Source organism: Petromyzon marinus, chromosome 17 (genome assembly GCF_048934315.1).
Source record: "Petromyzon marinus isolate PM22_M1 ecotype Great Lakes invasive population chromosome 17, UKy_Petmar_22M1.pri1.0, whole genome shotgun sequence".
Taxonomy (NCBI): Eukaryota; Metazoa; Chordata; class Hyperoartia; order Petromyzontiformes; family Petromyzontidae; genus Petromyzon; species Petromyzon marinus.
Genome location: NC_133683.1, coordinates 22,365,094 through 22,509,272, shown reverse-complemented (window position 1 = coordinate 22,509,272; position 144,179 = coordinate 22,365,094). Strand labels below are relative to the sequence as shown.

The 144,179-nt window shown below is 43.8% G+C and overlaps 4 protein-coding genes and 1 pseudogene across 8 annotated transcripts; all 5 read right to left on the bottom strand.

Moving 5' to 3' along the window:
* Positions 1-23,851: 23,851 nt before the first annotated feature.
* LOC116943149 (cytochrome P450 1B1 pseudogene) lies at positions 23,852-28,293 on the bottom strand (annotated as a pseudogene).
* A 13,887-nt stretch (positions 28,294-42,180) lies between these two features.
* RAD51 (RAD51 recombinase) lies at positions 42,181-56,589 on the bottom strand. Of its 3 annotated transcripts, none has more exons than XM_032955733.2 (10): positions 55,913-56,589; positions 53,582-53,666; positions 51,434-51,571; positions 48,699-48,816; positions 48,246-48,337; positions 47,489-47,583; positions 45,590-45,703; positions 45,017-45,146; positions 44,000-44,121; positions 42,181-43,498 (listed from the first exon to the last, which is right to left on the bottom strand). In XM_032955733.2, exons 2-10 carry the CDS (start codon positions 53,657-53,659, stop codon positions 43,375-43,377), a joined length of 1,011 nt encoding a protein of 336 aa, XP_032811624.1. In that variant the 5' UTR covers positions 53,660-53,666; positions 55,913-56,589; the 3' UTR covers positions 42,181-43,374. The 3 variants fall into 3 exon arrangements, with proteins under 3 accessions (XP_032811624.1, XP_032811625.1, XP_075923844.1); XM_032955734.2 differs by having other exon boundaries at positions 55,963-56,589; XM_076067729.1 differs by lacking the exon at positions 55,913-56,589 and adding an exon at positions 55,528-55,872.
* A 144-nt stretch (positions 56,590-56,733) lies between these two features.
* IVD (isovaleryl-CoA dehydrogenase) lies at positions 56,734-69,596 on the bottom strand. The gene is made up of 11 exons (XM_032955735.2): positions 69,259-69,596; positions 67,082-67,171; positions 66,143-66,194; positions 64,570-64,739; positions 63,284-63,514; positions 62,817-62,913; positions 62,123-62,216; positions 61,913-61,994; positions 60,844-60,948; positions 59,963-60,035; positions 56,734-59,183 (listed from the first exon to the last, which is right to left on the bottom strand). The coding sequence occupies exons 1-11, from the start codon at positions 69,403-69,405 to the stop codon at positions 59,050-59,052; spliced, it is 1,275 nt and encodes a 424-aa protein (XP_032811626.2). The 5' UTR covers positions 69,406-69,596; the 3' UTR covers positions 56,734-59,049.
* Positions 69,597-75,204: 5,608 nt separating this feature from the next.
* On the bottom strand, positions 75,205-81,561 carry JMJD7 (jumonji domain containing 7). The gene is made up of 9 exons (XM_032955737.2): positions 81,358-81,561; positions 80,220-80,373; positions 79,681-79,826; positions 79,463-79,573; positions 78,823-78,879; positions 78,471-78,566; positions 78,232-78,308; positions 77,560-77,719; positions 75,205-77,082 (listed from the first exon to the last, which is right to left on the bottom strand). The coding sequence occupies exons 1-9, from the start codon at positions 81,407-81,409 to the stop codon at positions 76,976-76,978; spliced, it is 960 nt and encodes a 319-aa protein (XP_032811628.2). The 5' UTR covers positions 81,410-81,561; the 3' UTR covers positions 75,205-76,975.
* Positions 81,562-86,906: 5,345 nt separating this feature from the next.
* Positions 86,907-120,513, bottom strand: LOC116943153 (fasciculation and elongation protein zeta-2-like). 3 transcript variants are annotated; one of them, XM_032955740.2, is made up of 9 exons: positions 119,839-120,513; positions 110,527-110,635; positions 106,240-106,359; positions 101,175-101,331; positions 100,488-100,756; positions 97,101-97,176; positions 93,901-93,966; positions 92,800-92,854; positions 86,907-90,169 (listed from the first exon to the last, which is right to left on the bottom strand). In XM_032955740.2, the coding sequence occupies exons 1-8, from the start codon at positions 120,258-120,260 to the stop codon at positions 92,847-92,849; spliced, it is 1,227 nt and encodes a 408-aa protein (XP_032811631.2). In that variant the 5' UTR covers positions 120,261-120,513; the 3' UTR covers positions 86,907-90,169; positions 92,800-92,846. The 3 variants fall into 3 exon arrangements, with proteins under 3 accessions (XP_032811631.2, XP_032811630.2, XP_032811629.2); XM_032955739.2 differs by having other exon boundaries at positions 92,800-92,857; positions 119,839-120,512; XM_032955738.2 differs by lacking the exon at positions 92,800-92,854 and having other exon boundaries at positions 119,839-120,512.
* Positions 120,514-144,179: the final 23,666 nt, after the last annotated feature.

The following is a 144,179-nucleotide window of genomic DNA, read 5'->3' as shown; positions in this document are numbered from 1 at the left end:
AGGGAAAAAAGTATTTGATCCCCTGCTGATTTTGTACGTTTGCCCACTGACAAAGAAATGATCAGTCTATAATTTTAATGGTAGGTTTATTTGAACAGTGAGAGACAGAATAACAACAAAAAAATCCAGAAAAACGCATGTCAAAAATGTTATAAATTGATTTGCATTTTAATGAGGGAAATAAGTATTTGACCCCCTCTCAATCAGAAAAATTTCTGGCTGAGATTAGGAGCACACTCTTAAAGGGAGTGCTCCTAATCTCAGCTTGTCACCTGTATAAAAGACACCTGTCCACAGAAGCAATCAATCAGATTCCAAACTCTCCACCATGGCCAAGACCAAAGAGCTCTCCAAGGATGTCAGGGACAAGATTGTAGACCTACACAAGGCTGGAATGGGCTACAAGACCATTGCCAAACAGCTTGGTGAGAAGGTGACAACAGTTGGTGCGATTATTCGCAAATGGAATAAACACAAAAGAACTGTCAATCTCCCACGGCCTGGGGCTCCATGCAAGATCTCACCTCGTGGAGTTGCAATGATCATGAGAACGGTGAGGAATCAGCCCAGAACCACACGGGAGGCCGAGAAAAAAGTATTGTATTTAAGACTTTTGCAGCAGTGTTTTGTTTTTGGCTGCACTGGAATAGCCTGCAAACCCGGTGGTAACCAACCCTACGTGCGGGTCACGGGGGTTATTTAACCATCCTTCAACCACGCTGATTAGTGCGGGTTGGTGAAGATGGGGAGCACATACGTTGCAGCAGCAGTGTAGTACAACACTGGATTCTGTCGCATTACCCTCTACTGATTTTGTAAAATCAGTCCCACTCAGGTAGGTGTATTGTGGCCTGGTATGTGAGCATTATGTTGAATAAAATACCCATCAGGGCATGGCTTGCATGTCAGTAGTTTAATCATTCGACCTTCACTTCAATTTGCCACCACTGATGAGTTAAAGTATTTCAACTACGATGATGATGATGATCTCAGGTTAGGCTGCGCTTAGTTGTTGAAAAGTTGACAGCGAAGTGAATGAAATGATCTCTTTTTATGAAGGTATACCCCTGCTATATTCTATGTATCCCCTTTAATTGCAAGAAACATTGTCATTCGTGAATGGGCGATATGGTCGTTTCACCATACAGTACTTCAAAAAAGCTGACCAGTGTGGGTTGATTAAAGAAGGTAGCCTAGGTCTCTTTCAGATATCCATTTGGCACTGAAGTTCGCCGTGGCCGGAATTCGCGCAGTGCGCTCTCCAACCGTGCATGATGAAACAGCTTTCACTCACAGCCGTGCAGGCCAAACTTTTGGTTCCATCGACGCAAGCACGCATCGCTCGGCTTCAAACAAAGCGGCTTCGGCCCCTTGATGATGATGATGGCGATGATTGCAAAGCAGAACGGCACTTTTTGTAATCGCGCTGAATAAACACGGCGATTGGACACATCGCGCGGTCTGCAGACGGCACGCGAGCGCCACGTGGGTCCAGTTAAGCTGACGTCCTCGACTGAGACTCACTCGACTCTCATTGCTTTAATTGCTACATGCGAATACCCGGTGCAGCGTCAGTTTAAGACCGCTCCAGAAGGTCGCCAGATAACTGTCAATGGTGGGATCTCTGTCACTATGATGTTGAGGGTGGTGGGATCTCTGTCACTATGATGTTGATGGTGGTGGGATCTCTGTCACTATGATGTTGAGGGTGGTGGGATCTCTGTCACTATGATGTTGAGGGTGGTGGGATCTCTGTCACTATGATGTTGAGGGTGGTGGGATCTCTGTCACTATGATGTTGAGGGTGGTGGGATCTCTGTCACTATGATGTTGAGGGTGGTGGGATCTCTGTCACTATGATGTTGAGGGTGGTGGGATCTCTGTCACTATGATGTTGAGGGTGGTGGGATCTCTGTCACTATGATGTTGAGGGTGGTGGGATCTCTGTCACTATGATGTTGAGGGTGGTGGGATCTCTGTCACTATGATGTTGAGGGTGGTGGGATCTCTGTCACTATGATGTTGAGGGTGGTGGGATCTCTGTCACTATGATGTTGAGGGTGGTGGGATCTCTGTCACTATGATGTTGAGGGTGGTGGGATCTCTGTCACTATGATGCTGAGGGTGGTGGGATCTCTGTCACTATGATGTTGAGGGTGGTGGGATCTCTGTCACTATGATGTTGAGGGTGGTGGGATCTCTGTCACTATGATGTTGAGGGTGGTGGGATCTCTGTCACTATGATGTTGATGGTGGTGGGATCTCTGTCACTATGATGTTGATGGTGGTGGGATCTCTGTCACTATGATGTTGAGGGTGGTGGGATCTCTGTCACTATGATGTTGAGGGTGGTGGGATCTCTGTCACTATGATGTTGAGGGTGGTGGGATCTCTGTCACTATGATGTTGAGGGTGGTGGGATCTCTGTCACTATGATGTTGAGGGTGGTGGGATCTCTGTCACTATGATGTTGAGGGTGGTGGGATCTCTGTCACTATGATGTTGAGGGTGGTGGGATCTCTGTCACTATGATGTTGAGGGTGGTGGGATCTCTGTCACTATGATGGTGAGGGTGGTGGGATCTCTGTCACTATGATGTTGAGGGTGGTGGGATCTCTGTCACTATGATGTTGAGGGTGGTGGGATCTCTGTCACTATGATGTTGAGGGTGGTGGGATCTCTGTCACTATGATGTTGAGGGTGGTGGGATCTCTGTCACTATGATGTTGAGGGTGGTGGGATCTCTGTCACTATGATGTTGAGGGTGGTGGGATCTCTGTCACTATGATGCTGAGGGTGGTGGGATCTCTGTCACTATGATGTTGAGGGTGGTGGGATCTCTGTCACTATGATGTTGAGGGTGGTGGGATCTCTGTCACTATGATGTTGAGGGTGGTGGGATCTCTGTCACTATGATGTTGATGGTGGTGGGATCTCTGTCACTATGATGTTGATGGTGGTGGGATCTCTGTCACTATGATGTTGAGGGTGGTGGGATCTCTGTCACTATGATGTTGAGGGTGGTGGGATCTCTGTCACTATGATGTTGAGGGTGGTGGGATCTCTGTCACTATGATGTTGAGGGTGGTGGGATCTCTGTCACTATGATGTTGAGGGTGGTGGGATCTCTGTCACTATGATGTTGAGGGTGGTGGGATCTCTGTCACTATGATGTTGAGGGTGGTGGGATCTCTGTCACTATGATGTTGAGGGTGGTGGGATCTCTGTCACTATGATGTTGAGGGTGGTGGGATCTCTGTCACTATGATGTTGAGGGTGGTGGGATCTCTGTCACTATGATGTTGAGGGTGGTGGGATCTCTGTCACTATGATGTTGAGGGTGGTGGGATCTCTGTCACTATGATGTTGAGGGTGGTGGGATCTCTGTCACTATGATGTTGAGGGTGGTGGGATCTCTGTCACTATGATGTTGAGGGTGGTGGGATCTCTGTCACTATGATGTTGATGGTGGTGCGATCTCTGTCACTATGATGTTGAGGGTGGTGGGATCTCTGTCACTATGATGTTGAGGGTGGTGGGATCTCTGTCACTATGATGTTGAGGGTGGTGGGATCTCTGTCACTATGATGTTGAGGGTGGTGGGATCTCTGTCACTATGATGTTGAGGGTGGTGGGATCTCTGTCACTATGATGTTGAGGGTGGTGGGATCTCTGTCACTATGATGTTGATGGTGGTGGGATCTCTGTCACTATGATGTTGAGGGTGGTGGGATCTCTGTCACTATGATGTTGAGGGTGGTGGGATCTCTGTCACTATGATGTTGAGGGTGGTGGGATCTCTGTCACTATGATGTTGAGGGTGGTGGGATCTCTGTCACTATGATGTTGAGGGTGGTGGGATCTCTGTCACTATGATGTTGAGGGTGGTGGGATCTCTGTCACTATGATGTTGAGGGTGGTGGGATCTCTGTCACTATGATGTTGATGGTGGTGGGATCTCTGTCACTATAATGTTGAGGGTGGTGGGATCTCTGTCACTATGATGTTGAGGGTGGTGGGATCTCTGTCACTATGATGTTGAGGGTGGTGGGATCTCTGTCACTATGATGTTGAGGGTGGTGGGATCTCTGTCACTATGATGTTGATGGTGGTGGGATCTCTGTCACTATGATGTTGAGGGTGGTGGGATCTCTGTCACTATGATGTTCAGGGTGGTGGGATCTCTGTCACTATGATGTTGAGGGTGGTGGGATCTCTGTCACTATGATGTTGATGGTGGTGGGATCTCTGTCACTATGATGTTGATGGTGGTGGGATCTCTGTCACTATGATGTTGAGGGTGGTGGGATCTCTGTCACTATGATGTTGAGGGTGGTGGGATCTCTGTCACTATGATGTTGAGGGTGGTGGGATCTCTGTCACTATGATGTTGAGGGTGGTGGGATCTCTGTCACTATGATGTTGAGGGTGGTGGGATCTCTGTCACTATGATGTTGAGGGTGGTGGGATCTCTGTCACTATGATGTTGAGGGTGGTGGGATCTCTGTCACTATGATGGTGAGGGTGGTGGGATCTCTGTCACTATGATGTTGAGGGTGGTGGGATCTCTGTCACTATGATGTTGAGGGTGGTGGGATCTCTGTCACTATGATGTTGAGGGAGGTGGGATCTCTGTCACTATGATGTTGAGGGTGGTGGGATCTCTGTCACTATGATGTTGAGGGTGGTGGGATCTCTGTCACTATGATGTTGATGGTGGTGGGATCTCTGTCACTATGATGTTGAGGGTGGTGGGATCTCTGTCACTATGATGTTGAGGGTGGTGGGATCTCTGTCACTATGATGTTGAGGGTGGTGGGATCTCTGTCACTATGATGTTGATGGTGGTGGGATCTCTGTCACTATGATGTTGATGGTGGTGGGATCTCTGTCACTATGATGTTGAGGGTGGTGGGATCTCTGTCACTATGATGTTGAGGGTGGTGGGATCTCTGTCACTATGATGTTGAGGGTGGTGGGATCTCTGTCACTATGATGTTGAGGGTGGTGGGATCTCTGTCACTATGATGTTGATGGTGGTGGGATCTCTGTCACTATGATGTTGAGGGTGGTGGGATCTCTGTCACTATGATGTTGAGGGTGGTGGGATCTCTGTCACTATGATGTTGAGGGTGGTGGGATCTCTGTCACTATGATGTTGAGTGTGGTGGGATCTCTGTCACTATGATGTTGAGGGTGGTGGGATCTCTGTCACTATGATGTTGATGGTGGTGGGATCTCTGTCACTATGATGTTGAGGGTGGTGGGATCTATGTCACTATGATGTTGAGGGTGGTGGGATCTCTGTCACTATGATGTTGAGGGTGGTGGGATCTCTGTCACTATGATGTTGAGGGTGGTGGGATCTCTGTCACTATGATGTTGAGGGTGGTGGGATCTCTGTCACTATGATGTTGAGGGTGGTGGGATCTCTGTCACTATGATGTTGAGGGTGGTGGGATCTCTGTCACTATGATGTTGAGGGTGGTGGGATCTCTGTCACTATGATGTTGAGGGTGGTGGGATCTCTGTCACTATGATGTTGAGGGTGGTGGGATCTCTGTCACTATGATGTTGAGGGTGGTGGGATCTCTGTCACTATGATGTTGAGGGTGGTGGGATCTCTGTCACTATGATGTTGAGGGTGGTGGGATCTCTGTCACTATGATGTTGAGGGTGGTGGGATCTCTGTCACTATGATGTTGAGGGTGGTGGGATCTCTGTCACTATGATGTTGAGGGTGGTGGGATCTCTGTCACTATGATGTTGAGGGTGGTGGGATCTCTGTCACTATGATGTTGATGGTGGTGGGATCTCTGTCACTATGATGTTGAGGGTGGTGGGATCTCTGTCACTATGATGTTCAGGGTGGTGGGATCTCTGTCACTATGATGTTGAGGGTGGTGGGATCTCTGTCACTATGATGTTGATGGTGGTGGGATCTCTGTCACTATGATGTTGATGGTGGTGGGATCTTTGTCACTATGATGTTGAGGGTGGTGGGATCTCTGTCACTATGATGTTGAGGGTGGTGGGATCTCTGTCACTATGATGTTGAGGGTGGTGGGATCTCTGTCACTATGATGTTGAGGGTGGTGGGATCTCTGTCACTATGATGTTGAGGGAGGTGGGATCTCTGTCACTATGATGTTGAGGGTGGTGGGATCTCTGTCACTATGATGTTGAGGGTGGTGGGATCTCTGTCACTATGATGTTGATGGTGGTGGGATCACTGTCACTATGATGTTGAGGGTGGTGGGATCTCTGTCACTATGATGTTGAGGGTGGTGGGATCTCTGTCACTATGATGTTGAGGGTGGTGGGATCTCTGTCACTATGATGTTGAGGGTGGTGGGATCTCTGTCACTATGATGTTGAGGGTGGTGGGATCTCTGTCACTATGATGTTGAGGGTGGTGGGATCTCTGTCACTATGATGTTGATGGTGGTGGGATCTCTGTCACTATGATGTTGAGGGTGGTGGGATCTCTGTCACTATGATGTTGAGGGTGGTGGGATCTCTGTCACTATGATGTTGAGGGTGGTGGGATCTCTGTCACTATGATGTTGAGGGTGGTGGGATCTCTGTCACTATGATGTTGAGGGTGGTGGGATCTCTGTCACTATGATGTTGAGGGTGGTGGGATCTCTGTCACTATGATGTTGAGGGTGGTGGGATCGCTGTCACTATGATGTTGATGGTGGTGGGATCTCTGTCACTATAATGTTGAGGGTGGTGGGATCTCTGTCACTATGATGTTGAGGGTGGTGGGATCTCTGTCACTATGATGTTGAGGGTGGTGGGATCTCTGTCACTATGATGTTGAGGGTGGGGGGATCTCTGTCACTATGATGTTGATGGTGGTGGGATCTCTGTCACTATGATGTTGAGGGTGGTGGGATCTCTGTTACTATGATGTTCAGGGTGGTGGGATCTCTGTCACTATGATGTTGAGGGTGGTGGGATCTCTGTCACTATGATGTTGATGGTGGTGGGATCTCTGTCACTATGATGTTGATGGTGGTGGGATCTCTGTCACTATGATGTTGAGGGTGGTGGGATCTCTGTCACTATGATGTTGAGGGTGGTGGGATCTCTGTCACTATGATGTTGAGGGTGGTGGGATCTCTGTCACTATGATGTTGAGGGTGGTGGGATCTCTGTCACTATGATGTTGAGGATGGTGGGATCTCTGTCACTATGATGTTGAGGGTGGTGGGATCTCTGTCACTATGATGTTGAGGGTGGTGGGATCTCTGTCACTATGATGTTGAGGGTGGTGGGATCTCTGTCACTATGATGGTGAGGGTGGTGGGATCTCTGTCACTATGATGTTGAGGGTGGTGGGATCTCTGTCACTATGATGTTGAGGGTGGTGGGATCTCTGTCACTATGATGTTGAGGGAGGTGGGATCTCTGTCACTATGATGTTGAGGGTGGTGGGATCTCTGTCACTATGATGTTGAGGGTGGTGGGATCTCTGTCCCTATGATGTTGATGGTGGTGGGATCTCTGTCACTATGATGTTGAGGGTGGTGGGATCTCTGTCACTATGATGTTGAGGGTGGTGGGATCTCTGTCACTATGATGTTGAGGGTGGTGGGATCTCTGTCACTATGATGTTGATGGTGGTGGGATTTCTGTCACTATGATGTTGATGGTGGTGGGATCTCTGTCACTATGATGTTGAGGGTGGTGGGATCTCTGTCACTATGATGTTGAGGGTGGTGGGATCTCTGTCACTATGATGTTGAGGGTGGTGGGATCTCTGTCACTATGATGTTGAGGGTGGTGGGATCTCTGTCACTATGATGTTGATGGTGGTGGGATCTCTGTCACTATGATGTTGAGGGTGGTGGGATCTCTGTCACTATGATGTTGAGGGTGGTGGGATCTCTGTCACTATGATGTTGAGGGTGGTGGGATCTCTGTCACTATGATGTTGAGGGTGGTGGGATCTCTGTCACTATGATGTTGAGGGTGGTGGGATCTCTGTCACTATGATGTTGATGGTGGTGGGATCTCTGTCACTATGATGTTGAGGGTGGTGGGATCTATGTCACTATGATGTTGAGGGTGGTGGGATCTCTGTCACTATGATGTTGAGGGTGGTGGGATCTCTGTCACTATGATGTTGAGGGTGGAGGGATCTCTGTCACTATGATGTTGAGGGTGGTGGGATCTCTGTCACTATGATGTTGAGGGTGGTGGGATCTCTGTCACTATGATGTTGAGGGTGGTGGGATCTCTGTCACTATGATGTTGAGGGTGGTGGGATCTCTGTCACTATGATGTTGAGGGTGGTGGGATCTCTGTCACTATGATGTTGAGGGTGGTGGGATCTCTGTCACTATGATGTTGAGGGTGGTGGGATCTCTGTCACTATGATGTTGAGGGTGGTGGGATCTCTGTCACTATGATGTTGAGGGTGGTGGGATCTCTGTCACTATGATGTTGAGGGTGGTGGGATCTCTGTCACTATGATGTTGAGGGTGGTGGGATCTCTGTCACTATGATGTTGAGGGTGGTGGGATCTCTGTCACTATGATGTTGAGGGTGGTGGGATCTCTGTCACTATGATGTTGATGGTGGTGGGATCTCTGTCACTATGATGTTGAGGGTGGTGGGATCTCTGTCACTATGATGTTCAGGGTGGTGGGATCTCTGTCACTATGATGTTGAGGGTGGTGGGATCTCTGTCACTATGATGTTGATGGTGGTGGGATCTCTGTCACTATGATGTTGATGGTGGTGGGATCTTTGTCACTATGATGTTGAGGGTGGTGGGATCTCTGTCACTATGATGTTGAGGGTGGTGGGATCTCTGTCACTATGATGTTGAGGGTGGTGGGATCTCTGTCACTATGATGTTGAGGGTGGTGGGATCTCTGTCACTATGATGTTGAGGGTGGTGGGATCTCTGTCACTATGATGTTGAGGGTGGTGGGATCTCTGTCACTATGATGTTGAGGGTGGTGGGATCTCTGTCACTATGATGTTGAGGGTGGTGGGATCTCTGTCACTATGATGTTGAGGGTGGTGGAATCTCTGTCACTATGATGTTGAGGGTGGTGGGATCTCTGTCACTATGATGTTGAGGGTGGTGGGATCTCTGTCACTATGATGTTGAGGGTGGTGGGATCTCTGTCACTATGATGTTGAGGGAGGTGGGATCTCTGTCACTATGATGTTGAGGGTGGTGGGATCTCTGTCACTATGATGTTGAGGGTGGTGGGATCTCTGTCACTATGATGTTGATGGTGGTGGGATCTCTGTCACTATGATGTTGAGGGTGGTGGGATCTCTGTCACTATGATGTTGAGGGTGGTGGGATCTCTGTCACTATGATGTTGAGGGTGGTGGGATCTCTGTCACTATGATGTTGATGGTGGTGGGATCTCTGTCACTATGATGTTGATGGTGGTGGGATCTCTGTCACTATGATGTTGAGGGTGGTGGGATCTCTGTCACTATGATGTTGAGGGTGGTGGGATCTCTGTCACTATGATGTTGAGGGTGGTGGGATCTCTGTCACTATGATGTTGAGGGTGGTGGGATCTCTGTCACTATGATGTTGATGGTGGTGGGATCTCTGTCACTATGATGTTGAGGGTGGTGGGATCTCTGTCACTATGATGTTGAGGGTGGTGGGATCTCTGTCACTATGATGTTGAGGGTGGTGGGATCTCTGTCACTATGATGTTGAGGGTGGTGGGATCTCTGTCACTATGATGTTGAGGGTGGTGGGATCTCTGTCACTATGATGTTGAGGGTGGTGGGATCTCTGTCACTATGATGTTGATGGTGGTGGGATCTCTGTCACTATGATGTTGAGGGTGGTGGGATCTCTGTCACTATGATGTTTAGGGTGGTGGGATCTCTGTCACTATGATGTTGAGGGTGGTGGGATCTCTGTCACTATGATGTTGAGGGTGGTGGGATCTCTGTCACTATGATGTTGAGGGTTGTGGGATCTCTGTCACTATGATGTTGAGGGTGGTGGGATCTCTGTCACTATGATGTTGAGGGTGGTGGGATCTCTGTCACTATGATGTTGAGGGTGGTGGGATCTCTGTCACTATGATGTTGAGAGTGGTGGGATCTCTGTCACTATGATGTTGAGGGTGGTGGGATCTCTGTCACTATGATGTTGAGGGTGGTGGGATCTCTGTCACTATGATGTTGAGGGTGGTGGGATCTCTGTCACTATGATGTTGAGGGTGGTGGGATCTCTGTCACTATGATATTGAGGGTGGTGGGATCTCTGTCACTATGATGTTGAGGGTTTCTTTCAGTGTTATTTTGGCACAGGTAAAACCCATTGAGAAATAATGCTCAGTTTCGATGGGGACCTGGTTTTAGAATGAATAAAGCAATCCAAAAACCACTGGACATGGTCAAGTTACGTATGGCAAGGTCATGCATAAACATGGTACACAGAACACAAGGCTCATAGAGCACATCACATCCAAAAAGAAAGCACGCATAAATGAAAGTCTGCAAAGCAAAGGGATCAATTGCACATACACTTAAAATACAATCTGAGGTCCAAAGATATTTGAAGTAGGACAAGGAATGTAAGGGGTTTTTTTATCCCAAACATTTTCGTTCGTTTATTCTAGAGATTCGGGGCCGCCATCACCGAAGGAATTCAGACCAAGTTTGGATCCCACGTGGGACACTTTGAGCAGGGACAGAGAGGGGGGCTTCTAAGAACGCGACGCTGATGTCTTTGGGCCCGTTCAAATATTTTCAGCGAGGGACATGACTTGTGTTCCTCCACAAAGCCAATGGTACCCAACTTGTTTTGCTCATCATGTACCCACTATCACACCTACCAACTGTACGTACTCCTGCCAACATTTGACGCGAATAATTTTAGACCGGCACACGAACAACTTTGAATTGTAGTTCGACATTATTAACACGTAATAAAATAAAGGCAAATGATGGTTCAGACAACTGTGTATGTGTTGAGATTTCAGTGTCGCCAATAATTACAGCCCTATATCAAACCACTTCTGGATGAAGCCCCCCCCCCCCACCAAGTTAGTGACGTGCGGTTATTTATACAAACTTCATCACAATGTTCTTGGTTCTTTCGGTAAAGTCACGTAGAAGGGAAACAATAAAATAATTAAAAAAACACCTGATTATGATTGCTTGTGTTGCAGTCGAAACGTCGTGAGAAATGTATTGTTTCATATATTTTTTATTATTTTATTGTTTCCCTTCTACGTGGCTTTACCGAAAGAACCAAGAATATGAATCCCTGCAGTCACGAAAGCTTTAAATCAAACTTCATTACAATGGTCCGTGTACGGTTTGACGAAGTGGGTGGCCAATATTGGTTTAAATCTCACGCTCAATATCAAGTTCCTTGATCACTCGGCTAATTGTGAAACACCATTACATAAATATATTTCATTGATCTATTGCAGCGTTCTTCATCGCAAGGCCACCAGGCGCCACTGGCGACCCCTGGTGGCCTTTAGTGAGCCCCCTTGACGTGCGGCCCCGACAATGCACAAATGAAGCAATTGGCGGGACCCCGGGGTCCCATCACTGCCCCGGGTTGGGAAAAACCGCGTAGCGACACGAGTCTCGTTGCCTTACCGACAACAAAACTAGTGTCAATCGATTGGCCTCGTCGAGAGCTACTCGGGGCACTAAGTTTCGTAAAAAGTTGAAAAATTACATGAACACGTTAAATTCACTGCCTGGGGGGCGGGCTCGCCTTGGCAAAGAAGCTGAGGATCGACGGCTGACCGGAGGGCTTCGTCGCCGCGCGCGACTGTGATGTTGAGGGTGATAAATAATAATTATTGACCTGATTTTTGCGGGACCCCGAGGTCCCGCCAAATGATTCAAATGTGAAAACACCCCACCATCATCACCGCGCTGTAAAACCCCCAATGATTTCAAACGTGTGGCGGTCCTCACACTGATGATGTCTTATCGGCGAAAGTGGCCCCCTCTGAAGATTAATTAAGAACACTGATCTGTTGCGTTACATGTTTTCAAGATTCAAATATTGCGTACATATTTGTGCAAATGTGTGTATTGGTAAGCCATGGGACTGGCCCAGTGAAAGGCTATTTTTGATACCATCATCTTATTTTATATTCTACAGTGCAGTGCTTATATAAAGCGATCTGGAGCACACACGTGCTAGCCTAGATCGGTGTTTAAACTCGTGTGTCCATTTACACTTCTCTTCCAATACAGAACAGCATGACCTTTAAAAAATAACTGGCACAAAAAATCCTGGCTTTGTGTTTCAAACATTTTTGGTTGTTTTTGTCAAACTTGAAACTAAAAAAAGTGAACAATGTATACGTACACACAGCAATGCCCTGCTCAGCCTGGACACACTTTTGTAAGGAGTGCAGTTAGCAAGCATCCGATAAGGTTGGCATGACACACAAGGGCATGATGTTGCCACCACCACACCGTTGCCCACAATCCGCCTCTGTAATACTGCACAAACCACTGTGATGGGCATTCATTTTAACCTGAGTCTATAAAGTTACAAGCTATGCTGGGTTGAGATAGGAATACCGCTGGTGATGTGGGGAGGAATTGAACCTTTGTATATGACGAAGACAAACGTCCCTCCGTGTTGCCCACATAGGCTGTTGGGCAAAGCGCTGTCACCACACCCGGCCGCCTTTGTCTCCCAAGTGCTGATGTGTACACACCACACCAGGTTCACGTGTAATAAGGTTAAGTCAGCCAAGTGGAGGCCATGCAGTGGGAGAGACGATTTGCCACTGATATTAGCGGTGGCCAGGAATTGAACTCAGGTCTCTACATTCGTAGTACAGCAAACTAACCACGACACTGCCGCTCACCAATGTATATCAGTACCGTACACAAAGATCCCAATTGTGATACATTATTTAATTCACTTGTTGCATAGAACATGCTTTCAGCATTGAGCTACAGTACAGTAAACGTACGTGTACATTGGTAAGCCAAGCGCTGTTTAATAAATCAGTAATACACAGCCCTTTGTCAATATATCGCTGAATGTTGGCCTTTATACCCAGTCATGTCGGTCATTAGAGTTGTTTAACCATACTTCATCACCCTGGTGGCCAATCAGCACGCAGCGACGCACTCCGCTACGGACCTTGAGTGTTTGGTGAGCAATGCAACCACGTGACTAAACTGACGACGACACTGGCGAGTGTTAATATATCTTTCATGATAGGACACTATGTTTCTTTTATTTTACATCAGTTTTTTTAAATGTGAATGCCATATAGTATAAAACATAATATTATTTTCAATATAAATTGTCTGTTTACAATATGCAGGATAAATTATGAAGTGTTTATATATAGTGTTTATAGTATGACATGGTAAGTTACTAAGAAAGCTGAGAACGCATCCTCATAGTACTAATGTTCTAAGTTATTCAATTTACGAAGGTTCGATAGACGAACGAAGCTCCAGGAACGCATCTACTTCGTATATCGAGGTATTACTATAGTAGTAGTGATCAAAACAATAGTCCGCCTGCTTCACATTCGCAAGAGTAGGCAATTGTGTGCCGAAGTCACGGTCCAAATGAGCAATTTTGGAAAAGTACCCGCAAATGACTCCATTGCGATTATTCACAGAGATCATCGCCCCCGTACTGGTAAAACAAGGCTACCCTGGTCTCTTTAAATTCCCATTTGGTTCAACTAAAGAAACTTACAAATTCCAGAACTGTATGTCACCGTGGCTGAACAGATAATCTTTGTGTATGTTTATGTAACATTCACACTTTCGTGTCATGAGTCAAATACAACTTTCTTGGAAATAATATAAAAAAGTGTTTTTATTTATAGTAATGCTGTATACAGGTGTAATGACAGGGTGCAACCTGTCGGCCTGAAGGGGTAATCGCGGTTATGGGCACGTTACGTGATGTCGAATTGAGAGAGGGGCGTGTCTGGGGTAAAGGTGAGAGGCGGAGTCAGTCGGGAAGCTCCTGGAACCTGCTCGAAGGTTCTGGAAGGGGGCGTGGCCAGAGGCGGGGGCTTTGCTGCACCGGAGTGTAGTATACAAGGGGGACCGAACAGCACAGAGGTTCGGTGCTGTTGCGGGTCCTGGGTCCTGGCTGCGTCGCTGCAGCCAGGACCCGTCATCTCTCTTCGTCGTCCAGCCACGTGGCCGATCTTCTGCAAGGCTCTCATCGCCGCCGTCGCTGCGCTAGTCACACAGCGGTGTAGTTGGACGCCGACGATGGGGTTGTGTAGAAGGGTCGGCTGTGTGTAGCTACGTAGAACGTTGCCTCGATGTATCGCCCAGTGTTGTGCTTAAAGTGTGAGAATAAATAAGAAGCCTTTTCCACGACGTGTCTCGGAAGTCGGTCACTCCACGTGTAAACAGGCTCGCGATGTGAAACACCGATCTGGGCTTCCAGCATGGACATGCTCCGTGTAGGTTATATAAGCACTGCATGTGAGTGGGTGACACCTGCTATACATTTGGTGCTGTCGACTATAATTACCGTTACAGGAGAAGATAAGGGCGTAAGAAAAACATCCTTGCACTGGGCCAGTCACATGCCCGAGGCGTTTCAATGCACGCACATGTTTACTGTAGATTAGTATTTAAAACATGATATATACAGGGTGGTCTAGATATTTTGTGACCCACAATGAATTGACCTATAACACTTTTTTCTTTGAATAATAATCTTCGTTTTAAAACATTAAGTTTTAGATTATTAAATGGGGGTCACAAGACATTTGGATCACGCTGTACAATATGTCAATGGAATCAACGTATTTGATGGAAATATTTCATATTTAGCCAAGTGGTCAAGGAACTTGATATTAAGCCGATTTTCACGGGGTGAACATGCAAACTCCAAATATACAGCAGCAGGCATCAGAGTCAGGATCGAACCCACGACCTCCTGTATACCAGGCGAGGTAGTTAACATCTCGCCACAGTATTTTGTGCCTGTACAAAAATGTGTGACTTAATGTACATTTTCCTGGAGATTAAAATTCGAAGCAAAAAACATGAGAATAACAATATTGCACTGGAGTTTATAATCTCAAACTTTATTGATGTTTATCTAGCAATACGTGCTTCCGTCACCATAATGCGTTCAAATAATAAAAAGCTTTTAAAAAGGAGTCTAAAATGGACACGGAGGCACCCAAAGAGATAAATTATAGATTAAATTGACTTGATTTTCGTGGGTAAGGCCAAGATTGTCAAATATGTCCTCAGCAAATTCAAGATTAAGAAGTGATCATGGGGTGGTCTGATGCAAGTTTCATTTCAGCATTTCCCAAGCGAGGACAGAGCAAATTGCAGTCAAGAACAAGACAGCATGACGTCAAAGATCTCCTTCAACCGATACGGTCGTTGAGACCAATTCTAAGCAACAAGATTCAAATCCAAAGAGAACACAAATGTTGAAATCGATGCCAACACTTTAAAATGTTAATCTTTTATTGTTACAGATAGAATAGTCACCCTATCTTGACATATATGATTTGTAAACATGTTGTAAGTGAATTGACTTCGATAAGTGTAAATATTATGATGGTTTGATGAATATGAAAGCGTTATGAAATGGCTTTGTAAGACTCAGTGAGCCTAGATACAGCCTTTAAGGGTCCTCATGTTGCTCGTGGCTATTGATGTGGTAATTACAATGCAACCGTGAATTAAGAGAAAGGTAACAGAGATTGGAATGTATTATTTAATCACCAGGGGTTGTTCACAACCATTTACGGCCTTCGGCCAGGAACGTCACGAAACAAGTTGCACACGAACGACACATTCACGCAAGCACCCGATACTCCGTTTTGAAGTTTTAAAATGAAACACATTTTGAATTGTATTATGTTTTGAATTAGATCATTGTATTTCTTCATTAAAAGCTTATATCATTTTACATCTGGAATACTTCATTGAAAACGACGTTTCGTGGTGAATTTCCTCTCGTCGTTAAGTAGATGGCCTCGCTGGGGGTTTGGTTCGATGCGGACTTTCACCCGCCCCTCTATATCCCGCCAAGCGTTGGTTGGCTGCTTGGTCCCGGTCACGCGACGCACTTCAACCAATCCGTGCCGCGTTAGTCACAGAATGACAGAATGACAGAGCTGGGTGTTAATATATTAGGATATTGTTGTAGAGGCACCTCTGGTAGAGTGTGTACAATACCCTGAACAAGTTTCCTAATAGGCCGATATGGAGTGTGAGATACATTGCGAAGTTTACAGAAACAGAAAATACGTTATGTTATATTAAAGTACTGTGGGTGAATAAATGTTGGATTATTTTGTTTGTAATTGTTCCATAGAAACTTAAGAGATTACTGATAGCACTTTGTGTGTGGTTATAGACATGTGTATACATAGTGTATGCTGAGTTACTTAAGTGTTGTATTCCTTTGGCATTGAGACAGTGAGACATTTGCAGAGCGCGCTCATGAGCAGTCAGCCGAACAGGCATTCGATAAATGTGCGGCATCTGGAATGGACCCCAGCTCCTCGTTCTAGAAATGCGACACACACATCTACGAACGGGTCTGTAGGAGAGCACCGCGTGCCCTTCTCATGCGTTTAATGGCTCTGTTGTTCAAAGCCTCACGCGTATACCGAGAGTCAAGGGAGTCTCAGACGCTGTGCCGTGTGGCTGGCCTAGGCACTTTGAAAGCCAAATGAGTCGCAGGTGTGCGCTTGGACGCGTCACGCACGCACGCCTGACAAAGCTAACGGGGAAATGTGTGGTGGTGTGGTGGGTTGACATCTAGGGTGGTGTGGGGTGGGATGTGATGAGGTGGGGGTGCCTTGGGTGCGGCTGTGGGTGGTGAAATGGTCCTGTGGGTGGTGAGATGGTCCTGTGGGTAGTGAGATGGTCCTGTGGGTAGTGAGATGGTCCTGTGGGTAGTGAGATGGTCCTGTGGGTAGTGAGATGGTCCTGTGGGTAGTGAGATGGTCCTGTAGGTAATGAGATGGTCCTGTGGGTGATGAGATGGTCCTGTGGGTGATGAGATGGTCCTGTGGGTAGTGTGATGGTCCTGTGGGTAGTGAGATGGTCCTGTGGGTAATGAGATGGTCCTGTGGGTGATGAGATGGTCCTGTGGGTAGTGAGATGGTCCTGTGGGTAGTGAGATGGTCCTGTAGGTAATGAGATGGTCCTGTGGGTGATGAGATGGTCCTGTGGGTAGTGTGATGGTCCTGTGGGTAGTGAGATGGTCCTGTGGGTAGTGAGATGGTCCTGTAGGTAATGAGATGGTCCTGTGGGTGATGAGATGGTCCTGTGGGTAGTGTGATGGTCCTGTGGGTAGTGAGATGGTCCTGTGGGTAGTGAGATGGTCCTGTGGGTAGTGAGATGGTCCTGTGGGTAGTGAGATGGTCCTGTGGGTAGTGTGATGGTCCTGTGGGTAGTGAGATGGTCCTGTGGGTAGTGAGATGGTCCTGTGGGTAGTGAGATGGTCCCGTGGGTAGTGAGATGATCCTGTGGGTAGTGAGATGATCCTGTGGGTAGTGAGATGGTCCCGTGGGTAGTGAGATGGTCCTGTGGGTAGTGAGATGATCCTGTGGGTAGTGAGATGATCCTGTGGGTGGTGAGATGATCCTGTGGGTAGTGAGATGGTCCCGTGGGTAGTGAGATGGTCCTGTGGGTAGTGAGATGGTCCTGTGGGTAGTGAGATGGTCCTGTGGGTAGTGAGATGATCCTGTGGGTAGTGTGATGGTCCTGTGGGTAGTGAGATGGTCCTGTGGGTAGTGTGATGGTCCTGTGGGTAGTGAGATGGTCCTGTGGGTAGTGAGATGGTCCTGTGGGTAGTAAGATGGTCCTGTGGGTAGTAAGATGGTCCTGTGGGTAGTGAGATGGTCCTGTGGGTAGTAAGATGGTCCTGTGGGTAGTGAGATGGTCCTGTGGGTAGTGTGATGGTCCTGTGGGTAGTGTGATGGTCCTGTGGGTAGTGTGATGGTCCTGTGGGTAGTGTGATGGTCCTGTGGGTAGTGAGATGGTCCTGTGGGTAGCGAGATGGCTGATGTCTTGGGTGGTGTGGTGGGTGATGAGCTGAGTGCGATGGGGAGCGGTGGTGTAATGGTTAGCCCCATGCGCTACGAACCCGGCAACCCGAGTTCGATTCCCGCTCACGGAAAACACCAGTGAAGATTATCTGAACCGGTCCCGGGCCTCCCCTAGGTCGACTCAGCCTGAAATGAGTACCTGGTGCGGTTTGTAAACATCGCCACTGGGGAAACAGAGGCGGCCGGACGTGATGTTGGCCACCCACCCCCTTATGTGCCGTGCCGGCCTCCTTAGGTGCTCGCTCACAGCACTTGCCCCAACAGTCTGTTAAGGCTACACGGGTGATATTTGTCTTGGTGGGTGAGGTGAGGAGTGGTGGTGTAGTGGTTAGCGCGCTGCGCTACGAACCTGGCAATCCGAGTTCGATTCCCGCTCACGGCCAACACCGGTGACGATTATCTGAAGTGGTCCTGGATCACCCGTGGGTCCACTCAGCCTCAAATGATAACCTTGTGCGATATAAAGACATCGTCACTTCCGTGGGCCCTGGCCATTCACCTCCACGTGTGCCGTGCCGGCCTTCACCGGCACTCACTTGCTCCAAACGTGTATCGGGCTGACCTTTGTCTGCGATGATGATGTGGTGGTGGTGATGATGTGGTGGTGGTGGTGATGATGTGGTGGTGATGATGTGGTGGAGGTGATGTGGTGGTGGTGGTGGTGATGATGTGGTGGGTGATGATGTGGTGGTGATGATGTGGTGGTGATGATGATGTGGTGATGATGATGTGGTGGGTGATGATGATGTGGTGATGATGTGGTGGGTGATGATGTGGTGGTGATGATGTGGTGGTGATGATGTGGTGATGATGATGTGGTGGTTCTCTAATAACAGAAGTGGTTGCTGCGTGTGATTGTGCAGGGGGGAGGACATTGTGTCACGTGCATACCAACACGTCCGGTTTGACATATCCCGTAATTCATATTCGAAGCTCTTTCGGTAAAGTCACGTGGAAGGGAAGCAATAAAATAATAAAAAAATATATAAAAAACAATATATATTATTATTTTATTGTTTCCCTTCATTGTGACTTTACCGAAAGAGCTAAGAATATGAATTACTGCAGTCATGAAAGCTTTAAATCAAAATTTATATCCCGTAATGTTCAACAGGGAAGCACAACCTCGACTTATGGACTCTGGAGACACTAACTACCTCACCTGCTAGGAGACACTAACTACCTCACCTGCTAGGTGACACTAACTACCTCACCTGCTAGGAGACACTAATTACCTCACCTGCTAGGAGACACAAACTACCTCACCTGCCGGGAGACACTAACTACCTCACCTGCTAGGAGACACTAACTACCTCACCTGCTAGGAGACACTAACTACCTCACCTGCTAGGAGACACTAACTACCTCACCTGCTAGGAGACACTAACTACCTCACCTGCTAGGTGACACTAACTACCTCACCTGCTAGGAGACACTAACCACCTCACCTGCTAGGTGACACTAAATACCTCACCTGCTAGGAGACACTAATTACCTCACCTGCGAGGAGACACAAACTACCTCACCTGCTAGGAGACACTAACTACCTCACCTGCTAGGAGACACTAACTACCTCACCTGTTAGGTGACACTAACTACCTCACCTGCTAGGAGACACTAACTACCTCACCTGCTAGGAGACACTAACTACCTCACCAGCTAGGAGACACTAACTACCTCACCTGCTAGGAGACACTAACTACCTCACCTGCTAGGTGACACTAACCACCTCACTTGCTAGGAGACACTAACTACCTTACATGCTAGGAGACACTAACTACCTCACCTGCTAGGAGACACTAACTATCTCACCTGCTAGGAGACACTAACTACCTCACCTGCTAGGAGACACTAACTACCTCACTTGCTAGAAGACGCAAACTACGTCACCTGCTAGGAGACACTAAATACCTCACCTGCTAGGTGACACTAACCACCTCACTTGGTAGGAGACACTAACTACCTCACCTGCTAGGAGACACTAACTACCTCACCTGCTAGGTGACACTAACTACCTCACATGCTAGGAGACACTAACCACTTCACCTGCTAGGAGACACTAACCACCTCACCTGCTAGGTGACACTAACTACCTCACCTGCTAGGTGACACTAACTACCTCACCTGCTAGGAGACACTAACTACCTCACCTGCTAGGAGACACTAACTACTTCACCTGCTAGGAGACACTAACCACCTCACCTGCTAGGAGACACTAACCACCTCACCTGCTAGGAGGCACTAACCACCTCACCTGCTAGTTGACACTAACTACCTCACCTGCTAGGTGACAATAACTACCTCACCTGCTAGGAGACACTAACTACCTCACCTGCTAGGAGACACTAACCACTTCACCTGCTAGGAGACACTAACTACCTTACTTGCTAGTAGACACAAACTACGTCACCTGCTAGGAGACACTAACTCCCTCACCTGCTAGGAGACACTAACTACCTCACTTGCTAGGAGACACTAACCACCTCACCTGCTAGGAGACACTAACTACCTCACCTGCTAGGTCACAGTAACCACCTCACCTGCCAGGTGACACTAACCACCTCACCTGCTAGGTGACACTAACCACCTCACCTGCTAGGTGACACTAACTACCTTACTTGCTAGGAGACACTAACTACCTCACCTGCTAGGAGACACTAACCACCTCACCTGCTAGGTGACGCTAACTACCTCACATGCTAGGAGACACTAACCACCTCACCTGCTAGGAGATACTAACTACCTCACCTGCTAGGAGACACTAATTACCTCACTTGCTAAGTGACACTAACCACCTCACGTGCTAGGTGACGCTAACTACCTCACTTGCTAGGAGACACTAACCACCTCACCTGCTAGGAGACACTAACTACCTCACCTGCTAGGTCACAGTAACCACCTCACCTGCCAGGTGACACTAACCACCTCACCTGCTAGGTGACACTAACCACCTCACCTGCTAGGTGACACTAACTACCTTACTTGCTAGGAGACACTAACTACCTCACCTGCTAGGAGACACTAACTACCTCACCTGCTAGGTGACACTAACCACCTCACCTGCTAGGTCACACTAACCACCTCACCTGCCAGGTGACACTAACCACCTCACCTGCTAGGTGACACTAACTACCTCACCTGCTAGGAGACACTAACTACCTCACGTACTAGGTCACACTAACTACCTCACCTGCCAGGTGACACTAACCACCTCACCTGCTAGGTGACACTAACTACCTCACCTGCTAGGTGACACTAACCACCTCACCTGCTAGGAGACACTAACTACCTCACCTGCTAGGAGACACTAACTACCTCACCTGCTAGGAGACACTAACTACCTCACCTGCTAGGAGACACTAACTACCTCACCTGCTAGGAGACACTAACTACCTCACCTGGTAGGAGACACTAACTACCTCACCTGCTAGGAGACACTAACTACCTCACCTGCTAGGAGACACTAACTACCTCACCTGCTAGGAGACACTAACTACCTCACCTGCTAGGAGACACTAACTACCTCACCTGCTAGGAGACACTAACTGCCTCACCTGCTAGGAGACACTAACTACCTCACCTGGTAGGTGACACTAACTACCTCACCTGCTAGGAGACACTAACTACCTCACCTGCTATGCACGGGGTTCGTGGGTTCGATCCCTACCCTGACGCCTGCTGTATAATTGGAGTTTGCGTGTCTTTCTCTTTCCCCGTGGTCGCGTTGATTTTGTCCAGGCCCTCCGGTTTTCCCTGCACATTTAGAATCAACATCACGCGTTTAGAGAATTTGGCTGCTATGAATGTTCACGTGATAAGCCACTTCGTTGAGCTATCATTTGTGGCTAGGTCGCTTCTGAAAAAGAGCTACATAGCTCAGTGGGCCTTAATAGTTAAATAGTTTGAAAACAATTCAGGTGACAAAGGGTAACAAATGAAAGTAAACTATTCTTCCATAATAAACACGAACTACACCTGCTGAACTCCCCACCATGGGCCCCGACGTTCACGTGTGGATTTCCCTTCACCGCATATGCCGTTCCCTGTTATGATGTCACGCAAACTCAAGCTGTGCAGAAACGTTGCCATGCGTAACATTACGAATGACACGTGAATGTCGTAGCCAATTCACATTCCTGTGGATTGTAGAACATAAAACGGCCGGTGCGCTAAACATCTTTTCCACCAATGCATTTGGCACAATCGTAAAATGCAATATCGTGTACTGTGCAGCCACGACCTGGGGCGAAAAGAGGTCTGCGTATTGTACCTTGCTCCGAACAGAAGACGAACATGGTACACACTCTTTCCTGTGCAGGTATGCAGTATATTATCCGTTAGCTGTGTGCGTAAATCTTTTATTAACGCCTCTTCGAACTGTGTGGGCATCAAAACATATGACAGTATTTGGTGATGCTGCGTTGGCAGTGACGCACAAGCACAACAACAAAACTCACTTAACAATACTGCCTTAAATATATATAATTGGCGATGTTTCGGGCAAGATGGCCCTTCATAGCACAGAAGGGATATTGTCTGAAACGTCGACGATATATTTTTTTTAAAGGCGGCGTTGTTGACATTTATTCAATTGGATTTCCAATTGTAAAGAGATATCACATGATAGTAGGGTTCATTGAAATGTGTTTTTATTTGTGTATAATTATGGATGGATCAGTGGCGCAGTCGTTTTTAGCACACGGCACTGTGGACCCGGCATGAAACCCAAGTTCGATTCCAAGCCACGGCGAACACACAGTGAGACTCTTCCCTGGCCGCGTCGGCCAGGGAAGAGTCTCACTCATATTACTCGCCGCTGATGTTAGCCGGGAATCCAACTCAGGTCGACAGTTTCACAGCTCAATGGCCAAGCCACTGCACTCCACATCAGCCCTCCCCTATATGCTCATCATCGCAATATAAGATTATTGGAATTGATGACGGTGATGTGTAGGTTGTGTTTGAGATCATTTAATTGTCTCTATTATGATAGCGATATCGCTGGTGCAGCGATTTTGGCTGTGACTGGTCCCACCTGAAGACGGAAGCTTGCGTTGCCTCCGAAACGTCGTGTTTTAATTGTTCATTTTATTTTAATTCGTTTTACCTACGTGACTTTACCGAATAAAACCAAAGAGTATGAATCCTTGCAGTCACGAAAGCCTCAAATCTAGAATTGATTTATATACGTAATATAATCGCGAATCTTCTCCTATCAATGCTGCACCACTCGTTAAATGTAGGTTGTGATCAATAAACCATTCAATGATAAGCTAATTATTGCAAATAACACGTGTATTCTGCATGTCAGTGCAGTATATACTCGTACTGTCTACAGGTGGCATCGCCCACGTTGTCCACTGCACGAGCAGTGGACAATGTGAGCCGTTCCATCTCAGCACAACTCCGGCACGCGAGCACGACAGGCAGGGCCGGATTTAGATGTTGTAGGCTCCTGGGCTACAGGTGAGGCCCCCAGTAATATTTTCAAAAGGAAAACAAAGTTAAAGAAAAATTAAAAATAGTGTTATATTCTTAGTTTTTTCGGTAAAGTCACGTTGAAAGGAAACAACAAAATAATAAAATATATATAACAATAAAAAATTATCACGACGTTTCGACCATAACTCAAACGGTCATCTTCAGGTGTGTTGGTTTGCATAAATGTATTTTTAAACGGCGCATTTATTTATTTATAAAAAAAACTGCCAAATCGTTGCGCGTGGCGCTAACGTTTTTTATAAATAAATAAATGCGCCGTTTAAAAATAAATTTATGCAAACCAACACACCTGAAGATGACCGTTTGAGTTATGGTCGAAACGTCGTGAGAATTTTTTATTGTTTTATATATTTTATTATTTTGTTGTTTCCCTTCAACGTGACTTTACCGAAAAAACTAAGAATATGAATTACTGCAGTCACGAAAGCTTTAAATCAAAATTTAAAAATAGCGTTGTTTTTTTTTTACAAGGCTAACAACAAATAAAATGCAGCTTTCACAAAACGAAAAAACTTTTCGCTTCATCTCTGGAGGCCCTCCAGCTGGTGGAGGGCCTTAGGCTGCGGCCCCTGAAGCCCCCACGCCTTGATCCGGCTCTGACTACAGGAATGCATTCATGGCGATGGACACAAATACACCGTCTATACTTTTATATGTATATATAAAATACTCACCTCACTGTGCAAGAACACGGATAAACTATAGAATTCCAAATGAAGCATAAATTACATTTTGTTTTGATCATATTCTGCGCCCCCGTGCTGTAATTCCGTTACCGCGGAGCTGATCAAAACAGCCCTTTAATGTTTTGATGACGACCGCTTGTGTTGCGATCGGAACGTCGTAGTTTTTTCTTTGAACCTATCCACGTGACTTTATCGAAAGACCCAAAGAATAGCCTTTAATTAAAAAAAAAACTACTGCCGGATGAGCGCAGTAATTCACACAGCCAGTGTGGGGCTTTGTTAGGCTAAGTAGGAGGGCTATATCAACAATGGTTTGATGGTTAGTTGGTCAGGGTTAGGGGCTTAGCTTCGCCATAGTGGCTAGTTAGCTAGACTTAGGGGTAAGGCTAGGTTCAATGGAAGGGAGAGTAATATCTAGTGGCTGGTTGGCTATTTGGTTAAACCATTGAGAGCGCTAGTATGTGTGGCGAGTTAAGGTGAGATTAATTGAGAATGCTTGCACACGTGGCTCATCGCCGAGTTAGTTAAGGTTTCGCCTGCAACGAGTGTCTGGTTAGATGGTTATAGGTCGAGGTACAGCGCTCGAATTTGCTTTGCTATTGCGCACCACCACCACAAGGAACGTCTTCGGCCCCTCCGACCCGTGCCACCGCCCGGGGCCTATGTGGCTCATTACCTCCCCACTCCTGTGCCATGTCCCGGCCCCGTGGCGAGTTCACGGCTGCGGCGCACAGCCGGGGCCGAGGGGATCGCCTCTGGGCACCAGGGCCACCGAGAAGGGCTTCGGCTTCAGCGTGAGGCCGCCGCACACCGCCTCGGTGCCTGGCGGCCCGTGTCCGGGCGGCGCGACAAAGTCCACCTGGTGGAGCATCACGGCTGTGAAGAGGAAGAGCTCGAGCCTGGACAACTCCTCGCCGATACAGCGTCTCCTGCCCGCCGAGAAGATCATGACCCTGCGCGCCAGGGCCCTGTCGAGCGCGGTTCCCTCGGCGTCGAGGAAGCGCGCGGGTCGAAACGCGTGCGGCTCCTCGAACACCCCGGGGTCGTGGTTGACCGACCACTGGTTCACGAAGACCACGGTGTCCCTGGGGATGGAGTAGCCCGCCAGCCGCGTGTCCCGCGTGGTGGCGTGAGGGATGGTGACGGGCACGAAGCTGCTGTAGCGCAGCACCTCGCACACGAACGCCTCCGTGCGGGGCATTCGCGCGCGGTCAGCCGCCGAGGGCAGCCGCGTCCGCCCCACCACGCGGTCCACCTCGCCCTGCACCCGCGCCTGCTCCTCCGGGTGGCGCACGGCGAGGAGGATGAGCCACAGGAGGCCCGTGGACAGGGTGTCTTGGCTGGCCCCGAACACATCGCACAGTGTGGCCTCCACATGGCTCGCACCCAGCCGAGGGCCTCCTCCTCCTCGTCCACCGCCTGCTGCTTCTCCACCTTCTCCGTCTCCTGCTGCTGCTTCTGCCGCTCCTCCTCCTGCAACCGCTCCCCCATCGACGTGCGCAATGAGCGCGTCCATCATGTCGCGCACGGAGCGAGTCCCGGGCCCCACCACCGCCGCGGCGCCCCTGCGCTGCCTCACCTTGTCGCGCACGAACTCGGAGAGGTCCTCGTTGGCGCGCCTGAAGTCATCGAAGGCTGCGCGCACCGGGTTAGGGAAGCGCAGCAGCCAGGGCATCACGTCCACCACGCTGCCGGCGCCCACCGCGCGCCCGAAGCGCTCGTTCCGATCCAGAAGCTCGCAGAATTCGGCGTCGTCGTGCCCGTATCGTCGGCCGAAGCACAGCGCAGACGTCACGTTGGCCACGGCCACCACGAGGGCTTGGGCCGGGTCCACGGAGCCCGCGGTGGAGCGGCGACACGAGGCCATCATCACGCGCAGGAGCTCGGCCGCTTCCATCACGACGTGGCCTTCGAGCGCGCGGCGCGCGTCCGTGCCGCCCGTGGAGAACGCGCGCAGCGTGGACTGAGCGAGCCGTCTGTGCAGCCTCCACAGCTCGCAGTAGCCCCCGAAGGCCACGCTGTGGCCTCCGGACACCATGGAGAAGGAGCGGAAGGCCGGGCGGCCCGCGAACTCGGAGCCCCGGCACACCAGCGCCTCTCGGACGAGGCTGTCGCCGTTGAGCACCACCACGTCCCTGCTGCCCAAGCGGATGCGGAATAGGGGCCCGTACGTGGAGGCCATGCGCTGGAAGGTCAGGTGGGGCATGGGCCCCAGCTGGAGAGAGTTTCCCACGAAGGGCCACGGCGTGGGACCAGGGAGAGTGCGCAGAGAGTGGAGCGGCGCTGCTGCTACCGCCGGTGAAGATGCTGCTGCTGCTGATGGCGAATGTGCAGGTAACTGAGATAGGGTACATGCTGGAGAAGATGGTTGAATAGATGGTGGTGGTGGTAAATGAGATGATGGAATAGACAACTGAGTGGATGTCGAAGTAAACGATGCGGTCGATGTTGGAGTACGTGACGGATTCACTGCTAGAATAGCCAGAGTCGATTGCAAAGACGCCGACGACGATGATGACGATGTAGTAGTCGTAGTGGACAGAATATCAGACGACGAGTGAGGATCAACGAGCTTTGAAGCGCACGAGGAGTTGAGCGCGGCATCTCGAGGAAGGCTCTCTGCGTGTCGAGCCACGTCCAGGAGCGCGGCGCGCCTCCGAGATGAGCGCCAGCTCTCGACGAGAGCCACCAAAGAAATGAGAACGGCGATGATCAAAGCGACCGCTGCCGGGGGAGCAGACACGTCCAGGACCTGGAGACGAAGCCCTGTGGCGACCGCCGGCAACACCTCCACGTTGTTGGGAGACGACGCCGAGTTGACGTCGTGGCTGGAGGTCTTCATGGTGTCGGGTGACACTGACGCGTCCCACCCACAAAGGCCACCCCAACCAAACTGCCGACAACAAGAAGTGTGGAAGAAGAACAGAAATGTGGGACCCAGCAACTATATATCAGCAGCTCTGGGCGCAGGAATGGATGGAGGTTGGATCGGTCTCGGGGTGGGTGGCGAGAGGGGGAGGCGCGTGTTGAGGCGGTGAGATATGGGTTGGGTGGTAGTGGTGAAATGTTGGCTGGGTGGATGTTGTTGTGTGCGTGTGTGTATGTATGTATGTAAACCGTGGTCGCAGAATGTAATAGGTGGTCGCTTTTGGCAGTAGCACCGTACTTCCACGTATGACCTTACGTGCTTAAAAATGTATCTCACAATCGTCAATAACGGTCCTTTAAAATAAGGCTATATCATAGGCAACGTTTCGCGCTATTGCTCATCAAGGTGAAACGTCGACTATTTTTATGTTATTTATTTCAAGACCACAGTGTTATTGACGAACGTGTTGAGTTATTTTCATTGTGCACCATTGCCATCGTAGCAGTAGCATCGTTAAATTAGTTGTGATATTTTATAATTAGTGGTTCATGTGCAACTCCGATTAGCACGGGTGGATACGTACCGTGCGAAAGAAGTTCAACATACAACTGTTAAATGCACACCTCGAACAGCCAAATAAATACTACTAATACACACATCAATGTATTTTAAAGGGTCCAAATGTATTCATTGGCCATAGCGTAGAGAAGGATGCTGAATCGTGTTTCTTTTTAACAAGGGAACAAGGCTGTACGGTATACATGTGTTACTTGGTTTTATACACGCGCTTGAAATAGGTTCAACATGAGTATACTAAAATTATTTTACTTTAATAATAAGGGGTTTCACCGTTTTTCCCTTTGTGGCAATTTCCAGAAAGTGTGAAACCTCTTATTTTTAATCATTTTTGATAATTGCAAAGTCCCATTGGTTGCACGGTAAGATAGTCACATCTGCTCTTCAAAGATCTCCAAAGAACAGCCATTCCCCGAAACGTTTGCCTATTTTATACTTTCCTTCTTTATAAGGCAGTGTTGATGACGAATATTGGCTTTTACGTGTTAAAATATAACTATTATTGGGGTTTGTGCACGACTGCCAACGCAGTCCATAATTTCCGCCAAAGCGCTCTGCAGTGTTTGTGTTCACCCGGAGTGCGCCCCATCGCACCAGACCTCGGAAGCTGAGCCGAGTGAAGCCAGGCAAGCCTCTCCTTGGCTGCTCAATGCTTGGGCGGGCAACCACCGAGCGTGGGTGAAACAGGTGGCACGTGGCAGGCTGCTGCTGCGGGCATTCGCCTCCGCCAGCAGAGGGCAACGCAGCGCTATCGCCATGCTCCGCCGTGCGAGCTCCCAACGTCCACGCTCGCCGCTGGCTTCAGCCACCCGCACGGCTGCACTGACCATCGTCGTGGCTAAAAACGATGTTATTTCATCTTCTTCTTTGGTTATTTCACTTTAGCAGGCAAGGCCCACTGAGCTACAACTATCTTCTTCACGAAGCCACATGGCCACTAATGATAGCTCAACGAAGTGGCTTATCACGTGGAACTTTAGAGCAGCCAAGTACTCTCTAAACGCACGTTTCTAAATGTGGAGGGGAAAAGCGGAGGACCCGGAGAAAAACCCACGCGACCATGGGGAGAGAGACACGCAAATGTCAGGGTCGCAATCGACCCAGGACCTCCTGTATACCAGGCGAGGTAGTTAACATCTCATAGCCACCGCGGCGCCCTTATGACTGATACAGTGCAAGGAGGCGTCTCATCCAGCAGTGGATCGACAACAGAACTGTACATGCACATCGTACAATTTGGTTGTTGAACGGTGGTAAAAAAAAATCACGGACTTATGCCGCTGGTTCGTCCTCCATTCTCCCGTATTCCTGCTCCTCCTCTCCATCCATCCATCACGTTCACCGTTCCTCTCCTCTTCCCAAACACGCATGTTGTCCTCCTTGTGTGGCACAGCGCATCAGTCGCGTTCATCGCGCAAGGAGAATGCGTCTTGGGAGAGACCCGCGCGCGGTGTGCAACCCGGGTATACTGGTTTGGAGGCGCGGCTGCACTGCCAAGCCAACGATGCCCCCGCCCCCACCTTTCCTCACACCCATAGCCTCACGAGCCGCTCACGCAAAATAAAGACTCCAAACCAGCCCCGTCAGCAGCAGCCCTCTCCAACATGGCATACATTACTCAACCATGCTGCGTTGGTCGTGGTGCACAAGCACAATTTGCAACAACAAAACACCTTTGTCAATATCACTCTGGCCTTAACAGGATAAAAAAAAACAGACGACGTTTCAGGCAATGGCCCTTCTTCATAGTTCATCAACATTAACCTCGACACGTAACAGTCATCCCAACCCCTTAGAAGCACGTCTCTCTTCCACAGAGACCAACGTGCCTCGCCTTGCCATTACTCCCTTCCCACGCTGTTCCTACTGCCTGGAAACTCGCTTGCTAACCACGTCGTGTGCGGGTGTCACGGGCGTCATGTGACCAGTAGCCCCTCTTCACGTTGGTCAGCGCGAGTCGGTGCAGGCGAAGAAGCGCAGTCAGCACAGACGCACCGGGTGTTGATGCACTGCCCACCACCACTAATACAACCAGTGCCAGATGAAGCGGGACCTGTAGCATGATGTTGTCAAGGGGCCCTCTAAAATCACACACTAATATCAAAACACATTTTTTACTTGCACAGTAAAGTTATTGTATTTTTTCATTTTCTACACAGCCAGATAATACGACAAATCGATAACCTTAAACACCCAGTCGTTCATAAAAGATGAAGGCAGTATAGTACTATAGTAATAGAGCAAGTTCAGAATCAGGGAAACGGAATTGATAGCTTGAAAGCATTTGGCGCGGGGCCCTTAAAAGTGCGGGGCCCGTAGCTTGTGTAGTAGCTACTGCATATGGAGCTACTTTTGCTACGAGGATAATCCGACACTGCTACCAACGCAGAACCGCACGCTTTTAGAGTTCGCCTCTCAGTTTACTGGTGGTGTTGGTGAGCTGTGGTGAGTTTAGCATTGGGGTTGGTGAGCTCCCTGTCGTCCCCTTTAATTTATGTCCCTTTAAGGTTTTTATTTTTACAAAGTTGCTGTTCCTTAGTAGTCGTTAAAACTAACCTAAAACAAAAACCGCATATTTTACCAAGCAAGGCCCACTGAGCTATATAGCTCGTTTTCAGAAGCGACGTGGTTACAAATCATACGGAATGTTTTTTGTTTGTAGCCAATTACTCTAAACGCGTGATGTTTCTAAATGTGGAGGGAAACCCCGAAGGACCCGGAGAAAAATCCACGCGTCACGGGGAGAGATCGCCACGCAGACTCCAAATATACAGCAGCAGGCGGTGAGGCCACGTGACAGAGAATGTGTGTGTGGGCGCGTGAGCAAGGGACAAACGAGACGTCGCGAATCGCGATATTTCACGCGTAGCGTTGGTGAAATATGGTGAAATAACCCCCCACTTCGCACACGGCACGGGGAGGCCCTCAACAGCAGTGGATTGACAAAGGGCCCTGCGAGCACATTTCGCGGGCAGTTCCCATTTGTACTGCATCAGGATCTTTCTTAAAATTGAGTCAAAACATTATATATTTAACTGAATTAAATTACATGTAAAAACACGATTCTTACAGCTACATAAAAATATATAAAGGAGAGGTAGCGTGCTTGTAAAACCTTTAATACCCATTAATTCCATAAGCAGTAATTTTTTCTGCTAACTGCTCATATGCGTTTGGATTTCATTGATGAACTGCTAATGCTGGCCACGGCCCTCTAAGCGGATTACGGCTGCCCTATATATGTTTTATTATTTTAGTATAAATACATGTTAATTTAGATGTATATGTTTTTTTTTTCTCACTGTGAACGAAAAGACACAAATTCGCCCGTTTTCTCAGTGAAAAGAGGTACATTTCAAAATATCACTGTCCTGGTCACAAAAGCAAAGTTTGTGGGGTATAATAGCCATATTCTATACTTTTTAGGCAAAAGCAAATGCCAAATAACACTACCCAGGAACAAAAATTGTGTTACTTAGTTATCAAACAGGAGGAATTAACGGTGCAACGCACCTCGTCTGTTAAATATCTGCAGGTAATAGGATTGTCATTTATTGATCCTGGCTGCAGACATTGTTAGGTCACAAATAATAAATGACGATAATAGAGCAGTTTCACTGTATTATTGTGCATACCGTTTCAACAAATAAAGGACTTAAGTCGCGTAGGCAGTTTGAGCAGCTTTGGATAAGACTTATGATCCTGCCCATACCCGAGCATGGAGTGCATTCGTTTGTGCAGCTCTTGTGCGCATTCGTCCTTGCTGCTGCGCGAGGACACGACAACAGAACGATGCGCGCCAGGCGGGTCACGGCGTTTGTGTGCGCGGTGGGACGGAGTCGCCAGAAATAAATCAATTAATTACGATTTTGACTTCCGTTTATTCGGGACCCCCGGGTCTCGCCTTAAGGTTCACATAACGTGGCTGATGAACTGCCCACCAATCCAAGCAAGATGACTACGGTGTCAGTGTAGGATGGGTAAGGACGTGAGGGTCCCAGGACCAGATCGGATATCACTTGACATTGATGTCAGCCATGGCTGGGAATCGAACTCAGGTTGGCAGGCTCGTCGTGCAGTGCATGAATCGCTGCGCTATAATTATAGCAGCTGCCTGATGATGCTGGTTTTAACTATTATCGAAATGTCATACCCAATTGTTAAATGTTGTAACATTGCTCTACTCAACCCAGCACGAATAGCCGGATCAATGAGGGCAATGGGATGGACTCCTGACACTGAAACATTGTAGCAACCACCCCATGACCGTTGCTCCTAGGGGAAAACAAGGATGATAAACCCAAACAACGCGCTTATGTCACTTTATTATCCTGTTTAGTTTGGTTACATTATTCCTTCTCTCTCCTTCCCCCTTAATCTGCCGCTCCTGGCCATTTCCCATCCAGCAGTGACCCCAAGGGCCTCCAGACGGCCCCCATTTGAGATTCTGGGTTCGTTACATGTTTGCGATTTGTATCCCCCCCGTGTGATGTATGTGTTCTGGAATAACACAATAAATAGAATGTCGTGACATCGCTCTCGAGCACACCGGTGTGTCTTAAGCAGTCACACACTGGCACTTCTGCTCATCACGTGACACTTTTATAAATGGGCTGTGTCGGGTGGAGGAGGGTTTACGACACATTTCACTCACGCGATCTGACCGAAATTATGAATCACTGCACTAGTGTTTACGAGACATCAAGACAATACTAATTAATTATCCAGAAAACCCTCACCGAGTCTCAAACCTCCTTTCAAGAAGGGTCTTGGCAGTGGTTGGCCACGTTCTTATGTAATAAGTGTTTTGCAAGTGAGAGGAAACCAGATGTACCAGAGAAGATCGCTCACACGAGAGGATACAACTCCAGATGTGCACATTAGGACAGGAACCCATTTGCTATACTGCCATCCACTGACCACCTTTCAGACTTTTCCTCCGCTGAAGCTTGAATTGGAGACGTGATGTCGATTTGATTTGTAAAAAAAAATGCAATGTAAACCCCAGGGGGCATGATCACATTCAAAATGCATTAAACATCCTTACTAGGGCACATGTTATGCAGAGTAATATTTTTCACTGAACGTGTAATGTAATGTTTTCGTCTGCAGGCAATATTGTTTCTCAGGAGGATCTTCTATCGAGACGTTTCACTGATTCCGTTGGAGGAAATCAAAGTACCCGGACAAAACAACGCACCACGCATGAGAGGATATTAACTCGCACAAGAGAGCAGGCAGGTTCACAAATCCACTTGCTGTGCTGCCACCTCTTCGCCAACCCACAATCCTGTAGCTCTCGGAGTTTCAAGATCTGCATGCTCAACTTACAAAATCGCGGAATTTACAGGCGTATATCATCACGACGCAAGTTCCATCATAACGACGTTAGTCTTCTGAGCACAATGTATAATACACACAGTTTCAGTTATTCAGGCATTGGGAGGCCTTTATTACACCATCGCGCTGACAAAATCTTAGCTCATGGGCACTAAAATGTGCGCACATTGACCCAACAGAATGAGCCGAACATGCCGTGACATTCCTGCCTCAGTGGGGGCCCCTCACTCAATTGATGCCAGCTGTGACCATCAACGTGGCTTGCGTGAGTGCGTGATATGTGTGCCCCAATTGTTCCCTCCCCACATCCCCATCCACCCCCCCTATCCACCTCCCCCAGAATGCACCCAGCTTCATCAGATCTCAGAAACTCAGCAAGAGGGCTGAGCCTGGATGGGCGACCGCCGTGCACAACAACAAGTTGGTCGAGCGGTGGTTGGTAGCAGCAGAATCCATTGTTGTAATGTACTTGTATGCTACCACGTCAGTGATTCTCTGCCTTCACCAATCCCCCGTGCACTGACACACCAGTGCGGTGAAGTATAGTCAAACATCGTAAGCGTGAGGAGGTCTACAGCACCGCTCGTGTAGATCTACAGGGTGGTACAGATGTCTTGTGGCCCCCAATTAATTGACCCTTAACATTGTTACCCCTATGTATATTCATGTCTGTTTTAAATAAACCTTACTTACAAAAATATATAAAGTTTTAGAGAATTAAATGTGGGTTGCAAGACATTTGGACCACCCTACACAAATCAACGCACACGCTGCTACAGCGCCCATTGCATCAACAGAACGCACATGTGTGCACTCAGTGTGGTGGGACCATCAAGGTTGTCATAAGGCTTTTATTATTATGATTGAGATTCACTCTGGGTGAATGAATGGCTGGAATAGGAGACAAGAGTTGGGGCTTAATTAAATCAAAGTGTTTGCCCTGTGCTGCGTCTGGTAATCCGTTCGGTAGCTAAATGGCAATGTCGAGTGGTCTGCTTGCCACCAGAGGGCTTCTGGAGAGAGTTCGTGTTGGTGAATGGGCGCAGGATCCTTGGTGGTTTATTATATGGTCCATAGCTTGGGTTGCATGGCCACAATCACACCGTGGATTGTATTGTATTCCTCAATTTATATGGTCCATAGCTTGGGTTGCATGGCCACAATCACACCGTGGATTGTATTGTATTCCTCCATTTATGAAGGAGATGTCTAGATTGTTGTTCTTGATGTTCTGACCCAGGAGGTGCGGTGTTTGGGTCTCGAATGTGGCGTTTATATTTTTTTTGCATTGACATACGATTGGTTACAAACAAAAGTGGCACTCCTATATAAACATTACACTTACTCGTAAAGGTGCAACGGTATACACATGTGCCTAGGATAGGCAGGAAGTCCCTATACACCCATTGTGTGTACGAATCTTTAAAATTGTTTAAGAAAGCGGTATAGGGACTTCTCGACCATCCTGTATATTGTGCTTGAATTTCGTGCCAACATAGATGCATGCTACCGTCCGGACATGAAGGTAGTACTTACATTATAACACATGCAACACTGAGCACGAGAACGACATTTAATATGATCTGCTTGGTGCAGCCATTGGTGACCGAGCTGAGACCATCAACTCGCTACATTTGAGACCTGGGTTTAACTACAGTCGGATAAATCTCAGTAAAACCCAGACATAATATAATCAGTGCCATCTCGACTTCTCTAATACGGCCATTATGAACCAACTGAGCCACCTCAGCCATCTCTGCTTATTCAGATAAGAGTGTAATGTATTTAAAAGGCACACTGCTCTGCACTGGCAGCTACACAGTATAAGTTCGATTCCTAGTGACGGCTGTCATCGATTGTCAATAGCATACATAGCATCATTATCATGACCAGCATCATAATAAGTTACAGCAGATGATGACGCTCATGATGACGATGAGGTCACATGTACAACGTGGTGAAGTATGGTTAAATGAACGCCCACCATCCACACAGTAGGGAGGCAATCGTACATAAGTCGATATACACAAGGGCTGTACACGAGGATTGCAAATGGTAAAACATACTCAAATAATATGAATAACATAAACTCAACACATTTGTCAATGACACTGTAGGCTTAAAATCAAATGTATATAATAGATAACGTTTCGGACAATGGCTCTTCTTCACAACACATATTTAGAGTCAAAGAACATGTACAAGATCAATAATAATAAAACATACTTTTCATCGACATATCACCGAAATAAATTGTGGACGGATCTCCCTTTGAAACAGTACGAGACGACCCCGAGCTACTTATCCAGTCACCACTTACGGTAGCTGCTTACTGCATCACCCTTCATCATGAATTCATTAAACACGTACGTTCGTTCATGATTAGCGAGTCAATTTTCGATATGGAATTGGACAGAGATCGTATCAATTAGAAATGTAATTCATAGGCAATATAATTCCACAAAACACGTGGCATCCATCGTATTAAAACATATGAATGACCACGCTGTAATACAGGACCACAAAGTTTGTCGGATTTCAGAATCTAAGCAGGGGTTTCAATCTGATTAAAACTTTAGATGGATACTGCCTGGGAATACATTGTAGGCTTATGTTGCGAGGCGGCTGGTAGTTCAGCAATGTGTCACTGGATCTACCTGTGCGGAGCTTTGAGAGTTACCCACTCATGTGAGCGACGATTATCCGGGTACATTGAACCTCGACCCAGTCCGGGAACATGACACAGAAATTGCGAAGAACATCTTAAATGTTCAACGATATAATTGGCATTTTAGTCATTGTATATCGAATTGTATAAATATACTTGTAAATATATTTGTATTGTAAGAATTGACAGCCTTGAATTAATTTCCGTTTAATGACTTTCATGTCTATGATAACTTAAGCTACTGTAATCTATGTATCACATTATTAAAAAACGTGATATAATCATACCCATTGCAGCAAAACACACATGTGCACGTGCTTTTAATGTCGCCCGTTACACATATCATGCATCTCTGCGTGTGGTCTTGCCAAACATCTGCCAGCCGAACCCGTTGGTGGGACACGTGTAAGGATGTGGTGTGGTTCCTCATCCTCTCTCGCCCCGCAACAATAATATTAACAACAATAGTGATAAAAGTAAGAGGTCTTGGGGTGGTATTGTAATTCTGGTGGGTTGCGTGCGGGCAGCCGACCCTCGCGTGAGAGAGTTGACAAGTCGAGCACAGCCAATCAATGTGAGCGCGAATTGACGCACGGCAGCGAAGCGGCTCCGCCGAGGCCGGGCCCACCGCTGTGAGGCCGCAGCAGCGAAGCCGCTCTGCTGACCCAGAGGGCGCGACGCCGCCACCTCAGGGCGACGGGCCGACGCTGCTCGTCCCTCACCACCCTCCACATGAACACACACACACACATAGAGCCCCCACATGAACACACATAGAGCCCCCACATGAACACACACAGAGCCCCCACATGAACACACACAGAGCCCCCACATGAACACACACAGAGCCCCCACATGAACACACATAGAGCCCCCACATGAACACACACAGAGCCCCCACATGAACACACATAGAGCCCCCACATGAACACACACACAGAGCCCCCACATGAACACACACACACACATAGAGCCCCCACATGAACACACACACACACAGAGCCCCCACATGAACACACATAGAGCCCCCACATGAACACACACACACACATAGAGCCCCCACATGAACACACACACACACACAGAGCCCCCACATGAACACACACACACATAGAGCCCCCACATGAACACACACACACAGAGCCCCCACATGAACACACACACACACATAGAGCCCCCACATGAACACACACACACATAGAGCCCCCACATGAACACACACACACATAGAGCCCCCACATGAACACACACACACATAGAGCCCCCACATGAACACACACACACAGAGCCCCCACATGAACACACACACACACATAGAGCCCCCACATGAACACACACACACATAGAGCCTCCACATGAACACACACACACATAGAGCCCCCACATGAACACACACACGTAGAGCCCCCACATGAACACACACACATAGAGCCCCCACATGAACACACACACACACACATAGAGCCCCCACATGAACACACACACACATAGAGCCTCCACATGAACACACACACACATAGAGCCCCCACATGAACACACACACACACACACATAGAGCCCCCACATGAACACACACAGAGCCCCCACATGAACACACACACACACACATAGAGCCCCCACATGAACACACACACACACATAGAGCCCCCACATGAACACACACACATAGAGCCCCCACATGAACACACACACACACACATAGAGCCTCCACATGAACACACATAGAGCCCCCACATGAACACACACACATAGAGCCCCCACATGAACACACACACACACATAGAGCCTCCACATGAACACACATAGAGCCCCCACATGAACACACACACATAGAGCCCCCACATGAACACACACACACATAGAGCCCCCACATGAACACACACACATAGAGCCCCCACATGAACACACACACACATAGAGCCCCCACATGAACACACACACACACATAGAGCCCCCACATGAACACACACATAGAGCCCCCACCTGAACACACACATAGAGCCCCCACCTGAACACACACACACAGAGCCCCCACATGAACACACACACACAGAGCCCCCACATGAACACACACATAAAGCCCCCACATGAACACACACACACATAGAGCCCCCACATGAACACACCCCCACATAGAGCCCCCACATGAACACACACACACATAGAGCCCCCACATGAACACACACACACACACATAGAGCCCCCACATGAACACACACACAGAGCCCCCACATGAACACACACACAGAGCCCCCACATGAACACACACACACACAGAGCCCCCACATGAACACACACACACATAGAGCCCCCACATGAACACACACACACACATAGAGCCCCCACATGGACACACACACCCACCCACCCACATAGAGCCCCCACATGGACACACACACACATAGAGCCCCCACATGAACACACACACACACAGAGCCCCCACATGAACACACACACACACATAGAGCCCCCACATGGACACACACACACATAGAGCCCCCACATGAACACACACACACACAGAGCCCCCACATGAACACACACACACAGAGCCCCCACATGAACACACACACACATAGAGCCCCCACATGAACACACACACACATAGAGCCCCCACATGAACACACACACACATAGAGCCCCCACATAAACACACACACATAGAGCCCCCACATGAACACACACACACACATAGAGCCCCCACATGAACACACACACACACATAGAGCCCCCACATGAACACACACACACACATAGAGCCCCCACCTGAACACACACACACATAGAGCCCCCACCTGAACACACACACACATAGAGCCCCCACATGAACACACACACACACATAGAGCCCCCACATGAACACACACACATAGAGCCCCCACCTGAACACACACACCCACCCACATAGAGCCCCCACATGAACACACACATACCCCCACATAGAGCCCCCACATGAACACACACACACCCCCACATAGAGCCCCCACATGAACACACACACACACACATAGAGCCTCCACATGAACACACACACACATAGAGCCCCCACCTGAACACACACACACAGAGCCTCCACATGAACACACACACCCCCCACATAGAGCCCCGAGGAGAGGTCACGTGGCCGACAGGTTTTCACCCAGAAGCCTCTCATGGGACCAAGCTTCACGGTTTCCTGCGACCAGGGAACCGGGCGACCTACCCCGAGGCTAACTCGCACCGCGGCGCCGTGACCTGGGTTGTAGTCACGTGGTCACGGCGGGGCTGCTGAGCCACCGCGGATAGAGAACACCCACACTCGACACGGGCCAGCAGGCAGGTAGACGGTGGGGCAGAGTAACGAGCGATAGGGAAGACATGGGGCCCGCCTCTCCGTGTAGGACTGTGCGCCGGTTCAGAGGGGCACGAAGCGGACGTCGGCGAGAGCACCAATCCGATTATCAAAAGAGTGGGAAATCCGCGGCTCCTGATTGGACGAGAGGCCAGGGGACTGGCAGCGCGTCGCCTTTGATGCAGGGACATCAAAGGGGTGGACCAGGTAGTGAGGAGCAGGCGTGTTCTTCAAGGGGTCAAGATCGGAGGAGTGATCGCGCCAGCCACTGGATCGTCCGTGAGACGAGTCCCAGCGCAGCCAGGCCCCGTTCCCCACGAAGACGACGTGCAGCATCGCCCTTCCACGGCTTCCTGCACAGACGGAGTAGAACCATGAGCACGTGAGAGAGGTGGGGGTTAGCGTAAAGCCTCGGGGGATTCATTAGAATTAGACGAGGTGGGTCGGGTTTAGACCTGTCGGGAGACGGGTTAGTTTTACCCTACTGATTTCGGCTCTGGGTCACGTAATATTGACTCGCAGACGCGCCGGAAATAAACTCTAGAATAATATACCAACGCCGTGTGGTCTCCGCGGTGTTGAGGAGTCCCGTCAACATTGTGCCCTGTGTTTGCGCGCGAGTGCGTAGTTTACCCACGTGCTTACGCCCGCACGTGCGTGTTCACGCGGGTCTTAAGGCGCATGCCTGGTCATCCGTAGCGTGCTGCTGCCCTGGGAATGAACGTACAAGCCCTCCGATCGTTAATTCACTATTGCATGGGGCGGCAGCGTCGTGTGGTGTTGGTGGTGCTTCGCCCGCGCCAGTGCGTGGACGTGCAGGAGCAGCGGCGCTCACGGCACGCGCCGCGCGTGTAGCGCGTACAGATTAATTGGCGAGCGGGTATTCCGCAGCCGCAGCTTAATTAGTTGATTCCGAACGGCTGCGACGGTAAATAAAACAAGATTACGCAATTCAAGCGCGTGATGCTGCTGGCGGTGGTTGCCGCGTGTGTAGAGCTGCGCCGTGAGGTACCCGGGTACCCACGTGCATAATCATACAGCGGTTGTTGTGGTAGCGGTAGATGTGGTTATTGTGGTGGTGGGCATTGTGGTTGGTGGCACGGCTAGTGGTGCTCGTGCTGCGCCGCTGTCGCGCATCTTTACACGGCTATTCATAGCGCGAGTCGTAGCGGACGAGGGGAGCGACTTGCGGGCAGCTGCCGCGCTACCTTTAGCGCGTGCACGTGGTGGCCAAGAGGCGCGGGTGGCCGCGTGTGGCCGAGTGTGGGCAGCGGCGTGGCCGGGCACGCGTGTGCCAGGAGTCTTCTCCGAACATTTGGGGGGAATGCACGCGGGGAGTGTGTGTGAATGACCCGAGGTGGCCGAGAGCCAGCCAAGAGACGTGTCTCACAGGGGCTACGCGGAGGCAGCGAGGTCGAAGCTACGAACGGCAGCAACGAGGAGGGAGTAAGGGGGAGAGGAGTCGAGGGGGCAGCAGCCTCAACACAAACACACGGTGGCCAGAAAGGGGACAGCCAGATTATGTCCAGCCCATGCCACGCAGATAGGTAACACGATTAATTATAACGAGAACCAAAAAAAACTGGCACGGCGGGTGGTGTCGCGCAAGGCGGATTTGTGAATTCCAAGATATACTCGGGGAGACGGGACTACGGCTGTGCACTTTTCTCACGCCATCTCGGCTGGGATTTTTTTTGCCCCTTTAAATTACGGTAATTGGCCTTCCCGTGTTGTAACTAATTAATCCAATTGTGAGCTCGACGTGTAACCGGTTATTATAGCCACGCGTTTACGGATTTTGTTTATGCAGTTTATTCCGTTCACGTAATTAAGCTGATCGGCAAATTATGTAATTTTAATTCGCGGCTGCGCTGTGACTCGTGGTAAGGATATTTGTTGATGTGGTAATTGAACATGATTTTTAATTACAGAACGATTGCCTTGCTTAACGAGTGGCACGTGTTGAGTAAGTATGAGTTAAAACATGTTAAACTTTACTGGCTTTGGAGACAAGTACTCTGGAACGCATCATTAAAGCAAATTCTCATCGGAATCTAAATTGAAGGCTACCGGTTCAAAACAGGTCCCTGCAGGGTGGGCTGGTAGGACAAGTCTCTGCGCTGTCTATTGCTGATTTTACACCCAACAGCACGATATTTCACTTCGTTAAAGTATTTAAAGGGGACGGACGGATTAATCTATTGCAGGCTGGTACACTCGGTTTACAACTTCGTTCCTACCAGTATAAATCACCACTGAAGTTAGGCGTGGGATGAAATATAATTTGAGATGGCAGGATACATACGGTAGTACTATAATTTCTGCGCCACCGCTTTAGAATTAATGTAAACATTGTAAATCCCCAATATTTTTCTTTGCAAAACTCTCAAATGTAAAAGTGCAGCCCTGCAATTTCTCACACGCCACTGACGGTCCCTTTAAGGCAATGGTCTACTTTCCCTTTGACCAGACGTCTCGGAAGATGTGGAAGTACCCACACATTACCCCACCACACCAGACCTGTTGATTGATTAAAGGCAGGAGGCATTTAAGAAAATTGACGATTATTTCAACTGCAGTGCCAGGGAGACTGTACCGGCGACATTGGGATTGGTTGGGTTCGGTGTGCTAACCATTATACAGTGGCATTATCCCCTACTTGATATCAACACAGCTGTCCTGAACTAAACGAGTTTTATAATAAGAAAAGGCGTTTCACCATCATGAAATAATATACTATTTTGGGCATTTTGGGCAAACGTTTTCCAGCCGAATTTTTAGTAGGCAAACCCTGGACAAGTTTTGGCTTTACGAGTCTCATGATAATGGTGTAGCTCTCTAACCAACTTTGAGGTTGGCTCATTTTGCATAGAAGCATCTCCTTCACAAATACCACGGGGCCTGTTCAACACTGCACAAAACACGTTTTGCTGGGCAATGGCAGTGTATCCTTGACTGCCTACAATTCAGACTTTTTATGTGGACACAAACGTGTTGGTCATGGACATCTTTGTAACAGGAGCTAGCATTCAGATAATATCCGAGCCTCACCGTTAAGCCAGGTTGAATGTGTTCTTGTTGTACGCATTTAACTTAATAAAAATGTATAATTAAAGGAAACTTTCCATTGTCCCACACACAAATGTTTGCCACACGTTTATTACACAACATACCACAAATCCACAAATTATACAAAACTGGTCTTCACATGGAAACCAAATGTACTGGTGGTAAAAAAAAATAACATTACTTTATTTGAAGAAAATATTTACATTTCATAGTGTACATCGCTCCACGTTAAACACAAAAATAGACTTTTAAAGCCAACCTCAGAATATTAGTCGAGAAATTAGGGTTCATGAGCTACATTTCCTTCAGCTCGTTTTAGGAAATCAGTGTTTCATGCCTAGCTAAGAAATGTAGATATTCTTAGCTACTTTAAAATCAATCTGTTCCCTTGTATAATAAGTGTGTCATCCGATTGTCATAATTCAATGTTAAAATTCAACACACCTACAACAGGGATAAGTTTATCCACAAAACTACTTTAGACCATCAACAATTTACGCTCCCTTCTGTGACGCTGAAAGCAGGCATGTAATGATGCATCAAATCATTGATTCCCATTGCTCATAATACATACATTTATTTGTGCGTGTGTGAGAATCTATTACTTTTGATTCAAGTTACTAAACTACCCACAGCCTCCTGTAATCCAGGCAAGGTAGTTAGCATCTTGCCATCAAGGCTACATGACCCCTGCAGCCAATACATCTACAACAATAAAAAAAGTTATGTCATCATTTAGTGATGGGGGTGAATCATTACACGCGTGATGGACGGGGTGACAGTGGAAGAAGTGAACCCTGTAGAGGATTTGAACCCATGAGTAATTCCCACCAGCCAAAAACCACGCATAATGAACATGTTTGTGGTTTATTGTAACGGTTAGTTTCTACTTCTAACTTAAAAGCTAATCATATGCCTTATAACAATGTAAGTTGACGCCAGTACACAAGACAAAGACTCAACGTTTGTGAAAAACAAGAGTAATGCATAATTAGCCAGTAAGTTCAGTAGCCAGGAAAAAACTTTAAAAGCCATTACCCTTGACATAAGGAAAATAATGAAAAACAAAACAAATCTGAGAAAAAATGAAAATACAAATAATAAGGTGCATTTTTATGTTTTCCTGAAAAAAGCTTAAATCCAGTTTGTATCATGCTCTGCGAGTCATTTTATTTTTATGGGGGTGCTTATCTTAAAAATTATAATGGATGTGAAGCACATGCCTGAAAAATGTCATGGCTGGACCAGGAAAATGAGCTACCCCTAACCTAATCCTTTGAGTCCCCAATTCCATCTGCATTGATGGCAAACATTGCCTCTGATTCTGGGAGGCACGGAGAGTCATATATCTTGCATATTCGGGTCTCTCCACGTCCCTTGCGGAAGTACAACCTGCACGCACGGCAAAATAAGTGATACCAATTCAGCTTTACACAAATTGTGATGCCCAAGTTACTATATGAATAACAACTTAGCATATTCTAACTTCAGCCTGTTCGACATACTGTAATCGTTCAACCAAGTTTAGGAATTGCAATAGGCTATTAATTTTTAATATTCAACATGCACAACCACTCTACACTGGTAGAGGCAAAACAACTTTAACCAGATTTTATTTTTAATAGATATCAGAATATTTATCCAAAATAGTTATTTAAACGTTTGATAATAGAGATATTACTAAGTGGTATTACCACACTGAATATTGTATTTATTTTTACAAGTTACTGTGATGCCACAATCACACTGAGAATATTTATTTACAAAACCAAAGCGTTATTGAAAATGGTATTAACAAAATATGTTCCACTATTGAACACAATTATCATGGTAATAGGGCAATACAGTTAAAGACCCTTGCTCCAAGTCTGCCGTTTTCCTTCTGAAACTTGCCTCGTGGTAGACGAGTGAGCCATGATGTTTCCCCCGATGGGCTTTTTGGGATCAGCTGTAAACATTGCAGCTCCATCCACCTGAGCCACCACTTGATTGGTAATGACTACTGCCACACCAAACTAAGAGAGACAATACAAATACTTTTGTTATTTCTCCATTTCAGACAAATGAAGAAAACCTCCCGTTTCGGTCTTAAACTAGGAACGAATTATGCTGGAACTAGTAACGAATTGGCATGTTTTGTTTAGTGACAAACCTTACTACACTAAACCCTTGGTTTAACGGACCCCCATTCAACAGATCTCGGATTTAATAGACAAAATCTGCTGAATCTAAGTTTTGTCCGAAGATCAGACAACAACCGACTTTGCCCCATTACCGGACTAAGTCCGTCAAGGTCAATATTAGCTTCTTCCCCTTAATGAGTACAGTATTTATTACACTACACATTTTAATAGGTACAGTATTTATTACACTACACATTTTTTTTTGGTTTTAAATAAGTCAAAATAGGAGAAATAAGTGGAAAATCAGTTGTACAATACATTTACAGTACTTTGCTCTTTACAAATATTTTACTGTATTATTAATGTACAGGTATTATTACACTATAATTACCATGTTGATTTTTTATTTTGAAAGGCATTACAATATTTTATATTTATTATTGAACTATCAGTAAATAGTTCGCGTGTGGTAGGGTGTGATTTAGTGCTCAAATGTGTAATTTGGCCATTAACGGACAATCGGATCCTACGGACACCCCTTTCCCTCCTATTTGTCTGTTAAGCCGAGGGTTCACTGTAATTGGCTGTGTCGGGTGGCGGCGGGTTTAACGACACATTTATATTGACGCTATCTAACCCAAAAACCTCTATTATGGATATTGGTTGTGAAAGCCCACGTGTTATACAGTACTAAGATTCTTCAGCAGAGGACATTTCTTGTAAGCAAGTAGAAGTAGGCAATGGAATGGAGTTTGTAATAAGGCATCTAAATAAAGCCCTCAGCTACCTCATCTGCAAGACGCAGCAGCATGCGGAGGAAGCGCGCCAAGTGCATCTGCCGAGCGGCCAGCTCCCCGCGGCCCGAGTAGTCAGTGCGGTACAAGGCGGTGGCGCTGTCAACTATAAGCAGGGCATACCTACGGAAATAAAACACATGGTTTTGTTAGTGCTAGACAGTTAGGAACCATATCCATGGGTTTCCCCAGCACCAGTGTAAATATTGACAAAGGGTAGCAGTTATGTAATGATTGACCCACACCAGCAATTATAATTGTGTCAATTCAATGTCGCGATTCAATTGCAGAATTCTTTATTTTGTCTCTCATATATTTTCATCTTATTTTGTACTGTTTCTTAATACATTCTCACATGTTAGAATTGATGCAAGTATTGAGCATAATTGTTTCTAATCCATCGATGTTTTTACATGCCTACTCGCTAAACCGATACGCAATGGCATATATAGAAAACTTTCCCAAGTTGTGAACCACCTTCAAACTCAAACATTATTATAGACCCTGAGTAACCACGGCTTAATGTTAAGAGTGCAATAGAAATTTAATCAGCAACAGCGTCATACCTAGACTCGGCCATCATTGCAGATGCCTGGTACAGCAATTGAGTCTGGTGGTCCGAGTTGTACGCTCGTGCGTAAGCCACGTTGTCCAGAACATCGCTCCCAGAGAGACCAAATCTGCGCACACACAATTAATTGGCAGTGCATTCATATTTAAAAACTGTCATAATTAGCAAACATTGTTTTTGTAACGCTTGAAATTATCCTTCAGGTGTGGCAAATAGCAAATACAATATATACAGTCTACACATTCATTTGTTTGCTCACAATACAGAATTATCTAAATTATTTCCATTTATTATGTTTATTAGACTTTGTGCATGGTGTCATGCTGCTGCTTAATCTGCCCAAACTCTTGTTTTTCTTTCATCTAATTTCTTCCTTTCTGCATTTTCTGAAATGTTTATTTTAAGATGCTTTAGGGTCAACACTACGTAACTTTAAATTGCATGTCACCAAATCACTCCAATGTGCCCAATCTCATCAGATCTCACCAGATCTAGAAGGCTTAGTTGGATATTGCATGACTGTGGAAACCATACTTAACCACTGTTATAGGGTGATGCAGGGCTACATCGTGGGCAATAAGGGCAGTGCAGAAATATCCGTTTGTTGCATTGTCCTTCTATATTAACAGGTCTATGCTACCCACCTTCACCAACCCGCACTGACCAACAAGGTGTTGTATCGTCAAGATAGCCTCCATCACCAGCACGGTGTGGGGAGGCGCTCATCCAGTCGTGGATTAACAAAGTGCTGTCTGTACACTTGCATCATTTCAAATTATTATTCATAATTTTTACGTGTTATATTTTTCTAAGCACACTCTCTAAAATACCCAGAGATTACCAACCAGTAAAGTGACCACAAAGTGAATGTATATTTAAACAAAGAAACACATAAGCACACAAACATACGTTTGTGCGCATTTTGGCATTGGAATGCAAAATGGCAATAATGTGCTTGGAGACCAAAAACATCACTTTGGGGTAAAAAAGTGCCAATAAAGAGTCCCATGGCGTGAGTGTAAGCAGCAAAAGTTAAATTGCACCAAGAGCAAGGAGCCTGCAGTCTGGAGGCTTCGATAATAATAGGGTCAACCCCCACTTTTGCAACGTACGAGCTGTGGGTACACACGCGAGTGAAAATAAAAGGAAATTCGTGCTCTTTCCCCTTTTACTGTTTCTATACAACATAACTTTCCTAAGGGTATAATGACTTATAACCCTTTATAGTTTCACATAAAAAATAGAAACCATTGTTTATATATTTTCAATGTGCATTTAATGTTGGACAGCACATGAACAACACTACCCTAAACTCAATACAATTTATAGATGTTGAGAATTAACTCTTTCACCAATTAAAATGTCCATAACTTTTAATCAGCATTTCTTTTAAGGTAAGGGTCCAACCCCGCTATTGTTTGCTAACAGCACTGCTGGCAGAAAGGCTTCCCAGAGAGGGAGCTCTATATAGCCCCTCTAGAGGGTATGTTTGGCAAACTCTTTCCTGATGGCCAGACATCCTGAAAGAGTAGGGATTACTCACAATGTACCTCACCGCACATGGCCAACTGTTGTGTAGCCATTTATACTGCTGGGTGGACAGAAGATGGGGATTTAAAAAAAACTGGCACCATTGTTTAAGTCGGAAATCCAATTGCGCTAACCACGATGGAAGTTATAAAAACTGCCATCTTTACATTTATTTTTATTTATTGTTACTACTACAGATGTTTAAAATTAAAATTTAATGCACTACATAATTCGATTTTTTTTCAGTTTCTGTTCAATCTGCTGAGAAAACAACTAAGGAGGTGCCCAGCAGGCTGAAAAACACCATTATTTACACTCTCAATCAGATCACAACAACCAAATTCATCCTTGCTCAGCACCAGACCTTTCAGCGACTGCGAGCAAGCGTTCTGGACGGAATGTGCCTTCTGTGTCCACGTACATGGCCTTTCCCTCTCCACCACCCCGGTCAATTGGAAGCTGTTAAAAGGAAGTCAATGAATGCAGAGAGAGAGGAAATGAATAATGTGATTAAAATCATTACTTGAATACAAATGTCAGCATATTCAAGCTCATGTTTATTTTTAATAAGCGCCAATAAGCAACGTCTTTTTCCAAGCCCCTCATGACTACTGTGCTTTGTAGTAAATGCAAATTATGTTCTACAAAGAGTTGCAGACAAGTTTAATAACTGGACACACCATACTTCTTGGCAGAATAAAGTACACAAATGTAATAAATGTGAACTCAGGAAAACTTTAGATAAAGGAATGAAATCCAACAAAATAAAAAGGCATATACTGCCATAATGCACAATAGAGTACTTTGGTACATAACTAAATATAGAGACTCTTTTAACACATATCACAACCCTTGATTAAATCTGGGTGGGCTACAAGTCCAGTCTGTTCATCAGTGTGAGTGAGTTCCAAGCTCCAATTTCCATCTCTGCACCCCCTTAATTATAAAGTAGTGTTAAACGGGAATATTATAAGTACACAATAAAATGTAATTAAGAATGTCCAATGTGATATTTGATGGCTATCGCAAATGGTACACACGTTGTATTAATGATTAAAAGATAAAGGTGATGATACAGCATTATTAAAGGCACCGATAATAATTATGATATAAGACAGCACCTGACAGGTCACGGCCAAGGTGTGGCAGAGCTGCGTCTTTCCTGTGCGAAACTCTCCAAACAGTTCCGTGATAGATCCAGTTTCAATTCCTCCTAATGAATAAACCAAACCGACAACCATAATTACGACAATTCATAAACGGATAATCAGCTAATCATACTTTAGACATCGAACATAGAAAGTCACTACAAGTGTACCCTTTCAGATGCAGTTCTGCAGCCATCTGCAAATCTTCAACTTCCGATATTAGGAAGCCACTGGAGCTATGCACTTTTAAATCTAAATTGAAAACTCATTTCTTTATCACTGCTTTATGTGTTTAGTTTGCTGTCCTTCACCAGCATCTCCGAATAGCACGGTTGTCTACGTAGTGCGAAAGAAGTTCAACATACATAGAAAACAACCAGTAAGAGGGAAAGTGAGATGCTAGTTGTGTATGCTCTTGTGTCTTGCCTTGAAGAAGTTTATCCAGCTCTTTGGATCCTGTGCTGATCTGAATGATCTCTGAGCGTCGCTGGTGAAACTCTGTGGCTGTTGTGAAGCCCATTGGCACGAGTTTAGCTGCCTCTGCCTGTTACAAAAAGTGGAGATATAGTTACAGTCGTGAAGAGTTAATTGATGAGATAAAACTGCAACATGAATGCTGATCCTGATTCAGGTTCTGTGCGGTGAAGAGTTACAATTTGTACAACTTTTAAAAAATACATTGTTTTCGACATTCCAACCTTATGATATTAAAGGAAACAAAACATACTGCAATAAAGATATTCACATTTGGCATTATAATAATTAAAATAATCTGCCATAACTCATAACAAAAAAATAAAACTAAATGAAAAACTTGATCTGGCTAAAGCAGAACGTCTGCCAAATTGATTATACAGGAACAAATGTGAGTGCAGAATTTATCTAAAAGATATTAAGCATAAGACAATTACAATAATGGTAGCCAATTATTTTCAATATTTGAAGCATTTGGTTGACTTCTTTGGGAGTGCAGGAAGAATTCTCAATTTTACATTTCAAACAGGCCGTCAAACAATGGAAAACAAAGTAGAATGGCCAGCAAAACAGTCGGTGGGGTGGCTAAGGCACAAACAGAATGACAAGAGCCAACAACGGTGAGAACAGCATGACCGTAGAAAGTGTTTACATGTGCATTTTACTATGGGTTGGAAATAAGCAATAAGCAAGGCGAAACCTTGTACACGGTTTATGGAAATGCGATGCAAAAGCATTGCATCGTGTAGCTGGAATAACAAGTGCAAGTAGATTTTCTGCAGCCAGGGCAACACAAACAACAAACAGCATTACTTTGAAGGTAATGTAATTTAAGAGCTATACAACCGCATTGTGAAGTGATTTTACTTGGCCAAGCACTGTATAATTTAAGTTAAACACGATTTTGCAAACCTTATAAAGGCATGTTCCCATACCAGCATTGTTCGCTCCTAGCCAACTACCATGAGGATTTTTTCATGTTATGACAATTTCAAACTCTCATCAGTGCATACTTGCCACCAATGTGTTCACTAAATCAGAATTAACATGGGGGTGGATTTACAGGCATATGCTAAATGTAACCTCATTCGAACCACTCTCAGGTCACATATTTGCACCTCTTCACCTTGGCCTATGCCGCCAAGTCTCACCGCGTGGTAACAGATCACGTCCACCACAAACGACAGCATTGTTAAAGTGCGGTGATCGCCCATGATTACCATTCCTGTATAGCTCAATCTCATGGAGCTTTAACAGCACCAGACCAAACAATCCCACTGCGTTGCAAGATAGCAGAACAGAGTGTGCTTTAATTCAACATCTGCCTGTAAATGTATTATCATGGACTTAAAAACAATTCCAAATTTCTACATTAATTTAGAGTACTGTATGAAAATTACTTTTGTTTGCATGTTTACTCACAATGAAATAAAATTCAACAAAATGTAAAAAATGCAGACTAATAAATTCGTTTCTGCGTTCAAAAAGCTCTATGGGATCGGAGATGAAAAGACAAGGATGAAGGCAAGAGTTGTATCCGTCTCAGACAAGCTGAAATGAAATCGACTCAGACGACAAGGATATGTCAGAAGAAAATAGGAATTCGAGATCGGAAGAACGGTTATAGACGTGGCAGCACCAGGGTGTTAACCGAGAGGCTGGCAGTTACCAACTCCTAAAAGCAAAAAGTTGCCAAATTAACCTCACAAAGTTGCTAGATGTTGCCAGATTGACCTCAAGTCGTCAAAATAACACTAGACAATTTACCTAGAATTAAACATAGTAAACTGTTAAAGGATCCTTAATACATGTAGATGTAGGAGTAATTCCATCTATCTTTGGAATTGCACCAATATATCTGCAGGTCCTCATCTCAGAAAGTCGCTCATTTTGTCATGCATTGCTTTGAAAAAAAAAACAAGGAAACTGAAACAATATCTAGTGACCATATTGCAAAGTTTACAATACTGGAGGCAGGCCTTTGAAAATAATTGGTAAGAGGTAGTGAACCAGGACATGAAGGGCAGTGGAGTGAATGTGGAGATGGCCCAGGATAGGAATGAGTGAAGAAAAGGAACAGGAAGGCAGATCCCACACGAGTGAGACAAAAAATCCTGGAATGATTCAGTTGAAAACCCAAACCATTTGCGAAAGATGCACGGGATTGAAAACAAGGTAATGAATGACGATCTAAAACAACACTAAATATACTCATGGCTCACAAACCGACAGTAATTTCCTTTCAAACATGTTATTAGGTTGGATGTCTTTGTATTGACGGGCTAGATGTCCTTCTCGCTCAGTCACCGATGCTGCGACATACTAGGCAAGCCACCGATGCTGCGACATACTAAGCTCGTGCATTGACATGCTAATCTCGCAGAATACAATAGCCACTTCCACAGCCTCAGAGAGACCATCTCTAGCCCCGCCCTTTTACCCTGAGGCTGCACCCATCTCAGGCCTATACAAGACCTTGTTTCAGTAGCTTTCTCTCTCTCACCTGAAGACGGTCGCTTGTGTTGCGATCGAAACGTCGCGATCTATAAATTTTCTATCTACGTGACTTTACCGAAAGAACCAAAGAGTATGTGGGGGTGTGATAAATAATGCATTTGAAAATTTTTAAAAAGCTATTGAGACACAGGGCCCGATAAACTTGGGCTGTCCATTTTCTATTAACTCACCAATATCTTGTCAGCCTTCGCCTCACTGATGCCCTTTATGTTGAGCAGTTCTTTCTTTGGGGCGTATGCCACAGCCTCCACAGTATGGAAGCCAGCCTCCTCCAGTTTCTTCACATCGTTGGCACTCACACCACATTGCTGCAAAGGAAAGTCACAAATACTCCCTTTTTGAATACACACTTATAACAACTATACAATAATGTCAAGTAAAGTTAAACAGATGGTAAATTAGTGGAATTTAAGTATCCACCATTTACAAAACTGTACTTTGCTGGAGCATTTATAACGTGTTGCAAATTATTTGAAAGTTGGGCAATTAAATTTTAGGAGCTAGTTAAATTACTGATATATCAAACGCACGCATACATAGCATTCAAAGCAATTAGATAAATGTAGCAACTCAGAGGCTGGTTGTGTATAGCATCGTAAATGATTATTCCCCATATACTGTTTTAAATATAAAAATTGCGGAAAATTCCTCTGTTTTATAACCGGACGAAGGTATATTAGTCAATAAATATCAACATTCCTGCATGCATTTGACATGTGAAAAGCGTAATCAATTATATATTACTAACGGGAAGTACCCGGCATTGCCCAGGGGAAAATATATATTTCCAAACTTCTCTTTAAAACATAATATATACATACACAAGTACTAAGCCATTGTGAAAGCCCAGCGTTCCGTTTGTCTGTCCATTTGTCCATCAACAAAATTATAAGAGGCTTGAAGAAGTCCCCAATCAAAAGTAATAGAAAGTGGCGGGTAAATTAGTTGATCTAAAAGGTTTCCGAAAATTGTCGACCTCCCCCCCCCCCCCCAAAATTTTTTTTACCCCCCCCCCCCGTAGGCATATATACCTACACACCCTACATACAATAGTGAGTAGTATCTAGTGACTCTATAGTAGTATCTGGCTCTACAGTAGTTTCTACTGACTGTATAGTAGTATCTACTAACTCTATAGTAGTATCTACTGACTCGATAGCAGTATCTACTATCACTACTGTAGTATGTACTGGCTGTAGTAGTAGCTACTATCACTACAGTAGTATGTACTGCCTGTAGTAGTAGCTATACTGACTCTATGGCAGTGTCTACTGGCTGTAGTAGTAGCTATACTCGCTCTATAATAGTACTAACTTGACTTAAAGCTTTCGTGACTGCAGGAATTCATATTCTTGGGTCTTTCGGTAAAGTCATGTAGATAGGTTCAAAGAAAATAATGTTATTTTTGTTATTTTCTTTGAACCTATCTACGTGACTTTACCGAAATACCCAAGAACATAGTACTAACTTCACAGAGTGTAGTGGTGAGGCCTAGTACCGTGCAGAGCCCCCCGCCTCGCCGACGTTGCCCAGCTGGCCGAGGTTGCCCAGCTGGCCGAGGTGGCACCTTTGCAGGCTGGGGCTGGGCTGCTACCCCCGCCCGCTCTACAATAATATTATCTAAAGACTATAATAGTCGTATCTACCGACCCTATAGTAGTAAGTGCACACGTTGGAGAGAAGAGGACATCACACTGTGAAGAATTTACCTCAGCGTTGTGTATTTTTTAGCTGCATTTTAACGGAATGAGAATTCCCCCCTCGCCCCACCGTTCGCGTGTGTGCGTTGCTAGGGAAACCACCGGTTGGGGCGAATAGCGGCGATGGCGGGAAAAATCTGAACCCTGTCTGGGCCTCCTCGAGGTCGACTCAGCCTGAAGATGCCGACACGGGGCTGTGTGAGGGAAATGTGAGCATGAGGAAGACGACGTTTTTGCCACCCAATGTTGTGCAAGTTTGTTGCGGTTGCACCCGATTCAAGAGCCGAATGGCTCACAGGGCTATACCTAATAAATTAACTGAACCACCAGGAAAGAGCCTGCTTTCTCGCGCATGCACAGATGCGTGCTCTGGCGCCACCCTGTGCTTAAAGAAGGGAATACATTTTGATTTAACTACAGTGTATTCTTGGTTCTTTCGGTAAAGTCACGTAGAAGGGAAACAATAAAAGAATAAAAAAAATAAAACAATAAAATTCTCACGACGTTTCGACTGCAACACAAGCAATCATCATCAGGTGTGAAAACCACAGCAAGAAAAAATTCTCACGACAATGATGGTTAAAGATTAAATCAAGTCAAAATGTTTAATATTGTTACCTCAAGTCTTGAAGCAGGTTGAGGCCCAAAAGACTCCTCCTCAACTTCACTCACTTCGTGTTGAATTTGCATGGCCATTTCTGACCTGCGCAACAAAAACAGATACAATTCGGATCTACATAGCATCTAAATGACACCGTAGCTCTAGATGGTGCAACAAAATGCGGGCTTATTTATTGTATGGAGAGCCAGTCAATCATAGGCAGAGGGAAAAGATTTACGCCTTGAGCCGGAATTTGAGAAAGGGTATGGAGTCAACAACACAGATGACTGGGGGGAGCTCCGGACTGTGAAGGTAGCAGAAGATAGTCACAATCCAAGACAAACTGCTTGTGTACAATTTTCAAATAAGAGCTATTCGTTGTTTAGGTTGCATATTCACTCAATGTCCTTTTAAGATGGGACATATTAAACAAAACAGTAACATTGAAGGGTTATTGTATACGTTTTTAATGTTATGCATTACTGTGCTTTAAAGTAGGTATACTTGTGATGAATCCAACACAATGTAATGTTACATAATTAACATATCAAGGATTTAATGTGGAATAATTGATCGACAATCACAGCACATCTGTACAGTAATGCCATGTAGTTACAAAATCGAGCCCAGGCTTTTGAGGTAGGAGTTTGTGGACCACATGAAGAACAGCATGTGCTTCAGACCCACAATCGTTATTTATCCTGGTTAAATCCGATGAGCTACGCCGCTCTTTTGCACAGATACCCAGTAGGGGGCGGGTGAGAAAGTTCAAATTAACAATACAAACAGCAATAGGAGTTCAAAGTATAGGAAAGGTCAACTTGGGCAAGAAGGCAAAACAGAAAAAAACAGTTCCGGACCACACCAAAACAACACACAGTCGCTCAATAAAATTCCATTATTAAAACTTAACTATTGATACACGGGTACGGATTAAAGTTACCCTTGGCCAACATATATAACCTCTTGTTGTAGCAGCTCTCTCGCTGTGTTCTTCCTGGTTCAGCAGTTCTACTGCTGGATTATTTGTTCCGCCTGAGGACGATCGCTTGTGTTGCGATCGAAACGTCATGATATATTAATTTGTATTTTTCTACCTACGTGACTTTACCGAAAGAACCAAAGAGTATGGATTCCTGCAGTCACGAAAGCTTCAAATCAAGATCCAGGACTAGTCTTCTGCTTCAGGAAGACCCACCAGCTGTGGCAAGGAACGGCATCACAGCACATGTTTCAGACCTGCACGTATTGTTAAGTGACCTCCTCGTATCTAGCCAGGTTAAACAAGTACAGCAATGCAATCTGGACTCAATCTCTTCGGAGCTTTGGGTGTTTGTCCTCGTGTAAGTGTATTCTTATGAATGGAATTGGCCAAATAATCCCATACAGAACCCTGCTGAATTTCGATTTAAAGCTTTCGTGACTGCAGGGATTCATCTTCTTGGTTCATTCGGTAAAGTCACGTAGAAGGGAAATAATAAAAATAAACCATAATATAATACAAGTCCCACGTTTCGGCCACAACGGCTGTTTGCGTTGTGGCCGAAACTTCGTGAGAATTGTATTATATTATGTTTTATTTTTATTATTTCCCTTCTACGTGACTTTACCGAAAGAACCAAGAATAAGAACCCTCCTGAATAAGAGCCTCCGAGACTCCCGTGAGTATTTCCGAGACGAATTATCAACAAGGTGGTAATTTCCACCTTATTTTAATCGAAAACCCCATTCGGCTGTGGCTACATTGGCGACGAACATGTTGAAAGGGCATTAACATCATTCAACCTACATAAGTTGTCTGACGATATTAAGTTAAACGCGTGTGGACTGTAGATCCGTTCAGACGAGCAACGGGGAGCATCGCGAACCGCCAGTGGTTGAACATTCCACATTCCAGTGAGAATTCGATGCAAATCTCCAACAGCAACTCGCAACAAAAGCCATACACACACACACTGCGTACTTTCAATTAAAGAACGCTACGATAAAATTTCGATTTAAAGCTTTCGTGACTGCAAGGATTCATCTTCTTTGGTTCTTTCTCAGCGTGGCTTTCTCACTCCAGCGCTGTCCTCCAGACAGTCTCGTCCCCTTCACCTGATGAAGGCCGCTTGTGTTGTGGCCGAAACGTCGTGAGAAAATTATTGTTATTTTATTTTATCAATTTATTATTTTATTCTCATTCTACGTGACTTTACCGAAAGAACCAAAGAAACTATACGATAATTATTCGTGAGGTAATTTCGTTGATTTCAACTTTAGACGAAAGCCCGAGGCCGCAGGCCGCAAGTGCGAACCACAAAAGTATCCCCTGTGCGATCAGTTAATGCTGGAATGTTACAATGCACCTGGAGAGATGTTAGCAACAGCCGTTCACGTTCGTGAGTAATAAACTTGCCCGGGGTGCGTCTTCTTCAAGTTGTTGTGTGTTCCGCCGCAAACGAAATCGGAACAAACAGCGGTGTTTGAGAAGCGCGCCAAAAACTCCTAATCGATTCCACAACTGCCGTTTCTGAGATTCGATTCATGTTTTGTTATTACGGTGGACGTAGAATCGATAACCTTGTCTGCGGTTTGCTTAATCGATTCCCCCCGCGCGCGATGACGCGAACGAATCGATTTTATTAGTCGATGTCCATGAATCGTTAGAAGCGCGATTCGGTTATGCAGAATGACTCGATTGTACTGGCAGTGAGTCACATTATTGATGAGTATGGCTTAAACCATCGCTTACCTGAATCACTATTAGTCAGTAATCATCACACGTGTATTCCAGTCGTCCCTTCGTATTCTCCGATTGTTAAGTGAACGTGCACGTGCACAGTGTTGCTGTCTTGCGTCCGACTTGACAGCCGTCTGTAAAAAAGCTCTTTTTCAAACATTTCCTTAAATTCATAACCATTGGATGTTGTTGACGGTTCACACAAACTTGAGGTGGCTACTATTGATGTAATGACACGATTTCATCAAAAAACCACAGCAACATTCCATTCATGTTTGGAAAATACAATTTGAGAAACAATGGCATGTATGAGACGCATCAATTTAAATCTATGCATCGTGACGTCTAATTGCATTTTACAAGCCTTAAAATGTGCTTTAACATTGCATAAACTGCAGTCAAACACGTCGTGCTTGTGTCTATTTGAAATCAAACCCACGCAGCATGCACACATTGCATCAGGTTTATTGCGATTAGAACACTGCAAATGCATTACAGCTTTGGTGTCCCTTGCATACCACATACATTGATAACAATATCCTGTGTACCGAGTCACCAGATTGTTCCCCATACGTAAAGGTAATGCACTGCAAGTGGATACACGATAATGAACTTGATTACTTAAATGTCGGCGCTTAAATGCGTGCCCGAATATTAAACCTGGTACAGCATTAGAAATCTTTAAAGTAATACGGGAAAAAGCGATTAGGGCTTTGGCGTTGAGAGGTGTAACTTTGTTGTGAAATTCCTCGTATGCTTTCATTTTGTTGACTCGCACCATACCAAACGTAACGCGAGGCCACAGCACCACCTTGTATTTAGAGTGAGATATCAGGTGTGATTTATATTAATGGGCTATTTCAAACCGGAGATCTACGTGATGTTTAAATGATCGTCCACTAACATGTGAATCACACCCATCAAATACACATAACTGAGAAACTGCACATCATTTTTGACTAGCAGTTCAAAATGTATGAACCAACTTGTAGGCGCGTTTAGATTCTACATACTTCTTAGGATAAATACGCTCCCAATTTTCACTTGAAAATAAAGCCTAGATACATTTCTGATTAAATCAATGCTTTATTTCAGATGTACAGTATCTGAAAAGTGCCATCACAGGAAGTAACTGCACTTAATTGTGGTCACTTACACGATTTTCTCACTAAAAGTGCAGTCGCATATCATTTTGACGTGGCGTAATTTTCAGTTAAATTATAAAATGTGTTCACATTTTAATTTTCATGAAAATTCCCCAACAATCTGAAATCGGGCATAAAAAATGGTATCTGAAAAAAGAAAATTAAAAACTCATCTATAATCCATTTCTCACTGCAAATATTTTTTTCACTCGGTGCTAACATCCCTGAGACAGTGATGAAAATTCTACATTTCTAAGGCTGGTCAGTTGACCCAGAGAGAAAACCACAAAGTGGTACCGCATTATCAACTCGGAGGCACAGAGGACTGAATCAACTCCCAATTTAGATTTTGAGTTGCAATCTTCCGAATACATGCTGTCGGCAGACTTCCGCCAGGCTGCCAGGTTTACTCTCGGTCGTAGGATATGTGTTTGGTCATGCAAGAATTAACTTGAACATGGCAGAAATGCTTTTTTTTAAATTATATTTCAAAATGCAGATGATTTAAATTGCTTTTTTATCATTAACTAGCTGTACTACCCAGCTTCGCCCGGGACTTGGATTCACCACACCCGGTCGCCTTTGTCCCCCGAGTGGCGATGTTGACACACCACAGCAGTTACTGTTTTGAGGCTGAGTCGACCTAGGGGAGGCCCAGGACCAGTTAAAATAATCGTCACCGGTGGTGGCCATGAGCGGGAATCGAACTCGGGTCGCCGGGTTCGTAGCGCGGCGCGCTAACCGCTACACCACAATGCACTACGCTTCCACATGCGAGGGCCACGTGACAGATTTGATGTCACAGCTCACTTGCCGTGCAAAAAAATTAATGCATTATTGAGCTCCCCCCCTAAAAAAAGTGTATTTTTATAATTTTTGCATGGTGTAGTCTGGAAAGTACCCACATGGCAAATTTCCAGTTTCTTGCATGTCGGGAAGTACACTAAACATTTTGAACAGACACATTCACAACTTTGCCTTTTAAATATATGGAGATATTCTGAACTAAGTTTAGTTTGTCTTATCTGAAAAGCACAATGATGCTTTAAAAAAAAAAAACTTGCCCAGTATAAGATTCGTTACAAAACTTTTGAAACTTTTCACGAATACAATTATTGCAGAAAGTTGGCAGATTTGTGCTTCAGAGTATAGTGACACACATAAATATACATGTGACAGGACAAGTGTATTTAATTCAAAACCATTATTATGCATTTAACAATATATTTTGACACCAAACAACTGACTAGTCAATAAGTCCGAAATCAACACTATGGAGCTTTCCAAACCCAATCAAGTTGTAGTACAGCCTGGACGAACTACTAAATTACATTCATATTGGTCGAAATATTGTAATTTTGATGTTGCGTATTGATAGCGTAACAAATCTGGAGTTGACGTTATCCGTGGAGTGGTTTTTTATGATGCATTTTCTCCTTGACACAAAACACTTTCATACAAGAGTTATGTTTACATGTTCTCGTGTGGCATTACACATTGTCAGAATTCACATTATAAATGTCCGATGAAATGGCATAGTTTTCCATTTGAAGACAGATTTGTATACAAAGCCACATCATGTGGGTCTTGATGTTGTTTTGGATCTTGGAGACTTCATTCATTTGAACATAGCGTTGTAGGCACGGCCGATGATGAGGCGTCTGACCTCGCTGGTCCCTGCTCCGATCTCGTAGAGCTTGGAATCCCGTAGAAAACGGGCCATTGGGTAGTCATTGATGTAACCGTTTCCACCTAAGTGAAAATGACAAATCAGTAATGATTAATTGATAAGCAGTGCTTCGTCAGGAATGCAGGAATAACGAACTGTAATATATTGAAGTTGACAATCCAGCATGAAATAGATTTGTGAATGATGTACCATGCAGTAATAAAGAAAATATATAGCAAATGACTATTTCCTAGGGTTGTGATAGTGTGCACTTGTGCAAAGAGGTGCAATAACAATAAGGAAAATTTTATGAGACTGGGTTAGATCGCGTAAATATGTCGTTAAAACTCGCCACCACACGACATGGCAAGGGTTGTCACGTAAACAAAACATTCCAATTCGTCACTAGTACAGCACACCGGTGTGTTGGAGAGCCAAGCCACAACATTTACAAACTAAAAATGCAATTTTTAACTGACTGAGTACGACGTTTCGCCAGTACTGGCCAGTACTGGCGAAATGTCGTACTTAGTTGGTAAATGTTGTGGCTTGGCTCTCTCCAACACACATTGGGATTCTTGATGTGAAGCTTTCGTGACTGCAGGAATCCATACTCTTTGGTTCTTTCGGTAAAGTCACTTAGGTATTTTATTTTATTTTATACTTACTTGACTTTACCGAAAGAACCAAAGAGTACACATTGGCATGTTCTGTTTACGTGACAACCCTTACTAGTTGGCTGTGTCGGGTGGTGGCGGGTTTTCACGACACATTTATATATTTATGCGATCTAACCCAAAATCCTCTATTATGGATTTTATGAGATTGTTTAATATAAGTAAAAGTGAATCCCAAAACTTACCAAGGCACTGGATTCCATCAAGAGCCACTTGAGTAGCATTTTCAGCAGCATAGAGAATCACTCCTGCACAGTCCTATTTTAAAAGCATGCATTTCACATCATCAAATGCTGAAAATGTAGTTAACAACTGCCGTACAACATACCAGTAGATCATACAAACTATAACATAAACAATGGGATACTATCCTGCAACACAATGATAAAATGACTTATTCCTTTAGTGCAGTGGTTCTCGACTTTCCCGAATTCCCGATCCACCATCAACACTTAAAAATATATTGCCAACCCCCCATACAGTTAAAAATTGCATTTGCATTAGAACCCAGGACACTTTACAATACAAACTTTGACAACTTTAAAAAACCATTGTCCAATTAATCCATCTCAGGAGAAGCTAATGCAAACAAATATTTGTAATACTAAAATGGAAGAATTAAATTGTTGCTGCATTCCTGAAAAGCCTTGTACAGTTCCAAAAGTAGGAAGCATCAATTATTTCTAGGAACCACCAAAGGTTGAGGATGCACTGATGTCTGGCAGAAGATCTCTGGCTTCGATCTTTCGCAAATATTCTGGACAACCCAACCACATCCTCACAAGCCATGGCAGATGCAGTTACTTTATACACAAATGTAGAATTAAAAACTATCCAGTGTGCAACTGTGGTCACCCAGATCAGACCATGGAACATTTAAAGACACAATGCCCGATTAAGAAATTCGCGAGTATCACAGCAATACACTCCACTACTTCTGACGCAATAATCTGGCTCAATCACCGCAATGTAAGAATTATATTTGTTGCTCTACATCAGGCATGTGAAGAAGTGCTCTGGATATAAAAGCATTGGCGCAAAGGGACAGGGTGTGTGGTGAACTCGCCATGCTGTTGGAGTGCTTTCGGTCACAGGCACGGGCCACGTTGTACACGTACGACCGGCATGCTGCCAGCCTGGTGTGCATGTCTGCCATCTTGCCTTGCATAAGCTGGGTAGAGGGAAAGGGAGAAAGGTAGGTGGTGGGTGTGTATATACTTCATAGAAGCACTTGCCACTCAACAATTAACCTACTATATTGTTACTGGCAGGAAGGCAGGAAGCCTGCAATGCAACACATCTCTTCCTCTTCACAATGACGCTTTTCAGCTCAGCGTCCTCCTCTTTTTAAAATATATCTGTGCATTAGAAGCAACATAATTACATATTGCGTTACATTTTGTTTGTTAATTCGTTTTCGACCAACTGCAGATTTTTTACATAATCTGAACTGTCAATTGCTCCCTAACTTGACCAGTCAGTTCAACACGTAGGCTTTCGCGACCAATATCATCCATAATCGAGGATTTTTGGGTTAGATCGCGTAAATATATAAATGTGTCGTTAAGCCCGCCACCACCCAACACAGCCAACTAGTAAGGGTTGTCACGTAAACAGAACGTGCCAATTCGTCACTAGTACAGCACACCGGTGTGTTGGAGAGCCAAGCAACAACATTTACAATCTGAGTACGACGTTTTGCCAGTAATTACAACTAGCTTCATCAGGTGACAACCACATTTGTGGAGAAGTCCACCTGTTTCGTTCCTTATATAGAGGCGTAGAAGTGTGGTCACCACACTTGTAATTACTGGCGAAACGTCGTACTCAGATTGTAAATGTTGTGGCTTGGCTCTCCAACACACCGGTGTGCTGTAATAGTGACGAATTGGCACGTTCTGTTTACAAGACAACCCTTACTAGTTGGCTGTGTCGGGTGGTGACGGGTTTAATGACACATTTATATATTTACGCGATCTAACCCAAAAAAACCTCTTATTAACCATTGTCCGTTCTTCATAAGCAACAGAAGGTGGGCCAATGTAGTCTACAAAACACAAGTAGATAAATCACATTCACATCATGTAGGCATTGACGATAAACAGCGAGTCATACAATATCGAAAAAAAGAGTACCTGAAAAGTGCCGATCTTCCGATTGAAAGCTTCCCTGATATGCATGTATGGGATGGCATTGTCCATCACTGCTTGCATTATGCTGTGGAATAATCACAAACAATAACAAAAACTGTAATGACATAATGTATATGACGTGAAGTCAAAATGTACTTGTTTCAAGTCCTTTACCGGATTTTAAGTACTGCTTAGATTGAAAGTGAGCATTACCCCAGTGGCCCTGCTGCAAGAACGAGTCTCTCAAAGTCCAGTCCGCTCATCAGCACATACACACCCTTGTTCAGGCTGCCCAGCACATTCTTTTCTGCAAGTGGCAATCACACAATGCAGTATGCAAATATAATAAAAGCAATAATTAATAATCACTTATATACCCAGGAAACCACGTCGAGTGATAGGATTATTTTCAGGAGGGTTCTGCATTGTAGGTGGTTATATTAATACATTTTCAGCCAAGTATAGGAGTGTGTATGCAACAGGGAAATAGTACAACCACTCCACGTGATAATACAAAATCACAGTCTAAAAGCACATTTCAGTTGGGTATATATATACACACACAAGACTACCTCAACATATTATTCTATCAGCTAGTGTGGGTGTGTGTGTTCACAACATGTTCTGACGTGAGTTTCCTAACAGCGGCACCGACCTATTGGTGGAATAAGTATATTAGATATTTCAGAATGTTGTCCTGGTTAGAGTCTGCAAGTATTTTTAGCAGGCATTTTAAAAAATTCATGGCGAGCCATCTTAGATTGAAAAATCAATAACAAGCAAAATTTAATAACTGATTAAAAAAAACTAATTTTTTTTTATAACTTATAGGATCTGTCCAAGAATGCTGCTTTGACCTAAGAGAAAAAAATAAAGCCTTCTAAAAAAAATATATACAAATCCATACCTGGCACCTTGCAGTCCTCAAAGATGAGCTCCGAGGTGCTGGAACCCCTCATGCCCATCTTGTCCAGTTTTTGTGCTGTGCTGAACCCTGGCGTGTTCTACAAAGCAAACATCCACAAACACCATCATCATTATCATCATTATCATCAGCAAAAATGTCTCAAACCTCTAGTTCTTTTCACTTGTATGTGTACACACATTATAGAACTGGTTGATGAACTAAGCATAAAAGGTTAAATTATGTTGAAATCGGTTTCCCGTCTCTTCACTACATACGCATTATGCAGGACCTTTCACCGCAATGCACAATACGTTCTGTACTTGTGTTGTCATTTCGAGAGAGGAGGTTTTGAAGTGGTGAGCCAGCATATGCAGTAATGTGGACAGGATGTAGAGATGGCCCCAGACAGGAATTAGTGAAGAAAATTAGACCCCACGAGTGGGAAAACTGCCAGGAATAATATTAACCTTCTCGACGATGAATGCCGTGATACCGTGTGATTCTGGTTTCACATTCAGGTCCGTCTTGGCGTACACGATGAGCACATCGGCATCCGGCCCGTTGGTGATCCAGAACTTGCTTCCGTTGAGCACGTAGCTGTCACCTTTCTTGTCTGCGCGCAGCTTCATGGCGACCACGTCCGAACCTGCGTTGGGCTCGCTCATTGCCAGCGCGCCGATATGCTCCCCGCTGATCAGCTGCAATCCGACGGAGGTTGCAAGCACCGTTATTGATAAACGTAACTCGCTACGGACGTTTTGGGAGGCTTATGGGCAACTCACCATCACAGGAATGCAGAATTTCTACTTGTGGTCATGACCACCAATGGAGAAAGGCACTGCTCAAGCACTAGCTTGACCTTTATATTTTTGGATGGTTAGACTGCCAGGAATGAGTGCACATGTGCGTTTATTGTTTCATATTGATACAAATATAGCCTGGAAATTAGCAGTGGCAGGGCTTTTGTGAAAGAAAAGTATTTAAATACAACTTTGGTGATGCAATTACATGCATCACAGCTTTTTGGTAAAACATTTTTTTACGTCTGAGCCATGATTTTGAATATCTGAACGTTTGGAATTAACCACCTGGATTATTTTTGAATGGTTAGCAGGTTAAAATAGCATGAACATTAAAGAATGTTTATTTTAACCTCTGGACACCTTTGATTATAAGGGCATGGAACGATGTATCAATTAATAAATTATAATACAGTCTTACTCAAACAAATCTTGCTTTAACTCATGCGTGCAAGACTTGATTATTAACGATTTCTGGAAATCGAACACTAATGTAGATTTCAGCTAAATGAACAAATAAGACTGAAAAAACAAGACAAAACACACGAGAGAAACGGTACAAAGGAGACATGGCAAACGAGAAAAAATACTTTTTAATTTAATTGAGGTATGTCACAGCATTTTCTGCCTGAGATGGCAAGAACATCAATCTAACGTACCTCGAATAAAGTTGAAAATGTGTATGTTTATTCGAAGGCACCTCCGAGTGGGCGGTCCTTTGTTGAAAGTAGTAGTATACATGTGACTGCTTTATTACTATTTAACACGTAGGCTTTCACGACCAATATCATCCATAATAGTTTATTTTTGGGTTAGATCGCGTAAATATATAATGACACATTTATATATTTACGCGATCTAACCCAAAAAAACCCCCCTCTATTATGCTTTATTACTATTTAATATTTAGAGTTACTGCTATGCGGTGGTCCGGGTGTGTTAGTGTGCTGCACCTTGGGAAGGTACTTTTTCTTCTGCTGCACGTTGCCATTGCGCACGAGCTGGTTGATGCACAGATTGGAGTGCGCCCCGTAGCTGAGCCCGACAGCGGCTGAGGCTCTGGAGATCTCCTCCATGCAGATTACGTGGTCCAGGTACCCACCGCCTGTGCCTCCATCCTCCACTGGGTGGAGGATAAGGACACAGGGAAAATGCAGAACATTGAAATGAGAGTGGAACTTTTATTTGTAACTATCAATGAATGGATGAGTCCTTTTATCACTGGTGAAGATCCATGGTAACAAAAGATGTTCAGCCTTGAAATTGCTTGTTCATGTAATTACGATCAGAAATGCCTCTGCTATAGAGAGCCCCTCTAGAGTGTAATTCGCCTACTCTTCCACCCTGGCCAGACGTATTGTAATTGATGGGAGTATGTACACGGTCCTTCCCAAATGCAACCTGCCAATTAACTAATTGTGGTGCACCCATTTCTGCTGCCGAGTTGACAGCAGCGGGGATTTAAAAAACCCACCCAATGTTTCAACTTTTAAACCAGGAGTTCGAACCGGTGGCCTCTGGATTGTCCAGTGTGCTAATCATTACACTATGGCAGCATTCCAGATCCAAAGAACCGTGAGTCTTTGATATCACCAAAACATACTTTTAAACTCTTAAAACTATTGCGGGGGGGGGGGGGGTAATGGGGGTACAGTGGTACGCATACTAGGCTATGATTTTGGTGACCGGAGTTCAATTTCTGGCCACAAATAACACCAATAGCAAATGACATCCAAATAGGTACAGGACCAGCTATCTTTACCAATCTGCACTGACCAGCATAGTGAGGTATGATGAAATAACCCCCCAGAGAGGGCTTGGAAATAACTTTATCCAGCAATGGAATGACAAAAGCTATACACATTTTTTTTTTTACCAAAAACAAACCTATTGTTGAGTTCACGATATTGAACAATATTGAAAAACAATTGTAAATAGATGGAGAAAAAAATCCAGTTAAGTTATTGTAAATTAGTTCACTGAAAAACTTAGAAACATGACTTTGGACAGTTAAAAATGTATATTTTATAGGTATAATGTTGAATTTTAGACGATGCTTAACATGCTTTTTTAATGTTAACTTGTGCAGAATTCTGTGTTTTATTGTTAATTAACTTTGTCACATGTAAGTAAAAGCTAATGGTGCTAAAGCACTTAAAATGGTTGGGCTGCTTTTGCAAGGCTGTATTTAAATGTTACGAGGAGGCCACTTCAGGGCATATATTACTAATAAGGAATGTAGACGCAAAGGGTACGAGTACAAAGTGCATCGGATAAGCTTGAACTTAACGAAACAACTCTTACAGAACATGAAGAATAGTAAATTCATGTTTAAAATGAGCACATATTAAATAAAACAATTTCGCTGACTGTTTTGTGACATGGATGAAGAACGACACACAGTAGTTACTTTAAAAGCAAGTCAATGACTTTGTTACAGCACATTATCTGACACCTGATATTGCACAGAAAACCTATAGCCCACAACAATGACTCAGCCAAAAGTACAGAAATTACACTGGTTACCTGGTGCTGTGATGCCTAACACTCCCAGATTCCCAAGCTTCTTCCAAAATTCCTGAAAATTACAAATGTGTACAATTATGTTTTACCTTACCCTTCACCATGTTCACATTATATAACATCTCAAAGGGCCATATTCCCACGGCCACAGGAAAGCAAGCTGGCTCGGTTTGTTCACAAGGACAGGTGGGGCTCAGCACAGATTTCTACAGCAGCAGCCTTACTTGGTCAAGCAAACACTAACCGCGCTGCGTGACTTGTGTTGTTATTGGACCACGTGAATACTTTTCGTAAAGAGGAGCTGCATGCTTCCTCCTGAGCATCTCTTAGATACATTCCAGGGTTGGTGTTTTTATTATTAAAGAAAAGGTGTAAAATTACAAAAATAAATTTTATCTGAAAATTGTGTAAACATAACTTAAGCGTATGTGTTTCTTGTTAAACTGTTTTGTAAAAAAATATTACCGTTTATAATATGTTAGAAGGGAGAAGGCCAAGATGGACAGAGCGAGAAGGGTCAAGTCCCCATGGAGCATAATCAGCTCTACAGTGTTCATGATGAGAAACGAGCCATGCTGGGACAAGATTGGAATGGCCCAGCATTGCTCAGGCCTGCTTCCTAATGGCCATGAGAACTCAGCACCGATTACTTTGCATAAAGTAACAATGCAGCCATTTAGATATTCGTCGTATCTTTCTTCATATGAAATGTTAACGTCTTTACAAAACGTGTGAATTAGAAATATGACTTCAGGAACTTATTTCATTAGCTATTCGCAATTAAAATTTACCTGGGTTAGTGCCAAGGTTAATGGGGTTTATAATAGGGTTACATTGGATAACATTAAGGCTTTAGAGGCAAAGGTCATTTAATTATAATATTTTAATAAGGCAAATAATAGCGATGAGAAATGTATTATTATGTGACTTTGTGCTTCTTACCCGAATCTGCTTAAACTCATTTGTTCGGTCAATCTCTTGTGCTATGGGCACCAGGTGTTCCTGACAGAACTTGTACATAGTTTGTCTCAGCTGTAACAGAGCACAATAAACAAACATTAACAGTGAATACGTTTCTAGAGAGAAATAACCAATTCGAGAATGCGGTTGTGACGAAGCTGTAGTTGTCGATGGGTAGTGGTGTTGAATGAGAATATCATCTAAATAATGGGATTATATATTTCTAAAGGCAAGGTAATATACTTATATAAAAAAATAAGAACTTTGAACATTTAAGTTAGATAGCTATGTCTAATTGATGCAAATCTGTATTGTGTTCCACAAGGTCTACGAATCTGAAATATTTTCGATAACCCAGTTCCTTGGGTACTTTTTGGGAAAAATGATGCTAAAGTCGACAGAAAACGGACAAAGCCCCACTAGCGGCTGCAAGTAATGCAAATACAGCACATATGCAACCCATTTGACACTTTTAGCATTTGCATGCAAATGAACTTAGCTCTGCGCAACGCTCATACGCACTCGGCAAAGGGTCAATTTAGTTCTCAAGGTTGGCCTCTCCAACCGTGACCACGTCACACGGACCCACGAGGTGGCGTGTCTTGTGTGGTCATCATCTCCATTGACACGGGAAGCGCGCGACTGTGAAGTGGGATGGAATTCGTCAGCGAGCGCCGACCAATCCCTGGGCTGGGTCGCACACCCACCCACTTCACACAAACGTCAGTAATTAAAACACACAGTACTGTACAGTGTATGTATGCTAAACGTGTAACCTTTACGTAATATTTTGCCAATCGTTAAAACATACGTGTCGAACGGCCATGGATTATATCGGTGAAAATTGTAACATTTGTAGGGTCAAACGAAGCGACAAATATGCCATAGAAACCGGCTCAAACTAAAATCTAGTACAGCTGCACAACATATTACCCACAGGATGGACTTTCATGGTCTGCTCTTAGTTCAGAATTGCATGTGTGTAGCGTATTATATCGAGTGTTATAACACTACAGTTATACTAGTTACACAATGGTAATAATGGTTCAGTGCTTGCTTTCTCCTGGTTCAAGTTCATGGTCATCATCATCAACCATGGTCAATCCACAAGCTTGTCAATTGTAATATAAGAGTCACAACTGTTGTTTAGGACAGAGTAATAGTCATAATAACAGTCGTGAATATGCCCGTGCGTGGCTGTACCTGGGCTCGTCACCTGCACAGCACAAGTTATAAACAGTATCACAATAATAGTTACAATGCATCTATTATTAGTTAATAGTTACAGCATCACAACCATAGTTATGAACTTCTTTCGCACCGTAGGTAGCCAACCGTGCTCATCAGAGTTGCGGGGGGGGGGGTTAAGGACAACAAACTAAACACAATGGCAGTAACTGTTCCTGAGCACCTCACCTACACACAGCATCATAATAATATATTATTATAATTATTATAATATTATATGATAATATTATATTATTATACAGGGGTCTGCAACCTGCGGGTCCGGAGCCGCATGCGGCTCTTTAAAGACAGCTTCGTGACGTTTTTCACCATGGGCTCTTGAAATAATGCGTTTTTCTTCCTGAGACCAAATTCGCAAAAAATGTCTCTGGTTGCAGACCCCTGGTTATCTATTATACCACCAGATACAATTGTTATTGCTATCCATGGTGAGGCCGTGATAGTGATTGGTGAGGGCGTGATGGCGATTGGTGATGGTGTGATGATGAGGGAGTGATGGTGATTGGTGAGGGATTGTGAGGGAGTGATGGTGATGGAGTGATGGTGAGGGAGTGATGGTGATGGAGTGACGGTAAGGGAGTGATGGTGAGGGAGTGATGGTGATGGTGAAGGAGTGACGGTGAGGGAGTGATGGTGAGGGAGTGACGGTGAGGGAGTGACGGTGAGGGAGTGATGGTGAGGGAGTGATGGTGAAGGGGTGACGGTGAGGGAGTGATGATGATGGAGTGACGGTAAGGGAGTGATGGTGAGGGAGTGATGGTGACGGTGAGGGAGTGACGGTAACGGAGTGACGTTGAGGGAGTGATGGTGAGGGAGTGACGGTGAAGGAGTGACGGTGAGGGAGTGACGGTGAGGGAGTGATGGTGAGGGAGTGACGGTGAGGGAGTGCCGGTGAGCCTCCAGCCCCGTGCCTGTATCTGCTCCTCGCTCAGCCCGTTGACGACGTCGTCCACGGGCACGGCGCTGCAGAGCGACCTCGGCCTCGCCGGGCCCAGCAGCACGGCGCGCCCCGCCACCAGGCGGCTCAGGGGCGCCCTCAGCACCGCAGCGAGAGCCATGGGCCCCAACCGCAACGAACAAAACCTCGTGAAGAACACCGACAAAAAACGACAACCAAGCCCGCAAAGCCACCACAGTCGTCGCCCCGAGTCGCAGTGTTCTCCTATATCGCCCCCTCAACACCCAATCCCATGAGCGACCCCTGTTAAGATTTCCCAGCTCGCATAGGCAAAGCAAAAGGGGGCGGTGGGGAGGGGGCGGCGTCTCCCCGCGCTGATTGCCCGCTTGTTGAGTGGCTTGCGGCAGCGTCAGCCAATGGGGCGCGAGCTCGATTGGTTGATGAGGGCGGGGAAGGGGGGGGTGTGTCGCTTCAAGCCAATTGCGAAACGGCAAGAGCGCCCCACCCCCTTTCCCCACGCGCGCGCATGTGCTGTATGGAATGTAATGTTGACTTAAAGCTTTCGTGACTGCAGGAATTCATATTATTTGGGTCTTTCGGTAAAGTCACGTAGATGGATTCAAAGGAAATAACAAAAGTATGGTAGCTTGCTATCCTTTTCCACCTCCATGGTGAATTTGATGGCTGGGTTTATGGAATTGATGTGGTTGAGGAATTGGTTCAGAGCTGGCAGGCCATGTGGCCAGATGACGAACGTGTCATCTACGTGCCTCTTCCACAAGGACGGGCGCAGAGTGGATGCCTGGATGGCATCTGTCTCAACATTTTCCATGAAAACATTGGCTACAACTGGAGATAAGGGAGAACCCATTGGGGTACCTTCAACTTGTTTGTAGAATGTTCCATTCCAGGTGAAGTAAGTGTTGGTGAGGCAGTGTCTCACCAGGGCCGCCGGTACATCAGCATTCAGTCCTCCTTGTGGGACCAAAGTCTTCAATGATTGTAATGGTGTCAGGCACAGGAACTTTGGTAAACAAAGAAACTACATCGAAACTAACGAGCAAATCACCTGGAGATAGTGAGATGTCCTTAATTAACTATACACAGTGAGCTAAGTACAGCCGAGTTGGTCTGTGAGACACGAGGCAGATCTGAAACACGCCAGGACCAATACCTCGGCTGTGGCTGATCATTGTTTTAATGCGGTGGGCTTTACACGAAATAGATTTCTCCAAGACGAAGGTACTGTGCAAACCCACTGGCTATCAACAAAGATTCGTTCATGAAGCCATCCATATATATAGACAGACACAATTTCAATCGAGAAGATGGGTACAAACTGAGGAATCATTGGAAGGACCTGATCAACCAGTTTAAGTCATAACTGGCTGCGATGTTCCCATCCTACCACCTTCCGATGTTAGTTGTTATTTTCGGCTCTCTGATTTTACAATAACAGGTTAAATCTCTCACACTTACACTGCCGCCTTGCTTGCTGAGCTCGACGTTCCTGCTCTACGATCTCACATTAACATGCTAATATCTCTCATTACCATGCTAATCTCTCACATTAACATACTAATTTCTCACATTAACATGCTAATCTCTCATATAAGCATACTAATTTCTCACATCAACATGCTAATATCTCTCATTAACATGCTAATCTCTCACATTAACATGCTAATCTCTCACATTAACATGCTAATCTCTCACATTAACATGCTAATCTCTCACATTAACATGCTAATCTCTCACATTAACATACTAATTTCTCACATTAACATGCTAATCTCTCATATAAACATACTAATTTCTCACATCAACATGCTAATATCTCTCATTAACATGCTAATCTCTCACATTAACATACTAATCTCTCATATAAACATACTAATATCTCTCATTAACATGCTAATCTCTCACATTAACATGCTAATCTCTCACATTAACATGCTAATCTCTCATATAAACACACTAATCTCTCACATTAACATGCTAATCTCTCACATTAACATACTAATTTCTCACATTAACATGCTAATCTCTCATATAAACATACTAATTTCTCACATCAACATGCTAATATCTCGCATTAACATGCTAATCTCTCACATTAACATGCTAATCTCTCATAAACATACTAATTTCTCACATCAACATGCTAATATCTCTCATTAACATGCTAATCTCTCACATTAACATGCTAATCTCTCACATTAACATGCTAATCTCTCACATTAACATGCTAATCTCTCACATTAACATGCTAATCTCTCACATTAACATGCTAATCTCTCACATTAACATACTAATTTCTCACATTAACATGCTAATCTCTCATATAAACATACTAATTTCTCACATCAACATGCTAATATCTCTCATTAACATGCTAATCTCTCACATTAACATGCTAATCTCTCATATAAACACACTAATCTCTCACATTAACATGCTAATCTCTCACATTAACATACTAATTTCTCACATTAACATGCTAATCTCTCATATAAACATACTAATTTCTCACATCAACATGCTAATATCTCGCATTAACATGCTAATCTCTCACATTAACATGCTAATCTCTCATAAACATACTAATTTCTCACATCAACATGCTAATATCTCTCATTAACATGCTAATCTCTCACATTAACATGCTAATCTCATATAAACATACTAATTTCTCACATCAACATGCTAATATCTCTCATTAACATGCTAATCTCACATTAACATGCTAATCTCTCATATGAACATACTCATCTCTCAAATCAACATGCTATCTCAATAACATGCTAATATCTCTCATTAACATGCTAATCTCTCATATGAACATACTAATTTCTCACATCAAAATGCTACTATCTCAATAACATGCTAATCTCTCACATTAACATACTAATTTCTCACATTCACATCTATGTATGCTAATTCTCACATTAACATCACTAGCCCCGCCCACTTCGTTAATGACCCTCGGACTACACCCTATAAAACAGTCTGCATTCAGCAGCTTTACTCCTGATGACGATCGCTTGTGTTGTGATAGAAACGTAAACGTCGTAGTTTTATAAAATTTTCTTTGACCCTATCGACGTGACTTTACCGAAAGACCCAAAGAGTATGGAATGTAATGTTGGGTTTGCTGCCGTGACATCGGCAAAGTATCAGCTGGCGTGATGTGCACCAAGTGACACATGGAGACATCGGAATCAGAATATGTATTACTTAAGTTGTTATAGCACACCTGTCAACCCCTTCTCAGCGCCGACATTATTGCAGACCCATCCGGACCTTATTGGTCACCCCGTGCCCTTATAAATCTCAACGTTCATCCTACAAAGTCCCGTCACAAGGGAGAAACACAAATAGACAACTTTTTTTGCCCGTATTGAAACGGCCGTGCGCCGTATGGACCTGAAAACTCAATTTCCCTGTACAAGAATGTGGGTAACTCGTATTTATATATAACATACTTGTCAACCCGTATATGGGTCGACAGGTATGTTACTGCTGTTGTTATAGTTTAGACTTCTGGGCCACTATGCTGATGAGAACCTGAAGGGTGAAACAAGAATCAGAATATTCTTTGATTTTTTCGGTAGTCACGTTGATAAAAAAAAAACCCACTTGACGTTTTGATCGCAGTACAAGCGGTCGACGAACTAAAGAATATGAATTCCTGCAGTCACGAAAGTTTTAAGTCAAGAATCAGAATCTTTATTTATCCTGGAGGAAAATCCGATGAGCTATGAAGCTCTTTTTCACACGTGGCCAGTAGGGGCGGGTCAGAAAGTTACAACAATGTCACAAATACGATCGGAGTGCAATGTATTGGAAAGGAAGGCAAATCACTCAACGTAAAACAGATCAAGTACATGTGTGTACAGAATTCAAATTGGGTGAAACTATTCGTTGAGTTGAGCAGGGTTATATGCACTTTGGAGAAGACACGATGGGATGCGATTCCAAAGTCGAGCACAACGGAGAGGAGAATAAATATAAGTGCTGTGGCCTGCCGTACGATGACCGAACAGGCTGTGATGTTCTTAGCTTTCCTATACTTTTCACTCCTATCGTGTTTGTGTATTGTTTGTTGATATAACTTTCTGACCCGCCCCTACTGGACATCTGTGAAAAAAAAGCTGTCTAGGCCATCGGATTCCTCCCTCCAGTATAAATAAAAAGTCTGATTCTGAGACAGCATTGGGTCTGGTAGACCGAGCTCTCGACATGGGTGGAGGAGGCCACGAATCCTGCTGTTGTGTGGGCCAGGGGGTCGAACACATTGCTATGCTGGTGCGGTTCAGGGACACCAAAATCCGCTTGCACTGATTAGGGTTAAAACCGGTTCAAAATGGGTTGTGAATGATTCGGTTCCGGTTAACCAATTGCGAAAACTGATATAAAAAAAAACCTGCCAATTAGCTCTAAATTAGCACCAATAAAGATTTCCGGTGTCGCTTAAAGGCTATAACGTAGTCTCCACGTGACGTCTTTGATTTTACATTTCTTAGCAAATGAGCAAGGGTTATTGCTGCACACACTGTTGTAACGTGAAATACACGGTGAGGCGGAGTTGGAAATACGAAAGGAGAAGCATAAAGGGGCGGACAGAGACAGATTCAGACAAAGATCGGGGCCAGTGCTGTTTGCAGGGCTATACAAACACGATGAGCCAATAATACAAACAAGATTAGCAATAAAATGGAGCAATAAACATTGCCCAACATTCCTCAAATGCACTTGAATGGCTGTTTTATTGATACTCATACTCCTTGGTTTCTTCGTTAAAGTCACGTAGGTAAAATAAAACTAAATTAAATCACGACGTTTCGGAGGCAACACAAGCTTTCGTCTTCAGGTGGAACAGACACAGCAAAATTCGCTGTATCCACAAATGAACAGCTCTGGAATACCCGAGATTATATACAGGTTAAGGGGGGGGACGAGCCAGGAAGGGACGTGGGTGGGGAGGGGAGGGCTAAGTTAGGCGCCTTTTGTCATGCTGCATGGGATTTGGGGGGAGCGGTGGTGCACTGCAAGAAAGCGGGTAAAACCCACCTTTTGCAATGCTGCATGGGATTTGGGGGGAGCGGTGGTGCACTGCAAGACAGCGGGTACAACACCCTTTTTGCTGCAGGGGGTTCGGGGGGAGGCCGATGGCGTGCTGCACGAGAGCAAGCACCATCCTGGTATAAACGGAAACGGTTGTACAATTATAACCCAGCTAACGTTTAACTTGGTTGATATCTTTCCAAAAGTTGCTCAATTTGAAACCATCCTCTCGGTTTAAGTTCTGTCTATGTTTGTATATTTGGATGGCTTCATGAACAAATCTTTGGTAATAACCGAGAGGTTTGCATAGTACTTTGGTATCAGAGAAAATAATGTCATAACCTGCTGTGTTGAAACAATGATCAGCCACGGCCGAAGAATTCGTTCTACCGTGTTTCAAATCTGATTTGTGCTCGCGAATTGTTTTATTGATTTTAACATGGAGGGAATACTGCAGTTCATCCGTTAAGACATATTATGAAATATGGTTACAAATATATATTTAATGCGCAAATTCAGCAGGGAAATATGAATAAATGAGGCTTCGACGCGAGTTGCATTTCCCTGCCGATTTTGCTAGTGACATTTAACAGTAACATTTGCAGTTTCCTATGTGTGAATACAATTGTGGTTAACAAATTCAGTATATTTTAGGCATTCTGGGCTATGTTTATTGCTTACCGTGTTTGCATTATTGCAAGCACTGAAGGACACGACATACAATGCAAACACGCTAGGCAATGACACATGATAACATTGTCCTGTATTCCTCAAATACACTTTGAGGACCATTTTTAATGTCTGTGTAGTAGCTTGTAATTAACGATAGTTAACCCCCTTATCATGAACCATTCCTGTTATATCTCGAAAATGTGTACTTAATTGCCCTATCTTTTGTGTCTCTTGACTACTCTGTGTACTGGACGTGATAATTGTATATCAATGGAGCGGTAGTGGAACGGTTCTACGAACATGGCCACTCTGAGTCTTGGTGTGACCTCCTCACCCTCAGCGCTCGTGTTGACTGCAGGCAGAATCCTGTGGCTGTGTTAGGGGACGTTTCGCAAAAGGACTGATGTACCATGATCATGTGCTCTGTAGCATCATTGGCTTCGAGATTGCAGCCTTTCTCATACAAGTTACAAAGCTCAATATTTATTTTCAACCGGATTTTCAAAACCGCTGACCGCACCCTCTTTTCAGGATTTTTCATGATTTTTAATTTCGGAGGCAAAATAACATTTCGGTTCAGTTTTCGTTCAGAAATAGTGAGTAAATCCGGTATCTCGCTCCGGTTTTTGTTCCGGTTGGACTCCCTGGTGTGGGTCACCACTCCTCCAGTGATTCAGCACCAAAGGGTGGGGGCCAATGGGACATTTGGTGGTGCAGGGTCCACGCCAGCAGCCGTCTTTAAGTACTGTACTGTACCCTCCGATACCAAGATTATGTTAAGAATAGGGTTTTTCCCATTTTTTCGTCAACAAAACTGAAACCTTTTTTTACAAGGATTCATGTCTGCATTAACCAGAAAAAATGGGAAAAACCCTATTCTTATCTTTTGGTACTGGCAAAGGAGGTCTAATGATCAAGATTATGTTTTTAATATACATCTTCAGGGGGCAATATGCAACGTCACCAGATGTCATTAGTACAAGTAACTTGGATATTGTTCAATAGTTAATGGTAAAATCCAGCAGTGGGTAGATTCTGGCTGATTAATCTTTCAACAGGTTACACAAATTAAGTAATTTAGCATGTTTTGTGGCCTTGTAGAAACCCTTCATGGCAGACTTTAATAAAATAAAACCCTATTTCCATTAAACATGAATAGAAATTGCATTCACCCACACATGCAAAATAAGCTACCTTCATTTACACATTCATATAAAAACAGTATAATCAACATCATCACCAACAACAACAATAATCATGTTCATTGTGCCATGGAGGCAATATGAGCAGAGACACTCTTTAGGGGTTTGAGGAGAATTCAAAAGCTATGCAGAGCAAGCTATCTCTGTTCTGTGCAGTCATTCCATTGAGTCGTCATAGTTAAGTAAAACTGACCAGGAGTAAAAAGGTAAAGGCTCAGCTCTGCAATTGCCTACTCAGGCCACGATTGGTAGAAGTGTCTCCACCAGAGAGAGCTCTGGAGAGGCCCATCTAGAGGGTATTTAGGCCTACCCTTCTACGTTTGCCACACGCTTTAGAAGAGGTGTTGAGTACCCACACTTTACCCCAACACACGACCTGCTGATCGATTGTGGTGTGCCCATTTATACTGACGGGTGTAAAGAAGCGGCGTGATTTACGAAACATTGCCAGTGTTTCAACTGCCGAGCCAGGAAATTGAATAAAGAGACGTCTCGATTGCAAGTCCAGGGTGCTAATAATGACACCATGGCCGTGTCCCATCGAGTGTTCCCACATGCAATTTAGAGGCTTTTCGTACACAATGGTTTCCAAGCAAACATTTTCAATGTAATCGCATCTTCATGGATCCCCTGTCAAATGAAAAGAACAACACATCTGTTCTCTTGTCCATGCGGTAGCTTGGAACCGAGGTTGAGGTCCTGCCATAATTTTCCAATTTTCTGCCACAGTCCTTCGAGTGACCAAGCCACGGCAAAGAGTCCAGTGTTGATTACCTCCGCTGTGCCACACTATGAGTCGTCATCACACATGTATCTTTTAGCCACACCAGCTACTGCATCTAAGAACTGATAGTAGTTGTACTTTATGTCATATTCCATGTCGTACCAAAAGTTCACTGAGGAGAAAACACATTTTGAAACATGATTACTGAAAGGTAACTGCTTTGAAACAATGGGTTAGATTCTCGTTGCTGAGGTTAATTATACATATGCAAGTTATTCATATATATTCGGTTTTCAATGATAATTTTATAATTCAACATTTAACTATCAAAATATAAGTATATAAATTGCACAAAAGTTTCATTTATTTATTTAGTTTCGTGATAATAATTTTTATGATGTTTTTGGGGGCGGTGGAGCAGTGGCACAAATGTTTGCGCACTGCCCTATGAACTCGGTGACCTCAGTTTGATTCTTGGTAACGGCCAACATGTGTAGATGCGGCGCAACATATGCGTGTTTGTGATGACTGCTTTTTAAGTTTAGTATTTTGTACTTCCCCTGCACCTCCAGTTAGCACGGTTGGCTACGTACGGTGGGAAATAAATTCAACATACATACGACTGTGAATAGTTTTGGTCGTGCCATACCGGCGATGCAGCCATGTGACTGCTGCACGTGGTGGAACCAGAGGGAGGGCAGGTAGAGCGTCTCCCCAGCCCGTAGGGTCACGTGAATGGCACAGGCTCCTGAAAACTCCGGGTACCGGCTCAGGTCAGGCTGGAGGGGGTTCACAGGGATCCACGGCACCTGGCGGGTGCAGAGGGGGGAGGAGGGGTGTCCTTGTACTGCCGTGCCCCTGAGCTCGGCTTAGTTGAGAGCTGTGTGTGGAATCATTGGACATGCTGGCTCCTAACACAGAAATGTATAATTTCCAATACTGGCTCAAGACCACCAATTAAGATGAGTTCTTTGGTGTGTTCATTTGAGCTTGGGAAGGACTTTCACTTTGAATGTTTATTACAGTAATAATTTATCCATCGAGAACATTTTGAAGGAGTGTTTTGCACATGGGACGAAACTGGAGTACTAGGAGAAAATACATGCACTGAAGAGCTAACATTCAACAGTCTACACAAATGGGTTCACGATTCCACTTGCTATACTGTTATTTCCTGGCCACCCCTCATCGCCTAGTAGGATTGAGAGCTTGACAACTGTAAGTAATACAACAATCCTCGCCTTCAAAGTGCCGTGCTGCATTCTTGACGTGTGCCTCAATGCTCATGATGTGTAACGTGTTTTTATTTTTACTGCAGTACCTTCTCTGCATATTTTTCATCGACGACTTCAAACTCTCCATCCTCACGCTGTCTGTACGTGGCTGGCTGGTAAAACTCTGCAGAGAAGAAGCACCAGACTATGTGTCACGTAGCCAAAAAAAAGATGAACAGATCAAACCGTTTTATAAGAGGGAGGAGGGGTGGGTGACGTTCATAAAATAATTTTAAAAAGTGGATGAAGGCGAAGGGTGGTGATTGTTATAAAACGATAGGTATACCGTATGGTATGAAGGGTCGGTCAGTAGGAGGGAAGAGAGTGAATTCTTTCTCTCCTGATATTACGCAGTACAGGTTCTCGTAGTGATCCTTGTGTACTGAAAACATGGGAACCTTTATAAGAACCAGGCTTCAATCATCAACACAACTACTGTCATCTTTAAACCTAGATATGCAGTACTAAACACATCATTGTAAAGGTATATTAAATACTGCATTGTTTGGTTGGGCAAATTAAAGAAGTAATATGTGTGAATTCGAACACAGGGATTGTTTGGATAACCACTGCTTCAATTGTACTTAGGATGGTAATTATTGGATTCCACTGTGCTTTGTGGCAAAATCAGGACTTACAAGATGTGATGGCTTCTTTCTCTCCAATCCAAAAGTTTACAGCATCAGGCTTCTTACCTGAACGAAACAAGCGTGAGAGTAAATGCCAAAATTCAAGGAAAGGTAATTAAACATCGGCACGTGCACAATGCAATTTGAACAAATGCCGGACTATAGTCACACACAATATAGGGTGGTCTATGTATGGATATTCCACAAAAATAATCAGCAATGATAAGAGAAAACAAAAGTTTGGCAAAACCCGGTCCCACAGGAACTTCAACAATCTTAATTCACATTTCATCTTTCAACACCGTCCTCTGTAAGATGCGGTATGATATGAAGAAAGGCCATTGCCAGTGTTTTCGACAAATATTTTGAGATTTCTGTAAGATATGGATCCATAACTCTCATAATATTCAATCACACGTTCAGTAATTGTAAGAGGGTCAAAAGAAAGCACTATCTATAAACGGTTCACTGTGTATATACGGAACATTTTGTTAAATATAAATGTGAGAATACACCGTGCCCAGTGAAGGGTTCCCCATGCCAGGTGTATCCCACGTATGGCTGTTAATTTCACGTGCATCTTGATTCTCAAAAATGGACACATCGGCAATGTTAACACCCGAGGAAAAGAATAAGGTTAGGCACTCACCAAATGCCTCTGATGCCCATGGGATATCAGGTGCCACATCAGCCAGAAGCTCCTGGAACTCCGAAGTGAGATTGGAACATTGCTTCTGAATGTAAAATACTCCACCTTTGTCTGTCCAACAATGTCCAGAAACACATCACAAATTTGCCTATAAGGGCAAAAGTAACATTTTTACAAAAAAACAATATCGCCTCCCTAAGAGTAGTTCCACGACATACTTTGGGTCTTCTTTTCAAGGATGTCCAAGAATGCTCCAAACTTCATCATTCTCTCCTCTGGCATTACGAATCGATCACCAAAAACTGCATCCGCATAGCCGTTTGGCGTAACAGCCACGCTCACATCCTTGCCGCCCATGACATTCCTTGATGGTGTAAACATGGACAAGGGAAACACCCACCACATATTACTTGTGTATCACACCATTTATAAATGTTAGCACCAGAAATACACTCCTACTCAACTTCTGGAGCAACAGCTCATGGTCTAATGAAAACCAAACGTGTTAGTCCCATTTCGTTTGCCTTTATCCACAAATGCAATATAAAAACCTAATATATTTTGTATCAAGTGACAAGTTTTGAATATTTACAAGTAATATTTTGTGATGTTTATTTTTTTTGTAAAATAAAAAAACGCAAGGCTGCAACATTGCATGACCAAGCATCAGAGTGGAGATGCAAAAAAGATTAAGATGCACATTCCTCGTTGTTGTTACGGTGCTGCTTTGGTCGACGACTGAGGTTGTTGTCATTACCGCAAGTACGTGGGGCTCCACTTGGTCAGGGCTGCCCAGTGCTCTATAGTGTGTCTGTAGATCACTGGGCGGTTTGGTGTCACCCATTCCCGGAGAAACTCCAGGGGGCTTGGGGGCCCATCCACGTATTGCACGCTGCTATGCAGATACAGATCTGGCAAACACGTCACAGGGGTCTGAACTGGAATATTTGTTAAAACAATGTTTATCTCCAGTGTTATCCCAATTACGCTATCGATGTTTTGGCATGAGATAAAGAATCAATTCATATAGTTTGCATGTACGTAAGTGCAAACTTGCTCCATGGAGGGGATGGCCCACGGACGCAGATATCACTGAACAACTTTGGAGCTCTCTTCATGTCACCTCTGGTCGACGCAGGAGGGGGCAGCACTTTCCCATCCCGCCCCGCTCCAGTTGGTAATGTTTGTCGCAGGAGAGTAACACTGACATATATTTCTAAAATTATTACAGATAGAATTTCGCCAAATTATAAGTGCAGCACCAAATGTAATGTGTTCTTTTGTGCAGTCCTTGGTTACAGGGTTGGGACCATAATTCACAACACTTGAAACGCCGGTGCACTCAAAGTGCTCACTTCCACCGTCCGAAAAGACGACCACAAATATCATACATCCGTTATCCCTTAACAATAATAATGAACATACACATGGTCTACAAAACTACACACCAGTACGATATCGAATACAGTATACTTCTTACAAACACGTGTTACTTTACAAAGTACAATGCCGTTTCTGTAGGTTCGACTTTTATTTATAAAGTGTGCAAAATACTAAATTAAATATTATCCAATTAGTAAACACGAGGAATAAATAACGTTTTAATTTCTACATGTTATATACATACACACAAGTTTTACATACGGTTAAACATGGACCTAAAAACCCCAAGTAAATGATATATAGCGCGTGATTTACGGTTTAAAAGTTACACCACACAGATAAAGTAAAACTGGAATCGCGCAGTGCACGCCAAGAACATTAATTGGAGGTGTAATTGACGCTCAATACGAACTGTGACCAGCTGTTGGGATGATACAATATGAGTGGCGTTTGACACTCTACACAATGACTAAACTCATCGTCATCGCAGTTATACAGGAGTTGAAACGCACCCCTTGCATCCACAGACACGCGCGTCAACGCTTCGTGTAGTCGTCGATGCATTTCAAGTGTAAAGAACCGACCGTGCAGCGTCTGGCGTGTGTATCCCACTTTGTAAAGAGGGGGCTAGTGTCAGAAATTAAGAGCCGGCTCCATCAGCCCCACCGGTCCCACCCGAAGACACGTGTGCGTCTCATTCAAAACCGTCCGTGCGAAAACGCGAACGCTCTCCCCGGAAAATAAAAATTGGTTCCGCCGCGAGTGGATCTCTCCCTTAAAATGGCAGAATGAAATTAGTACAATCGTTAATACACGTCTTGAAACCCTTATACATTTAAAAAAAATACAGGCGGGGTAAGTCAAGCGGAGTTGAAACCATTCCTTGAAAGCATGCTGCGAAGTAATTTTAGATTAGATAAAAAAAAACTCACTTGTATTGGAGAAGTGGGAATTGCCAAATTTGCCAGTTATTTCATCAATGTAGTTTATGTATTAAAGGAAAACATTTCCACTGTGTGATATTCTGGGAGTAATGGGAACCTACTTCGTGTCAACAGATATGAAATAGACTGTAAAGTTTTAATTGTTAAAGTACTTTAAGACCAACGGCAGTTTACGTACAAAATAAACGGTGGGAACCACAATCAGTACCACATGTGTGTCGTAGATGTCAACATTGTAAAGCTGTGATTGCTAACCACCCTCCAATGACCGTCGTGGGGAAGCATGACAAATTCTTCTGGGTGTGGGGAGGTCCTCATCCAGCAGATGTTAACTCCCTCGCCTGGTCTACAGGAGGCCGTGGGTTCAATCCCTACCCTGACGCCTGCTGCTGCTGCTGTATATTTGGAGTTTTCGTGTCTCTCTGTTTCTCTCCCCGTGGCCGCGTGGATTTTTCTCCGAGTCCTCCGGTTTATACCCTCCACATTTAGAATTAACATCACGCGTTTAGAGTCGGTGGCTGTTCTACATTACCACACGATGACGAGCACCTTCAGTGAGCCATCATTTGTGGCAAGGTCGCTTAAAAAAATAGTTACAGAGCTTATTGGGCCTTATCTGGTAAAATAAAAAATACTAGTTTTTTTTTTAGTAAAGACAATGTCTCACACTTGTGACATGCACAATTTAATGAATACCATTTTCCATTTTACACGATGCAGTTTGGCCATTCGCGTTTGATACTCTAACTTATAGTTCAGATTAACGTATAACATTGACACTGTGGCGGTGTCTATGCATGCCTGTAATCCAGCAGTGTGGAGGCGAAGGTTGGTGCATCACACAACTGTTGCGAAACTCGATTCCCTTGGGCGTCGAGGAGATGTCATCTACCCTGGCTCACCAGGAGATAGAGTGTTTCCCCCTCGCACGCATGGGGCTATCAGAATCTTTATTACAACTGAGGAATCCGATGAGCTAAAAAGCCTCTCTCTCACAGATCAATCAAGTCGGGGCCGGTCAGAAAGTTACAACAAACAGTACAAACACACGATAGGAGGTGAACGTTTAGGAAAGGCAAGCAAATGACGAAACAAACTAAAACGAAACTATTATATTTTTACCAGGTAAAGCCCACTGAGTTCCCTTCTCAGAAGCAACCTGGCCACAAATGATAGCTCAACAAAGTGGCTTATCACGTGTAAATGTATAGCAGCCACATGTAAAACACTCAACACTCGGTCGATAACACCTGCATATATCGAGGACCGCAGAGCTTGGGCAATGGTTGACGCTGACCTGGCAGAGAGAGAAAGAGAGAGAAAGTCGTTCCCTCTCAGCCAGTTACAACCTCACATCAGTTCTGCGGGGTTGGATAGCTCAAGGTCCCTAATGCCGCCACTGCCGCGATCCGCGATTTAAATCCAGGCAACCCACTTGTTCACGTTAAAATGCGTTTCCCCGCGTTGAGAACATTTCATAGTTTTAATCTAGTAAAGAGCGACGAACACATTAATGCGCACTGTATAGATTTTAACTTAATGCAGCCGACCTATCGCTTAAGAGTACTACAAAGGTTAAACGTGCATCGGTTAATTGACACGTGGCAATGAGTTTACAGGAGCATGACGGAGACCTGAGTTGTTTGCGTTACGCAAGGGAAGCTTCTTGGAGTGACGCCAGCGGCAGGTCGGGGTGGTGTCATCTCCCAACACATCTCGTCAATGCAGGCCATTCATTCCCTCCAATGACACTTGTGTGTGCGGCCCAGAATTATTTTTCTTCACCCCATGACTTAGATGTACACGCGGTGTGCAGGAAAACGCACGCGGCCAGTCATTGATATTTTCAGGCTTCAAATTGAAAAAGAAGAAGCAGAAGCAGCAAACACAGACACTCACTCAAGCATCGAGAACCACACGCCATTACCGCTCTTGAAACCAGTCGTGACATGACTGGTACAAGTGGTCCCTTGCTTCGGTCAATGTTATGTTTTTGTATTGCTTTATAAAACCCAGTCTATCCCGAGCCTGTGTTATAATAATCGTTTAACAATCGCTGCTCTCCTGCTGCATAGGTAGGGGTCGAAGTTGTGAAGGTGGTGGGGGGTACGAGAGGGTGGCCGAGGCGATGGATCCTGGTGGCTCGGGCTGTGTATGTGGAGGATGAAGAGTTGAAGCCATCTGTTTCATTATCCCGGCACAGCCCAGGAGCATTCTTGGGGCTGTTGGACCGACTCGCCACCGAGCTTGGGAACGCAGCGTGCACGCGAGGCCGCTCAGCTGCCCAAGGCTCTCCGTCACACAGGATCCATAGCCTCCTTGAATGAGCGAATCCTTGCCAGAATTTAGGGAGACAAGACCCAGAGCTCCCCACCCACCCCCTTCATAGACTGAACAAACTTTTGGAGCAAGTGCCGTGATCGAGCACACGTGGAAGCCGGCACGCCAACAACGAGAGGCCGGCGTGGCCAGCAGCACGAAACGTCGCCTTTGTCTCCCTCGTGGCGACGTTTAGCACACCGCACCAGGTACTCATTTGTGGCCGAGTCGACCTGGACCGCCTGGTTTGTAACGTGGCGCGCTAACCGCACAACTACATCTACCCACAAGATAAAGGCCCTGCACACAAACGCATGAGCCAGCTCATTCAAGGTACAAAGTCTGTTCCGAGTCAGAGCAACTTTTGAACTACACACAAGGTATATACATATATCCACCACGCCCGTGCATGTGCACCAAGCTGAGTGCAATTAATTGCGTTTTCAACTTATCACAATGAACCCATCAGCTGTTCTCCTGCACATGATTTCAGCATGAACAATGGACCAATCACCTCTCCGCTCTGATGTCGCATGCAACCTCCCGTAACGATTGGATGCTGAGACACCAACCTGCAATATCATTTTGGTTTATATCGCTCAGTTGCTTCCCCGACTCCAGTCCTCGCGACCCACCACCACGCTCCCATTCACATTTTAAACTAACTCGTTCCCCGCTGCACGCGCACGACGATTGTTAAACACGTCCGACGTGACGCTGATTAGCAATTAAAGCTGTCTGCCCCACGTGGAACACGCGCAACACGCGCAACACGTGGACTACGCGCAACACGTGGACCACGTGCACACACGCCACATCGAGAGCTTAATCGTCACGTGAGTCGGCTCTATAAACGCAGGCAGAGTTCATTGCTTAGCGCGTCACGTGGGGAATGTTTAACAATCATCGGGCGCGTAGCAATGCGGAACGAGTCAAGTTGTATTTGAATGGGAGTAAATTGGTAAACGTGGAAAGAAGCAGCGTGGTGGGTCGAAAGGACTGGAGTTTGGGAAACCCTGTAATAGAGGCAATCGAACCGAAAAAAAAATGGTTTGAGCCTGGTATTGAACAGGGACAATGACTCAACAGCACGGATGGCTGGGGGAAAGGAGTTTCAGATTGGTAGCAACGGAAAATGATACGCGACCTCTTAGTGAGCAAAGGTTGAGCGGAGGCTACAAAATAATTCATGGGTTTCTGTCGTGGAGACTGCGTATGGGAGCAGGGCGAGCTCAGAGGGGGTAGGTAGGCAGGGGTGAGTTTCACGAAGTGTGAAATTGATCAGGAATTGGATTGGGAGCCAGTGCACGATTTCAAATATTCGGTGTGATGTGCTTTCATTTTTGGTTTGCTGGTGAAAAGTTTGGTAACAGAATTGTAGGGTTGAGGGATTTGGAGAACCCGTGAAGGTGAGAGTTGAGATGGGGCGATTGGAGAGGCCATAAACGAGTTTAATCGTCGAGTGAAGATGTCATAAAAGCATGGATGAGGGTATAATTGGCAGCTGGGAGCGGATATGAGGTCTTCGACAGAGGCATGAGATGCTGTCGAGATGTGAAAATGGAATGAAAGCCGAGGTTCACTGACAATGGAGCCCAGATTAGCGCTCTCGAAGGGTTAACACTATTAGGCAGCGCTACGTAAGTTTTTCATGCACGCTCACAAATAAAGTATTACCGATGGTTTACTTTTTGCCTTGGGAGTTCTTCTGTTGAAGACTTTCGGCAACATTCATCTGGAAGGTGTTCACAACTAGCGAGTCTGTGCTGTCGACCTGTCCCCTCCTCTTTACTGTCGGGAAGTTTTTTTTTTCTTCCAATTCGAGTCTTCGTGACCTGCCATGATGCAACGTTCTGCGATTATCAGGGGCTGGAGAAATGGACTTTGATAAATACTGCGCCGCTGTCGTGCAAATTATTTATTTGTTCACCGCTTGAATCAGTTTTAAAAGTCGTACATTACCTTCATCCGCATGTACATTCTTACCCTACATAATTTTGTCCCTTCATGTTTACAAAGAAAAATTATATAAAATTTTACGGGTTAAATCATAAGATGCTAAATTTGTATTAAATTGGGCCAGTTGGTTATGCACCTGAATCTCGAGATTACCTGTCCACATTCAGATATCCCTCGATTTTTTAAAGGGATAAGTTTTTTGCAGAACAAGCATAAAACGATATTTTGTAAATCGAAATGGGTTTTCCGATTAATTGAATACAAATATTTCGGGATGTGTTTCGGACAGTCATTCGAACTCACCTCTATACACCTAAGACTTTTCACAATACGAAACAAAGGAACACGGATATTAAAACGAATGGAACGATAATTAAAAAGGAAAATGATTAACCTTTGCAGGAAACTCGCCAAAAGCTCTGCATGTTGGCATGACTGGCTCAGGTGACACGCAGGCGTCACTTTTGCACTGTGCAGACACCGCGACTCTCTCACGGGTGGATGCTGCAGCCTCTCTCCCCCTGAGGGTTCTTGTTTGATCTCACGGCGCATTTCGTAGTGAAATTTCGTTCGAGCAGAATTTTCGATTTCGTTCATCGCAAGCGTCCATAATTTGTCCGTTGCGTTCACGCGAATTTTAGGTAAAGCGAACGTTCGTCCATCGGGGGGACACCCGCACAAGGGCTTCGCCATTGGGCAACTGTGACCACAGGTCATGGATTGATTGGGCTTCATTCGCTCAAATTTTATTTCATCACAAGTCATGTGTATTGAGACCTACGTGACGCCAAGACTCGTTCAAATCCAAAGCAAGAACAATGAGGTGAAGCCAACAGTAATTGCTGCTTTATACAAAGTTTTATTCATGCTATTGTCTCCACAAATAAAAGCAATCATTCACGACATATATTGTTACACGACTCACATTATAGCAATTACATGCACAGCAAAATTAAATTTAACTGCGTGGTCCTTAGTTTTGATCTATGAAAACGGCAAGGTGATAAATACACGGAAATTAGCCAAGCATTCTGCAATTCAGAAATTCATATAATGAAACCGCAGGTTAAGGATCCCAAAGATAAATATATCTCCCAGAATGCTTTTGTTCAGATTAAATATGCTTGTATATCATTTAGCGTGCTAATCTTAAACATACGTTTATTATCGAGTAATAGTTCATAATGCTTACTTCAACTCTATACGACTATAAACTGGTGTTATGTCAAACGATGCTTTTGCATATGCATAAAATTGATGCATTAATTTTGCTCACTGGCTATGTTGTGTACATTAAAACAATTGCAATACTGTACTGTGACATTCGTCCATAATCTCTGCTTTTCCAATCTGAAATTCCAACACTCCACACCAAATTCTTCAGATGTTTCTTGTGTCCAACCTTGAAAATAAACAAAACCTACACTTCCCTCTACGCATTACATTTACACTTTCAAAATTTCCTTCGAATTAAACCACTTCCAACTGATCTCAACCGAGTTTCAATGTTCACATCATAAAACACATTCAACCACTTACAAATAGTTCATAATTTAAACATCTAATGGACACACAAAAACATAAAAAAATGTAAATTAAAGAGCTTGCAATGAGGCAAACATATTTCAACAAAAAGTATTGCACATTAATAACGTGGAATTAATTTAAGCAAATACCACTTGACATCACAGCACAAATTCAACTGCTAATATGTAAAACACGACAGTGCCACACAGCTGATTTGACCCATTTCACATCAACATAATTTTCATTTCGTAGGTCATGGCTAAATTGCCCAGACTAAAGTCTACATCGAACCCGTTTACACTGCAATGTAAATCTCTGCTTCAATTAGTGTGGCCACGTCAATTGAGCGGGAGACCCAATTTGAAGCATTAGTTTAAAATCTTTGAAGAATGTTTGTAACAGGTTATATGTAGCATACTACGATAAAAATAAACATCTGCAAAATAATGCCGACATTAACGCAAAATAAAAAAAAATACAATAAATATAACATGTAATGACTCAACTGTGTTCCCATTGATCAACTCTGCCATAATACTGTTCCATTTGCAACGGTTTCAGTTGATAACAGCACACTTGAATAATAACAGCACACTTGAATCTGATTAAAGTCGCAAATCTGACAAATTACCATTAGTTCTACAGCTGCTCACTAATTTTCTAGTTTAAAAACAAATAAAGTTTTAATTAACCATGTATTGTGTATTTCGTAGAAACAGATAGAAAACAACGCAAGTGACATGAACATATTAAAATGGAAGCCAAGTGTTCTTTTTACTGAAGTGTTATACACACACGTGTTAAGATTAACTGCTTGTTAAGCCCTGGTTTTTAATATTAAAGTTACAGAGTATATAATTTAGTATATGTTCTTTGTGAATTGTTGTTTCTTTGATGGCTATACAGTAGGTCTACTGCATAACATCATTGATTCTTTACCGCAAGACGGCTGACCACCAAAGATGTTTATATTCACATCTAGCACTGCAATCTCAGAACAGCCAGACCATAACTTGACAACAGCTAAGAAGCCTTTCATGAGCACATTTATTATTATTTATTTAGCCAACCTTAGTTTTAAATTATACTTGCACTGAAAGCCACTCCAAACGGACAATATTGAAAGTGTGCGATTAAGCAGATGGAGGGGGGGGGGGTTCACAAGCACTTGCACAGTCAGTTCAGCAAAAATGAATGCAACACTGATCCGCGATCAGCTTGGTATTGTTACAGAATTAACGGAGGCAATCTTTCGGGGTCTATTTGTGGTTTCTTCACAGCAACGTTTCCCAAACTATGGTCCTCACTCTCCACCACAGAACGCCTTTCCACGTGCACAAAGCTTCTCAGTTCATGTCCAAAATTAGGTTGTGACAAACGTCATGCACTTGAAAAATTGCCTTTTCGACAGATTGCCAATTCAAGTAAAACAAATGATGTGCGTGTGTATCACACATAACGTAGTTTAGAGTGATTAGAACATAGATATAACGTGTGCATCTGTGCGTAGCACACGGTATGCAGTGCACCGATTCAAAGTAAAAGTCCCTCTACCTTATCCATGGTGGAGTGCACCTTCAATCCACGAGTGGACTTAAAAAGGGCTGCCAATTATCACTGTCATTATATTCCAGCCAGTAAACAAAGCAAGCGGTCGTAAGAAATGTTTTGCTAAACCCTATGCTTCAGTTAAGCACACTGATGATGAGTGTTGTGGTATAGCTAAAAAAAATCAACACCGAAGGCCAATGCTTAAAGAGCCAAGTCAAGGTGACATTATGAAGCCACATGGCTACAGCCATCAGCGTGTGTGGCAAGACACAACTGGGGAATTCAGTATACAGTACTTGAAACATGCATTTAAAAAAAACCTAAAAATATAAGGAGTTGCCCTGAACTGTTATTTTGGCACTGAGATTGGCAGTCCAGACCTGATTTAGCTTCTTGTTTAAACACAATTCATTACGTACAATTACAATTGAAGGTAATAATCATATGTAATGTAGTATTACCAACAGCTCTTTCGTAGATAAAAAAAAATACTGTGAAGATGTTGTTCTTACATATATACCAGTTATATAACTAGCAGAGAAGCGCGCACACACACGCAGACAGCCATGCACTAATATTAAAATATCTGCTCTATTAATAATTATGCCACCTATGTAACACGTTTTCTAACCTGGTAACAAAGTTTGACTTTTAAAAGCTTTGATTTGTAAAACATTTGATATCAGTAAAAAGGGGAGCAATGACAATCAACAGCTGTAAGGTTGGCTCCATTTCCACAGAGGTGAGGCATGGCCACTCCTGCCTCCATACGTATCACGGACGTTGGGAATACTCAGCAACTCCACTCGGTGACAGACAGCACCGATCGCACTCGCATGGGAAGAATGACAGTTATGGGTGCAGCTGTGCCCTTCGCTGTCAATGTGCTTGCTGTGAAGAGTAGGGCCGGATTAGCACCTGCTGCTGGAATGGAGCCAAGGTAACAGCGGTGGCATTCTGAGATGAGTAACTTTGCTTCATGTGTGGGTGTTCCAGGGCACGACAGCTTACGTAGGACACAGCACTAAAAACAAACAGAAACAGACACAGGGCATCAGCATCAACATACTTGAAAGGTGCGCTTCTAATAAGGAACGTATGATCCATCGGAAGGCTATGGAAATTAAAGTTTTGCGTTGCATGAAAATAAATAAAACGGAAAGAATGAGAATGTTTAATTTACCGTACTTTTATATCTGGCCTAATTTCACTGTGAATAAATTAAACATGTAAGTTTAAAATAAACATTAAGTGTTCTAGGAATCTAATGACACTTCTCAATTCCATTCACACAGTCCTCACACCAAAAGGAACCATCTAATTACCATATGAATGAACTACTAATTTGATATATCACAATTATTGGTTGACATGGAACTCGGCCACACTAGTAATGGCAAATATTCGTTAAATTATCCAATCTTCAGAGCATCCAGACTGGATAATGATCAATGACGTCTGTAAATAATGCATTCCAATTTATTTTCTTCATAACACATCCGTTAAAAATCTTAAATGTTACTGGCTAAAACGATGCTCACTATCATAACATAATAAATACAAGTGTAACAAATGACAGTACAATGTTACATTTCATTGTCTGCTAAATTCAAACTGCTTTTTATTAATTTACCATTTAAAAGAGTAGTTTTTGTTTAAAGTAACGATTGAAATGATACTATACACATTATCCCCGGATTAAAAACCTAATCTTACACAAGAATATAACCTTCTAATTTAAGGTTTGTTTTAAAAACGACTTAATTAAAGGACCTCTATTTAACTAGGATAAAGTCCAATTACGTCTCTTTTGGCAGTTGCCTGATAAGAGGATGATCACGATTTCATTCACCAAGCACAGTAATGCTAAACGACGTTGAAAGGTTGTATCATGACCTCAACCAACAACTCTGTAAGGGCATAGTGTAGCCTTGGATGCAGGAAATAGCAGGCAATCAACATAACATTACAAACATTATAACACAACCCCTAAAGTGTGTAAGATGGTAAAGGAAGAACACGAGGGATAACACAAATTGCACACATTAAAATAGCATAAACTAGGTCATGCACATCGATATAAAATGGTCTCAAGGTAAAGGCCTCGACTTTTGCAACTACTGCAGACGATCCGTGTTACCAAAAGGCAAGGGAGCTCATTTAGAAAAAAAATCATATTCTGTTTCATGAAAACCTAAGCCCCTATTCAGCAGACTTCACAAATATCATTGAACAATGAAGATGAAAATGTGCCAAGTATGATTGTTTATCTTTCGATTTTTGGAACATGTTATCAAGAAGATCCCTTTGTAGAATATTGCATTTCAGCTCGTCTTGTTTCTTGAAAATTGTCCGATAAGCCTCTGAATTAAGCAGTCTTATCAAACTTATAACAGACATTCTCTGAAATGGCAGTTCCAATAGCAATCCAATACATTTGTAAATTAGGTACATTTATCAGTACTAAAAGTTTAGTGACTGCCGCTATTGTTCACGGTTGTGTAAAAACGTTAGGTAATGACCCTGTCGTGAAAAGCAATACTGTGGTTCGAAGATGTATACATACTTATGGCAGATAAAAAAAAAAACTATATCACCTCTTTTTAAAACTAAAATATGTTATACATATCTAACTGCGTTAAAACAATCCTAGGCTTGGCCTAAATTTTTTTAAATATTTCAAAGAACGAGAATCAGTACGATGGTTAAAACTTAAAGCGCAGCACAGATTTGATTTAAAAAAATCTCTTTCTGCCATCTGGTCACTTTAATCCAAGCCTACAAAACGTTGTATTCCAAGCCAGTCTTCCATCAAAGTACTAACTGCTTCGTCAGTCACATGAATACATAATTGAGAATTTCATTTGGAGTGTTTCAGCAAACATGTTTAATGCTACTGTGCATACACAATTTAATTTAAAATATATTTCTCTTCCTCTTATGGGTACATTTGCAATATTATTTCCATTGTGGATATAAAATATTTTTTTTCAGTATCAAATTGTTGAAAAATGACATCAACTCATCTAACATCCTCACTATACTTCTCTGCAGTTATCAGTAGTAGCCTTTGCTGCTTATTATCTGAAAATAAAAATCTAAACCAATGTGTACACATTCATCTTGAAAACAGACAACTACTGTAGGTACACAAAGCATGAGCCAAAACAAGTACATAGGGCTTTATGAGCAAAGCACGATGAAACGCATGAAAGGTCAACAGAAATCGGCAGCACCCCTGACTTGCATTAATAAGCTGTTGTTCATCAGCGACTACATTTTATTCACTTGATTGCTTAATTGGCAAATTTGCATTCTCAAATGCTTTTCAAGGGCTGGACTTTCTTCTGATGATCTAGTAATTGTGTTTGACAAAAACCACCACTATCAGTCAAGACAATTCATGTGATAATAACTGTAATCATGTCTACATCAACACTTATGGCGCGTAAATAAATGATGCCAAATTGTGATTGGAATCGAACAGCAGTGGCCACGATTGTAGCTCTTCACCTTGACGGAATGCGCGGCTAAAGCAAGGCAGGGGGGTTGCAGACTTCCGTCCATCAAGGTGAGAAATGGGCTGACTGGGACGGTTGAAGGTGACGCAAGCGTACACACAGCTGGCTGCCACCAGCACGTAAACACACAAACCTTAGGGCAGGGCAGAGGCACCACAATGCCCTCATGTTGTTCCGCTATCACATGACTGCTAACGTGGCATAGACAAACGATACTGCGAGTCAAACAAAGCTTCACAGGAACTCCGCGTAACGAAAGGCAAGGGTTGCAAGTGGAGGATTATTACAGCACAGCGTGTTAGTTAAATGGGAAAACAAACTGGTCATCATTGTCAGACTTCAGAGGAAGCGGTCATTGGCAGGCAGTGCACAAACCGTGCAAGATCACGTCAGTTTTAGAAAATGTCAGTTGCCCTGTGGACATTGTCAATTAGCTGATATGAAGAGCTTCAAGACAACATCTGGGAACAATGGCAAGGAGGGCCGTGATGGAGTGTTTTCCATTGGACGTTTTGAAAGACTTCAAGTGGGGTTAGAAGAACAAGGGTTTCCAGGAAAGGGCATTTTAATGCAAGGACACGAGTGTGCATCAACAGGAAATGACCACCCATTTCTGCTTCATTTATATACAGAGTACAATTAAACTATAATATATATTAACCAGCAAGCTCAAGGTGAATGCAGTGGTATTAATGTGAGTGTACAATATATATCCAAGATAAAATGAGTAACACCTAACATTCATCCAGGTGTTGGCCAAGATGATCATATTGTCTCCCTGAAATGCATTTTTTGTCGAGTTTTTGTCTTTGCTGTTTAAACGTTAATAAAGTAGGAATGTGTTTAAAAACATGTTTGCCTTCGTTTCACATTAGCTGTGGCTTGCAGAAATTTTGTCCATGCAGGAGCCTTAATGACAATCCAACTCATCCTGTTAACATGCATGAAGGGAAATCCCAGCGGAATATAAAAAACAAACTAAATCCCAGCGCTGCCATAATTGATGATGGTTTGCAGCTGACACAAATCCGCAATATGATGAAAGAGATTATTAACAGACTGCCATCTCAGACAATTATCTGAAGGCAATATACTAAAATAGCTCAAAAGCTAAATTATTTGTACATTTTGCATCTTTGCCAATTTATTAAATCAATCCATCAAGCAGCATCATTTGATTATAAACCTTCATGCTAGCAAACAAGATAACGAATGACCATCATGTGATGCTCACCTTTTAGAATGTAGTCGGTTAGCAAGCTGGGAACTCTGTCACTGTCATCCTTCATTGCTTTCAAGACTGTTGGCATGTGCAATAAAAAAGAGCAATCAGCATACATTGTTATAATATGAAAAATGCTGTAACTCAATAGATTTCTGGGGCAGATCGCATGACAATGTTTTTCTTCTGCTATATTTTTTGGAAGCAGTTTCTGCTAATCTGAGTTGGATAAATTCAGTAAAACTGTGGGGAGGAAGTGGTTGTGTTCAAGAGCGGCCCCTGCTATATTTGTCATTTCCACATTTGGAAAATTTTCACTTATTTATTGCACGAGTTTGCTTAGAGACAGTGAAAAAAATATATATCACGAGGAGATTTAACATCTGCATGTAAATAATGTCCCAGGGCAAATAATTGTCTGCGAGGAAAACACTTATCCAGATGAAAGACAACCACTTTCATCGCTGCGTTCAAGCAGAAACCGCATTGACCACAATCATTTTGTTCGTGCTTAAAAGGTAGAACTTGTTGCATGTGGCTTGTTTTTGAAGCGCTCATTGTATATATTATATTAGAACTCTGCTATCAGTGTCATGTCATGATGGCAAGGAAAATTCCATTCAGAACTCTGTACCTGCAGTACACTCCCTTGTGTCAAAATGGCCGCACAAGATGACACCGCAGAACTAATTCAGAAATGTATTAAATAGGCATCTTTATCCACTCTAGGGAAACAACTTTTAATGCTTTGTAAAGAGTGTTCTCTGCAAGTCAGATTGATTTTTTCGTGTGCAAAGGAACATTCCAAATTACATTAAACATCTCATTTAAATTAATGCATTTTTTTCAGCATCACCGACTGGATTCGCACTAAAGATCTAAGTGGTGCTGACTCACAATTCTGACATGGCAACTGAGCCGTGCCAGGGCTGTGCCGAGTGTGCCCAGCACGGCTCAACAGGCGCTGGTTTGTTTGTCTGCAGAAACACAGCCCTGCCGCTCACATCGGACGCAATGTATGAGTCAAGAATCAAGTGGATGATGCAGTGATGCTGCAGTGTGCCGCGGTGGCGAGATGTTAACTACCTCGCCTGGTATATAGGTCATGGATTCGATCCCGACCCTGATGCCTGTATATTTGGAGTTTGCGTGTTCTCCCTGTAGTCGCGTACATTTTTCTCCGGGTTCTACGGTTTTTTCCCTCCACATTTCGAAATATTCGTTCATAGTATTTGGCTGCTACAGTGAGGGAAAAAATGTATTTGATCCCCTGCTGATTTTGTACGTTTGCCCACTGACAAATAAATAATCAGTCTATAATTGTAATGGTAGGTTTATTTGAACAGTGAGAGACAGAATAATAACAAAAATCCAGAAAAACGCATGTCAAAAATGTCATAAATTGATTTGCATTTTAATGAGGGAAATAAGTATTTGATCCCTCTGCAATACATGACTTAGTACTTGGTGGCAAAACCCTTGTTGGCAATCACAGAGGTCAGACGTTTCTTGTAGTTGGCCACCAGGTTTGCACACATCTCAGGAGGGATTTTGTCCCACTCCTCTTTGCAGATCTTCTCCAAGTCATTAAGGTTTCGAGGCTGACGTTTGGCAACTCGAACCTTCAGCTCCCTCCACAGATTTTCTATGGGATTAAGGTCTGGAGACTGGCAAGGCCACTCCAGGACCTTAATGTGCTTCTTCTTGAGCCACTCCTTTGTTGCCTTGGCTGTGTGTTTTGGGTCATTGTCATGCTGGAACACTCATCCACAACCCATTTTTCAATGCCCTGGCTGAGGGAAGGAGGTTCTCACCAAAGATTTGACGGTACATGGCCCTGTCCATCGTCCCTTTGATGCAGTGAAGTTGTCCTTTCCCCTTAGCAGAAAAACACCCCCAAAGCATGTTTCCACCTCCATGTTTGACGGTGGGGATGGGATTAAGGTCTGACGGTGGGGATGGGAACAGTGAGAGACAGTTCTTGGGGTCATAGGCAGCATTCCTCCTCCTCCAAACACAGCGAGTTGAGTTGATACCAAACAGCTCCATTTAGGTCTCATCTGACCACAACATTTTCACCCAGTTGTCTTCAGAATCATTCAGATGTTCATTGGCAAACTTCAGACGGGCATGTACATGTGCTTTCTTGAGCAGGGGGACCTTGTGGGCACTGCAAGATTTCAGTCCTTCACGGCGTAGTGTGTTACCAATTGTTTTCTTGGTGACTATGGTCCCAGCTGCCTTGAGATCATTGACAAGATCCTCGCGTGTAGTTCTGGGCTGATTCCTCACTGTTCTCATGATCATTGCAACTCCACGAGGTGAGGTCTTGCATGGAGCCCCAAGCCGAGGGAGATTGACAGTTCTTTTGTGTTTCTTCCATTTGCGAATAATTGCACCAACTGTTGTCACCTTCTCACCAAGCTGCTTGGCAATGGTCTTATAGCCCATTCCAGCCTTGTGTAGGTCTACAATCTTGTCCCTGACATCCTTGGAGAGCTCTTTGGTCTTGGCCATGGTGGAGAGTTTGGAATCTGATTGATTGATTGCTTCTGTGGACAGGTGTCTATTATACAGGTAACAAGCTGAGATTATAAGCACTCCCTTTAAGAGTGTGCTCCTAATCTCAGCTTGTTACCTGTATAAAAGACATCTGGGAGCCAGAAATCTTTCTGATTGAGAGGGGGTCAAATATTTATTTCTCTCATTAAAATGCAAATCAATTTATAACATTTTTGACATGCGTTTTTCTGCATTTTCTTGTTGTTATTCTGTCTCTCACTGTTCAAATAAACCTACCATTAAAAGTATAGACTGATCATTTCTTTGTCAGTGGGCAAACCTACAAAATCAGCAGGGGATCAAATACTTTTTTTCCTTCACTGTATGTAAATTTACACATGATAAGCCATTTCGTTGAGCTATCATTTGTGGCCAGGTTGCTTTTGAAAAAGAACTACATCAAAAAGGTTTTAAATTGATGTTTACTGACCACCGTCATGTGCAATGAACATGATTAGCTTCGCACCTTGCCCTGCTTGGCCCCACCGAACCAGATTCAGATTACCACAATTTGGTTTTGATTCGGCTCGGCATAGCACAGAAAATATTCAGCGGGAAAACCACCTGTACCATGCGGGCCCAGAACTGGCTCAGCCCGGCTGTGCTAGTGGAAAAGGGGAATTGGCCACCTCCACCCATCCATGCCTTACTCTTAATGAGGACCTGCAGCTGCTGGACAGATGGTGGCTCTTCCTTGTCTTCATACGGAATCACGGTCGTCAAGTACTGTTGCCATGACACACACAAGGAAACCGCACAGTGAGAGCATTCACAGCTTAATCACATTGCCTTTGCTATCTTGATACAAATATTCTTGGTTCTTTCGGTAAAGTCACGTAGAAGGGACTTTACCGAAAGAACCAATGATATAAATCCCCGCAGTCACGAAAGCTTTAAATCAAAATCTTGATACAAGTTAGGTTTGACAAAGTACAAGGCCCGGCATGATGGTATTTTTTACAGCAAGAGAGTGCAATTTCAATTGGTTTCTACAAGGTCATCCATTATTATTTTAAACAAAACAAAATGTACTCTTTTACACAATTATTGGAAAAATACGTGTTGTATGTTGTCTATAAATACTAAAATGGCAGTTAGAGAAACGCATTATTCTTTCACGACCCAAGTGTTTTTTTTTTATTTAAATTTTATAGTGCGCACGATAATGGCCAATTCAACAAAGGTTACAATTAGCATAGCACACTTTTAAAAGGGCCTGCTGAACCTTTGTAATTAACGTTCAATAATTACAAAATAAATAATTACAAGCTCGAGCACAGCACAAAACATACTATTATGTCCAATGAAGCATGCGTGCAGCTCAAAAATGTATAAGCATCATCAAGAACACTGCAAACAGGATGCATCGAGGATGGCATGGTGGTTTGTTTTTTCATGATTTACCTTTCATCAAAAATTAAAGCACTGTAGGCAATCCACCTGTGTTCTATAGTTTACAATTATGACCTTGTAGGCCAGCCAGTGAAAATACATTTATATTAGTACCTGCAAGCAAAACCATAATTGTGCATTGTGCCTTTGACACAGCTTTGTACAGTAAGTGGTTTCAGAGTGCAGCACAAGGTAATGCTATATTGATGTTCTGCCATAATTGTGCACCATTTTGTAGGAAGCCCAACCAAAACAATATGAGACCATTTGTTTTATGGTGTGTTCATAGTACAGATTGGGGTTGAGTGGTGGCGCAGCAGGTAGCGGACCGCACTGTGAAACTAGCAAACCTGAGTTCCTTTTCCAATCACAGTAACATGAGTAGCAAGGGATATTAGAACTGGTCCCAGGCTTTCATTTCACCAACCTGTACTGAAAAGCGTGGTGAAGTATTGTTTAACAAACCTTATGACCAATATAGTATCAGGCAGTCCTTCATCTAGCAGCGAATTGACAAAGGGCTGTAAATGTAATACATTTAAGCACCAGTGATACAATTCATAAGAGCGAGCTACAACACATGGGCAAGGAGCTTTGAGTGGCATTAATGGACAAACAGCTACACTCCGGAGACAGCTTTCTTGCACTTCAATCCACAAACTACCAGACATCAGATTTCCATTATCACCATTCAACAGATGCACTAAATAAATTACCTCATTAAATTCTGAATGGAACTACTGACTAACATGGAAAAGCTGTCCAAAGGAAATATATAAACCATTGCTATGGAGCAAGGATGGGGAACTTACTGCCAACAGGATGGATATGGCCTGCAATTTCATTTTATGTGGTCGATGGCCAACTGAGATGTACTTTAAAACTGCCTGCAAACAATATTCCTGCATCACTGAAATAAATCTTTGAAAACAATACATGGGTACTGGAAGGGAATATTTTTGATCTGGAAAAATTGTTTCTAATCGAAATGCATTCTGCTCCATCATTGCAAGAGCCTCAGAATTGGCTGAGGTATGTGTGTGTGTACACAAGTTAGTAATACTGCTATAGAGCTGGTCCCTGAATTTAGTTTTGGCAGTGGTTATTTCTGGAGATCGGCAGGGAGCTTAAGCTGGGATGATAAGTAATCTACTCATATTCTTGGTTCTTTCGGTAAAGTCAAGTTGAAAGGAAACAATAAAATAATAAAATATATATAAAACAATAAAATTCTCACGTTTCGACTGCAACACAAGCAGTCATCATCAGGTGTGAAAACCAACGGCAAGAACATCTGAATGAAGTGGCGGTTTTTATTTATTTATTTTCAAGCGTTAGCACCACGTATAGCGATCTGACAGTTGGTTAGATGGACGAGTCCATCTATGTTCGGAAAAGAGGAGCGGGGAGACGAAAAATTAATGTATGCTGTCTGAAAGCCACCGTAAGCGTGAACAATCAATTAAGACCCGAAATGGTTTATCAAATCCTTCCAATGATTGCTAAGCCAGAATCCATCTTCTCGGTTGAAATTGTCTCTGTGTTTGTATATGTGGATAGCCTCATGAACGAATCTCTACCATGAGATGTGGATAGCCTCATGAACGAATCTCTACTATGAGAGATTTGTTCATGAGGCTATCCACATATACAAACACGGAGACAATTTCAACCGAGAAGATGGATTCTGGCTTAGCAATCATTGGAAGGATTTGATAAACCATTTCGGGTCTTAATTGATTGTTCACGCTTACGGTGGCTTTCAGACAGCATACATTAATTTTTCGTCTCCCCCCTCCTCTTTTCCGAACATAGATGGACTCGTCCATCTAAACAAACTGTCAAATCGCTATCTGTGGTACTAACGTTTGAAAACAAATAAATAAAAACCGCCACTTCTTTCAAATGTTCTTGCCGTTGGTTTTCACACCTGATGATAACTGCTTGTGTTGCAGTCGAAACGTCGTGAGAATGTTATTGTTTTATATATATTTTATTATTTTATTGTTTCCCTTCAACGTGACTTTACCGAAAGAACCAAGAATATGAATCACTGCAGTCACGAAAGCTTTAAATCAAAATTTAATCTACTCATGTTTTTGCGACCAATTACTTGGGCCCTTTAAAAGTGGCAGCCACCACAACACCCTGCCTCCTCCACAAGTAGGAAATCCCCGACATTACCAAGCCCAGCCCATCACCTCCCATCCAGCAGGACACACGTGGGGAAAAAAAAGGTGAGTAATTTTCCAACTATTTTGGTCCTATCCAATTAATTGGTAGAGCAATTGATCACTTTAATTATCCAACTCGCCCTACTGTAGCATGGGTGCCACGATAGCGAGATGTTAACTACCTTGCCTGGTATACAGGAAGGAAGTCATGGGTTCAATCCCGACCTCGACACCCGTATATTTGGAGTTTGCACGTTCTCCCCGTGATCGTGTGGATTTTTCTCCGAGTCCTCCAGTTTTCCCTCCACATTTAGAAACACGCGCTTAAGAGTATTTGACTATTATAAATTTCCACGTGATAAGCCGCTTCTGTTGGGTATGATGTGGCCAGGTCGCTTCTGAGAAAGAGCTATATAGCTCAGTGGGCCTTACCTGGTAAAATAAAAAGTTAGAGTTAGTAAAAAAGCTCACTGTGCCAGGCGCAATGGTCCCCTTGTCACGGCGGTGGCTTGGCGAGGCACCATTGCTTCTCCTCTTCTTCTTCATGATGTCTCGGAACTCCTTCTGCTTGTTCTGCACCTCCACCAGGGCGGCGATGAAGCTATTCTTCACCTCCTTCTCGAACTCGAGCTCGTCCCTCAGTGCAAGCTGCTGGATGAGTTCCTCAGAAAACGTGCGAACCGCTGTCTCCATGTCCTCCAGCATCTCCATGAGCCGGGCCACGGACAGGCCCTTAAGCGCTGTCAATGGTCAATGGGCATATGTTAGTACTCCGCAGGCACAAGATGTATGAAGAAAAAAAGGACTGTCTTAAGTCATGGTGATGTTACGACTGATAAATGGTTGAGTTCTGCATAAATGTGCCAATGCTCTATTGAACACGTGCTTCCAAAGCACACTTAGTGAGCATATTCATGACACGGCTCGACAACAGCTGAAGTCCATCACAATGTGAATCAGTTGTGAAAACAATGTATGAGCAGAAACTTATTACAGCTGGTACAGTACATGCGATAGAAGTGGAGCTTAATATATATAGTACTATGCCTTAGCATCCCAAGCACCGACCGATACACTACAACCCAGTGCTATATAAACTGTGTATCTGGAAATAAAGAACGAACGATGGGGTCGAGTGAGCCACTGGTTAAAACTCACCGTCAGCCGGCGCACCCTTATCAGACACGGGAGACTGCTTGAGAGCTGCCACCTCCAGGGAGAGCAGTGAGAGGCGGTCGGACTGGCCTGGTGTAAGCACACCCTCTGGCTCTGGGTCTGGTGACTCCTGCATCATCTCCTCCAGCTCCTCAATCACCTGCCACAGAAGACGGCGCGCGTTGAACGAAATCCACCATAATTGGAGTGCTGTCAAAGTGTACGTGGGCCGGTCACAGTGTCACAAGAGACCGGGGCCTTGCTGCTACTCCATTCCCCAAACACGTGGGTTGGTGGTTCGTGAGGATGGATGGTGGTGATTGTGTGGGGTGTCTAGATGGTGAGACAGGCTGGTTCCTCTGTTTTGTGGCGTTGCTGGACCTTTCCTCGGACTCTTTACTGATACTCGGGTCGTTGGCTGGTTTCGTGCCCTGGTATGTACATGTGTGTCATCAACTGCCCCTCCTTGTAATGTCCTTCATTTGTTGTTGTTTCACGTCTATTATATCTATTTCCCCTCGATCTTTTCCCCTTTTTTTTATCCCTGTCATGGCCGTCCATGTACTTTCCGTGGTTTCTGTGTTTTGTAAGAACCATCGAAATGCCACAGCATTTAAGCGCCCTATGAATGCGACCCTTTATCTTTAAAAAGCACGATTAATCCACGAACAGATGGCAACGTTCCACCCCTACTCAAAATGGAGCACGCCGGTTGCTACAAATTATACAAACTTGGTGAGTCTAGTAGGTTTGTCAACAAAAAGTGAGCCCCCAAACAGATGAATTATTCTTCATATGGCTCGAGTCCTTCACTAGCAGGCTAAGGTATGCAAGTTATTCCATCATCCCAGGCTACCTGGCGATCTGTGAAAATAAATGTACCGCAGCGCATCACTAAAATTGGGGTGGAGGGTAAGTAAAGACTGTCACCCAAGCACACATCATGTTTGCCTGTTTAACATTTGAATGCTCTCCGTGTGTAGATTCGGCAATACGTAAGCATATGGGTGATTCACGGTAATAGAATTGCAAAATAAATGTTGGCACAATTGATACCACGAGGGATTTTAGCCCTTTTGTGTCTTACTTATGCATCACATCAACCCATCCCGTAAACACATTTAGAAACGATAAAAGCCTAAATGACGCGACGTTAAATAATAATTATTAGGTTATTTGTCTCGTGCATTCATTTCATTACCAGACAAGCAACCATATGTTATTTGCAAGAGTTAAAAAGGGTTTATTTGCTTAAGCTTTTATCCCCACTCCACAACAGGCCCATTTTCTGGCACATTCATAGGCAAGTGAGCCATCATCGTATGCAAGACACATGTAGCATGGGGGGGGGGGGGATTTCGTCAGGCAACAGCTGTTGTCATTGGCACACCACTAGGTGCTCAGCGATGACTAAAGTAGAAATGGATTTGCCACCGTACAGCCATTGGTGTCCACATTGTCAAGCATGAGCTGCAGCTTAGCAGAAAAGGAGGGTGAATTTCACATTTGCACATATCGCTTGCAAAGTGTGGTAATGGCCCTGTCTCATGCAAGAACGTTGCCATTTAAAGTCGAGTGGAAAATCTAAAACAAGCCCCTCTTGTGATAGCTCCCAGTGGTAATACACTGGAGTAATCATAGCCCCTGCTTACGTTTTCAATATTAAAATCAGTTCGTAGTTCATTAAGAAGAACTTGTAATTAAATGTATGCTCTTATGGGTATTGGGGCATTCTCGCCAATGACACGCTTGCTGCTGCTGAAGCGAACGCAGCAATTCATCTGGCTTCTCATTTAATCTGGCTTCTCAATTCTCAATTCATCTGGCTTCTCATTAACATTTCACCGCAGCAGCAAAAAATGCTGGAAACCATGGAAACTCGGATATTTACATTCACTTAACATCACCTAATAAATGCATTTAAGTCATTAGTATGTACATTTGAACAGACTAGGAAATGTTAATTCATAGCGTTTGTATGGCAACATCATTTGAGACAGCAAGATTTACAAAACCGTCATTTTTGGTATTATTCTCTTAAAGCCCTCTGGAAGGGTTGGGGGGGGGGGCGCCACATCTGGACTCCAACTCTTGGTGAGCTGATGAAATTCAATTTTATAAGCAGGAGTGGAGCCTTGCTCCTGGGGTGCCCCCCTTTAACATTTAATCAGTATTGCTGCTGCTCCCATGAAAAAAAGACTGCAAAAGGCACAGGCAGTGAATATAGGTCACGGATGTGCACCCACTTGGTAAAGGATTTGAATGGGGAGGATAATGACTTACACACGTGACCAAGCGTTAACAAGTCCTCCGTACCCGAGTGCGCTCCAAATAAAATCGCGGCACAGGGCAAACGGACACATGATGTACATCTGCATGAATGATGATGTTCTGTGCAGAACTTGTCAGACAAGACAGGAGAGTCCAGGGCTGAAGCAATCACAAGGGCCACAAGCAACAGCTGTTATAACATTTTCAACAAATTTACCTTATGGCGGGACCCCGGGGTCCCATAAGCCGCCGGCTCTCGCATGAACTGCGTTGCGACGTCATTTTATGTCTGTTAAAGGCGAACGACACGACGATCTATTCCTCTCGGCGAGCTCTACACGATGCGCTAATCGAAGTTTCAAAGTTTTGTTTCTTCTGCACGCCACGACAACAGAATGATCCGCGCCAGGTGGGTCGCGGCGTTTGTGCACGGTGGGACGGAGTCGCTAAAAATAAATTACGATTTTGACTTGCGTTTATTCGGGACCCCGGAGTCCCGCCATAAGATTCAAATAAAAGAGCATGTTCTTTTATTGAGTATCTGCAAATCTAAATGTTTCTAGTCAGTTGCCTACGCTTCATGAGTTATCTTGAAAAATACGTCTTCATGTATTTTTTCTTATGTTCAACAGCAATCTTTAAATCATTTGTGACCAAATGCTATATATTCATATATATACAGAAAACTTGCTTCACATTAGCCACTTGAATTTATACTACTGGATTCGCAGCCATAGTAATGATGAACAATAATACTCCTTGTTCATTCACAAGAATCTCACTCAGTCTTAAAACTCTTTTTCATGAAATCCCATTCACAGTTTGCAATTGCATTGGGTTGCAATTCGGATCCAGTTCTGGGACAAAGGGCCACACAAACTCCAACAAAACTCAGTCCATGACAAATTACTTCTGCCGGACGATGCTCAGCCCCAATTTTACTCAATTGAGCTCACCCATGGAAACCTCACCGTAACCCAAACACCCACTGCCATATGGCAGAGTGTCTATCGATCTAACCTCTCATGTGCAGTGCATGTTTAGTCAATACACAAGAAATCACTTAGGCATGGCTTCCTACATCACAACACTAACCATTGCCTGCCCGCGAAGCACAAACCATGCTTTTTCTACTCTCTCAGGCCACCTTAGTTGAACACCACTGTACACGATACATGCAAGCAGCTGGCAACCATCCGTCACACATCAACATATGTGAATCACAGTGCACAGCATGCATGTCAGAAAATACCCTACAATTTGATAGCCCTTGGTAAACAAAGCCTCATCTTATGAGCCCATGTTCAAGCACAAAGCCCTAGTGTACAGGGGAACTTGACGTGACCCAGCCACAAACTCAATCAATGCAATCGAATGTGGGCACACAAGAATACATCGCTTGAACCGACTGTCATTGAATTCCATCCACCGTGCCCTAATTATGGCAGTGTGTGATAAAAGAGCCAAACTAAGCGTCGTTTATCTCATGTTGCTGTAAGCATTTAAAGCGGGTAAAGTCCATGCAACTAAGGGACACTTAATCAGAAAAATAATGTACCAGCTCAAACGATATTTTTTTAGATGTGCAGCTAAACATAATTGCCTAATAAGATGCCGAACATAAATATAAAGGAAATATATATATAAAAAAATACAAAATGGTTAAATCTATGCACAATTGAACCTTGCACAAATCCAACTAATTCAATTCACTGTGAAGATAATAAAATAATCTTAGTTAACACGACAAAAACATTAATGTGTTTTAGACATCTTCCACACGTCGTATTACAGTTTAAAATGGAATGTAACTTTTGAAATTGCAAAATACATACTTTGTTAGTATAGTGTTAGGCCTTGATCAGTGATAGGTGTCACAGACCTATACGCTTGCATGCATGCAAATGCGTATTCCCAACAATTGTTATTTATGTGTCTAAATAGAGGGGCATTTCAAGACTGTCCAAGACAACTGTATAACTATGCACAGTAAATTATACACAAAACCTTCAAAAACATAATGGATCACCACAGTAAATATGGCTAAAACGTTCCCTTTAAATAATTAACAAAACACGGCTCTTATGCAATCTACATCTTGAGTTCATATACACGACACGAGGGTAAATATTAACTGAACCTTAGATTACGAGGTATGTGTACGCTGTTATGCTATATAGCTCTCCAATGTGCTTTCTGGATGTATGCATGTAGATCTTCATTCTCAACGTACATAGCCAAGTATGCTAATCGGAGATGTGGATGTGCCGTGCAATATTCTGAAAGATATCTGACGTTTCAACCGACATGCTTCAGTCGCTGATGCTCCCAGCGCGGGCAGCGAAACATTGGACATCCAGTTAATTAATACCTGGCACAACCTGGACACACATCAGAGAACTGTAGGTTTCACTTGTATTGAAACTAGGCAATTTTTTATTTTACCAGGTAAGGCCTACTGAGCTATATAGCTCTTAGTCAGAAGCGACTTGGACACAAATGATAGCCCAATGAGGTAGCTTATCATGTGGAAATTTATAGCAGCCAAATACTCTAAACACGTGTTTCTAAATGTAGAGGAAAAAACGGACCCAAAGAAAAAATCCACACGACCACGGATAAAACATGTAAACTCCAAATATACGGCCGTCAGGGTTGGGATTGAACCCACGTCCTCCTGCATACCTGGAAAGGTAGTTTACATATTGCCACAGCAGGTTTGACCCAAGCACGTGGTTGCCAACGTCCACAGCGACGGCTCGATGGAGTTGTTTGCGCCCACGGAGAGCGGCTATACCTGCTCGGCGGTGAAGAGCGGCTCCTCTGGCTGCATGCAGGACACGATGATGGAGTGCATGTCCAACTGATCGCGTAGCTCCTCGTCGTCGGAGAGATCCAGGTTAACACCCTCCTTCTCCTGCGAGCAGATGTCGCCGTGGAGGGTCACACCACCGCCGAGACAGCCAGTCCAGTCCAACAAAACAGCCTACTCATAATCTTTATGAAACTCGGAAGTGCTGTCTTTCCCAACTGTTAAATGAGTAAAAAGAATGAAGGTGCAATGGTGTAAAGAAATGCTCAAGTCATTGCTGATAGAAGGGATTCTGCTAAAGGGAGCCCTTCTCTAGGGTATTTTAGTCTACTCCTGCCCACTGATTAGAAGTCTGGGAAGAGGTGGCAGTACCCACACTTCACCCCCCTATACGCGATCTGCCAATTAACTCGCTGTGGTACACGTATTTATACTGCTGGGTAGACAGAGGTGAAGTGGGAGATTTAAGAAAAGGTCAGGGTAAGTTAAATTAAAACTTCCACATTGACTGAGTTTAAGGCATTCATTCTGTATTCTCAAGGAATTATAGACAATGTATTTGTGAGTATAGCCGCGAAGGGCGTGGCTGAGAGAGTATACCTAAGCATCTAAATCACTGCTGCCATTATATTTGTTATTTTAAATTTTCTGAACAGCAGGAGGTTGTTTTTTATTCAACCAACCTACAAACCAGGTTCAGGCAATAATTATTTGCGAGTTTTACAATAATTAAACGGTGTCTAGAGCTATAGCCATCTTATTGTGAGACAATGTGTTAAAATTACATTATAGAATCAACATATTGTACAAGCAGATGTGTTTCTAAACAAATGTACAACGTAACATTGGCAAATGAAAGGAATGTGGATTTTCGTGAATGTTTAAAAATTTTCACGTTGCGAGTTATACATTTTTCCATGTGGTTCGCTTTCCCGCTTGGTATACAGTGTGCACAATAACAGCGGCAGCCTCGTCTGCACGAATTAATCCGCACAGCAGGAACCATAGCCCGGCAACACAAGACGACTTGCAGAACGTTAAATATTCACACAATCAGATGCTCTACATATTTACGACGACAAAGCAAACAACGAGCCGAAGCTGCGAACAATGAATAACATTAAAGCTAAGTGAGCCTGCACCGAAAGATAATTGCCTATCCAGAGCCATTTGACTGGTAAATTTCAACAGGCCAAGGTTTCAAAGCAAAAGCCATAAATAGACCAATGTTAAGGGGAAAAACCCACTGCAAGTGTGAAGGCAATCCCTGTTGGACAAGGAACACAGCGTTACTCACATACCCTGCATTCAGCATGGATGTTGTAATCGTCAATGCTTGTTTGAAACGTGTATGGCCCCTTATGAGTCAGAGTTTACGCGAACGACCTTTGAAACACCGAAATGCAATGCTGTAAAATGCACGGTGTCGTTTAAAAGCATGTTTAGCCCTTCGAATGGCGGCACTGGAATGAACAGACGTGTTGGATGAGAGGCGACCGCGTGAAAGAACCTAGGCGGGACGGCACCCACGCTCTTCGTTAAATGTAGCATCTTCGTGCTATTGACCAACTCTTTACAGTAAAGCCAACAATTGATTTACACGGCTTGTAAATTGTACAGAGTGAATATAAAGGAGGGCCTTGTGCATTTAAAATGAAAACAATAACAAGCTCACATTAGCACGTACTTATGAATTAGCCATGTGCCACTGCTGCAAATCCAATATTTTTGTTCCATATATTATGACCATGCATGCGGGCACTGAACTAATTACTGAGTTGTGCTTTCTTTTCCCATTAGCCCATAGTTTGCTCATGCAGACAGCGCACTGCTCTAATGGGCTGCAGTCACCGCATGCTCTTCCTTGGGGTCACAGGAGAAAAACCATCATGCGCAGATTATCTTCCTCCAGCATGCGGCTTGCGTGTCAGAACGCATGCATGACCATGTTGAATGGTGTTAACCACGAGGCAAAGTTTACTTAAGATCCCCCAGCGAAATATCCAATTTGCAAGTGAAACAAGTTAAACTCTTATTCTTAGTTTTTTCGGTAAAGTCACGTTGAAGGGAAACAACAAAATAATAAAATATATATAAAACAATAAAAAATTCTCACGACGGTTCGACCATAACTCAAATGGTCGAAACGTCGTGAGAATTTTTTATTGTTTTATATATATTTTATTATTTTGTTGTTTCCCTTCAACGTGACTTTACCGAAAAAACTAAGAATATGAATTACTGCAGTCACGAAAGCTTTAAATCAAAAGTTAAACTCTTAAAAAGGATTTCCAGAGGGTCTCCAACACCGCAAACACCTCCTTTCCAACTGACATCACATGTGGCATCCTGGTGTGTAACTGACAATTATTTTCTCAAGTCATAAGTTGAGAAATACTAGTGCTAAGATCCACACTATTGAAGCAGATGGACACTTTGTATTTTGCTTCACATTACTGGATTGAAAGGCGAGATGTGCGGTAACTAATCAGACAGAAAATCACAAGTGAATCTCTTGAGCAGTGCGGCATCAAGCTTCTGTATTCTGGCAATGACAATGTACAATGCCTTCATGTTGGATTATCGCTTTCAGAATGTCAACTCTTACTCGCATCAAGTTTCGGTGATCGTATCGACATAAGTGAAGTGGCAGCCCACTTTGAAATTATATTTCCTATCTCGCTTTCTTGGCACAAATCATAAAAAATAAAATAATAATAATGTTGGACGCTGTAGAAGCCAAAAAAATAAAATACTTATTTTCAAGTTACAGAAAAATGCAAAAATGTGTGCAATGCTCATTAATATGAATAATTAGATCTACATTAAATGCAAATAGGTTTTTTTAAACTTGTGCTGGGAAAAAAAATAACATTTACATATTGAACCATATACTGTATTGGTAGCCAAGGAGCAATAGCTTAACCGCTTTTTTCCCCCTTTGCAATACAAGTGCTCTTGGTTGTGTAAACAGAGCCCCTCGCATCACTTGTGACCCGTGAAGAGCGTTAAGGGCTATCAATTTAATGACTGCTCAGGAAATGCAGGCACTCATCACAAATGTGCAGTTGTAACAGCCGTGCCAAAAAGCTTTTAATCCGTCATCTGTCACCTCCTAGACATTTTACCTGCAGGACAGCAGCATCCACCCCCCCTCCCCCCCAATCAAACGAGGCTACACATCGTAACGCTACTCACTTTGGGGGCAACTTCATTGCTCCCCAGCTGCTACACCAATCACGCGACAGTATCCGGTTGGTGCGGGCAACGCAGTTTCATACGCGCTAGGCTCTAATCAGGGCGTATGAGACAAGACGGTGGAGGTGCCAAAATAATATAAAAACAGGCAGGGCAGTGGTCTGAAATGTTGGTTTTGGTGTTCATGTGAATTAAGTTTATATATATAAAATAGGTTTTAGATTGCAATAGTGATTGGGAATCGTGTAACCTAACCCAGAGAGCTCACAGGTCAGTGCTGAGTTTGAACTGTTGAGATTCTAAGTTTGGATCATGGTTTTAGTTGCATGTGATTGAACTGGGATCTCAAGTTCAATGAGATGATGGTCTACACTAATAACTGCACACAAAAAACGAACAACATTTTGGTTTGTCAGTTAAATTGAAACTATCGGGTGGACTGTCATGTGACAATCTCTCAGTGTGTGGGAAGTGTGCTTCCCCCCTCCTCTTGTGAAAAGGATGAAAAGGAAACTGCAATATTTATCAACGGAAGCATTGTTGTAGGACATGATACAAATAGCAGAAATTAAATTAGGGCAGGAAAGAGAAAAAAATATATTTCAAATGGTGGTGTTGCTTACAAATTAAATCAGATTGGAATTATAGGTTGACAATGATATAAGAAAAGTAATTACTTGAAAATGTATCACTGTAGGGTGAAGTTATGTTCAACATAAAAAGTATTCACTCTTATAATTATTACATGTCTTGGTCTACAATATGCCTTCGACACAAACAGTGCAGTCTTAAAGGATGGCATCGTATTGTCAGCTACCATCTTATTTTGATATGGATTAAGCTTAACGTTAATGTGGTCTAGCAATCCAAAAGAAAACCCATTTTATGATAGATTTCCCCCCCGTGTCACTATATATGTCCAAACAAGTGGCAACATGGGGAATAAAAGTGCAATCAATGCAAAACATAACTAAATTGATGCCGGCTGAATACTCCATACATAAAACATTGCTTGCAATCGTTACTGTTCCAGATTATTGGGAGGCCGTATATCGTTGATCCTCAGCGTTTCACCTTCTTCTGGTTGAGGTTGAGAGTTGGCAAATAAAGTGTCCTTGTGTGAGAGCTGTTCCAGTCCACGGGCATGACGTTCCCGTAGTTGTCCGTCACCTTGTTCCACAGCCTGCATCGCCGTGAACAACGCACAAAGCACTCCATTAAAACAAAGGCATCTATACTGAATATATGAATATAGCCGCTACAGATCTCGGAGAGGTTTAACCGTATCCTAAATACACCCTACAATACTTAAAATTAGATTTGTATTGATTTTAAACAGTCACATTACAGTTTGAATATAGTTTTTCTTCAAGTGGTTAAGATGAATTTTGATTTAAAGCTTTCGTGACTGCAGTAATTCATATTCTTAGTTCTTTCGGTAAAGTCACGTGATAATTTTTATTGTTTTATATATATTTTATTATTTTATTGTTTCCCTTCAACGTGACTTTACCGAAAGAACTAAGATTATGGTTAAGATGAAGGCAGATAAAAACCGTGCCCACAGCCTGTAGATCAAATGACCAAATGGACTGTGTTTACAAATGCTTTTAATCAGTTAATGGTTTTTGCCAGCAGTCAGTGAAAGCCTATGCTGATTCATGGACACTTTTTAACATGTAAATAAATAGCAAATGTTAGGCACTTGACAAAGCATCACATTATGGGTTCAATTTAGGTAATACAAGAACACCTTGTGCCAATGCTTTTTGCTGCACTGCTTTGCGAATATCTGTCTGTCATGAGGTGTAGGTCTCACTGCTTGGTTCTGCATCTTTCAAAACAAAAACAATGAATGTCGCTGCATTAAAAAGATATATTTGTCCTTCATGCCAATGTATTCCCATTGTGCTATCCGTGCCATGCCACAAGACAAAGAATTCAATCCCACAGAGCAGTGTGAACCGTGTGCCAGAACACAGGCTGTGGGAGAGATGTTCCACAGAATCTCTTCCAAAAAAGAATCTTCAAAATGGCCTTTTTATCCTTTGCACATTGGCTGTACGGCTTCCATTGTGCTCCGAAATGAGATTGTTAGTTGCAAAAACGGTATGCTGTATCTCATTCTAAATGCAGGAAGTGATTGAAATTAGAAAACCATTACATATATTAAAATAATGCCATCCAATAATTGGTGACCAGGCTCAGACCATCAACTTTCTATACAAGAAAACCTGGTTTTAAACACAAACAGCTGTGTGGATTTGAACCCTGGATATCATCCACGCTGGCTGAGTGCCGTGACCGCTAAGCCACACAGCCACCTTGGGCTGCACTCTATAATATGTCTAGAGCTATATAATACTGAACAAGCAAAGCTGCCCAAGAGTGTCATAAAACAATTCATTCTGGAAAATATGTAAAAGCATGTCCCCGCACCAGGTAAAAACAATAACGCATTCAGGAAAGCATTGTTCTAGCAGCGATGTACAGTACGTAACTATGTCTGGTCCATATTATTGTTTACGTGTATGCTTTATTACATATTAATAGCACAATGTCAAAACGCTGGAGTAATTTTCAACTGCAGACAAGGCTGACAATCTGCCAGCCATGCAAGGCTCTAGGGCCTGACATGCATATCGCATTTGCATTGCCAGCACACACAAATACACACCACTGATCTTCACTGAAAAATACGCTTCATGGGGACAATGTCATTGATGCAGGAAATTCACTTTGAAAATGTGACCAGCATATGTAGCAATCAGGCATGTTTTTAGATGACAATTAAAAGTCCAGGAATTAAAAGCCTTAAAAAACTAATTCATTACACAGCAGTACCAGTCAATCAATCCTAGCTTGCCCCCACACCCTTCTCTGAAAAAAAACGAATGACAAAAATTAATGACCCCATATATTATAATTGCCGAGGTATTACACTACACTGTATAAGCAAGTCCCTGCTCTTTCAGATTGCGGCTGGCATGGCAGCAGGGCAGATGAGTGTGACCCATCAGCTTCACGCAGGGTTTAATTCCCGGACCGTGATTAAACAATCCCCCTAACCTTGTTATGCATGCCCACTTACTGTGCAGCTCCGATAAACTGCATTACAGCACACCGCACAATAGCTGCCTAAGTCATCAGAACGGCCACTTCCAACAGAAAAAAGCACATAAAAGATCCCCCCATAGCCTAAATAGACTATTGGAGAAAATGTTCCTCGCAGGCACCCAGACCTGACGTCGTGATTGTGTAATTCTAAAAAAAAATGCATTCATGATGTCTTTGTAATTTCACCTAATAAAGTAGCTGTAATTGTAATAAAAGGACAAGACATCTGCAAGCACATATTACAGCTAGAACAATGCGTGAGGGTTTGATGTGGTGTGGTGGCAATCATGTCGACAGATTGTCTCCCCCAGTTGCTGATTGTTTACACACTGCAGCAGGTACTACTAATTCATGTCAGTCAACATAGAGGAAGCCGAGGTTGCCTCGTCACCGATGTGAGCCGTGACTGGGACTAACTCAGGCAGCTGGGGTCATAGCGCAGTACCATAACAACGTCACCTTGGCTCCCAATGTGCACACACAATGTGCACATACATTTACAACTGCAAACACCTATAGAGCTAAAAGATGGAGTTTGATTTTTAGATGAGAAAAATACATAATCTGGTTATACTGTTGTCGAGTTCTAATTTACATTATTATTTCATGAAAGTAATGGAAAAACATTAAAATCATGCAAAAGTAATGGTGACATAACTCTTAATATACTGATGAAGTAATTTATTTTAAAAATCTAAATGTGCAAGTTACCAGCAACGCATTTAAACTGGGTGTGATGCTCATGAATAGCAGCAGTTGCATGCTAATGCATGTATGGCCACGAGGCTACAAAGAAACCCGGCACACCACAGCGCTGTGACATCTATGGGGAAATGCCACAGTTTGAAAAAGGCGAGCATTTGAGATACTGCAATGCAGCAGTGTGCCCAGCACGTGTGCGTGCAGATTGCAGTGGCTGGCAATCCCACAGAGCTGTGAAAGCTAGTTAAAAAATAAATTTGCTTAAAATTAATTGGCTTCACGCAACAAGCAGGGATGTGTAAGCACGGACTGGCGTGGCGGTCTATGTTAAGTGACACTGCAGCCTTGTGTGTGCTCATTGCAGTTTTTTCACCCTCAATCATATGTACATTAAGAGGCTTAAGAAAGTGTCTGGGCCATTAAATTGATGTATCATCAGGACACTTTTAAATTCTACGTATTTCCTGAAACAGAATTGTCTATGCCTGTGGATATGAAAATTATTGATACGTAAAGTCTTTATACAGCATAATACCGTAATTGGTAAGAAAGTAACATTTCCAAAAAACCGAATACCTGATTTTGGTTTAAGATAGCACTTAACAAATATCCATATATTTAAATTAACAACCAAAATAATGACATCTTACTAAATAGAAAATGTACTTCAGCATTATAAGAGTAATTTATTCTAGACATACATTATATCGGCTTAAATTGGTCTGATTTAGAATGCAAATCGGACCTAGCCCGAAGACCTTCTACAGCAGATCGACTCCATCCACACCAAGTGTCCAAAGCTCTTGACATGCAATGTATGGTATACTATCAAACTGCCAATCAGGCAATTCACTGCAGCTGAACAAATTATGTGCTGGGAAATTTGAAAGAAAAAAAATATCGACTTAAAGCTTTCGTGACTGCAGGAATTCATATTCTTTGGGTCTTTCGGTAAAGTCACGTAGATAGGTTCAAAGAAAATAACATCCCAACCGTTGGGAAAGAACCATCTGAAGATCCAATCAAAACCATCACCTTGCCATACATAGCAGGGGTCACCAAAAATATTTCCAAAATCATGAGCAAACACAAGATCCAGGTTCGATTTAACACAGCACATAAAATTCGTGATCTGATCCCATTTGTGAAGGATGTGATCCCTGACATGCAATATCCTGGCGTCTACAAGCTAAGCTGTGTCTGCGGCAGTAGTTACATTGGGGAAACTAAGCGACATGTCTCGGACCATGTTCGTGAACATAAGGCAGATCTGAAACATGGTAGAGCCAATACTTCGGCCGTCGATGATCAGCCCACTGGCTATCAACAAAAATTTGTTCATGAAGCCATCCATATATACACACAGACACAATTTCAACCGAGAAGATGGGCATAAACTGAGCAATCATTGGAAGGACGTGATCAACCAGTTTAAGTCATAACTGGCTGTGATGTTCCCATCCTACCACCTTCCTATGTTAATTGTTATTTCCGGCTCTCCGATTTAACATTAACAGGTTATATTTCTCACACCAACATAGCCACCTCCACGTGCCGTACCTCGACGTGGCGGCGGCTCTGCGATCTCACATTAGCATGCTAATCTCTCACATTAACATGCTAATCTCTCACATTAACATGCTAATCTCTCACATTAACATAGCCACCTCAGGGCGCTCGCCGTGGAGGCCGCTCTCCGATCTTACATTAACACGTTAATTTTTACCTGGCAGCCCTTTGACATTAGCTGCCCCACCCATGCTGCTGACACTTGGGCGCTACATAAACAGTTTGCCTTTAGAGGCCAACCCCCTTTTCCTGATGACGACCGCTGGTGTTGCGATCGAAACGTCGTAGTTATTTGTTATTTTCTTGGAACCTAACTACGTGACTTTACCGAAAGACCCAAAGCATATAAAACAAATATCGAGGCTGATTTTGCTCCAAATTGGTTAAAAAAAAACATTTTACCTAGTTAGTCACACAGGACCCCACATCCGTCACGGCATAGCCTGGGATCCACGGGCAATTACCTCGCATTTGCATCCAAGACTTGGAAAATGTTTTAACTTGACTGAACTCGCTTTGGGGGCTCATCAGTGCTGTAATTGCAATGGGTATGACGGACACCATTAATTTATTTCATTGAAAAAAATGCGGCTAAAATATCTGTGACCTGATTTTTGAGCTCCACGGAAATGAAAAACCTTTAATATTTTTTTCAAGGACAATGGCGATACAATTTGCGGTACACATTAGTTTCCCACAAAATCATTACATAAATATTTAAAACAATGATTCTAAGTGACGAACACATTTAGCAAAAATAATAAATGCATGGAAATCAAATCAATTATGTATGTAATGGGATGGTGTGGATGTTTTAGTTGTTTATTATGCTTATTGTTTAATAAAACCTTTATAGCCTCGTTAAGAGATGATGGTGTTTATTACGTTCACGTAAATATTGGGATTTTTTGTTAGTAATATAAAAATACAGGATAAGAATGTGCTTAACATGGTCAAATTCTCTATCCACATGCATTACATGAAATGTGCATGTATATATCATGTACTTTGATGGAAGCTGAACCTGCTGGGTAATGTAGCCTGTTGATAAGGCCCTTTTTGTTTGGCTGAATATGGATTCAGGGTGGTCTGTGTCATTACACCGTGTCAATGGATAACTTTGCGAAAGCAGTGCTATCTTCAATATCTCCAGACACGCAGGATTCTGGGATTGACCCTCAAGGATAACACACTTTGTGTGGGTGGGGGGGTTACTTCAAAGACATACCAGAGTTCACCTAGCCACCTTGCTAATGTTTATTTAAGGAGAAGTTTCATCTCCTAAAGCATACACAGTTTTATCTGACACATTATATAATGATCACAATTTGTTTTTATATTTAAAAAGTAGATATAACATGTAAATTAAAACGTTGGTGGTAGGTGCATATCGATTCATAATCAACGATGATCAATCCACTGCAGGTTAAAGGCTTCCCCAAGCTGTAGCCATCTCTCATGGTCGCACGATGTCCATCTAGCGCATGCGCACAAGCTGATTTCCGCATTCAATCTCCGTGATTTACGGTGACTAACACCCCAATTGTTCGAATTCTGTAGTGTATACATACTTGTCCAATCCAAATGTATGACAACCTCAGCGTGCTGTAGCATGAATACATCGTTGACAATATGCTGGAATCCAGTAGCGTGTAAGGAGTACACCATTAGCTGGCATACTATGGGGCCTAACGCTCTACTTAATGTGCATTAGAGTGAAAAATGCAGGTCAATCCACAATGCGACTGCACATGCCTCTGATCAAATTTAACATTAATGGTCATCTGAGACCAATGCACCATTGCATACACCATTTTGTGATCTAACTTTTCAAACGGAGTTGTTTCCCTTTCTGCTGAAGCAGACTTTGTATTCCGTTGCTGTAGTAACGATGATCGTAGGCATTTGAAAAGCAGCTAAGAAACGCGTTTGTATGCTTGGCGGTTAGACTTGACAGTAAATAGCACACTTGCACACCCGTGTCTTTTCCCCATCATCTCCTTTGGTTGTTAGGCAGTCAATCAGGACTTATTCAAATGCAAGTCCTGTCTACGTGGTGATTTTACAAGTCCTAATACCCACAACTGCGATAACGACAATAATACCCAAATTAGTGTTGTTAGTGGGACGGCCTCAATTGTACTGTTTAAATATGGAATAGAACATTGTACATATTTTGCACACCCATGTGTTCATACACACATCCTTGTTTACCTACATAAGCAATACACCAAGTCGCCTTTATTGATATTGTCATGGCCATGATATGCAAGCTGCTGCTCACTTATGCCACACGCTTCTTGGTGGTGCTGCAGACGTTCTTCGGAGAAGACTTTCACCTTAATTAGAAATGTCAAGGCCAGTAACATTAAGCTGGTGGTCATCATGTCATAATGGCATGACCACCACGATGAATGGGCCCCCACAACCTTGGTGCCATATTCCCTCTGTGATGATGCTGAAAATGACCTTTTAGTAATTGTGGTTGATAATTATGATGATGCTGCTAGAATAATAATGATGGTGATGATGCTAAGATGATAATTTTAGTGATACTGCTAGTGATGCTGATAATGTTTGACGCTGCTGGTGATAATCATGATGATCATGATAATTGTGCAAAAGGTGCAAATGATGCCGCTGCTGTTGAAGAATGATGTTGGGGCCCTTGCCACTTCACCTCATGCAGTTGATGACAATGCCTCGAATGGTGATTTTGATTGGCAATCAGACCCGAGTTCAATCCCAATTGTAAATGTGCAAATTGTAATGACTTGAAAGAACAATGTATTTGTATATGGAATTTCAGTTAAAATTGCTATTGTAATTGCAATGTAATTGGCTTGAGGTCTGATGACAATGCTGCTGCTTGTGATGACCACGATATTTCTGCTGATGGTAACATTACAGGGCCCGTGTAAAGGATTTCCATGCTACGGCACGATACAAGATTTATTCCCGTATTACAGTATTAAAATAGTTTTTGGTGATGATTCTGCAGCTGATGATAATGAAAATACGTATTCTTGGTTCTTTCGGTAAAGTCACGTAGAAGGGAAACAATAAAATAATAAAAATATCAAACAATACAATTCTCACGACGTTTAGACTGCAACACAAGCAATCATCATCAGGTGTGAAAACCACAACAAGAAAATGTTCTTTAAATAAAAAATGAAAATACTTGATGATAATCATGATACTGCTGCTGCGATAACACTTCCATAGGCGATGATCATGCTGTTACTGATCATTATAATGATGCTGAATGCTGATACCGATGCAGGCTGCTAACAATGCCAACACTCATGCAGGCACAATTTTGATTTAAAGCTTTCGTGACTGCAGGGATTCATATTCTTGGTTCTTTCCGTAAAGTCACGTAGAAGGGAAACAATAAAATACTAAAAATACATAAAATAAAAAACAATACAATTCTCACGACGTTTCGACTGCAACACAAGCAATCATCATCAGGTGTGAAAACCAGAACAAGAAAATATTATTTTATTGTTTCCCTTCTACGTGACTTTACCGAAAGAACCAAGAATATATATACAGGCACAATTGTTGCCGATTACGATCATGCTGCTACGGATAAGGATTTTGCTGCCGATGGTTAACCCTGACGGCAATGACAATTCCGCCGGTGATTATGTTCAAGAATGCTGCCGACACTATTTTCACCGATTCTTATCTTAATGTTGATGCAGATATTCATTGCTGTTGCTGCGCATGGGTGTTGTTGCTAATGATTCTAATGATGATGCTGTACAATCAATGGTACCGAGTTTCCTTCTGCTGCTGATGATGCTGCTGCTGATCTCAATGCACCCGATGTCAAATGAGACTGGTCGCCTCGAGATCTTACCTAGTTAAATAAATTATCATGAATGCTGCCGTTGATGACGATCCTGCTCATGCTGCTGATTATGCTAATCATGTTGATTATGTTCAATTACGTTCCTGATCATCGACGTCGCCACGCACTCGTCAAGGATGCTGCGAATGATGGTGATAATATTTAATATTGCAGCTGCTGTTAGCTGCACCTCGCTCACTTGTCGGCGTCGATGACACTAATGCTGTTATCAATGATTCTTATTATGTTTAATGGGCCAAATGATGCCTCTGATGTCCGGGGCACGGCTTTACCTGTCATCTGCTGCTGTTAATGATGGCGATATTTATTTATTTATACTGGTATTGTTAAATCTATTGCTGCTGATGTTTATTGTCAACAAGTACTTCTGATGATGATAATGACGCCGCTACTGATGTGTTTCTGAAACTTATGTTGCTCATGTTTACGATGATGCTGATGCCATTCAACCCGATGTTGTTACCCTTCCTTATTCATTGTTTTCTTGTTCGTGTTTTTGTTTTTTTTGTTTGTTGTGGTTGCACCCGATTCAAGAGCCGAATGGCTCACAGGGCTATACCAAAATAAATAAAACTGAAAACTGAATGATGCTGCCGATACGGACGCCGCTGGTGGCGTTGCTGCTAATGAGGTTTAATGTGACTGCTGATGGCTAATGATGATTCATGTTGCCGTTGTTTCTGCTTGTGTGTAATGTTGCGGATGCGGTCTACAATGATGTCCATGGTGATGATGCGGATTACGCCGCTGATGGCGATATCCCATGTTGCTGCGAGAGGATGTTGATGCTGGGTGTTGCCGATGCTGCTGCTGCCACTGATATTGTTGCGACTGCAAATTAAGCTACCGTTGATGCTACTTCAGCTGTTGAGGGTGATGATGATACTGCGGAAGATGACACTGTGTTCAATGTTGCTGCGACTGATGATGCTGTCGCTGCTACTGCTCAATTTGCTCTTGATACCGTCAATGATGCCGTGACTGATGTTGAATGTTGCTCCTGATGGTAACGATGTTGATGCTGCTGCTACCGATGATGCCGCTGCTGCTACCGATGATGTCGCTGCCACTTGTCACGATGCCGATGATCGTGACGATGCGCAAAGCACACTCACTCGTCGTCTCGGAGCCCCTCCGCCTCCCCCAGGGCTCGCACCGGGGCCAGCGCCTCGGTGGGGGCGTTGAAGTTCCTGAAGCAGGCGGTGAGCTGCTCCTCGAAGCCGCTCACCAGGTCCTCCATCGACTGGAAACTGCAGCCCATGTCTCCCGAGAAGTTGTCCAGCTCCCCCAGCTCTTCCGAGGTTGAGCAGGCCACCTTCACCACCCCGGTTCCTCCTCCTCCACCACCACCACCACACGCATCGCGACCACCACTACCATCGCCGTCGTCGTCGTCCTCGTCGGCGGCGTTGGCCGCGTTCGAGTTGAGCGAATCGTCGAGCTTGGAGGCGGCCGAGAGAGGCGGCTTGAACTCGTTAAAGTCCTGCCAGTCCTCGTCGAAGTGGGCCAGCGGCGCGGCCATGTTCGCGCCTCTCATCACTGTCTCTCTCTCCTCCTTCGGTCTCCGTCTCCTCCTCCAGTGTCTGCCTCCTCCTCCGGTGTCCGGCCTCTTGTTGTCTCCCGCCTCTCGTTGTCTCCCGCCTCCTCAGCCGCCTCAGCCTCCTCCTCCTCCTCGCCTCTTGTTGTCTCCCGCCTCCTCAGCCTCCTCCTCCTCCTCGCCTCTGCAATTGGAGCGGCTCGGGACGCGCAGATTTCCCAGCACGCACAAAAGCGCGGCACCGCCCCGTGTGGAGGGCGTCGATCACGTGCTGCGTCTAGAGCCAATTGGCGCGCGACTCGCGTGGCGGTGGCCGCTTATGTGAACTGGGAAAGAAAACAGAAGTGGGGGCGGGTTGGGGTGGAAATGGGGGGGGCGGGGGGGGGTGTTTCTCGCGCATGCGCACTGAGTGTAAGTGGGACGGCAGGGCGAGCGCAGTCACGTGACGCGGGCATGAGGTTGATCAACTGAGATTAATTGAGATTAATTTAAACAACAAAAATTTTGAAAATAATTATCACGGTTTTTTTTCTTCAGAGGAGGACCTACAAGTAAATAGAGCTACTTTACTGTTTCAGTTTGAACTTGAACGACAAATTAAATGTGGATTAAAATGTTGTTCAGTGTTCACAACTTCTGGGTTCTTTCGGTAAAGGCACGTAGAATGGAGATAAAATAATAAAAATAATATAAACAGAATAAAATTTTCACGACGTTTCGGCCACAACACAAGTAGCCTTCCTCAGGTGAAGAAACAGGACTGTCCGGAAGACAGCGCTTGAGTGAACCCTTTAGACTATAAAATATTAGACTTGTAGTATTACACTATGTATTATTCTACTAACCCTTCTGTATACCACACTGCTGTATATTCACTATACAATTACGGTACTATATATTGCCTTATGAATTATGTTAAATATTACACTGTTATCCTATTTATTATTATACAAAATGCTATAAACTATACTATTGACCGTCGTGTGAAAGGTACTAAGAGGCAGTGCCAGCAAATGGACTGCGGTCTGAAAGTCACCGTAAAATACAATCAATCAAGAACCGAAATGGTTTATAACGTCTTTCCAATGGTTACTAAGTCGGAATCCATCTTCTCGGTTGAAATTGTCTCTGTGTTTGTTTATGTGGATAGCCTCATGAACGAATCTCTCATGGTAGCCGGATGGCTTGCAGAGAGTCCATTCGCTGGCACTGCCTCTTAGTACCTTTCACACGACGGTCAATAGTATAGCTTATAGCATTTTGTATAATAAATAGTATAACAGTGTAATGTTTAACAAAATTCATAAGGCAATGTGTTTACAACTCATGGGGGCCACTCCACCACCACTCCAGTGAAGGTTCTCCAAAAATCCGGCGAAATGTTGGCGTTGTGGTGGTCTGGGGCATGGAGACCGAATGAATTTATATTATATTCTTAGCTCTTTCGGTAAAGTCACGTTGAAGGGAAACAATAAAATAATAAAATCTATATAAAACAATAAAAATTCTGCGATTATCTTTTCTTGTTACATGCACTTTTTTCTCGTTATTTATGTATTAAAAAACTGTCCTCAGTAGTGGGGTTTTGTTTTGATACGTTGTGTACCGAACTGGATAATTGATGTGCAGCGTTGTTGAATGCAATTGCATGAATGACGCTAAAGAAAATGAAATTATTAAATATGAGCAGAACTTTGTTCTGTGTATATATATGAACAGTTTTGTTTTAACAAATCAATTGAGATTACTCACAGCAGTAATCATCGCCATTTAGTGGCACACACATGTCCGTTTGCAGGCCGGGTGCCGAATTACCTCGTGTGCCCACAGGGACAGCTGCCACTGGGGGTGCCTCTTTCCAATCAATGAGTTGAGATACGGTGTGATTTAAAGCGTTCTGAGCAGACCTGGCGTGAATGGCGATAGATTAAAAGCCAAAGCATGATTACTACATTTGTTTGATCCACGATTCTTTGAGCAGGGGGCGATGTCGCTGTGTATAATCCCAATTGAGTACTGTGTGGGCAGGTCATTTATTCAGGATTCAAATTTTTGGCCAATACCAATAAAAAATTTTTTTTACAATATATTTGAGTCTTATCATCAGCAAGCAACATTTAAGCAAGCAAATACCGGACCGGTTTCCACCTTTTGGCTCCCATCAGCAGTCAGGCTGGTTAAATGCAGCAGGATCACCAGTTATTGGAAGGAGCACTCCATATAAAACTCTTACTTCATATTCTTGGTTCCTTCGGTAAAGTCACCACGTAGAAGGGAAACAATAAAATAATAAAAATATAAAACAATACAATTCTCACGACGTTTCGACTGCAACACAAGCAATCATCTTTGTGTTGCAGTCGAAACGTCGTGAGAATTTTATTGTTTTATATTTTAATTATTTTATTGTTTCCCTTCTACGTGGTGACTTTACGGAAAGAACCAAGAATATGAATCCCTGCAGTCACGAAAGCTTTAAATCAAAATTTAACTCCTCTTACTTCGTTTATGGGGCATTGGTAAATCTGCTGGTTGGAGGACCTTCCAATACCGTGCGGTTTATTTAACCGTATATCATGACTACAGTGGTGAATGGGAGTGAACGCGGGAAGCACAGACGTAGGAGCATACACATACAGCACATGAGTACATTGTGGCATTAATGTCCTCTGCTGTCCACATCGGATAGCCCGGCATCAGCCTACAATAACCTGACATGCACGGTGGTTGCCCAACCAAGCACTATCCAGGCCGAAACCTGCTGATTAGCTAGCTTCTAACAATAAGACAAGACTGGGCACATTTATGGTAATATCGTCAGGCAATTTAGAGCATCGTACTGTAACAACGATGTATTTGCTGCACTGCCCTCTGCAGCCCACGTGGTGTCTCTATTTTAGAAGGGTCCTACGATGATTGCCACGTATTATCCCAACACTGTCGTTTGCATTCTGGGTAAAAGGCGATACAAATAAAATTGTCAATCCATCAGCACTCCTATCGTGTTTTTTTGTTTTTTTATTCTAACGTACTGACCCACCCCTACTGGACATCCGTGAGAAAAAAAGCTTTATAACTCATGGGATTCCTCCAGTATAAATACATTCTGATTCTGAATACCATCCAACAACATTTGCTTCATAAAGAAAAGTGGACTGGTGTCGACTGCGAGCCAATCTCGCTAAACAACTGATTTTGGATTACCTAATGCTATTGGCAAGAGCACTTCGTCAACACGATTGCGCACCAATGCCTGGCTGTTGTTCAACAATATAGTAATTGAAATAGATCTACGTTCCGATCTACGTTCTTCACTCAGATGATGAAAAATATGAGTTCATCACAACAAGGCCTCTCCTGACCAATATCAGTGTTCACATCAAATAACTATCCTTTTGCCCGTCCAAGGACGGGTGTATTGCAGTAAATCTGAAACTTGCAAGTGAAAAGCAGACCACGACGTGATATTAATTGCATTAATGCGTGTGCAATTTGTAAGGGCGCGGTGACACAGACCTATTTCATTTTAAGGTTATAATCCCTTGTTCATCACGACGTCCTTTTTACTTCTATGTCTCAGTAGCGTCACGGAGATCACGTGACGTAAGGGTTGTAAGTTGACGCCGAGGAGGGGGGAGGAGGCGCCACGCCCCCCATGTGGAGCGACGTCACCCGCTAATTAATATTAATGACGGGGTGTCCATGTGGAGGACCTCACCTGTTCATGATTATTAATGAGGGGGGCTGGCCGACGTGGAGTGACGTCACGCACGGGACATAGACATTCTTGGCTCATAGTATATTAAACTAGCTAGCTTTGTGTAATATGGTCAAACAATCCACATGACTGACAAATAGTGGGGATTGAGACCGTCCAGCAGTGGATTGAGAAAGGACTGTAAAATACATAATTAGCGGTTTTAGCGATGTTGACAAAACCACACACATTTTGTGGTATGAAGATGTAATCACGAGTTTCATCGCTGCAATCATCCACATATCTGCCTTGGTATTGGCGAAATACATCCTATCAATGAACAAAACAACTCACATTCGTCATTAACACTGCCTTAAAGGAAATTAATAGGTAACGTTTCAGGCAATGACCCCCTTTATCATACATATATAGAGAGGCCAGAGAGATCGATTGGAAGACTGCACCTTACAGGCTTACACCGTTGGTCCTAATGAGAATAAATCTAATTTCGATTTAAAGCTTTCGTGACTGCAGGGATTCATCTTCTTGGTTCTTTCGGTAAAGTCACGTAGAATGGAAACAAAGTAATAAAAATAAAACATAATAAATCAATCATTTTCTGATAACCAATTTTTTTAATTTGCATATTAATTTATCTAATATAAACTATTGAGTAAGACAGACTGTTCCATAACCTAAAGGAAAACATTACTGTGTCAAATGTTGCTGGCACATTGCATTTCATCATGTCGCATACGGCGGAGTAAAGTTTACCGAATTGTGTAGACCACCATCTCCAGTGGGGTTTTTTCCCAAAAGCTTCTGTAAAAACTGGTGTGGTCAACGGCGCTTTATTTACAGCAGAGCCTCAACACCATATTCAATAAAGTGGAGTAACGTGGAGATAAGGGGATACAGTAGTATAACAATGTCCTTCCATCTGCTGGTCATCTCACATCCCAGCTGACTGGAGAGTTTCACAAATCTAGAGTATGTAGCCGACTAAACTCTTGGGATTCATCTTTCATATTCGCTTATGCATTATTGATTTATCTACTCTTATTTCGGTCCTTTGTTGCTTAACACTTGAATTGCACGTTGAAGGTAATTTAATTAAAAGTACGTCCATTTTTTATGCAACAGTTTCTGTTTTGCTGTTACGTTTAATATTTCATTTTCAAAGTACCTTTTTCATTTGTGGTGCTTTTAATATTCCTGTGGTGTTTATTCACGTTTGTTAAGGTTGAGCAAGCTTGGAATTACACCGCGAGACCGAAAGTGGAACACACTTAAGTCCAAGACATCACATTGACTCTTAGGAAAACGAAAGGACGTTTGGACAGGCCGCATGACTGCAAGGGATGATGGTCGGTGGTCGAGACTTACAGTGGAATGGCAGCCAAAGGTGCGTACACACCCAAGAGGGTGTTTGCCGTACTGGAGACTGAGCGACGAAAGAAGCTCAGGCGTAAGAATTCCAGGGATGAATTGGCGCATGGCGAGATGGCGACGGCTCGGGGAATCCATCGTCAAGCAGTGGATAGAGCACGGTTGATTATGTCTGTACTCGTCCATGCACATCTTCCTTTAAAATTAGACCGACTTTTTCGATCGTCCATCGCTCGTTTATGAGGGACGTAAGGAATACTTTTTAAAATCAAAAGTGCAAGTAAAAGGACCGACATCAAAGCGCTATAATGAGTTAATTACATTGCAAATACGCGTATGAAAAACTACAACTATTCATCAAGTTTAGCAAATAATAACTGGTCAGAATGAAAGGAATACAATTTTTCTTTGTTGTAGAATATACAATTTAAAACATGCACATTTCCATTTTAAGATACATTAATTTTCTGCAACCAATATTTCATCAAGAGAGCAAACGTAACAAATGGAGACCTTATACCAAATGCAATGTGGCACTGTGATATCATTAATTAAATGCAGTTACAGAATGATTGAAACACGCTTCCAAGACGATGTCATTTATGTGTACAGTATAATTTAAGGTCCTTTTGTGCATTTATGTGACCAGTCACTGTGCAACTGGCCCTGAGAAAGAAGTATTCTTTAATTAAACGTGTTTTTGTAAGTGTTGGGAAAGGGTAGGGAGGTGCCTTTTAAAACATCACAAGTCCGTAGTAATATAAACCACCTCTTGTTGTAGCACAAGTCCAATATAAATTCTGCTACTTATTACATCATACTCAAGTGCTTTGGGGATGCTACCACAATGTTGATGGCCAGCGCACTGGACTTGCAAGCCAGAGGAGACCGGTTCATTATCCCGCCGTGGCAGTTGAGACAATGGGAACACCACAGTGAGTCAATCCGCAGGTTGCATACGGCGGAGTAAAGTTTGGGTACCAGTACGTCTGGCCATGATGGAAGAGTGGGCCAATATTCCCTCTAAAGGAGATCTTCCGAGTGGAGGCCCTTCCACCAGCAGTGGCGTTCCAGTGGCGTGAACAAATAAACTGTAAACAATATTTTTTTACATTTTGATTTAAAGCTTTCGTGACTGCAGTGATTCATATTATTGGTTCTTTCGGTAAAGTCACGTTGAAGAGAAACAATAAAATAATAAAATATAGATAAAACAATAAAAATAATAAAATTCTAACGACGTTCGATTGATGATGACTGCTTGTGTTGCAGTCGAAACGTCGTGAGAATTTTATTGTTTTATATATATTTTATTGTTTTATTGTTTCCCTTCAACGTGACTTTACCGAAAGAACCAAGAATATGAATATATTTTTTATTTTACCAGATAAGGCCCACTGAGCTATTTTTCAGAAGGGACCTGGCCAGAAACGATAGCTCAATCAAGTGGCTTATCACGTGGACATTTATAACAGCCAAATACTCTAAACGCAGGTTTCTAAACGTGGATGGATAAACGGGAGGACCAGCAGAAAAATTCACGCACACCACAGGGAGAGAGACACGCAAACTCCAAATATACAGCAGGCGTCAGGGTCTGGAACCAACCCACGCCCTCCTGCACACCAGGCGAGGTCGTCAAGATCGAGTCCCGTGGCACCCCAAATAATTTCAGGGCTGAACCTTTTCACTTATTGCCACGTTTACCTGCAAGTTGTTCTCTACGCATCATGCTGACTTTAGCGTGCAACAATTACAATAGCAAACTGTTTCTTACTGCTATGATTCACTGTTACATATTACGAGCACCAAATAGGTCAAAAACCTTCTGTTGCACAATTGCCGATGGGATGTTTTGACTTTGTCACTGGAAAGATTGTTTCTCTTCTGTCGGCGAATATTTTGCTCCTTTGCGCATTGCACTCAATTGCATTTACCAACTCAATCCCGACCTCAACCGTTCAGTTGTAGTAATTGCTTCTGTTCCATGAACCTGAGCGGTGTTACGCAGTTTCTTATCTTTGTCATAATTAAACCTCAATGTATGACTAATGCTCACAGAGTACAGTACGGTATACTATTTCTACATCTGCAAACACGCATTCATCAAAATGCAGCAAACTATTTTAGTAACTTGATTTTTAAAAAGTTTGCATGTAGATTTATAATTTTCCATTGTAAATACTGTATAAAAATCACAAATTATATTTTTTAATTCTACAGTACTGTCCTTCATTTAAAACAATATTCTTCACACCTACTTCTAAAAGGCATGCTTCACTGCTATTTCACTGATATGTTTAAAAAAGAGCATAACAGCAGATACATTGTCATTCAATAGGTTCATACACGTAGAGCCCTTCATTATTCTCCTGTTCGATGCACACAACCCTTTATCAATGGACTGGTCTTGCCGGTCGTGGGGGGTTATTTAAGAATCAGAATCTTTATCTCGGAATCAGAAACTCTGTTCATCCTGGAGGAATCCGATGAGTTATGAAACTCTTTTCCACAGACGTCCAGTAGGGGCGGAGCAGAGTTCTACAACAACAACAAACAAGTCAAACCGATAGGAGTGCAAAGCATAGGGAAGGTAAACAAGTCACCAAAAATAAATAAATAAATATTACATATACAAGTACTGTACAAATTGCATGAGTACATCCATTTCTGCCGAACACAAATTACTGCCAAACTGGCAACGTTTCACTACACTGGTGAATGGGTCAAGCATAGACGTGCAAAGTTATTACAGTCCAACACTTGATTTTTCTGCACTGCCCTCTGCTGCACACAACGTAACCCTATTGCCTATAACACCTGTCACGCATGGTGATCGCTCATCAATGCATTGTCCAGGCTCATCCCTAATAATAATAATAATTTCAACTTGTAATACTTGGGCGCACAGTATTCGTTCACTCTCAAGAGAGAGAACGACTCAGAGGCGCTATGTATGTAGGTTAAACCTCTTTCGCACCGAACGTAGCCTACCTGCAAGGGGGAACCACAGACAGGGGGAAGGAAGCCACGTTATGAGTCCCGCAAGTTCTTCGGTCCTATATATATAAAGATGTTATCAGCCAATCAAGGAGTGTTCACTCGTGGGGGGGGGGGGGGGGGGGGGTCAAGAGCACCCAGAGAAACGCCACGAGTGCAAGGGGAAACGCAGACGGAACAAGATGGGAGTCCACATTTTGTGTTTTGCTGCGTTGCCTTCCCCCGGCAAGGCAGGCTACATGAAACGTCGACGTTCACGGGAAGGGAGTTTCTGACTATTTGCGTGATACGCCAGCCAGACCCCCGCCTCCACGGTGCTTGTGAGATCTGGTGATATCAGGCGCATACCCAGAGATCTAATGTTAGTCCGAGCATGCATAGGTGTGTGTGTGCTTTATTTAAATATCAGGTGAGAGTGCCCGTTCAGATTCTCTTTTCTAAGGAAGACCTCGCGAAAAGGCAACAGAGTATCTTCAGTACTCTGTTGATACGAGAGAAAAAAAAAGGTTCCGAATTTTTTTTCTAAATAATTGTTCAAATACTTAACATCAGAGACGAGACAAACACACAGCCACGATGGAAGGTTGTTTTAAATGGTGTCTGCTGAAAGTAATGCTGGTCTTGGGATCTCTTCCCTGCTAACAAGACATGCGCCACAATAGTGGGGCAGTTAATGTAGAGACGCTGTTTCTCAGCAATACACTAGAGGGCAATGTACATTTGCAGATCTTGTAATGCAATATTATCGGAGGCGTTCCAATGCTGTTGTTCATCCAGATTGATGATGTTTGAGATAATTTTGTTATTTTCCCTATAGCCGGATCTCATATTTAAGCAACCAAAATAATCACCAGCAATTATTGACATATACAGTAAAAAGAGGAATCTTACTTAGTTTCAAAATTTTTATTAACAAAATAATGTATAGTTTATTCTGCATTTGTAACACACACCCTACCGTTATAATGCATCACCCACGCATTATGGAATTTGTGTTACCTTTGTTTCCATATAAGTCTTACAAAACATACACAGGATTGTGTCGGTGACTCAGCGGTACAGCGAGCGGCTTGCAATCGGAAGGTTGCGACTTAAAATTCTGGTTGGGGGATTGACTCAGCCCATCATTCTTCCAGGGTCAATAGAGACTCCTCCCCCTCCGCCATAGTAATGTGGAATTTCCTCCACTGCCTCAGGGCTATAAACAAGTGATTGTAGTCTGAATGCAGTATATAACTTTGGTTTTGACTCAGAAAGTGCACGTTTGTTTCTAAATGAAAACTGTCCATTAGCTCATCAGATTTCTCCAGTATACATACATATTCTGATTCTCGTCATACGGTAATGGATTGTGTCCCATTGTTTTTCTTTATTTTATTGTTATTTATAGATACTCAATTAAATATTGAAATACAATATGCAGATGTTTTTTGGGAAATGAGTCACTTTATTATAATTTTAATCTCTTAATGTTTAAAAAATATATAGTGCTGTGCAGGATTTCTTAAAGTTCATGTCACATCAAACCCATGTTTAGGTAATGTTTTAGTTCATGTGCTGAAGTAAGGTGCTATTTAAAAAGTTGATGGGAGAAATCTGATACAAAAATGAACGGAACATTATACATTATTTCAAATGCTCACTGTTACTGAAGACGACTTATATAAACAATGACAGGTTTTGGCAACTCACGCCGACATTCAAATGCGAGGCAAGGTTTAAACATTACCTCTCAATACTCTTTGGTTCTATTCGGTAAAGTCACGTAGGTAAAAAAATAAAACAACAAAAATCACGACGTTTCTGCCACAACACAAGCGGCCTTCATCAGATGAAGGGAGCAGACTGTCTCGAGGACAGCGCTGGAGTGAAACACAGCCACGCTCAGACCACGACCTTTAAGCTGTGTGCGAGGAAACACCTCTCAATTTTTCATCACCGTGTTGTATGAAATCGCTTCCATGAAGATCGCGAGCGTGTGAACGCATCTTAACGCTCTAAGTGTAAGATAAAAAAACTGTGCAATAATCGGACACTTTGAATGTGCCTTGTGGCAATAATCCAAATCCTAACCACAAGTCTCAGCCGTCAAATCCGCAGCTGTACACTCACACGCAATATCAGGCACAGCTTAATGGATCATAGCATCTGTTAAATGATACTTATTTACTTAACACAAAAAAAGTTTACATGAATGTATCACAACCCGTTCCAGCATTGTAAATATCAATATATAATGAAGGGAGTCTCTAGTAGTAGCAGGTGTGCCACAGGATGTTTACGAGAAGTCGTCGACCGCGTTTTGTAAGAACTGTTATTACTATCGACCACGCGCAGTCCGTTTTTCGGCGTTCACAGTAGTCACAGACATGAAACTCTGCCGTTCCGTTTAATCAGACTAATTGCTCTCTGTTCAGATCCATTTCCTTTCCGCGGAAAAGCTCGTACCGTTTTCGCGGCAAACTCAACGTGCTGGCTGGCTTTTGAAATTTGACAGGTGCCATCTGTTTTAAAAATCATGTGCGCATTTCTGGAGCATGCAGTGAGACATGCCCTGACAGCAAGAAAGAGGTGTTTTTTCCCCTCCCTCTCTCTCTCTCAAGGTGCAGGCAAAAGCAGCCGTGATGGATGCGTATGTCTAAATAGGAAATCGTGCTTTATAGAAAAAAAAGTGACCTAGCTGTCACCTGCACGAAATTATAGTTAATCCTGCCAAGAGTATAAGTTGGGACGTCGAAAGAAACCCTGGGTTGTTTATTTTCACACGGATGCTGAATATTAATTTCTGGACGATAGTTTGAACGGGGCAGTAAAAGATAGATTTTTACAAGCAAAAATGGCAGTGGAAGGGTGACGGATCACAGAGCAGGGCATGCTCAGGTCAACAACAAATGTCTGATTGGATGAAATCTATGGAGCAATGAGGCATTCTCCTATTGGTTTATGAAGGCCGACCTCACAGCCCTGGGGCCCTCAGTAAAAATTCCTGCCTTTAGTCACTGCCTGCCCCACAATTACCCAAACGCTCATAGTCCAACAAATTTTGTTTTGGTTACCGAGAGTTTGAACAGCAGAACTGAAATAAAAAAGATTCCGATGCTTCTGATGCAGCTGGTCTTTTTTTGTTGACCGAGTTTTGGATTTGAATGAGACAGTGGATTTGATAATCAGAGGCTGCAATAAATGGAAGGCTGGTGTTGCGCTTTTGTGTGATGATTTAAAGTTCTGTTCGCTCAAGAATGTGGAAAAAAAACATTCCACTTCACCCAAAGTTATCATTAGCGAGGGAGGTCAGGATAAGGTGGTGCACCTGACAATTCAGCACTGTGCGTGTGGCCATGCGGACAGACCAGTGGTATTTCCCTATTTAGCATGAGTGGGAATATAAACATGTTGAACGGTTAACACATCACAAATCCTGAGAATTCTAAAACGGTAATGAATCACGCACGCTGATTATTTATTATTACGAATGTGCCATTGCTGTAGAGGCTTACATTGTACACTCATCATTAGCATCTGCAGGGACAGATTAATGTGTGAAGATTTCCTGACATTCCATTAAAAAAGCAGAGTGGTAGGGAGTTTGATGGTGTCAGGATTGGGCAGAAGGCTTTTGGGCCATCGTCCACTTTTACATCTTTGCCAAAATTCCCATCTCTTTTCAGCGACCTCCCCCCATTATAGCACTGACCATTCGTGCAATGGAATTCACGGTGGGGTATTTTCTTAGTGTAGACTGTAAAACAGGGTGCTACAGGTCAACGATTAATAGACAAATCACCAGAACTGAAAATTCATTTTTTCAGTCCCCGATCACAGATCACAGTAGAACAATCTGTCGTGAGCAGTGTGGCATAGAGCAAGTTAATCACGTTCCTTTGTCTCGGTTAAAAATAATGCCTCATTGAACCTAAAGCCCTTTTTATTAATGGAGATCCTGCATTGGGATGTTTGGCCAATTGCACGTTTGACGCTCAGCACTGCCAACTGTTTGGCCACCAAGCAGCCCCACTCCAACATCTGGAAAGTCCGAGTGGTCAAACGACCAAGCGCAAGACAGGTTCAACACCTGCTTAGCGTCAATGACCTGACAAGACTGAGTGCAATAAGTGTAATTTGGCCAGGCTTCCAGGTTTTTGCACAAAAGCTAAACAGGAAGTCAATGATACTCTGTTTATCACCTATAAATACAGGCTTATGTGCACTCTACGTCTTTGCTGGCTGTGAATTTCGTGTGAAATTTCCAACCGAGCACTTGTTTACTTCAGCCGCAGAACTTGTGACCTGATGTAATCGGTGCTGAATGTTGACATTCAGCAGCAACGATGTAAACTGGCTTTGTCATTTTATCGAATTGTGATAGCACGAATACAAATCTCAAGAGAAATGCACTACACATGAATTCACATTGCATATGTCCCAATTGCTGTATATAAATTAAGCCACGTATTTCAAGAGATAAACACTCACAACATTTTCCCCTATCCATCTGCCGCTGTTCAGGCCCAGACTCAAGACCTCCCCTTTCCCCCCCCCTCTGCCTATGACTGACTGCCTCTCTCTATAAAACAAACATGCCCACTATTTCTGTACAGTGTCTACAGATGCAGTTGCATTTAGACACTATATAAATCCACATCGTCTTGTATTTTCATAGCACCAGTTTTTGTAATTGCCATAAAGAACAGGCTTGTAACACGTGTGCATACATACACACGTGGGCACACACGTGCACGTGCATATACATCCACACACGCACACGGCTATTTTAATAAGATGACCCCTACATGCAACCTCCCCCCAGGTGGCCCCACTCAGCCCAACTTCATCTGCCAACTCCTCCGTGGCTCTCCCACCGGTGCCCCCCCCCCCCCATGTGTTCTGCAGTGACTAGATAAGCCACTGGCCCTTGGCTTAAGCGCAAGTCGTTTATCAAGTGAGGCTGTGTAAGTTCTAGGGTACGCTAGCTTGCACAAAGGAGAAAGTGAGAACTAAATGCAGCAGCATAGGTCCTGTGGCTGGCTACATAAATTCCATATGTACGAGTAAGAGCCCATTTCCCAATCCATCGCTGTATTAGGGCCTCCCCCTCCCTTACACCACATCCGCACAAACCATGGCAGATACCTGATGCACAAAATTAAAAACTCCAGGTGTGCAATGCCCGATCCACAAATACGAAGGAGACATCACAGCGATACACTCCGCTGCATCTGACGCAGTTGTCTGGCTTGACCACCTGGATGTGAAATTGTAGTTGTTGATCTCCATCTACATCAGCCATATGAATGAAGAAGAAGAGTACAGACAGAGAGGGTTATGTGACTATATTTCACCATGCTGGTCAGTGCAGGTTGGTAAAGATAGCCGTCTGCTAAAAGGAGAATATCACTCACGTGTATTCTTCGGCAAACGACGACTGCAGAGAGATGCGGCTCGCGGCATCATGTTCCTGCGTGCGCTCGTGAGATTAGAGGCCAGCACTTAAAAATAAACATCGGCCGCACTGTGGACAATAGTTGTTCACCTGCTGGATGGGATTTGTGTTGTGCCGGAATAAGTGACTCCCAACCACTGCCTTCATCATCATCGGACATTGTCTACTGCTGGATAAAGGGCTTCCCAAGCTGTCTCCATCTCTCATGATCCTGCGATGCAAGAGTCCATCTCGTTCCTGCAAACGAGCTGATCTCAAAACACTGCTATTATGGATGACATTGGTCGCGAAAGCCGACGTGTTAATAAATTGAGCTGATCTCATCATTCCATCTTTGCGGTAGTCATTGTGTTCCCTCCTCTGGCGACCACTCTACCGTTGCTCTCAACCCACGGGCCGTCGTCCCGTCCAGCAAGGCATTCTGCAAAATTCCCACTTAATTTTCTTAACAGGCAATAATGATGTCAGCATATGCTTGAATAATCTCGGATCTATATGTTCCTCTTTCTGTCTCTCAGTGTAAATCCAAACATACACCTCTCCGTGCTTCTACTTTTGTTCCGTTTTCTTCGTAATTGTCCATCATTTCTGATCAATGTCATAGCATGCAATGTCTGCTTACGATATACTGATTTATGGAGGAGACGTCTCTAAAGTTGTCTTGTGTCAACAGTCGCAAGAGCAGTGCTTTGCACAGAGGTGCAAGCGCTACTGGATGTCTGTATTACCTGGTTAATTCCGCCTTATAATACATAACATGATTTGATACAATTGACAAGTAACCTAATGCAATTGACTATGACTTTGAGGTGTAATTACTAAAACACACATTACATTGGGTCACCTTCAGAAATATCACACCACCACATTCACAGTATTTTCTTTTAGCTATTACTTGTACAAATGGTCATTTTGTGAAGATCATTCCCGTGGCAAACAGTAATCGTACACCACGCGCTGTGGTACAAATACCCTCCTCCACGGCTCTATTACTTTTATCATTGGTGGCGCAGAGCTCAGCATGCTGTGCATTGGAACTCAACCAAATGAGTGTGATTCCTGGCCATGGATGATATTCGTGCTGCGTGATATCCGAAGCCATCTGCACTGACCAGCATGATTAAACAACATACACGGCCGACAAAGCATGGGGAGGCCATTATTCAGTGGCGGATTGACACAGGGCTTCATATGAAACTTTTATATGATGTTATGTTACTTGTAACAATCGCAACAGAGGAAAATAAATCAAAGCATGACCCTATGTTAATATGAAAAGGTGCAGCCCTGTAATTACGTCCTCATGCCACTGCGAGTGGATGGGGCTGGCACGAGAGGGAGTTTTAGAAAACCCTTATAGATCGTATGTTAGTCGACTCGTATACGCTGGCTAAATGTGTTTGCAGAAGTGGAAAGTACCCACACGTTTACTCAAACATTTAACGACCCGCCGATCAGCTAACTGTTGTGTACCCAGTTATAATTCTGAGCGGACAGAGGCAGGATGATTTTGAATAAACCTACCCATTGTGTCAACTGCAACGCCAACACCGTGGGATCAAATGCAATGGGGGACGATCTCTGGATTACAAGTCCAGAGTGCTCACCCATACACCCCGGCGGTATCTCTCCACGTAGATAATCATCTGGGGGGTGACAACACGTTGCAGGCTCCCTGTACAAAATTAAACTCTTGAGCTCCACAGTCCCAGCGAGGTCGGCTTTCTTGCAGTTGCTCTACCCATTGGAGGGGCCTCTCGCAGCTAAAGTCAACGCGAAATTAGAGCCCAGTGAGAGGCAGCTCCAAGCCACCACAGCCCTGAAATAAGCACCAGGTGCGAGACTGCCCCATGATGACTCAGCCTGGAATGAGCACCTGGAGGGAGGCCTCCCTGAAGGTCGACCCAGCCTCAAATCAGTACCCAGGGAGGGTTCTCCATCAGGTCAACCTGGAGCTGAAATTCGTTCAACGTCCTGTAAGCCCTGCTGAAGACTTCTGACCGATCCACCTTCCTCTGCAGTGCAGAAGGTCATGAAACAAGACCTTGTAAAGAAGCATGTATGTGTTACTATGCTGGTCAGTGTGGGTTGATGAACCCGATTTCAGAGCTTTTGAGCTCACAGGGTATTCAAAATAAACTGAAGTGATGAAGCGGGTGGAGGGACGGGGGGCTAGGATCTATTCAGATATCACTTGCCACTGATGTTAACAGTGGTAATTAATAAAACGCAGATCAATAAGTGCATATTGCAGTGCGCTAACCACTGCACCACAATTGCAACATTAATGCATTACCTATAATATCACATTGCATTTATAAAGCACATTTTTACTAGGTATTCAAAGACCGTAAGGGTGGTCCAGATCTAAAACTTAAAATTTTGTTTGTATATCAAATGGTGTAAAAACAGAGATGAATAAGGAAAGAAAAATAATGTTAGGGATCCATATTATTTGGTTCTTTCGGTAAAGTCACGTGGTAGGTATAAAATACATTAAATCACGACGTTTCGGGCACAATACAAGCGTCCGTCATCAGGTGGGACAACCACAGCAAGAAACACAGCAAGAAACAAATTTTCAGTCTCGAAAATCTCAAATGTAGATAATGTTAGGGGTCAATTAATTGGGGGCCACGAGACATATGGACCACCCCGTACATCAGCAAATTAGCACAGATGGTTATGTATGATGCGAAAGACGTTCAACATTCATGTACATCTTAACGGCCAGAAGACACATGTAATCTAATTGTATATGCTATTACCTATTTATTGAGAGGGGAAAACGAGACGTGTTGAAAAATATCTGGGAAAATTATGTACAGACCTACACACGTCACTTGTACTTTTGCCATTACGTTACAAAACTGAATATTGTGAACATAATTTACATTTGTGGGATATTAACGTGTAATTTTTAGAAGAAAAACACGTTATTTACATTACAATCTGTGGGTACCTTACACATTTAATATTTACGTTTTGATATACAGATAATAAAGCATTATGAAAAATATGAAATTTTGCAATGAGCCTCAAACACTACATCCAACAACAATGTAACAGGCACACGTTATTACTAGAACATGCAAATCTGTAGGTAATGATACAATCCATTTATATATATAACTTGATATATATTAAAATCTGAAGTTACATATGATAATAATTATTGCTTTCAGCCCATTGTCGAACCAAGCTGGATAAAGGCCACTTCACACCATGTCAGTCACGTGCAACCAAAATCATTCGAAGTGGCATTTTTTTTCGAATTCGGTAAACCCCCCCACCCCCCACAATATTTCAAAATCCGCAGTGCACACGTGGCTGAATAAGGTCAGGAAGCAGTCCCTTGAGGAGCCGTAGCTTGCCGACTCCTGGTCATGGTGGTTGTTTGGGCCATACTTCACCGCTCTGGTCAGTGGGGATCGCATTGCTGAAGGGGTGAGCCCAGGGCCCTGTTCAGATATCGCTCGCCACTGACGATGCTCCGCCTTGCCTGTAATAGGCATCAAACTCGTGTGACGGTGTTCACAACTCAGTTCGCTAACCATGCATAAGTTGCCATTCGCGGTAAATGTGTAAAGAGATGTTTGTTGATTAGGTACTGTAATGCACACGAGAACTCTCTTTACTTATTTGTGTAGGCAAAAAAGGATACGTGACATAATGATTAAAAGTGCACTGCACCGACTAGCGAAAATGACGCCATTGTTTAAGAGATGTATGTTAAAACAGCATGAACACATTTACAACACATCTGTAAACAATGAAATGATCAAGTGAGCGGTGAAAAAAAATGCGCTGCTCGATATTAGTTTCAATTTCGTACGACTTTCCGTTTCCCGAGTCCTGATTGAACAAAGACAAAGATCCCCCGTATAGCCTCAACAGACTGTTGGGGCAAGTGCTGTTAGCGAGCACCTATGAAGGCCAGCACAGTACACGAGGGGGTGGGTGGCCAGCACCACGCCCGACCGCCTTTGTCTCCCCAGTGGCAATGATTTTACACACCGCACCAGGTACTCTTTTGAGGCTGAGTCGACCTAGGGGAGGCCCAGGCGGCGGTTCAGACTATCGTCATTGGCGTTGGTGACCGTAAGCGGGAATCGAACTCGGGTCGCTGGGTTCGTAGCACAGCGTGCTAACCGTGACACGACACGCACAGACACACACACAGACACGCACAGACACACGCACAGACACACAGACACGCACAGACACACAGACACGCACAGACACACACACAGACACACGCACAGACACACATACAGACACGCACAGACACACACACACAGACACGCTCAGACACACGCACAGACACAGACACACGCACAGACACACGCACAGACACACAGACACGCACAGACACACACAGACACGCACAGACACACGCACAGACACACGCACAGACACACATACAGACACGCACAGACACACACAGACACGCACAGACACACGCACAGACACACACACAGACACACGCACAGACACACACACAGACACGCGCATACACACACACAGACACGCACAGACACACACACAGACACACGCACAGACACACATACAGACACGCACAAACACACGCACAGACACACACACAGACACGCACAGACACACGCACAGACATACAGACACACGCACAGACACACACACAGTCACACGCACAGACACACACAGACACACGCACAGACACACACACAGACAGACACAGACACACAGACACACACAGTCACCCAGCTGCTTGTTTAAATAACGAAGACAGCAACCGCTTCTGCCACGTTGCTCGGCTTTTAATTCTTCAGCCCAAGAAAATAGCATTATAAATGAATAACAACAGTAATGGCAGTTTGATCTTCCAACATAAGCACACAGGCACACAAACACATGCGAACACCCGTGCAGCCGAGCAAGTCTACATGTAAATACCCGTGCTAGTCTACATGTAAATACCCGTGCCAGGCCACATGTAAATACCCGGGCCAGTCCACATGTAAATACCCGGGCCAGCCCACATGTAAATACCCGGGCCAGTCTACATGTAAATACCCGGGGCAGTCCACATGTAAATACCCGTGCCAGTCCACATGCAAATACCCGGGCCAGTCCACATGTAAATACCCGGGCCAGTCCACATGTAAATACCCGGGGCAGTCCACATGTAAATACCCGTGCCAGTCCACATGTAAATACCCGTGCTAGTCCACATGTAAATACCCGGGCCAGTCCACATGTAGATACCCGTGCTAGTCTAGATGTAAATTCCCATGCTAGTCTACATGTAAATACCTGGGCAAGTCTACATGTAAATACCCGGGCCAGCGCACATGTAAATACCCGGGCTAGTCCACATGTAAACACCCGTGCCAGTTCACATGTAAATACTCGTGCCAATCCACATGTCAATACCCGGGCTAGTCTACATGCAAATACCCTGGCAAGTCCACATACCCGGGCTAGTAAATACCCAGGTGCAGAAGAGGCACACCGCTGTGGTGCGCGCTCTATGCCAAATTTGGGCACTTTTGTAGTTTCGTCCGGCACTCACCACAGCGTGGGCCCCCACAGCTGGCACCCGACCGTCTGCCACACCTGTGGCGTAAACCGAAACTGTGGCATCGCCCATAATTATTATTTCTTTAAAAAACTCCATTAATTTAATTGCGTTTTTTACCTCCACAGGTGTGCGCGTGGGTAAAGCTAAGCTGCAACCATCAGGTCCTTGCCGAAACATCGAAAAACAAATACATAGCCCGCCCCACCTCCCTTTCCCCAGAGCCAAGTGGCTCGATGTGCCCATTGCTGTAGCTGCACCTCCGATTATCATGGTTGGCTATGCACGGTGCGAAAGAAGTTCAACACACATACAGTGAGGGAAAAAAAGTATTTGATCCCCTGCTGATTTTGTACGTTTGCCCACTGACAAAGAAATGATCAGTCTATACTTTTAATGGTAGGTTTATTTGAACAGTGAGAGACAGAATAACAACAACAAAATCCAGAAAAACGCATGTCAAAATTTGTATAAATTGATTTGAATTTTAATGAGTGAAATAAGTATTTCACCCCTTCTCAATCAGAAAGATTTCTGGCTCCCAGGTGTCTTTTATACAGGTAACGAGCTGAGATTAGGAGCACACTCTTAAAGGGAGTGCTCCTAATCTCAGCTTGTTACCTGAATAAAAGACACCTGTCCACATAAGCAATCAATCAATTAGATTCCAAACTCTCCACCATGGCCAAGACCAAAGAGCTCTCCAAGGATGTCAGGGACAAGATTGTAGACCTACACAAGGCTGGAATGGGCTACAAGACCATGGCCAAGCAGCTTGGTGAGAAGGTGACAACAGTTGGTGCGATTATTCGCAAATGGAAGAAACACAAAATAACTGTAAATCTCCCTCGGCCTGGGGCTCCATGCAAGATCTCACCTCGTGGAGTTGCAATGATCATGAGAACGGCGAGGAATCAGCCCATAACTACACGGGAGGATCTTGTCAATGATCTCAAGGAAGCTGGGACCATAGTCACCAAGAAAACAATTGGTAACACACTACGCCGTGAAGGACTGAAATCCTGCAGTGCCCGCAAGGTCCCCCTGCTCGAGAAAGCACATATACATGCCCATCTGAAGTTTGCCAATGAACATCTGAATAATTCAGAGGACAACTGGGTGAAAGTGTTGTGGTCAGATGAGACAAAAATGGAGCTCTTTGGCATCAACTCAACTCGCCGTGTTTGGAGGAGGAGGAATGTTGTCTATGACCCCAAGAACACCATCCCCACCGTCAAACATGGAGGTGGAAACATTATGCTTTGGGGGTGTTTTTCTGCTAAGGGGACAGGACAACTTCACCGCATCAAAGGGACGATGAACGGGGCCATGTACCGTCAAATATTGGGTGAGAACCTCCTTCCCTCAGCCAGGGCATTGATAATCGGTCGTGGACGGGTATTCCAGAATGACAATGACCCAAAACACACGGCCAAGTCAACAAAGGAGTGGCTCAAGAAGAAGCACATTACGTTCCTGGAGTGGCCTAGCCAATCTCCAGACCTTAATCCCATAGAAAATCTGTGGAGGGAGCTGAAGATCCATCAGCCTCGAAACCTTAATGACTTGGAGAAGATCTGCAAAGAGGAGTGGGACAAAATCCCTCCTGAGATGTGTGCAAACCTGGTGGTCAACTACAAGAAACGTCTGACCTCTGTGATTGCCAACAAGGGTTTTGCCACCAAGTACTAAGTCATGTTTTGCAGAGGGGTCAAATACTTATTTCCCTCATTAAAATGCAAATCAATTTTTAAAATTTTTAACATGCGTTTTTCTGGATTTTTGTTGTTGTTATTCTGTCTCTCACTGTTCAAATAAACCTACCATTAAAATTATAGACTGATCATTTATTTTTCAGTGGGCAAACGTACAAAATCAGCAGGGGATCAAATACTTTTTTCCCTCACTGTACATAATTCATATCGCGAATGAACATGCAGACAGAGAAAGGGAAGAAAAAGCAGCTGGGAAAATCAACATTCTGCAAAAAAAAGATCAAGTGCCAGTGGGTCATAAATTCGATTAAGTGGAATTTAAATCTGTTTAAGTTGTAACAGAGCATTTAGCTCGCACATTCAACTGTTTTACGTGTATGCTGAGACTGTGCTGTACAAAAGTTGCCGGGAAGTGTTGTCGCTGGAAAAATACATTATTTACATTCAATGCGTGTAATGAACCACGATACCTTGATGATCGCGTCAAGGAGCATCGACCATCACGTGAACTCTCACGGTCATCCTCACAGCAGCGGCTTTTGGTTAACCATTGAACAAAGACGGTGGTCACCGCATCACGCGCTTTCAGATGCGCTTCTGTGGCCGTCTGGAACGCTCTTCCTTACGATATTAGGAAGCCACTGGAGGATATGCACTCTTAAATATAGATTGAAAACTCATTTATTTAGAACTGCTTCTTGTGTTTCGTTTGTTGTCCTTCCTCGGCACCTCAGACTAGCATGATTGATGACATTCGGTGCGAAAGAAGTTCAAAATACATACATAAAAGAAGTTCAACATTCATACATACATGTTGGCTACAATTTGTTGATGAATGCATTGGTGGGGGTGGGAGAAGAGGGTCCGATGGTATAATTCAAGTTTAAAAACAATATGTATGATAAGATAAACGAATCATTGCCCTCCACCACTCAACGGTGTGGATAAATTCGTCGTGCATAAGACAATGAGGCCTTTGACCACCCCACCCGGAATGTGCCCCATCTCATCAGATGTCGGAAGCTAAGCCGGGGTTGAGCCTCGATAGCGATTGATTGGGTGACCACCATGCACAGCAGGTGATTTAAGCAGGCTGCAGGGCTACGTTGTCGACACATCAAGGGTACTGCGGCAAACTGAATATTCGTACTGGATAGTACTCAGTTCCCACATCTATGCTCCCTCCATTAAATCAGCCCGTAATCAAGTACGGTCATATAACCTCCATTACCTTCAGATAATGGACGAGCCTTCATTCAGCAGTGCATTGACAAAGAGCTGTACATGTATAATTGTACATGTACATGACAATGTTGCAGTTAAAAAAATAGTTGAAATGTGACACTATCTTTATTCTGCGAAGATTGGTTTTTGATTATTGACTTGGCACCAAGGGCACGGACTCGTCTACTATCGGCTGTGCCCATTACAGTGGCTGCATTTTGAGTGCACTGTGAAGTGACTATGAGCCTACGGCACATTCAACAATTATTTATTTATGAAACCTAATCGTTCGCTCAATACCAATCTTCATGTTTGCGTACATTGCACCATCATGCAACCAAAGTTTTCTTCTGGGGGGAGGGGGGGGAACTGACTCAAAAGCAATTTATTGTCCTTTTGCTTGTAGAAGGTGGCAATGCCTGCATAAACCACCTAATCAATTCCACTTAAAGTTACAATGTGGACGATCATGAGTAAATTTCAGTTTCACTCAGTCTGCCTGCCTCAGTGCACACGTGCTCCAATATTAGAGTTCAAAGAACACTGCTGAGTGTAAACTCAGTGACAAGCGGTGCGAGAGCTCGTGACATGGCATTGGGAATTGTGGCCTGAAGAGTGGCACACGCCGTGAACACCACTCAGTCCCTCGTGGAAGCATCGGGACCAATTGCGCAACTGTCCATATTTCACACCACTTTTGATGTGTTGACAGGCGTAATGATTTGTGAGGAGCTCTAAGGCTAATTCACATGTGGAATAAATAGTCCACTTGAGTATATAGCAATGTATATAACAATGCTAATCTGCTGTATCAAGGACTCCCCACAGCGTGTCAGTCATGGGGAGTTGTGTGACTGTACTTCACCACGCTGGTCAGCGAGGGTTGGTGACGGCAGGACACCATAACCAGTTAAGATACCGCCACTGACATTAGCTGTGGTCAAGAATTGAACTCAACTGATTGGGATAACAGCGAGTGCACGAAGCTAAACTATTAAAACATTTAATTTTACCAGGTAAGTCCCACTGAGCTATATAGCTCTTGTTCAGAAGCCACTTGGCCACAAATGATAGCCTAACGAAGTGACTTATCATGTGGAAATGTATAGCAGTCAAATACTCTAAACGCATGTTTTTAAATGTGGAGGGAAAGACCGGAGGACTCGGAGAAAAATCCACGCGGGAAAACACGCTAACTCCAAATACACAGGCGTCAGGGTCTAGATTGAACCCACCACCTCATAACTAGCATCACCACTCTCCAGACCAAGACGATGATTTATATTGTTACTTTGAATAAAAAAAGTTTCACCTCCCAAAACAACACCGCTGTATCGGCAGTGCAATGAGTCTGTTGATTTCAAGAGATAACAGTAGTGGGTGCTGTGGCCAAGGCAGTCCACCAGGGGAGGCAAGCAATACAATCAGGCGTGGGGCACCCACACAGCCACTGACACCACAGCAAAAAACCTCCAGCGAATGGACCATCACTGCCACCGTTAGCTATTGATCATACTTTGCTGGTCAGTGCAGGTGACAAAGGTGGAGGTCATAGACATATGAGCGTAGAAATACAGTGCACAACATTATATTTGTGGCATTGCCCTCTGTTACCCACATCATGTAGCTCGGTAGCAGCAGCCTACAATGACCTGACTTGCACTATCTAGGCCAAAGACTGCTTGGCTAGCTTCTACAGATACACAAAATTAGGAGCATTCGTGGTAATATGGTCATAGGCAATATGTACCGACTCTTTCCATCCACCAGTGTGCTGGCTTCCTAATCACTGCTGTATATTTTAGGGTCAGCACCTGACAACAGTATCGCATTGTTGACATCGTGGGGTTTTCCCCACAAACATCTGTCCTCATCTGCACCGCAAAAAATATGACCA

Bases quoted from the DNA above. Each gene is read 5' to 3' on its own strand.
- IVD (XM_032955735.2), bottom strand. From the start codon at position 69,405: ATGGCTCTCGCTGCGGTGCTGAGGGCGCCCCTGAGCCGCCTGGTGGCG. The intron at 63,515-64,569 runs GTGCAGCACACT...GTCGGATTGCAG, and splicing joins AGAAAAAGTACCTTCCCAAG to CTGATCAGCGGGGAGCATAT. The intron at 60,949-61,912 runs GTACTCTTTTTT...CCCTCTACCCAG, and splicing joins GGAAGATCGGCACTTTTCAG to CTTATGCAAGGCAAGATGGC.
- LOC116943153 (XM_032955738.2), bottom strand. From the start codon at position 120,260: ATGAGAGGCGCGAACATGGCCGCGCCGCTGGCCCACTTCGACGAGGAC. The intron at 110,636-119,838 runs GTGAGTGTGCTT...ACGGCGATGCAG, and splicing joins GAGGGGCTCCGAGACGACGA to GCTGTGGAACAAGGTGACGG. The intron at 100,757-101,174 runs GTGAGTTTTAAC...GACCATTGACAG, and splicing joins TAAGGGTGCGCCGGCTGACG to CGCTTAAGGGCCTGTCCGTG.
- RAD51 (XM_032955733.2), bottom strand. From the start codon at position 53,659: ATGGCCATGCAAATTCAACACGAAGTGAGTGAAGTTGAGGAGGAGTCT. The intron at 47,584-48,245 runs GTGCTGTCTTAT...TCCTTTTAACAG, and splicing joins CCTTGGCCGTGACCTGTCAG to CTTCCAATTGACCGGGGTGG. The intron at 45,704-47,488 runs GTCTGGTGCTGA...GTGTGTGCGCAG, and splicing joins TTGCTCGCAGTCGCTGAAAG to ATTTGGTCTCTCTGGGAGCG.
- JMJD7 (XM_032955737.2), bottom strand. From the start codon at position 81,409: ATGCATCGACGACTACACGAAGCGTTGACGCGCGTGTCTGTGGATGCA. The intron at 79,574-79,680 runs GTATGTCGTGGA...ATTGTTGGACAG, and splicing joins CCTTGAAAAGAAGACCCAAA to ACAAAGGTGGAGTATTTTAC. The intron at 77,083-77,559 runs GTATGGCACGAC...TTTTCTCCTCAG, and splicing joins GTCACATGGCTGCATCGCCG to TGAACTTTTGGTACGACATG.